The following is a 126856-nucleotide window of genomic DNA, read 5'->3' on the forward strand; positions in this document are numbered from 1 at the left end:
CCAAAGAGGGCATGGATCTCACTGAACCATGATGCATGCAGTATTGTGACATACAAGACTTGGTATGATGAAGTAGCAACATAGAATCACATTTCCATTTGGTTTTGCAGTTGAACTTTGACTCTGGAATCTTCACATGAGTTTCTTTTGAAACTCTTTGGTCCTTCCCTACTAGAAATGGGGCTTACAAAAAATCTTTAAAAGTTTGAATTTGACTTTAACCAGTATCTCTTGTGCAAGCTACCTCATCAATGGTGTTAAAAATTTGACCAGCATGCGGTTCCTTGTAAGACCTTTGCTTCATAAAGCCTAATATGTTTTCTGAGTGCAGCTAAGAAAACTGCTCTGTAAAACAAGTGCTGACAACTAAAATATCTTAGTAACTTTGAAGACTCATTAAGCTACTGAGAAGGAGAAACAAACAAACAAAAATCCCTTCAAAGTTGTCAGCCTGACACATACAATTAAAAAGGCTGTTTCCAACATTTGGAAAATACAAGATCCCCTGGAACAAATCTTAGAGAGTCTTCTAAGTTAAGCATGCTCACATTTACCACCATCCATAGGGCATTCTGAATGTGAACTACTCATTTAATTTTTTATAGTTTTAAGTAAATAACTTAAGGAACTTAAAATTGGTCTAACATTGATGGGATATTTCAAACATTTGAACATGTAAGTTGCATCCCAGAGTATAAAAAAACTTTTTTTTACTTTTCATTTAGACTAAGACAAACACTTGTGAAAATTGGCGCAAAATGAGTTTTACACTAACAAAAATTTCCCAACTTTCTGTTAATCTTAATTATCTATTCCATACAAAAAGCATCAGCCAATTATTTGTGGGACTTGCTGGTTTTGAAGGAAACCTGTAAAATTTTGTCCCCCAGGCGGTAACCATTGAGGCTTGCAATGGCCATTGCCGCTTCTTCATAGTTTGTCATGGTCACAAAACCAAAACCTTTGCACTTGTTGGTGTTGAAATCCCGAATAACTTTCACGTTGGTAACGGCACCAAAGGGACCAAACATCTGCCAGAGGATCCCTTCATCGGCGTCCTGGCCCAGGTTGTAGATGAAGATGCACCAGCCGGATGATGCACTTCCAGGGACATTCACACCTGAAATCCCGCTCATGTGATCCACGCCCATTGGGGAGAACCTACCACAAAACCACAAGGTATTCACATTATAACTCCATTCAAGTAGAAATTTCACATACTCAGAGTAACTGACATCTAGCTTGTGTAGAAAGCAAGATTCACATTTCTGTTTAATGCAGAAAAGACTTACTGCACATTCCAGCTTGTGGAAAATAGGCATGCTCACCTGATTCTTCACAACATATGAACCTCCAGATTTTTGACTTGTTACTTTAGCTTCCTTTTTATTGGAAATGTAGCTATTTCCTTTCATTTTATACTTTTATTTATTAGAGAAGAATTGGTATACTCATTTTACTATGGTGAAGCCTCATTTTTAATTTCTACTTCCAAGAGATTCACCTTTAGGTCTCAATTATACTCAAGCAAAGTAAAATACTTGTTTGACAAGAATCATAGCAGTGGTACCTTGATTCATGACCATGGAAGCGGGAATGATGAACATGTACTTTTAAAAACTTTAAACAGCTCCACATTCTCCTGTACTAAATATAACGTTAAATAAGAGCAGACCGTTGATGTGAATGAATTTAAAGCGCTTTTCAACTGTGACCCTAAAATGACCTTAATCTTAGTGGATCAGTCATTTTTGACAGGGTAGGTCTCAGAAACATAGCCTATTTCCCTTATCTCCCACCTCAAAATTCCACCCATTTAGGAATGTTATCATGCCTCTTCATGGATTTAGCAAACCCATTTGGATTTTCCAGGCTTGAGAATTTTGACAAGCATTTTCATTGTTTATCTAAATGATTCTTGCTAGTATGAGCATTTACACTGACAGCAGTGACAGTAGCAAGGTTTCCAATTACCTGACCTTCAGGTTATCCGGCATTCCGGATTAACTGATGGTCAGATAATCCAGGCTCTGTCTCCATCCTCCCAAACAGGATTAGTTACTCCTCACTCACTGCATCCATCCATCCATCCCTCCCTTCCCCTTGAGCAGCAGCAGCAGAGTAACCATTCTTAGGGCCTATTCTACAAACCTTGGTAGTCTAGTAGTACAGTCTGGGAAGGAGTGATCCCTTTCTCTCCTGCTGGCTCTGCTTTCAAAATGACTGCTGTGAAACTGTTGCTAGAGGTTGCGATGGTCATTTTTAAAATTAAGCTGGCATGGGCAAGAGCTACCAGGATTGCTCCTGCCCCGACTACACCACTAGGGATCAGGCTTCCATATATGGCTTGCACATCCTCGAGAATGAAATCCCCCAGAGGCTCAAAAGGGGGAGAGGTGAAGACTGACAAAACCAGATTCAGGTCCTGGGGGTGTAATGGAAGATTTTAAAGAATGTTTTTCACCTCTGCCTTGACTGACAGTGCACTCGAGGCCTGTATTTTTTATTAGAAGTAATTCTGTTTGTGTGAAATGATTTGGAATGTGTAAGACACAGCTCTAATTAATTTGGTATGTGAAGGGAGAGGTGGAGCCTGTTGAGTTCAGACTGGCCACCTGGACTGAGAAAAATGTGACCACATTCCCACAGTATGGCTTGTTTACCTAAACAGAGAAATTCTCAAGCACTCTGTAATTTTCCTTAGCTCTGAACATAAGTTCTAAGCCTAATAAAAAGGGGAATTTTTGCCAGTGAAATTGGGAGCTCGTCTGTGAGTAAAGTACGTACTGTGCAGAGAACTTTATTTCCTGGTCAAGACTCCTGGCTTTTGCTGTGAACAGGGCCCCCACCAGCTGATAAGAGCCTGGATGTAGAGATTAAGGACCAGTGACGTATGTACATTATGATATATTATTGTTTCTTTTCCTGGCCAAGAGACTCCTAGCTTTGCTTGGATGTAGAGACCAGTGATGCAATGATGTTTCTTTTTAACTATAGATAGGTATTGTTTCTTTTTAGGTATATAGCTTAATCATTGTGTATCTTAGACAATAATGAACCTCTAATAAAAGTCTCATTTACCTAATACAAATCCAAAAGAATCTACAGTAATTGAGTAGTCTGTGTCAGTGAGGAAGGGTGTAAAATCAGGTCAAAACAGGGGGAAGAAAGGGAAAGGAGATGGGACTTGATATACCGCCTTTCGGTGGTTACAATCAAAGTGGTTTACATATCATATACAGATACTTATTTTGCACCTGGAGCAATGGAGGTTTAAGTGACTTGCCCAGAGTCACAAGGATGCAATGGGCACCAAAACTCAGTTCCCCAGGTTCTCAAGCCACTGTACTAACCATTAGGTTATTCCTATGCTCAAACACACTGGCAAGCGAAGACAAGCTACCCGCAGAAACAGGGAGATATCCAGATGCTTGCCCTGTATCAAGCCCTGAAAACAGGCCAGAGCCAGCAACCAAACTCGTAAGGACCCCAGGGCCAGACCCTTGCCCATGCTATCCTGCAAAAATTCCAAGATCTGTGGAAGGACACTCTAGGCAGAGAAATGAACAAACAAATGTTCAACACATTCAAAAAGAATACACTCTAGTTATTCTTACTAAGCACACTTACTAAAATCAAACAGAAACAAACAATCCAAATAAAAACAAACTGCAGGGAAGTTCCAGTTTAAATTAAACTCGGAACCAAAAACTAGAAACAACCATGCTTTTAAACTTTTGCAAAAAGCCAATAAGGATGGAAGTGAACTTAGTTCTTGAGGAAATGAGTTTCATAAACTCAGCCCTGCACACAAAACATTTTAAGTTATGACTCTTCAAAGCAGACTTGACAAAATATTGGAGTATCTAAAAAACCTTTATTAACTGATCTTAACTGATGAGGTGATGATACATTCACAGAGATTTATAAATGAACAACAAAATCTTAAATTGGGTATACCAAATGATGGGTAGCCAATGTAGGTTTATTTAGGATTGGTGCTATATGATCAAAATGGGAGGTTCCATGCTACCTGTAATGCATGCAAAGCATATTCCAGTAACTCCAAATAAAGTGTACTGCAGTGACCAAGTATGGCATAACCCAATTTCAAAATTTTGTTCAATTGACCCCTTAACCTACCTACTAACTTTAGTTGGTACAAAAACATTTTAATTACTTTTCTTAACTGAAGATATTAATCCAATATGATGCCAAGATCTGTCAACTCCTGAAGTATGTAATGGAGATCCTATCAAACAGTACTTCTTGTGGGCAGAAGACCATTTTTGCCTGAGACAACAAGAACTGCATCTTCAAAACGTTTACAAATAAATGATTTGCAGTCATCCAAGAACAGTTCTCATACAAAAGTTAATAAATGTATAGGTTTCACCAATAAAGATCCTCACTAGAACTAAACATTGTATATCATTAGTGTAACCAAAACTCTACCGCTAGAGTGGATAATACTCAAATTGGATGCAAATAAAGATCAAACAAAAGAGTGCTGATCCTTGTGGTAATCCCAAATTCAAAGGCACTCAATTTGATGTTTTTCCATTATAATACACTTGAAATTGACAATTGGATAAATATGATTCAAACCAAGCTAGAACTTTACCTGAAATTCAACAGGATTTTAAAACGATCTATTAAAATATTGTGGTTAACTGAATCAAATTCTGTATTTATGTTTCAACTTTTTTATTGATGGCATGTTATGCAACATATGGGTATCAATAAACATACATACAATGCAAGTCAAATCAACCAAGAGAACAGAAGCATATGATGAAATGTCAAACTTTTACATTTACCCCCACTGCTCCATATATAAACTATTCAATCTATACCCATCGCTATCCTCTATAAAGCCCCAACTCCCCCCCCACCCCCTTTTGCGAATGATTATCCTAATAACTGATGTTACAAAAGGTTAAGAACAGCGTAATTGATTTACAACTTATCAGTATTCTCATAATCAGTTTCTTAACATAACCTCCCCCTTCTACCCTCCCCCACCCTAAACTTCCCCCTTCAGAATTGCCTCTCATAGCCCAAGAGCTATAACTTTCTGCTTAGCTCCCAACACATATTCCCTTCTTCCATACTCCACTCATTCTCACTAACTTATCCCAGTGCATTTATGACCTGACTCCGTGCCCGTGATGTTCTATTCAAATAGGCCCCCCACACCCTAATGAATCTTTGCCTTCGTTTTGGTGTGTGCTGGGCATCATGCAATTCCCATAACATGAGCTCATGGAGCCTATTCCTCCAATACCAGTATGATGGTGCCCTATCTGAAACCCCAATGATTTAAGATGCACTTTTTCCCCAGGATGCAGGCCTTACTAAGAAAATGTTTTTCCTCCTGAGATCCCCTATCCCATATTGCAACCGAACTAAACATCACCCGTTCAAAAGAGAAATCCACCTGATTTCGCAAGACCCAGGTCATAAACCAGGAGAGAGCTGACCAGAACACCCGGATGTCTCTGCACTGCCACATATCATGGAAGAAAGATGCATTTCCCATTGCAAATTTTAGGCACTCATCCACCTCCACTACTCCCGCATACCATGCCTGCTTAGCAGAAAAGTAAGCTCTATGTATGGTTCTAAAATGGCATTCCTGCAACTCATTATGGACTACCAGCGCGCTTCCCTTAAGCGCTGCCAATGTTCTCCCCTCTGTTATTCTCCCTCCCACTTCCTGACTCCATCACTGATACCTCCTTAACATCTCTTTTGGGTCTATACTCCTCCAGTGCTTTATGGAACCATGACACTGAAACTTGCCCTACTGCATCCCGAGCTAGAAACTCTTTTATTTGTTTCCCGAATTCCAGTGATAGACTCGTTTTGGAAAGCCCATGAATATAATGAGAGCTGATAATAAGAGAGTATCGTCAACGGTCCCCCCAGCGCATCGCCTCTCAAACTCTAAATACGGAAGTACTTTTCCATCCACCTGTATAAAATTCTCCAAGAGAGTCACTCCCTGCTGTTCTAAATCTCTAAATATTTTATTTTCTCTTCCTGGTGGGAAATTATGGGTAACAATACACTGCTTTCAGGACTCTGCCCCAAAATTTGCAGTATATCACGCCACAGAAAACACAGAGGCTTTAAGAAAACACTGTCTTTTATCTGTATTGGGATGGTACTTGATTTAGCATGCAACGAATAGTTAATATGCCAGGGGTCAAAATATGCTCTTGCCACGGTTATATCTGTGTATGTCCTTTATCCTCACCTCTTTATTCCCTTACCCTTAATTGTTCTGTCTGTTTTCCTGTCTTATCTAGATTGTAAGTTCTTTGAGCAGGGACTGTCTCTTTTAGTGTATGGTGTACAGCGCTGCGTATGCCTTGTAGTGCTATAGAAATGATAAATAGTAGCAGTAGTAGTAGTATGTTGCCGTACCTAAAACCCAATCTCTTAGTGCCTTAACATGCTTATATTCCCGCCTGTCAGGCATACCCAACCCTCCATTTACCTGGGCCCCACTGACATGTCTCCATTTCATTTTTGGTTTTTTACTCGCCCAACAAAAACGGGCTACCAGCCCCTGGAGCACCTTCAGGTCTTTTTTGAACAACCGAATTGGTAGAGATTGTAACACGCATAGCCATTTCGGAAACACTATCATACTATATAAATGCACCCGGCACACGAAAGACAAGGGCAAGGAAATCCACGTGGACAATTACACCTTAGTGTTTCTTAACAACTGGGGGACATTATATGCGTATAATTGCGCTGGATTCATCGGCAGCTGAATGCCCCAAGTACTTAAAGCCCCCAGTCGCCCAACGCAGGAGAAACTGATCCCATCCTTCTCCCTTAACCCCCGGGCTCGCCATGGCTTCTGACTTTGCTAGGTTCAATTTAAATCCAGCGAAGTCGCCATACTCCAGTATACTTTCCATAAGATACTCCAAAGAACTCTTCTGATCCTGTATTAACACCAGCAGATCATCTGCAAATGCTGCAGTTTTGAACACCTTATCTTGAATTTGCACTCCCTTTATATCTACATTATTACTTATCTCCCTTAGCAACGGGTCAAGTGTCAAAACAAATAAGAGCGGGGAGAGAGGGCAGCCCTGCCAGGTTCGTCTACCAATGGAGAACCACTCCGAGAACATACCATTGATACTTACTTGCGCCCTAGGATCAGTAAATAAGGTTTTAATCCCCTGTACGAAAAACCCTGTCATGCAATAGACCCTAAGCGCTGCGAATAAAAATCCCCAGTCCACTCTATAGAAAGCCTTTTCGGCATCGAAGCTGATTAACATTGCTGACATGCCATCCATCTGTACCTTTTCTAGTAGCGCTCTAGAAATGTTAAGTAGTAGTAGTAGTAGTAATGCTACCAGTATCCTCCTCATGTTCTTTGCCACCCTCCTCCCCCTAACAAATCCCACTTGAGATTCCTCTATCAAGGAGGGAAGATATCTGGCTAATTGGTTTGCCAATATCTTAGCTAAAAATTTTGTTTTTGAATTCAATAATGATATGGGGCGATACGATTCTGGGTGCTGTGCCGATTTACCCAGTATCAATAGAACCAATATATGGGCTTGGTTTAGGTGGGTCGGCATATATCCACGCTGGATAATGAGGTTAAATACCTCAGCCAACACCGGACTGACTTCGGCCTATAACAACTTATAAAACTCATTACTCATGCCATCAGGCCCCGGTGTCTTTCCCAGGGGGCTCTGTTTACGCACCCAAGTCACCTCATCTACAGTGATATTTGCATTCAACACCCGTAGTTCATCAGCTGACAACTTGGGCAAATTTACACTTGAAAGATATGCCTCACTAGGTGTAGTGATCCCCACTTGTGGTGTATATAAGTTTTCAAAAAAGTTTTTAAAAATTCAGGAGATTTCACGATTATGTACTAATGTCCCTTGTTTATCTGCTAAGGTAAGTACTTTGCGGGAACCTATCCTCCCTATTTATTAACCTTGCCAAAAACCTCCCTCCCTTATTGGCAAACTTATATAATTGATACTTGTGGAGGGGCATAATCGAACGCGAACGCCCATCTCCATGGGCGTCTATGTCCGAGAACGGGTACATGAAGGGGCGGGACAGACCGTATTTTCGAAAAAAAAAAAAAATGGCCGGCCATCTTTTTTTTCTCGATAATACGGTTTGTGCCCGGCAAATGCATCGGATTTGTATGGATTTGAGTTGGGCAGTTTCGTTTTTCAGCGATAATGGAAACCGAAGGCGCCCTGCTCAAAAACGAACAAATCCAAGGCATTTGGTTGTGGGAGGGGCCAGGATTCGTAGTGCGCTGGTCCCCCTCACACGCCAGGACACCAACCGGGCACCTTAGGGGGCACTTGTAACAATTAAAAAAGTCAAATACCTCCCAAGTCCAAAGCTCCCTTCCTTTGGGTGTTGAGCCCCTCAAATCCCTCCCAAAACCCACAACTCTACACCATTACCATAGCCCTTACGGCTGAAAGGGGGCACCTACATGTGGGTACAGTGGGTTTTGGGGGCAGTTTGGAGGGCTCCCATTTACCACAACAAGTGTAATAGGTGGGGGGGGGGGGGGGGGGGGGGGGGATGGGCCTGGGTCCACCTGCCTGAAGTCCACTGCACCCACTAACAACTGCTCCAGGGACCTGCATACTGCTGTGATGGAGCTGGGTATGGCATTTGATGGTGGCAAACAGGCTGGAAAAAAAAGTTGTTAAAGTTGTTTTTTGTTTTGTGGGAGGGGGTTAGTGACCACTGGGGGAGTCAGGGGTGGTCATCCCTGATTCCCTCTGGTGGTCATCTGGTCATTTAGGGCACTTTTTTGGGATTTGTTTGTGAAAAAAAAAAGGGTCCATGAAAAAAAAAAAAGGTCCAAAAAAAGTGACCTAAATTCGCGCTAAAAACACCCTTGTTTTTTCGATTATTGACCGAAGGTGCCCATCTCTCCTCGGCCGATAAACACAACCCAGTCCCGCCTTCACCACGCCTCCGACATGCCCCCGTCAACTTTGTTCGTTCCGGTGACGGAGTGCAGTTGAAGACGCCCAAAATCGGCTTTCGATTATACCGATTTGGACACCTTTGCGAGATGGGCACCTATCTCCTGAGTTGGGTCGAAATCTGGGCGCCCATCACGTTCGAAAATAAGGCTGATAGTATGCTAAGGATGTCTGAACTTTATGATGTAACAACTCATTAAAAGCCTGTTGCGACTCTAGTAGCTGGGCCCGAATGCTCTGCAAATGCTCACGGCTGTATTGCCGCCTCAGAAGAGTCACTCGCTTCTCCAGCCGAAGTATTTCCTTTTGCCTCGCCCTTTTTTTTTAAAACTGGCATACGCTATGATTTCTCCTCTGAGTACAGCCTTTGCAGTCTCCCAAAAAAGCACCGGATCCGCCCTATGAGTCTCATTATTGCCTTTATATTCCTTCCAGCTATTTATCAGATAAGGCAAGAACTGGCCATCACGGTAGAGCCAGACTGGGAAGCGCCACGAGTAGTCTCCCCTAGGCCACCCCCTCCAGCCTCAACCTCACCGCTACCCAGGCATGGTCTGATCCAACTATAGGACCTATTCTAGTATGTTCCACCTGAGTGAGCAGCTCTCTAGTTAGTAATATGTAATCAACGCGAGACAATGTAAAGTGGGTCCTCGAAATATGCGTGTAATCCCTCTCCAATGGATTAAGAGTTCTCCACACATCCTCAACATCCAGGGCCTCCTCCAGTGCTACAATTCCACTCCTAGTCCTGGACAGCTCCCTCCCCGCTGGTTTAGATCTATCCAGAACCGGGTCTGCCACCTCATTCAGGTCATCCCCCAGTACGCTAGGTATCTCTACTAGGCCCTGTATTCTGCGAAGAACCCGGGTAAAAAAAAAAAACTGCCTCTTGTATGTATTTGGGGCATATATGTTACATAACATCATAGGCTGTCTGTCCAACACCACTGACGCCAAGACATACCTCCCCCTTAAGGTCCCCTACTATTATTATTATTATTAGCATTTGTATAGTGCTAACAGACGCATGCAGCACTGAACACCTGACACAGAGAGACAATTCCTGCTCAATAGAGCTTACAATCTAAAAATATACTTCCACGTGTATTCCTTTCCGGATCAAAATTATCACTCCTCCTTTCCCGGGGATTAAAAAATCTCTCCCACCCACCAACGTTTCAATTTTGCGTGTTCTGTTTGTGTTAAATGAGTCTCCTGCAAGAATGCAATTGATGCTTTCTGATCATTAAGGACTTTTAATATTTTCTGTCTCTTAATTGGTGAATGTATGCCCCCCACATTCCAGGTTACAATTTGCAATGTTGTCATACCCCCCTTATTCGGCCATCACTGTTCTCCTGCAGCATACCGTCATTCCCACCCAGGAGATGTCCCAGCCCCCCCCCCCCCCCCCCGGGTACATCCGTCAATACATCCAACTCTTGTTCTCCATTTCATTTAGCACTCAGAGCCCCACAACACGCGCACAGTCCCCGCCCACGAACTCTCAACCCCACCCTCCCTCCCCCTCCTGCCCAAACCTCCCTCCCCCTTCCCCTCCTTCCCCACCCATATACATTACCTCTCTCATGCCACTTGGCATTGAACCTCAATATTACACCTGGGTGTTCCAATCCCTGAATGTGGGTTCAGGGATTGGAACACCCAGGTGTAATATTGAGGGATCAAACCCTCCCACTGTCCCTCCGGTGTGAATTCTTGATCCTTGCTCTTGGGCCCCATTCTTGGCTTTCCAGTTTCCTTTTCTGACAACGAAACAAACTCCTCCAAGGCTAACATAGGATTCCATGTTATTTTCCTCAGTCCAACTGCCTTAAATCCCCCTATATCAGGCTCCCCTTTCGGATCTTTGCAAGTTCTTCTCAAATTTCCAGTGGATTAGTACTTTTCACCAAAAGTCCGCTGTCTTTTCTTCATTCACTACTGGGCGCCCTCATTAATTTATCCACATAAGCCTTGGCCTCCTGAACTTTTTCAAAAAAGAGTGTTTGCCCGTTATTGATCACCTTCAGCCGCGCAGGATACAGAAGACTAAATTTTTACTTCATTCCAAACAGTTTAGAGCACAGCGGTGCAAAGTCTTTTCTTGCTGCTGAAACTTTTGATGAGTAGTCTTGAAAACATAGGATTTTAGTGCCCTGGTACTCCAAGGATTTCCCTGCTCTCAAAGACTGTAGAATTTCCATTTTATGAGCGTAATTTAAGACCTTTAAGATTACCACTCTAGGTCGCTCTGCGTTCTCTCTTCTAGGACCCATCCAATGCGCCCTCTCTATTTTCAGCCCTTCCGCTAGGCCTATACTCAACAGCGCCCCTGTCAGCCATTGTTCCAAGAATTTACAGAAAGTTCTCAGGAAGACCCACAAGTCTAAGATTGTTTCTCCTAGAGCAGTTCTCTAGGTCTTCCACCTTCATTTCTAATTCCATCAATTGGGCAGCCATTTTTGGTTGTTCTTCCGCCACCTTCCGAATATCCTCCTCTGCCTTCCCCAGCCGCTGCTGTGTCTCATGAAGATCTGTCACCAGAGCCGCTTGCCTCTCCTCTATGCTGTCTAGTTTATCCAATATCAGTTGTAGTTTGTTCCCCACCACTGCTTTGACTTCTCCCGTTATTTCAGCAGCCCACAGTAAACTGGGCGTGGGAGAATATATTGCTCATCAAAACCCAAGTGAACTCTATTAAACAATGAACATTTCCATCTCATGATCAAGATTTCAGTTTTGAAGTAATAGGAATATATTCTGATTCTCCAGATGATTCTCAATAGAAATCAAACATGGAAAAGAAAATAAGATGATACCTTTTTTATTGGACATAACTTAATACATTTCTTGATTAGCTTTCGAAGGTTGCCCTTCTTCCTCAGATGATTCTGAAAGACTTGCACAGGAATGGGGTTTACGGATTTCACGTAGGGTCGAAAGTAGTTCCTGTGAGGTTCCCGCAGGGAAGGAAAATTCCTGCGGGGTTCCCATGGAAGTGTACGCTGCACTTCTGCCAGCCTCTCACATACTGAGTACCAAGTTCTTTGAGTGCTGTCTCCTCGCTTTAACAGGACAGATGCGGAAAATCTCCATTAAGGAGGTGGTAGAGACACAAATGGAGATAGAATTCAAAAAGGCATGGGATGAACACAGAGAATCTCCAATTAAAAAAATGGAAGTTTTAAAAAACGTAAACTTAAATGGCTGCATGTGTGCGGATGTGTTGAGTGACGCTTAGATGGCTACTTCGGCTGTGATGAACTAGGGCCGATACCGGACAGACTTGTAATGTCTCTTCTGTTCCTTCTTTGCCTGCAAGTGCTCCGGCTTGAACCCAGAGACAGACAAGAGAGCCAACCAGAATTATTTTGTATGTACCATTAAATTCTTGCAGGACTGAATGGGGACAGATTAAAGTCTTGCAGAGACGGGTGGGGACTGGTTACATTTTTGTCCCCATGCAACTCTCTATTCTGAAAGCAGTTTTGTCATTCTTCAATCTAGAAGGATCTGTAAAGTAGCAAGATAGTTGCACACAGAGAAGCATCTGCCTGTCCATCCCTGAGAGAAGTGAAGACAAACAACCTCCTTGTTACCGTGGAGATCCAAGTTCTTTGATTGCCTGATCTACTACCATTCTGAAAGTACTTGACTACAAATAGGAAAGTGAAGATACTTACCTGTAGCAGATATTCTCAGAGGACAGCAGGCTGATTGTTCTCACTGATGGGTCGGCGTCCACAACGGCCCAGAATCGGCAATTTTTCTCAGCAAAAATTGGCAAAACTTTGCCAAAGCCTTCTAGAACGCGAGGCCCGCGCGAGTCCCCGCACAGTTATGTCAAAAGCAATGACAAAGAGAAGAAGACAACTCCAAAGGGGAGGTGGGTGGGTTTGTGAGAACAATCAGCCTGCTGTCCTCAGAGAATACCTGCTACAGGTAAGTATCTTCACTTTCTCCGAAGACAAGCAGGCTGCTTGTTCTCACTGATGGGGTATCCCTAGCAGCCCAGGCTCATTCAAAACAACAAGGAAGGTCAATTGGGCCTCACAACGGCGAGGACATAATAAGGATTGACCTGCGAAGTAAAAATATAACAGAGTGCAGCCTGGAAAAGAAGAAAATTGGGTCTAGGGGGGTGGAGTTGGATTCTAAACCCCGAACAGAATCTGCAGCACCGACTGCCGCGTTGGGAATCCTGCTGAAGGCAGTAATGGGATGTGAATGTGTGGACTGATGACCACATCGCAGCCTTGCAAATCTCTTCTATAGTGGCTGACTTCAAGTGGGCCACCGACGCTGCCACGGCTCTAACACTATGAGCCGTGACATGACCCTCAAGAGTCAGCCCAGCTTAGGCATAAGTGAAGGAAATTTAATCTGCTAGCTAATTGGAAATGGTGCGTTTCCCAACAGCGACTCCCCTTCTGTTGGGATCAAAAGAAACAAACATTTGGGCAAACTGTCTGAAGGGGCTTGTCCGCTCCACATAAAAGGCCAATGCTCTCTTGCAGTCCAAGGTGTGCAACTGACGTTCAGCAGGGCGGGTATGAGGACAGGGAAAAAATGTTGGCAAGACAATTGACTGGTTCAGATGGAACTCTGACACCACCTTCGGCAAGAACTTAGGGTGCGTGCGGAGGACTACTCTGTTGTGATGAAACTTGAGATAAGGAGCATGCACTACCAAGGCTTGAAGCTCACTGACTCTACGAGCTGAAGTAACAGCCACCAAGAAAATGACCTTCCAGGTCAAGTACTTCAGATGGCAGGAATCCAGTGGCTCAAAAGGAGGTTTCATCAGCTGGGTGAGAACGACATTGAGATCCCATGACACTGGTGGAGGTTTCACAGGGGGCTTTGACAAAAGCAAACCTCTCATGAAGCGAACTAAAGGCTGTCCAGAGATAGGCTTACCCTCTACACGATAATGAAAAGAACTAATCGCACTAAGATGAACCCTTAAGGAGTTGGTCTTCAGACCAGACTCTGACAAGTGTAGAAGGTATTCAAGCAGGGTCTGTGTAGGACAAGAAAGAAGATCTAGGGCCTTGCTGTCACACCAGATGGTAACCTCCTCCATTTGAAAGAGTAACACCTCTTAGTGGAATCTTTCCAGGAAGCAAGCAAGACTTGGGAGACACCCTCTGAGAAACCCATGGAGGCGAATTCTAAGCTCTCACCATCCAGGCCGTGAAAAGCCAGAGAGTGGAGGTTGGGATGCAGAAATGCCCCTTTGTTCTGAGTAATGAGGGTTGGAAAACACTCTAATCTCCACGGTTCTTTGGAGGACAACTCCAGAAGAAGAGGGAACAAATCTGATGCCGCCAGAAGGGAGCTATCAGAATCATGGTTCCACAGTCTTGAGTTTCAGCAAAGTCTTCCCCATCAGAGGTATGGGAGGATATGCATACAGAAGGCCTTTCCCCCAATGAAGGAGAAAGGCATCCGACGCTAGCCTGTCGTGGGCCTGAAGTCTGGAACAGAACTGAGGAACCTTGTGATTGATCTGAGTAACAAAAATATCCACCAAGGGGGTGCCCCACGCTTGTAAGATCTTGTGAACCACGCCCAAGTTGAGCGACCACTTGTGAGGTTGCATTATCCTGCTCAACCTGTCTGCCAGACTGTTGTTTACGCCTGCCAGATACGTGGCTTGGAGAAGCATGCCGTGACAGCGAGCCCAAAGCCACATCAGGATGGCCTCCCGACACAGGGGGCGAGATCCAGTACCCACCTGCTTGTTGATATAGTACATGGCAACCTGATTGTCCATCTGAATTTGAATAATTTGATTGGACAGCTGATCTCTGAAAGCCTTTAGAGCGTTCCAGACCGCTCACAACTCCAGGAGATTGATCTGAAGACCTGATTCCTAGAGGGACCAAACTCCTTGAGTGTGAAACCATCTATATGAGCTCCCCTCCACAGAAGGGATGCATCCGTTGTCAGCACTTTTTGAGGCTTAGGAATTTGAAAGGGATGTCCCAAGGTCAAATTGGATCGAATCATCCACCACAGAAGGGAATTGTGAAATTCGGTGGACAGCTGGATCGCATCCTCTAGATTCCCTGCAGCTTGATACCACTGGGAAGCTAGGGTCCATTGAGCAGATCTCATGTGAAGACGGGCCATGGGTGTCACGTGAACTGTGGAGGCCATATGGCCCCAAAGTCTCAACATCTGCCGAGCTGTGATCTGTTGAGACGCTCTGGCCACGGAAACTAGAGACAGAACATTATCTGCTCTCGCCTCGGGAAGATAGGCACGAGCTGTCTGTGAGTCCAGCAGAGCTCCAATAAATTCCAGTATTTGAACAGGGAAAAGATGGGACTTGGGGTAATTTATAACAAACCCGAGTAGCTCCAGCAGTTGAATAGTCATCTGCATGGACTGCAGAGCTCCTGCCTCTGAGGTGTTCTTCACCAGCCAATCGTCGAGATAAGGGAACACATGCACTCCCAGTCTGTGTACCGACACTGCAACTACTGCCAGGCATTTTGTAAATACTCTGGGCACAGACGCGAAACCAAAGGGCAGCACACAATACTGGAAGTGCTGCGCTCCCAGACGGAATCGAAGATACCTCCTGTGAGCTGTAAGTATCGGGATGTGTGTACAAGCATCCTTTAAGTCCAGAGAGCATAGCCAACCGTTTTCCTGAATCATGGGAAGAAGAGTGCCCAGGGAAACCATCTTGAACTTTTCTCGGACCAGGAATTTGTTCAGGGCCCTTAGGTCTAGGATGGGACGCATCCCCCCCCCCCCCCCCCCCGTTTTCTTTTGCACAAGGAAGTACCCTTCTTGCCCCGGTGGAACGGGCTCGAACGCATTGAAGCTGAGAAGGGCGGAGAGTTCCTCTGCAAGTACCTGCCCTGTGTTGGAAGCTGAAGGACTGAGCTCCCGGTGGGCAATTTGGAGGTCTGGAGATCAAACTGAGGGAGTATCCGAGCCGGACTATTTGTAAAACCCACCGATTGGAGGTTATGAGAGGCCACCTTTGGTGAAAACATTATAACCTCCCCCCGACCAGTAGATCGTCCGGCACAGACACTTTTATAGCGGCTATGCTCACCTGGAGCCAGTCAAAAGCCTGTCCGTTGCTTTTGCTGGGGTGCTGCAGGGGCCTGACTGGGCGCACGCTGTTGACAAGAACGAGCGCGCTGGGGCTCAAGCCTGAGAAGGCTGTCGGGAAGGAGGACTGTACCTGCGCTTATTGTAGGCATAGGGAGCATTCCTCCTTCCCCGGAAAAAAACATCTACCTGATGAGGTAGAAGCTGAAGGCGCCCAGTGGGAGAGATTGTCCATAGCGGTTTCCCGCTGGTGGATCTGATCGACCACCTGCTCTACTTTCTCACCAAAAATATTATCCCCCCGGCAAGGGACATCCGCAATCCGCTGCTGGACTCGATTGTCCAGGTCAGAAGCACGCAGCCATGAGAGCCTGCACATCACTATACCTTGAGCAGCGGTTCTGGATGCAACATCAAATGAGTCGTAAGCACCCCTGGACAGGAATTTACAACACGCCTTCAGCTGCCTGACCACCTCCTGAAAAGGCCTGGCGTGCTCCAGAGGGAGCTTGTCCACCAAGTCCACCAGTTGCTTCACATTGTTCCGCATGTGGATGCTCGTGTAGAGCTGGTATGACTGAATCTTGGACACGAGCATAGAGGACTGATAGGCCTTTCTCCCAAAAGAGTCCAGAGTTCTAGATTCCCTCCCTGGGGGCGCCGAGGAAATATCTCTAGAACTCTTGGCTCTCTTGAGAGTGGAATCCACAACCATAGAGTCGTGAGGTAACTGCGACTTCATCAACTCAGGTTATCCCTTTTTTTTTTTTTTTTAAAGACACGAAGGGGAAAAAGAAAAGGAATACTAAGAGGAGAAAAACCGCTAAACAAACGGAAGGCTTTCTTTGGGCCGAACGGAGAGAGACCAACAAGCAGCCACACTCCAACCGCAGAAAAGAAAAAAACTGAGCGGGGACTCGCGCACGCTGCGTGGGAAGACGGCCGTGCATGAGCGGTGCGCGCGCCCAGCGTTCTAGAAGGCTCTGGCAAAGCTTTGCCTATTTTTGCTGAGAAAAATTGCCGATTTCGGGCCATTGTGGATGCCGACCCATCAGTGAGAACAAGCAGCCTGCTTGTCCGCGGAGAAATGGTGGTAATAGCTATAAAAGACCAATAGACCAACCAGTACCTTCACTCTTCATGCAACCTGTTTTAACTTTATGAGAAATGTGCCAAAGGCTTGGTCTTGTCTCAGGAACAATAAGATCTAGAATCCAAGATAGTCATTGGATAGACCATTCAGGTCTTTATCTGCCGTCACTTACTATGTTACTAAGGTTCCCAGATCTTCCACGAAGAGCATTTTACTTTCAATGGAAGTTTGCTAAGACAAATGTTGGGAGAAGAAACTGCAGTCCCCATTTCCAAGTCATAAAAAGGGGAATAGCCAAAGGTATTAGAGGCCCACCTCATGCAGAAACTGCAAGAAATGAAGGCGGCCTTACAGCACAGTCTAACACTAAGAATCCACTGATTCCTCAAATTATCCAAGAGTGCTGTGCCCCAGCCCTGATGGATCCAGCACACGCAAGCATTAGAACGTAAGTGCTGCACTCTTGTCATTTAAGAGTTAAGGGTGAGATAGTCTGCTTCCACAAGGATTCCTCTTTACAAGTTTCACCAAGAGTAATACGAATACTGAAGACAGTGTATATCTCCAAATATATCACACAATGTGTGTGTGTGTTTTCAAGGAGAGCTAAATACCTTATGAGCCATATCGTGGAGATAAAAAAAAAAACCAAACCATAATACTCAAATTCACTTAGCTTAGACTCTTCTATATTCTTGGTCTGTAAAGCTCCACACCATCATAGGGCTCCTAATTTGATAAATACAATGTACTATATCCAATGTATAAAACAATTTAGAAGCACTGTCCAAAATTTAAAAACTCCAATCTTTATTTGATATGCTTATGCATCTCCAATTCTAATCTGATTGATTGTCAGCAAGTTCTTTGCTACTCGAAGCACTGCACAGGTAAGTGAATTTGAGCATTGTGTTCTTTCTTTTTTTTTTTTTAATTATTATTTCCATGATATAATACATTTGGAGATATACATTGTCTTCAGTACTCATATTACCCTTGGGGAAACTTGTACAGAGGTTGATTATTGAGGTATATCCCCTTATTTAGGTTCTGTCTATATCCAGAAGAATTCCAGCTAGGAATACTACTATCCACTGGGACAAAACGGCGTCCGGTCCCGTGCTCTTCTGCATCAAACTATGCACCAACCCTGCTGGAGAGTCTGAAGACTCCAGCATATTCGGATGCTGAGCTGAATCCAAAGATCTGCTGCAGTCAACCATTTTCTCCGTGTCCTGTGGAATTCCCAGTGTCCACACATTGCAACGGCCTGACAACAGACGGCAGGTCCCACAGCAGAAATACTGCTTAACTGCCTCCGCAGGAGTTGCCTTTCACCTCAACTGTCACCAGGGCAGCACGTGTTCCAAGTGGTGAGTCAGGATCCCTCCCCTGCACCAAACAGAACTTGCAGCCCTCCAAGCGGTTCCGAGTCAAACTTTAGTTGGACTTACCACTGACAGCTGCTCCCCCCCCCCCCCCCCCCCAAGCTCACAGTCTCCACAAGTCTTACCACAGATGAGAAAGGCTCAGATACTCTGCCCCATGCTTGCCAGCAACCCTCTTTCCTTCTCATTTCTTTCTTTTATTTAAGGTTGCTGTGCTGGAAAACGAGGGCTCCACAGGAAACAGAAGAGGTGAACGGAAGTCTTGTGAGGCCACTGCTTGAAGTATGAGCACCCATTTTAAAAAAGTGGTAGCAGCGATATGAGGATCAGTGACAGAAGCAGGAAAGAGTGGGAATCTTTCCTGCCCCAAAGAAGTCACTAGATCACCAGAGTTCCTTGAGGTATGTGCGGGGAGGGCACCTAGGACTGGAGAGGAGGTGGATGGATATCAGTCAGTCGTGGGGAGAAAAAGATTGGTAAAGGGCAAGAAGATGAGACAGTACGAGGCTATCTAGCCCATTATAAGGGTGGAGACTGCTGCCACACTGGTTCACCCAAAATAACAGCAAATGCTACTTAACAATAGCAACAGACTTTATGCATGGTCCATCTGTAAAAAGTCAAAAGCTGTTCCAGTTAGATAGGCAGCATCTTAAAAGGTGGAGAACAAAAGATTTTATTTTACTTATCTGACAACATTTTAATTTATTTGAAAGCTTCTCATATGTAAATATAGATATCATGAAATCAAAACTGAATATTGCTAAAACGGCTTCAAAATTTATTGTACCTGGTGGAAACAGCACTAATAAAGGCTGTATTTTGTGCTTATTTTTCTACACTGTTCTATACAATATAGCAATACATGGCCAAATTTCAGTGAGGATATCCTGTTTACTGATGGGTTCATCTTAACTGCTCTTATAATCTGCCTTGGGAAGCCTGGTGTTATAAAGATTGTAAGTAAAATTAAATTCTCATTGGGGTACATGGAATCACATCTTCACCTCATCTCTTTTGTGCAAATGGATTATTCTGTTTTGAACACATTTCAGGGACAAATGGTTTCCATAACTCAAAATAATAAAAATAAATATTTTCTTTCATGCAGATCTCTTTCTTGGGGGGTGGGGGAGGGGGAACGGCAAGGTGACTGCGGTGGTGTGGTGCAGCAGGGGCTGGGCGGGCCAGGATGGAGATTACTTGTGGCAGGAACTGGTGGGGATAGGTTAGATTTCTGTCCCTGAGCAACTCTCTAGTCCATATGGCTGCTCTGCAAATTTCCTCTATGGAGGCTGATTTCAAGTGGGCTACCATGGCTCTTTCATTATGAGCTGTGGCATGACCCTTGAGTCATGCCCAGTCTAGGTACAAGTAAAGAAAATGCAGTCCTCAAGCCAATTTGAAAGAGTGTGTTTGCCGATGGCAGTCCATCCTGTTTAGGTCAAAACAAATAAAAAAACCTGAATTTTTGTCAGCTCCAGGTAGAAAGACAAGGCTCTCTTGCAGTCCAAAGTGTGCAGTGTACTTTTGGGCACGCAGTGTGGGGGAAAATGTTGGCAGAACAATTGACTAAGATGGAATTTCGACACTACTTTAGGAAGGAACTTAAGATGTCTGCACAAGATCACTCTGTTGTAAAATTCTGTATAAGGTGGACCAGCTACTAGAGCCTGGTGCTCATTGAATAAGCGTGCTGAAGTGATCACCATCAAAAATAAGACTTCCAGGTCAGGTACTATCAAGTGGCTTAAAAGGAGTTTATCAGTTGGATTAAATCTACACTGAGATCTCTTAAGGAGGATTGAAAGAAGGCTTCAATAGAAGCAAGCCTCACATGATGTAAACACAAAGACTGAACAGAGATGGGTTTATCTTCTACATGGTAATGATAGGTGCCAACTGCACCGAGGTGAACCCTGAGTTGGTCTTAAGACCTGGCTGGCAAGTGTAGAAGGTATTCAAGCAGATTTTGTGTATAACAGGAAAAAAAGAATCTAGCTCCTTACCATCACAGATGTAAAACCATAGGACCTCCTGGAAGCGAGACACTCTCAGGAAGGCAAAAAGAATCCACTATTAAACTCTCAACATCCAAATAGTGAGGAATAGGGTCTGAAGTTTGGGATGCAGAAGGGATTCCTAGTACTGTGTCCTGAGAGTTGGAGCATTTCTGTTTCCCTGGATCTTCAGAGGCTAGCTCCAGAAGAAGAGGAAACCATATCTGCCTCAGCAAATAAGGAATGATCACTATTATGGTTCCCCTGTCCTGCCTGAATTTCAGGATTTTTGCTATGAAAGGTGTAGGAAGATATGCATACAGAAAACCCCTCTCTCTCAATGGAGGAGAAAGGTATTTAAGGCTAGTTTATTGCAGGATCCTAGTCTGCAATAGAAGGGAAAGGGAAATGGGACTTGATATACCACCTTTCTGTGGTATTTTGAAACTACATTCAAAGTGGTTTACATATATACAGGTACTTATTTTGTACCTGGGGCAATGGAGGGTTAAGTGACTTGCCCACAGTCACAAGGAGCTGCAGTGAGAACCGAACCCAGCTCCCCAGGATCAAAGTCCGCTGCACTAACCACTAGGCTACTCCTCCACACTAAGAGACATTCTTGATTAACTGAGTGGCAAAGAGATCAAGGGGGTATCCCACTCTCAAAAGACCTTTTGGGCTATGCCCATGTCCAAGGACCACATAACTCAAGTCTGTCTGCCAGAATGTTGTCCTTCCCCACTAGATGTGACTCTGAGCACCATCCAACGCGAAATGGCCCATTTCCTGACTGCATTCTGACACAGGAGGTACAACCTGCTTGTTGACATAGTACATCACAATCTTATTTTTCTGTTTGAATGGGATAATGTAGTTCTTCAATCGCTCATGGAAAGCCTTTAGAGCATTCCAGTTGGATAAATCTCCTGGAGTTGAGCAATGTAACTTCTCCTGAACGGGGAAACCATCTACATAAGCCTCCCACTCCAGGTTGGATAAACCCATCAGAATTTTCTGAATTTGAGAAATTTAGAAGGGCACTCTCCCCGGTCAGTATGATGGCCTCCCTGAGGGAAGCCGTGACAGACATGACATCCTGTAGGTTCCCCCTGGTCTGCGACGGGGCCCATCAAGCTTGCCTCAAATCGGAGGCTTGCCTTGGGAATTACATGGACGTTACGGGCCATATGGCTCAACATTCTTAAATCTGCTGACTGCCACATCCCTGCAACTAGATAATTCAGAGACTATCCATTGCCGAGGAAGGAATGTTTCTAACAAGGCTCCTATTAACTCTAATTTTTGACATGGACTGAGCTAGGACTTGAGGTAATTTATGACCAACCCTAGTAGCTCTAGCACCCATGGTCATGAGCATGGCTTTGTTTGCACCCTTCTTTTAATGTACTCTTGACCAGCCAATCAGGGAAACCTGAGCAAAGCCAGTCAGTACAGTGATGCAGTGGCAACTGCAAGGCATTTTGTGAATGCTCTGGGTGCTGAAGCAAGGCCAAACGGCAGTACTCAGTACCAATAGTGGTGCTTTCCTACTCGAAATTTCAGATACTTCCTGTGACTTGGGGTGTATGTGGGTATAGGTAGCCTTTAAATCCAGACAGCAAAGCCAATCTCCTTTACAAATCACAAGTAATAGGATGCTTGGAAAGAATCCTTTGCCTATTTGTTCAGGACCATCAAGTCTAGGATAGGATGAAATCCCAGTCTATTTGTAACCAGGAAGTACTTGGAGTAAATTCCCTTCCCTTTTCCCCCTGGTGGTACACGCTCGTCTGCATTGGCCTGTAAGAGAGCAGAGTTCCTTTAAAAGCAATTCCCGATGCTGAAAAATGAATTTTGATACTACTGGTGGGCAATATGGAGGAATCCTTTCTAACTGAAGGCTGTAACCTGTCCCACATTTTGACTCTGTAGGGTACATCACTCACATGTGAAGACTTTCTCTCTCTCTCATCCTCAGAGTATATGATTATTTTTTCTCTTGCTTGATTGACATTCTGTGACCACTACCTGGTCAATTCAATCTATGTAGGAGACACTTCTCCATTTTCCTGGTGAAAGTCCATGAAAAGAAATCAATTCACTTCATTTCATTTCAGGAAAAGCCAGAAACTTGCAATGTATTATTTTTCAAAAGCAATGCAATTAGGCCTGAACAGCACCAACATTAGGTCTATTGGTGAACCTGCATTTGGGAATGTCATGTCATAGCAGGAAAACACAAAGCAAAACAAAACAGGAATGCTTGATGGAAATCAGAGAAGACAATACAACTAATATCACAATCTTTTCTATAGACCCACCTGAATCTTTGTGCCTGATGATGGACTGGCCCTCCAAACCGCCTGGCAGGAGAATGGTAGAGCTGTGAAAGAAGGGCCATATTCTTATTTTGATTGGGGTTGGCTGCAAACTTCACTGTGATGGGCTCTGAAGAACCAGGTGGCTTATGCCCATTGTAACTTGAAATTGCTTCTTCTGCTTCAGACCTTTTGTCAAATCGGATGAATGCAACTCCCCTGGATAAACCTTTTAATTGAAGTACAAATCAAACATTCAGAAAGCAAAAAAAGATAAACCCCATATTTATATAACACTTCATTACATTAAACACATGGTTTAAGATGCAAACTTTCAGTATGTCTTAGGTCTCCTAGTCCATCAAATTTCTTTCTTTTGAAATGATACATAACTTAAGATGACTGCTTTCTAGAAGGCATATATAACATAGTAAATGACGGAGATAAAGACCTGTTAAGGTCCATCCAGTCTGCCCAACAAGATAAACTCATTTACATGGTACAGTGGGGGAAATAAGTATTTGATCCCTTGCTGATTTTGTAAGTTTGCCCACTGACAAAGACATGAGCAGCCCATAATTGAAGGGTAGGTTATTGGTAACAGTGAGAGATAGCACATCACAAATTAAATCCGGAAAATCACATTGTGGAAAGTATATGAATTTATTTGCATTCTGCAGAGGGAAATAAGTATTTGATCCCCCACCAACCAGTAAGAGATCTGGCCCCTACAGACCAGGTAGATGCTCCAAATCAACTCGTTACCTGCATGACAGACAGCTGTCGGCAATGGTCACCTGTATGAAAGACACCTGTCCACAGACTCAGTGAATCAGTCAGACTCTAACCTCTACAAAATGGCCAAGAGCAAGGAGCTGTCTAAGGATGTCAGGGACAAGATCATACACCTGCACAAGGCTGGAATGGGCTACAAAACCATCAGTAAGACGCTGGGCGAGAAGGAGACAACTGTTGGTGCCATAGTAAGAAATGGAAGAAGTACAAAATGACTGTCAATCGACAAAGATCTGGGGCTCCACGCAAAATCTCACCTCGTGGGGTATCCTTGATCATGAGGAAGGTTAGAAATCAGCCTACAACTACAAGGGGGGAACTTGTCAATGATCTCAAGGCAGCTGGGACCACTGTCACCACGAAAACCATTGGTAACACATTACGACATAACGGATTGCAATCCTGCAGTGCCCGCAAGGTTCCCCTGCTCCGGAAGGCACATGTGACGGCCCGTCTGAAGTTTGCCAGTGAACACCTGGATGATGCCGAGAGTGATTGGGAGAAGGTGCTGTGGTCAGATGAGACAAAAATTGAGCTCTTTGGCATGAACTCAACTCGCCGTGTTTGGAGGAAGAGAAATGCTGCCTATGACCCAAAGAACACCGTCCCCACTGTCAAGCATGGAGGTGGAAATGTTATGTTTTGGGGGTGTTTCTCTGCTAAGGGCACAGGACTACTTCACCGCATCAATGGGAGAATGGATGGGGCCATGTACCGTACAATTCTGAGTGACAACCTCCTTCCCTCCGCCAGGGCCTTAAAAATGGGTCGTGGCTGGGTCTTCCAGCACGACAATGACCCAAAACATACAGCCAAGGCAACAAAGGAGTGGCTCAGGAAGAAGCACATTAGGGTCATGGAGTGGCCTAGCCAGTCACCAGACCTTAATCCCATTGAAAACTTATGGAGGGAGCTGAAGCTGCGAGTTGCCAAGCGACAGCCCAGAACTCTTAATGATTTAGAGATGATCTGCAAAGAGGAGTGGACCAAAATTCCTCCTGACATGTGTGCAAACCTCATCATCAACTACAGAAGACGTCTGACCGCTGTGCTTGCCAACAAGGGTTTTGCCACCAAGTATTAGGTCTTGTTTGCCAGAGGGATTAAATACTTATTTCCCTCTGCAGAATGCAAATAAATTCATATACTTTCCACAATGTGATTTTCCGGATTTAATTTGTGATGTGCTATCTCTCACTGTTACTAATAACCTACCCTTCAATTATGGGCTGCTCATGTCTTTGTCAGTGGGCAAACTTACAAAATCAGCAAGGGATCAAATACTTATTTCCCCCACTGTATGTGATACTTTATTTGTATACCTGAGTTTGATTTGTCCTTGCCTTTCTCAGGGCACAGACCATAGAAGTCTGCCCAGCACTGTTCTTGTACTAAGTTCTGAAGCTAACGTCAAAGCCCCTTAAAATTTACAGTCCAGCCCATCCCTATCTATTTAGTCACGATCAGGGCATAGACTATAGAAGTCTGCCCAGTTCCCATTTTGTTTCCCAATTAATGGCACAGCCACCCAATCCCCGCTAAGATTCCGCGGAACCTCTCCGTGAAAAAATACTTCCTGACATTAGTACTGAGTCTGCCCCCCCTTCAACCTCAATTCATGTCCTAGTTCTACTGCCTTAAACATTTTCAAAAATAGAAGTGCCACTTATATAGGATTTTTTCAGGTTGTGATTATCTTTTATAGGGTCCATGTACGAATTATCTTAAGATGTGGAGACCCTGTAGATTTCTTCAGATATAGAATTGTAAGAAGCCCATATGGCTAACAGTAAACTGCATTGTGCAGGCAGAGTGAAAGCAAGGGCATTTTAATCTGATTAAGATATAATTTAAAACTATTTCTTAAGTAGAAGGTAATTTAACATTTTCCACCTTAATACTGAATACCATAGTCTCCGTATGTCACTTATCCAATACCAAAACAGGTAAGTCTGAATTTAACTCAGTTATATTATAGTAGATATCACAAAAATTAATTCATAACATCTTCTAATACTGATTAAGCAATTGAAGGTAAAACAGAATAGTTTGGGAGATTTAAATATTACTTTCCTTTAGGCTTGCTTTTCTAAGTAGGCTCTGAAAACCGTACGGCTGTTTACAGCTACTCTGCATGCTGTTTTAAATTTCTTATCTTTTCATTACTTTTTAAAATTACATTTTTTAGGGTTCCACTTTCACTAAAATTTGTAATTGCAATTAAAGGTATGTTATGTTATTTATTCTTGTTCCCACTGCAGCTCCTTGAGATTCATCAAGGTAGTGAATATAACCTCATGTGGTGATGGGAGATGAAAATGGTAACGTATTCAGAAATGCATGGGATAAACATAAAGGAATCCTGTTTAGAAGGAATGAACCCTCAGAAGCTTAGCAGAGACTGGGTGGCAGTGTCGGTGGTTGGGAGGCGGGGCTAGTGCTGGGTAGACTTCTATGGTCTGTGCCCTGAAAATGACATATACAAATCAAGGTCTGGTATATATTAAGTAATACATATGAGTTTATCTTGTTGGGCAGACTGGATAGACCGTACAGGTCTTTCTCTGCCGTCATCTACTACGTTACTATATATATTAAAGCACAGGACCATGAAGGCTTCTTACCCATAGCAGCTATCATCTCATTTAATTACACTATGGGCCCTGTTTACAAAGGCACGTTAGCGTTTTTAGTGCATGCTAACCGTGTAGATGCTCATAATTCCTACGGCATCTACACGATTAGCCTGCGCTCATTTTTAGAACGCACTAAAAACACTAGTGTGCCTATAAACAGGGCCTTATGATAACTTCATAAACCTCCTATTATAGAATGACACGGGGATGGGGAACCGCAGTAACCGCGGGGATGGGGACAGGTCCCACGGGGATGGGGCGGGGGACAAACTTTGTCCCCGTGTCATTTTCTACTTTGAAGCCTGTTAATGAACTGGACTGTTATGTGAAAGTGATGCCCACAAAGATATTTTGATTTTTTGGAAAAACAAGCAAACATACTGGCCACAACTAGCAAAATTTACATGGGAGATCCTGTACATCCTGCTACCAGCACATCTTCTAAGAAGACAACTTCTATTCCAGGAAGGACTGTGGAAGACAGGAGAGCTAGATTGAATCCTGAGGTTGTTGATCATTTCTTATTTATCCACAGATTAAAAAAACATAACAGTGCTTTATAGGGCATATTTTTCCCCTCTAGGGCATATAGAATGGGTTGTATTTTATACCCCTGGACATTTTAAGTGTGAATTAGGATTCTTTGGTGTAGTAGAAATCACCTATTGTTGGGGTTGGAAGGGTAGAGGGTGGTGGTGGGAAGGAGGGTTATTATAGCTGCTCATTGGTATTATTGTTCTCTATTTGTAATTTATACATAACAGTTGCAGAGCATACTGTTCCTTTTTATATATAAAATCATATGTGTTTGAGGCTTCTGCAGATAAGGACAGAGCCCGCGGGGACGGGGCGGGGATGGAGACAGAGCCCGTGGGGACGGGGATGGAGACAGGACCTGCGGGGGACGGAGGCAGAGCCCACGGGGGCGGGGACAAACTTTGTCCCCGTGTCATTCTCTACCTCCTACATTCAAAACCTTTATAAAAAGTGATCATTCTTTTTCTCTTGTAGAATCTGGTAGTTTTCCTACCAAACAACAAAACTAGGTGATGCGATATTCAGATAAGGTTTCAGGTCAGTGTGATTTTTAGGTTATGGAACTTGGCAACCATACCACCAAACATGTCTAGGCTTCTCAAAATAGAATTATCACAAAATTTATTTAGCAACTTTAATAACAGAAATATTTAATTAAAGAATGTTTTTATAATTAGTGTCTTATATGTATGTATGTTTTCACTGTCTGGCTGTATTATAGGTGTTTCCTAAGTCCGGTTCTGGAACACTCAATTGCCAGTCAGGTTTCGAATATACGTGAACTTGATTTGCATATAATGGAGGCAGTGTATGCAAATCAAGTTCATGCATATTCATTGTGGATATCCTGAATACATGACTGGCATAGGGTACTCTAGGACTGGACTTGGGAAAACACTGATAAAAGACAATCAGATTATGGACGTTTGAAGATTGGCAGTCTGTAAATAAAATTGCATTTCCACTGAGTGGGCGTTGACTTCATGAGGAGCACATTAAGTAGCTCATATGGTACCCCCTTCATACTATGCCCTTTACAAATAAAAAGGCAGAAGAAAATCATGATTAACCTTTTGCCTCCTCCCCATCACAGAATAAATCCCTGGTAGGATGCACAACAGCAACAGTCCCATATATTAGCAGCAAAGTGTGTGGAACTATACCACAAGAGCCCAATTTATAAAGATCTTTTCATGCAGACAAATTAAATGGGAGAGAAGTCTTAATGAATTTCTAAGGGTCATTTTCTGCCACTAACAAAGTTGTTGGATGCGACTATCATATCAGAAAACATCAAACAAAAAATGTTCTCCATGTATCACTATGGATCCATCTTAGCTGATCCCACCAGGATCCCTGGTCTTCCTAGACAAAATAAGATTGCAGAAGTGAACGAGTCTGCTACTATAGGGTACAAACATAAGAATAGCCAAATAGTAGCAACATTGCATGCTACCAATCCCAGAGCAAGCAGTGGCTTCCCCATGTCTATCAATAGCAGACTATGGACTTTTCCTCCAAGAACTTGTGCAAACCTTTTTTAAACCCAGATATGTTAATTGCTGTTACCACATACCCTGGCAACAAGTTCCAAAACTTAACTATTTGTTGAGTGAAAACATATTTCCTCCTATTTGTTTTAAAAGTATTTCCATGTAATTTCATTGAGTGTCCTAGTTTTTGTACTTTTGAAAGAGGGAAAAAAAAATAACGTTCTGCGAGGATGTCCTCAGGAAATCTTGGGCGCCCCCCCGTTCGATTATACCCGTCCACATCTTTTTTGAGATATGACAACCAGAACTGAATGCAACACTCAAGGTGAGGTTGCACTATATAGTGATACAGAGGCATTATAATATTCTTTACTATCCCTTTCCTAATAATTCCTAGCATCCTATTTGCTTTTTTGGCCACCGCCGCACACTAGGCAGAAGATTTAATCATATTGTCTATGACACCTAGATCTTTTTGGTGCTGTCTCCCAAGGTGGACCCTGGCATCAGGTAACCATGATTTGGATTATTCTTCCCCAAGTGCATCACTTTGCATTTGTCCACCTTAAATTTCATCTGCCATTTGAATGCCCAGTCCTCAGTATGCACGTGTTTTACTACCTTACTCATGTTTTCAAATTTCCAGATCATTTATAAATATGTTAAAAAGCACCGGTCCCAGTACTGATCCCTGCAGCACTCCACTATTCACCCTCCTCCACTAAGAAAAATGGCCACTTAACCTTACCCTCTGCTTTTTGTCATGTAGTAGGAATAATCACACGCCTATTTTTTAACGCTTGTATAACCCCACACAATTTTATAAGAGCCATGTTACATAAAGCATGCTTTGCTTATGAAAATTAAATTATTTTTGAAATGTATGAGGTAATATGAAAACACTATATTAAACAAGACTTCTCCCCACAATTACAGAGAAGTTGCTTAAACATTCTTAAACACAGTGCTAAAATTTAACTGGCCAGAAACAGCTCCTAGCCAGTTAAATCATTTGTTCAGGGTTAACTGCTCATTTTCAGTGGCACTTAACCGGTTAGTGTTGCTGAACATGTTTGGTTTAATGCCTAACACAAAACTGGCTACGTTGGGAGCATTCCTGGGGTAGAGTTAGCACTTGGCCAGTTAAGTGTGATATTCAGTATTTAATTGGCCAAGGTAACTACATAAATAGGTACACAAAAACTCGGTCCTATCTTTATGCGATTTGCCATAGCTGGTGGTTTAGCTGGCTCTGCAAACCCAGAAATTCAATACTAGAGCCCAGACATGGCCTGGCATTGAATTTCCAGCCATATCGCTGGCGGCGGTCAGCAAAACACTGAGCACCACTGGCTGAATATTGATCCCTTACTATTTGATATCAAGCTGGCAACCATCACGTCCACATTTGTTAAGAAAAGTTCTAAATGTGCCAGCTTAGAAAGTATATTTGGGTATATAAGTTTAGAAGTGCAAGACTATTTATTGCAGTGATGCACCAACTAGTCTTTGTGCGCCTTTTGCCAGTTGGGTTTTTAGGCTCTCTCTAATTAACATGTATAAGATACTGGTATACACTGGAGGCAATGCCAACAGCTTCTGCATATTCAATATCAATTACTTCCACAGGGTTATTATACACTAACAATGATTAACAATTACATTAATGACCATTGATTATCTTTGTTCATATCAATTTGATAAGACCAAAGATGACGTTCAATGATCACTAAAAGTACACTGCATATGCAATAAGGATATCCTGAAAACTCAACTGATTAGGGAAGGAGAAGAGGATGTTAAGAGCAGCAGTCTGACCACCATCTATCTGTAACATTACAATAACAGTGACATGACAACACTTGAAAACCTTTGGTTTTCCCTTTACAAAAGTAGCCTCTTGTTCTTTAAGATCAGTTATGTTCAAATCCAGCCTTCAAGGGCCATCAACAGGTCTAGTTTTCAGGATACCCTTCCTGAACATGTATGAGCTATTTAAACAGCAAAAAACAAAAACAAAACAAAAACAAAAAAACCAAAACAAAACTCCCAGAAAATAAAGTTTCAAAAAAATGTCCAATTTATTCACTACTAAAACCATAGGTAAATCGTTAAAAGCCCAACACGGACATGTTTCGCCCTCACAAAAGGTTACATCAGGGACTTGAGATCGAACCCAGTGGTTTAGTTAGAAAATGTAACCTTCTGGTTTAAACATCCTCTTTCCTTAAAAGCTGTAGCAACAGCAGGTAAGTGGTGAATCAAATCCAAGTTCTCATTTTACAAAGCTGGGATACAAATGTCTAAAGCTGAAGAACATGCATATAGCATGGGGCTATGATCTGGCTCTGTTTACAGTGATACTAGGATAGGCATAAAAAAAATGAACATTCATCCCCATTTCAGAAGGGGAAGAAACATTTATGTCAACACACTGGGAACTTGGACCAGCAGTCTTTTGCTATGAGGAAGGTGAAGTAGTTGCTCTATCTACATACGTACCGAGTCCACAAATCATAGCCGCCTGGGCCAATCTGAAGCCATTAGTATCACTCAGCTGGCCTGAGAAGTGATCTTCTAAATCACTCTGCCTAGCAACGGCCACACAGGAAATATATAGAGAAGATTTTTTTTTTTTTTGAGGATAAGGCTGGAGTAACATGCCAATTCTTGCTGACCCCTGTTCCTTTCAATGATTGATGTGAGGAACTGTAGCATTCATCCTAGTTGCCATCAGATCATGATGTGGGAAACCACAGCAATTGCTGATGAGAATGAAGGCTGACCTCCAGAATTCCCATTCCCCTGGAAAGTTTTGTGTGCCTGCAAAGTGCACTGCCAAAGATGCCAACAAGTGAGACTCCGCCCATCACAAGTGGTGCACTTCCTTGACTAGCCCCACACTCTTGGGGCCTTCCTGTCTGTTGATACATGCTACAGTCAACGCATTATCAAAGATGACTAGTACCACCTGCCACTGAATCAGACTGGTAAAAGAAAGCAAAAGCTTTCTGAACCGCTCTGTTCTAGTCATTTGATTGACCAGGTTGCTTCTGAAGGGGAACTGTTTCCCCCGAGCCATCTAATTCTGACAGTGTGCTCCACAGCCAAAAAGACTGCCATCCATTGCAACTATGATCCAGTTGGAACCCTTATCCATTCCTTTGAGAAGGATGCTCAATTTAAGAACATAAAAATAGCCGTGCTGGGTCAGATCAGTGGTCCATCTGGCCCAGTATCCTGTTTCCTACAGTGGCCAAGTCAGGCCATAAGTTGCTGTCAGAAACCCAACTAGTATCAAGCAAGGAAAGGGAAAAAACACAACACTTCCACAACAATGTGGATGTTTCACTTATATATTTATTTTTGTTACATTTGTACCCCGCGCTTTCCCACTCATGGCAGGCTCAATGCGGCTTACATGGGGCAATGGAGGGTTAAGTGACTTGCCCAGAGTCACAAGGAGCTGCCTGCCTGTGCCTGAAGTGGGAATCAAACTCAGTTCCTCAGTTCCCCAGGACCAAAGTCCACCACCCTAACCACTAGGCTACTCCTCCACTTATATATTCTGTCATCTACCAACATTTGCTTATTTCCGATATGACAAAGAAGGGCAACCTTTGAAAGCTAATCAAGAAACGTATTAAGTTATGTCCAATAAAAAAGGTATAATCTTATTTTCTTTTCCATGTTTTATTTCTATTGATTACCTTTAAAAGTGGACTAACACGGCTACCACACCTCTCTACAATTAATGTAATAGAAAAAAAGAAGTGTGTTAGATGAGCATCAATGGTAGAAAACATATATTGTCTGAATTACACATGCAGCGTTGAGGCATCATCAATGTAATGTATCGGCTAAGAGATCTCTTATAGCCTCAAGCTATTTCAGATCTGCAGCACAAATTCTGAAATAATCATCTGCCTCTTGAACCGGAATGCATTTTTTTAATTATTTTTTTAAAAACTTTTGTAATTAAAATTAGGGAATATACTGATTTCAATTTTCTTTAAATTTTAATTAAAAGGAAAATTGTATGGAAAAATAGAAAACAAGACAAGAAACAGCAGCCCTTTTACTTAGCAGAAAGGCAATTTCACATCGCACCAGCGCAATGCTGGAAACACATCAATCTAGTTCCCGACGCCCACTGAATAGGGAACAAGGCATTTCGGCTCCAGGAAGCCTGCATCCAGGGCAATAGCAAATTGGGCGCTGAATAATAAATTTGCCGCAAAGTTCAAACCGTCACAAAGACGCCAACATGGTACAATGTGAGGAAGGAGGACAAGAGAGAGGGATATGGGGTGGGGTAGGGACCTGGGGTGACCAGATGTACCCCTCAAAGCTGATGCCACACAACCAGTCGTCCCCAGCTACACTGAACCAGCAAAGCCAGGAGACTAAGGACTCTTCCATCCACCTGCACTTCACCTTTGCACTTGAAGCAACATGTGGGTGCTGTGGATCTCTGCTGTTCTGTTGTTTCAAGTGCAAAGGTGAAGTGCCTATCGGTTCTGAAAGATGGTATATTGTTTCTTCCCATACCAAGGCTGTTAGGTAGGCATGCTGAAAGATCATATTTGCTTTCTTTTGTGCTAGACCTTGAAAACAACATTTGCCTTCTCTTTGTATTAAACCTTGAAAACATAAGTTAATTTCATCACAAGACTTCCGAGGCAGGTGCTCTGGCACCGAAACATGGCAGCTGTGTCGAGTCGCTTGGTGTTTCTTAATAAAGACTTATAATTGTACAAATGTCTCCCTTGCTGTTTGGAAAGAGCCAGCCTACCCTACTCCTTTTTTCGTTCCACTGACTCTCAAAGGGATTGAGTGTTCCTTCAGTTTTGTGGTTGCGCCTTGCTTCCAGATGAACACAACCCATAGGTTTCTGGATTCATCTGCTGCTGACTAAGGAAAGAGCATTGGTTATAGAAACTAATCCCGCTTTCAGACAGGCAGGATCCTGCAAACCATCTTGGCCCTTCTTCCAGATTATTTGGTTCTTTTGGACCCAACAAAAACAGGCCCTGGAAACACAGAACTAGAAATAGCCACTCGGAGACCCAGCGCTGAAACGTCAGATACTTGTTTTGGCAAGGATTCCCATTTACAGCCCTGGATGTCTTTGAGAGCAGTGCCTCCCTCTATTGCAAAGCTTTTCAATCTGGTCCTCAGGGCACACCCTGCCAGTCAGATTTTCAGGATATACAAAATGAATATGCATGAAATAGAGCTGCATACCATGGAGACAGTGCATGCAAATCTCTCTCATGCATATGCATTGTGAATATCCTAAAAACCTGATTGGCTGGGTGTGCCCCGAAGACTGGATTGAGCAGCACTGCTCTTCCGGAATGGCTGTTTTCTTATTAACAGCCATTACCGAAAAATTCACTTTGGGTTGTCTGAATTTCCTCTTTTTCTCTGGAACTAACAAAGAGTCCAGTTGAGACAATAAAAAGGCCTGAACAGCTTGAATAGGAAAAGTCTTAGAAGACATTCTAATTCTTTCTAAAATAAGAACTCCTACAACTGTAGCATTTTTATACACTTCCCGATTGCAGAAGGTGCAATTCTTAAGGCTCTTAAAGATCTTGTGATTACCAGAGAAAGCTCATCTCTACAAAATAATCTTACCACAGAGAGATCATCTCCTTTGCTTAATGGAAACACATCTTCCTCTAATGGCTCCCTCTGAAGAAAGTTCTCATCTCCACTGAATGACCCCCAGTCTGAATATACAGCAGACACCACAAATTCTGAGTTCCAACCCTCTTAGGAGCTTTTGGAACTTTTTGTGCTTTTCAGCATATAAATCTTGTGAGGTAATAAAACAAAGTCAGCAGAAAAATCAGATTATTCTACAGGGGATCTCCTGAAGATATGTTTACATTAGAAGTTTCCCTATTTACTTCTAAAGCCACAAACTCCTAAAGCTGCAGGAGAAGCCTGAGAGGTATGGGATTACCAGCCCTCCGCCAGCAGGGCGATAAAATGTCCACCATACTGTTTTATGTCTTTATGAGTTTTTTTGAATTTGGTAAAATTAGGCAAGGGTGCATTCCTTTATTCTTATGCAGGTGATACTTTTAATTTTAACAGGAACTACTTCCCGATGTTGCAGTGTCATTACAGAAAATACTAAACTGCACAGAAAAATAATTGGGGTCAGTCATAATTTACTTAAATTCTGCTAAAACAAAACTTTTATGGTTAAGTAACCAACATCTAATTTTTCCTTTAACAATCTGCATAAACAAGAACACCTCATTCACTATTGACACATCCTCAAAGGTGTTAGGAGTCATACTAGATTCTCCTTTAACTTTCGAATTGCAAATAGTCAAGAAAAGCTTTTTTTTTTTTTTAAGATTAAACAATTAAGATCTGTTCAACCATTTTTCCATGAAATTCATTTTGTTTTGTTGGTGCAGTCCACCATCTTGGCACAACTTGGCTATTACAATTTGTTGTATGGTGGGAATTAGTGATCTTTTATTTTTTTAAAATTACAACTTGTACAAAACACAGCTGTACGGTTATATTTTAAAAGTAAAAAGCTCAAACATGTATCTCTTTTGACTGTGCTTCATTGGCTCTCTCTCTGGGCTTGAACAAACTTTTTGGCCTGCATCATTTAAAACATTCTAAACAGTATGATTCCTGAAGATTTTCTTACTAGTGTCATTTTCTTGTGGTGCTAGAACTGATAGGTTAAAAGGTCATTACTCTTAAAGAAGTTGGGGTTTTTCAGCAACCCCTGGGTGATAGGGTGGGAGATGGCTAATGTAACTGAGGGGTTTGATGTTAAGCCTTTTGTTACCTATTATAATGGTTCATTTATTCTGCCTCCTTCCCTTTTAATGACTATGGACTAATCATGGCCGCCACCACCGTGCTTCCCACCCCAAGCCACTGCTTGCCCTGGAATTGATAGAATGGAATGTTACTACAATTTGGGTTTCTGCCAGGTACTTGTGACCAGGATTAGCCACATCTGGAAACAGGATACTGGGCATGATGGACCACTGGTATGATCAGTATGGCTAATGTTCTTAGAAATGCAGGTTGGTTCAGGCAAGTCTCCCTGTTGGACCAGATTATGCTACTTTGCCTACGTCCCACAGGGTTCCCTTTGCTTTCTGTAAGAGAAGATAAACCCGAACAACTGTGGCACCTGCTGAACTGGAAGCAGCGCTTCGTTTCACTTTGCTGGGTCTGCTTCTGCTATCACCACCTAACAAATAACAGTGCCACCTCCATGATGTTAAGTTGCAACCCACCCCCCTTTCCCATGAGCTCCCTTGAATGCTGGCACCTAATACAGAGTCCTTCCTCCCTCCCCAAAAACAATTAGCAGCTCACTTCCACAGTAATGTTAAGAATTTTGTCTTACTCTGTTCCTCCAAAAATGACTAAAACCCAACAGTGGGTGCTTTTCAATAACAAAAAAAAAAACCCAAAAAGAAAAAAACACATAGAAGCAACAAAAAGAAGTGGAACAGTGGAGATTTTTGTTTGTTGGGGGGGGGGGGGGGGGGGGGGGGGGGGGGGGGGGGGGGGGGGAAGGGGGGCTCAGATTTCTCTGGGTGAACCGCCCCTCCACAGCAATGGTATTAAAACCCAAAAGGGCTAGCCTCTGCTTTACTGGAGACTCAGCTCTTTAACTGGCTCAGGAACCCAACAGACTAGATCAGCTCAGAAGTTGCATTGTTCACGCTTCACCATCTGAAACAGACAGAGAATACCTGAAGCTGCATGGTGCCATTATAGGGCAGGTGACAACTCTGTGTTCTCAGACTCCATATGCAGTTGGACAGGCACAACCAAAAGGTATGGGCTGGTGAGGACACTAAGGAAATCCCAATTTGAACATCCTTTCTGAAATGGTGGAGTGGAGGAGTGGACTTTGGTCCTGGGGAACTGAGGAACTAAGTTCGATTCCCGGCACAGGCAGCTCCTTGTGACTCTGGGCAAGTCACTTAATCCTCCATTGCCTGCCGCATTGAGCCTGTCATGAGTGGGAAAGCGCGGGGTACAAATGTAACAAAAAAAAAAAAATGCTGCTCCGTATGCACAGAACTTGATAAAATCTAACCACTAAGCGGAGGCAAAGCTGCAGCTATTCCTGGGTGTTTATAATATAAACTTATGTGCAAAAGTCTGATTGTGATAAAAGGCTGCCGTAATTGGATAAACTTAAGTGAATAACTTTATATGCATATATACAGTGGTTGACTTTTACATCCAAGTCCTGCTCAACATATAGATAACTTCAGCATTTAACTGTATCCAGATATGCTGTTTGCCACCTTCTTGAATACTGGTCCCCGATACTTTGGCAAAGTTGCAGGTATTCCTGGGTGTTTATAATATAGCTTTATGCCGTTACTGCTGATATTCAGTGCTTGCCATATAAAGTTAAGTGCAAAAGTCTGCCTTAAGTGGATAAATTTATGCGCATAACTTTATATGCATATATACAGTGGTCGACTTTTACATCCGAGTCCTACTCAACATACAAATAGCTTACGCATATAACTGTATCCAGATATGTTACCTGTTTGCCAGCTTTTTGAATACTGGCCCCCAATACTTCCTCTGAGAGAACAGAGTTTAGCCAAGTACAGGTAATACATGGCACGCCATTGTCCGATAATCATACAGTTGCTTAGCTTATGAATTTATTGAAAAAAAGTGGTAACATACACACACAGATTTTATATATCAATTTCAGCTTATTTAATTTTCATTATTCCAAAAGGCACATCATACCTCAGCCAGCAGTGGTTGTGAATAAGAAGCTACCTATCCCCCGTCATCCTGCTATAATACCACAGTGCACATGTATCTTTTCAGTCAACCTTATTGGATCCCAGGTAGATTCTGGCTCCTACAGATGTGTTGTGATCAAAGAGTTACATGAATTAAAAAAAAAAATTCCCACAATTCATGTGAGGTAATTTGTAATACTGAGGCCAGTGGCGTAGCCACAGGTGGGCCTGGGCCCACCCATTTATGGCTCAGGCCCACCCAACAGTAGCACACATTTAGTGGTAGCTGGTGTGGATCCCAAGCTCGGCCAGCTGAAGACTTCCTCCAGATGGTAACGAAAACGCTAGTCTCCATGATACTGGCACCTGCGTATGCTCATTTTTCAGCGCATACCTGCTGCAGACTGCCAAGATGGAAAGAAGCGGTTTCCCGCCAGCTGAGATATATATATTTTTTTTTTGGCGGGGGGGGGACGGGGACTTGGTGCCCACCCACTTTTTGCCTAGGCCCACCCAAAATCTGTTGTCTGGCTACGTCCCTGACAGAGGCATATAGAACTGCACCCAGGAAACTTGGATGTCACTATTTACTAGATGGATTTTGAAACACTGTTCAATGAACGAGCAAGTACTTTTGTTTTAATTACTTGGCTCCTTGATAGCATGGCGCTTTGACTGACATGTCACCACAAATAACTATTATGGCTCACCGTTATATATCTTTCATATCTGAATAGAGAATGTCATCTCTCCCTAGTGTTAAAACAACTTGTAAGATTATGTTAATAAAAGGCTTAATAAAATGATTTTACATTTCTCTGTTTTACTATCTGGCACTCCCACTGCCTGAAAGCATGAACTTTAGGATGGAGTGAGGAAGAGATGTAGAGTGGAAGGTTGCACAAGGATGAAGTAGGGTGGGAAGGTGTTAGAACATATTAGGCAAGAAATGCACTCACCCTGTACTCCCACCATCCTCCTAAAAACAAATTATCAGTGGGGAAAGATGAAAAGGTGGGAGTACAGGTCAAGTGCACGTCATACCTGGCAAAAATGATTGCTTGCATTGAACACTCATACTATGAATTTGCATAGAAATTGCCCCAGGCTTGTAGGCTTGGGAACTTTTATAAGGATAACGTGCTTAAGGTGCTCTTTTTCAGAGGTACTGGATTAATGCTGCAACGTAAATGTGTGTATACTAACAGCACTCAGGAGACATTTCTTAACTGTGTGTGTACATGGGCACATTTGTACTCTTCCACAATATTTTCTTAACTTTATAAATGCTTTATCTAAGGCTCTCAGAGGAATATGAACTATATTCTGAACACTGGGGAAACTAATTCTAAGAAATATATAATGAATATACCTGTAGCTTGGTCGACAAGCACACGTGAGTTAATGATTCGCCCAAACCGTGAGAACATATCTTCCACATCTTTCTGCGTCATTGTCCTCGGGAGGCCACTTATATACAAGTTTGCATCCTTGATATTTTCTGAGCTTGGACGAGCAAATGACACCTTTAATACAAAGTTCCAAAAGTAAAACGTATGAATACAAAGTTAAAAAGAATTGTCATTTATAACTGTCAAAGTCATGTTGATGGATCACGTGATCTTTTGCACATAGCTCAAAGAAGATTATCAAACAAGAAATTTCCAGAATTTAGATTTAGTAATTTCTACCACAGGAGACAGAGCAAAAACCAGCTACGCTCACTCTTGTATAAACTTCTAACATCTGCTGCAACAAGAATTGCAATGTTCTATAGACACCAGAAGTTGGGTGTTAGTTACAAGGCAGAATTCTAAGTTCTTGCTTGCTTTGAATGCTGAAAGGTATGGGGCACCTAAAGTGGTAGGCAGGCTGAGACAGTAGGTAGTAGCTAAGTGGGTGTGCCATTAAAGTTAGGGGTGTTTTAAATATCTCCACTACTCAAAAGCTACAAATGGGCTCATAAAAGATCTAGGAGATCTAGTACCTTTTTTCTAGATTCAGATGCAACAAACCCATGGTAAACATGGATTTTGTTTTAAATGTGATCATTGGACAATTTACTCCAGAATACAGCATGCTAATGATATGTAAATCTGTGCTGCATTAATAATCCATACTAATCTCAAAAACTATACCGATAGCAGAGTTTTTATATGGGTCCTATAGTGGCCTCATATGCCTGCCTCCATTAGCTGGTAGTAAAGAAGCCAGCCAGATAAGGGGAATACATGCAAGAAAAGACATGAAGTAGAGTCTCAGGCCTCGATTACCACATGTATGAATCAAATGCCAAAAACAGTCACATTTCTGTATCTCCCTCCCCCACCTTATCACCTCTGCCTGCATTTTGCTACACAGTAAAATCTGTGTCCATGCTGCCCTTTCTGTGCTAGGGCCTGGCTTAGGTCCATGCTGTTGTGAACATGAGAAGGATTCAAGGGAGTAAGAGCAGGGGTCGAAGGGGGAAAGAAGGTGGCACCAAAATAAATAGCTAGAAGAGCACAGCAGCATACCTTTCAAATTTTTGTTTCACTTCAGGGTGGCATAAAAATATTGGACTGGGAGGGGGCAGGTTAAAAAAAAAATTAGTGTCTTTTATTTATTTTTAAAATGATTTATTGTTCCCTGTACTGTGAATCTGCATACTGAACATGCTATCCTTTAGCATGGTGGTTTTGGTGTGAATACTTTCAGATTAAAACCTTTAGTATTGGAGATACAGTGTGGGAAAATCCTCAAAAAAAAAAAAAAATACCAAATACACTGCTACACTAAAAGACAGTGTTGCTTATTACATCAGTCAGACAAAAACTAAATATACTTCCATAAAAGGGTGAAAGCTTTCCTGTTTCCAAAATAATTGTGTCTTCACATATGGTTGAAAGTTCCAGTAATGGGCCGAGAACAGGTGTAAACTGTATGACAATCTGAGCATTAAGCTTGATTTTAGGTTGATATATGTTGTGGCAAGTACTATTGGCTTTGCCAGGGTTTATTTTTAGGCTTCAGGCATTCTGATGGGGCAGCAGCTATAAATTGTATTAACTATGGGGAGATTATGGATGCCCAAGTCCAGAGCTCTGTCAAGGCTTGCATTTAGAAGTCTTAAAAACCTCCCGATTCACCCTCAGAAGCAAGCAGCAATGCAGATTGGAGTTGGGAAGGCCTCAAGTCTATCTACAAGTGGCAACAGTTGAAAAATTTCCAGTTCGGAGCCGAGGCCAGTGCTGGTGCTCCGAAATTGGGGGAATGGAGCACGTGATAAGTGTGAGAGCCCTGATATGGTGGCAATAAGTGCAGACCAGGAGGGCAGTATGGTGATGCAACAACAGTATAATGGGGCAGTGCCGGAGGAGATGAGAACACTGCAAGAAGGGCTACAGTTCTCGACTGAGGTGATGAGAGAACATTCAGAAAATAGATCAGAGACCGGAAACTGAGGAAAATGTGGAGAGACATTCAGAAGAACTGGCCAGTGTTAAACTTGAGGATGAGAAGTTGGAGCAAGAGCACACACATTTGGAGGACTGGCCTGAAGATTTAAAGAATAGATCCAGACGAGTGAATTTATGGTTCCAAGAAATACCCAAAACTGATGAATTTAAGAACCACAGAAGTGGTGGAGATATGTAAGACAATGTGGAGGTCAGATTTGGAGGAGAGAGGACCACAGACCCAATTTAAGTTGGAAAGGGAGCACTGTAGCCTGTGACAACTAAAGATCGAGGATCCAGAAATATAGTGGTATGTTTTCACAGGTACCAATTGAAGAAGTGCTGCATAATGAAGATTTGATGGCAGGGATACAAGGTGGAAATGTTTCAAGATTTGGTCTGGACGGCAAAAAAGGCGAGACATGCAACCAGAGACCAGCTACTTGAAGAAAGTGCCCCTCCTAAGTTGCACACTCAACTCTGCAACTAGCATACGATGTTGCATGTGCAATTTATAGAATAGGGTCAGTTACACGTGTAACTTAAGATAACTATCTGCTAATTACCATTAGCCAATTATTGTCAATAACAGGTATTAATTGGCACTAACTGGCAGTAATTAGCAGTTACATGCACAACTGGCCCTAGTTTGTATTCTATAACTCATGCAAATTCCAGAACGTGCAACAAGGGGGTGTGGACCTGGGAGGGGCAAGCACAGGTCAGAGGTGGGTCTAGCTGTTATGCATGCAGGTCACAGAATACTTGCACCTAACTGTAGGCAGTTAAGTGTATAACTCCAAGCGTATCCACCAACCATTTATCTGATTTTAAGTGCTGATGCCATAAATATGGACTTATGCTAGTATCCTATAATAGCAACTGCGCATGCAACTGCTGTTACAGAATCTGTGCTTAGCGCATATCCCCCCAGTGCCCAACATTATGCGACTTTTTGAGAATTACTGCCCTAAAAGGTTATTTCCTTTTGATTTGCTGATCACGGTCCTGGGAATATCCAAAAAACGTGATAACATTATCAGAGGCATGGAAGGTTTTGGGTGTCAATCTTCCCTAGAGGCAGACAGCTGTCACTGCAGACAGAGCTCTGACTAGGATTCCTTATGGCAAAGAGTCCAGAATGGCAGGTTATGCCTGAGCAGAATTCCAGAGGATACTAAAGGTGAATATTAGAGAGGGGACCAGTGAACTTTGAGAGAAGACGCTGTCATCTGTGTGGAGGTGCGCTGGACTGCTGTAGTAGACAATGCAGCTGCCTTACAAGACACTGAATGCAAGGGGAGTACGAAATGTGAAATAGGATTTAAAGATTTCAGGCAGGGGGAGAAAATATAGCATGACTGGATGGTAAAGTTGAGGGAGAGGGTTGAAGGGGGAGGTATAAAGATGAGGGGTCATCCGGCCCCATGGTTGGTAGCTGGAGGGGGACAAGGCCAGGAGTGGCAATATGGGGGAGGGGGAGGAAAGCAAACAGATACTAATGGAATCTTGGAATATAAATGGCCAAAACAACCCGGGGAAGAGTGGGAGATTAGTCAATGAATTGTTCCTTAAGAGATGGGATGTGTTACTAATACAAGGATCCAGTAACTGTTGAAATGTAGTTTTCACAAGGCATAAGATATATGATCAAGTTTCCTGTTGTTCTAGAAGAGGGTGGAAGGAGTATTACTCCTGCCAGAATTCTGCACATAAAATTTGCAAATTCTGTAAAATTCTATACACAAAATTTGCTGCAAGTTTGTCATAATTTAACCAATATTACAGCCCTCAACACAGATACCATCCAAATTTTTCCAAGCCCCTTCCCAGCACCCATCCATCTTTTTTATAGCCCCCTCCCTGCACCCACATAGCAGCCACTTTTTTTTTTACAGCCTCCTCCCTCCACAGCATCCTTTTTTTTTTACAGCCCGCTCCCTCCAGAGCATCCACCTTTTCTTTACAGCCCCTTCTCTCCACAGAATCCACTTTTTTTTACAGCTTTTACAGCCTCTCCCACCACCCACATCCACTTTTTTTTTTTACAGCCCTCTCCACATTTTTTTTAAAAATAGTTCCCTGCCTCCCTCACTGCACCCACACACCATTTGTATTTCTTTTCCAGCTGCCTCACACTTACCCGTGAGGCAAAGGAGCTGCATCAGGAGTACCTCTTCAGGGAAGGAAAGAACCGCCGCTTTTACTAAAGACTTCCTGTGGTAGTCTCACAAGATTACCGCTTGAAGTCTCGGTAGCCATTGTGAAGAAGCGGCAACAGCAGGCAGGAAAGAGTGGGGTTCTTTCCTGACCTCACTAAACCACCAGAACGTGCTCAGGTAGGCCTGAGGAGGGGCCATTGAGGCTTGGGGGCAGTGAAGGAACCAGCCAGCACCATAGGCTTGGATGACTGGCAGGGAGAACCAGCCAAGCTCCCTTCAGAAGCGGAGCACAAATTCTGCGCAAAAAATGTTAAATTCTGCACAACTGGGGAATTCTGTGCAAATTCTGTGCTCCACAGTTGCGCAGAATTCTGTCAGAAGTCATTTTGCTACATATTGAGGTGGTAATGGAATCAATGGGGCATACAAAGGCAAAGGATGACAGATGTTTAACTATTAAAAAGGCTCTATAAGAGAAAAACTGATTATTAATATACATGCACCCAAACAAGGAAAAGTGGAATTTTTTTTCAAAAACTTGGAAGTCAATTTCAGGGATTTTGTGGAAGAGGCTATAATGCTTGGAGAAGATTTTAATTTCACATTGGATACCAATCTGGACCTTTCCGGGGGTGGGTGGGGGGAAGAGAGAACAGACACTGTCCAATTGTAACGACTTATAAAGATGCTGGGGCTGGTGGATGCATGGAGGCTGGCAACATATGGCCCACATTATATGCATTATTTTTTGCACAAAAAAACATGTCAGGACTGATACAGCTGGTGTAGTAGGGGCCTTTATGGAAAATGTAAAGGAAGAAGAGGTGAGATAAATTTAGGTGGGTTTTTCAGGACTGGGGGGAAATAAAGGTAAGTGTTTAGAGGTTGAATGATAGTTTGCTATGTGTAGGATAAAAACATATTTAATTCTTGATATACCACCTTTCTACGGTACAACCAAAGAAGTCTACATATTATATATAGGTACTTTCTTTGTCCCTGGTGGGCTCACAATCTAAGTATTTGTATTTCAGGCAATGGACAGACAAGGGGCTTGCCCAGTGTCACAAAGAGCCACAGTGGGAATGAAACCCAGTTCTCAGCCTACTGCACTAACCAGTAACCTACTCCTCCACCCTAACTGTAGTCCAACACCAATGCTGAAACGCAATGCTTCTATCAAGGAGCTGATGTATTAATGGTACTGAGGTGTGGTAGCCGTGTTAGTCCACTCTTAAAGGTTATCAATAGAAATCAAACAAAATAAAACATGGAAAAGAAAATAAGATGATACCTTTTTTACTGGACATAACTTAATACATTTCTTGATTAGCTTTCGAAGGTTGCCCTTCTTCGTCAGATTGGAAATAAGCAAATGTGGTAGCAGATAGTATATATAAGAGAAACATCAAAGCATTACTTTGACAGTCTGACAGAGTGGGAGGGTGGGGGTATGCTTGGGGACATCAAAGCATTTCATTGATATCATCTTATTTTCTTTTCCAAGTTTTATTTTGTTTGATTCTATTGATAACCTTTAATGGTGTTTCGGCAATTCTGCCTGCTTCGAGAGCACTGATGTCAAATAACTTCAAGATAAAATGCCTATTTCCCTTCCCATATGGTAAAATTATGTCTTACCTGATAATTTTCTTTCCTTTAACGCAGCAGATGAATCCAGGAACTAGTGGGTTAAGTCCGCCTATCAACAGGTGGAGATAGAGATAAACAAACTAAAGGCAGTGATGCCAGATGGCTGGCTCTTCCTCAGTTAGTATGCCATTCGTAAGCATTTGCCAAGGCCAAAAACATTAAACCAATAACAACCAGAAACCATCCTCACTATGAAAAACACAGAACCAAATAAGAACTTTGAAATAATTGCAACTTTATCCAGAAATCGGAATCCTTTCCGTGTTCCCATATCTGTCTAACTCTGCAAAAGAGAACCCAGAAGGAAAAAATAGCCACACTGCGCGGAAAAAAAAAAAACCTGCCGGCTTAACTAGGGAGGGATCCTGGATTCATCTGCTGCGTTAAATGAAGAAAATTATCAGGTAAGACATAATTTTACCTTCCTTGTCACTTGCAGCAGAAGAATCCAGGAACTAGTGGGATGTACCATAGCATTCCTTAAGTAGGGTGGGAAGCCTACGCTCCCCACGCCAACACTCCTGCCCCAAAACTCGCATCCTCCCAAGCAGACACGTCTAGCCTGTAATGCTTCGCAAAAGTATGACGGGACGCCCAAGTAGCCACCTGACAAATCTCTTCCAGAGATAAGGCAGACACCTCTGCCCAAGAAGCCGCCTATGCCTGAGTAGAATGCGCCTTCAGGTCACTGGAGATGCCCGCCCTTGTAGCAGAGATGGACTATCTGAAGAACCCACTGGTCAGACGTTATGAGAAGCCACCTTTGGAGAAAAGTTTTTAGCCCCAGGGACAGACACTTGTTCGGCAGCTATGCTCTGTTGGAGTCAGTCAAAACCTCATCCCTTGCTTTGACTGGGGAGCAGCAGGGGCCTTAGGCACATGCTGTTGACGAGAACGAGCACACTGGGGCTGAGCATGAACATGCTGGCGAGCCAAATGAGTTTACCTACGCCTAGAGTAGTAGTAGGGACCGCTCCTTGACTTATCAAAGAACCTCCTACATGAGGAGGTAGTTGCAGAAGGCTCCTGGTGGGAGAGAGAAGAGAAGTATCAGTGTGTTTCTTGATCTGGCCAGTGACCTCCTCAATCTTCTCTCCTAAAAGATTATTTCCCCCCCCCCCCCCCCCCCCCCCGGCAAGGGGCATCCGCCAACCTCTGCTGAACAGAATGTTCCAAGTCAGGAACATGCAGCCATGAGACTCTGCGCATTGCTATACTTTGAGCAGAGATCCTGGATGCCACATCATAAGTGTCCCTGGCCAAGAATTTTTGAAACGCCTTCTGCTGCTTGACCAACTGGCGAAAAGACTTGGCCTGCTCCGGAGGAAGCATATTGACCAAGTTAGACAGCTGTCGCACCGAGTTCTGCAAGTAAACGCTTGTGACGAGCTAGTATGATTGAATGCAGGAAATGAAAAATGAGGCCTGGTGCATCTTTCTCCCAAAAGAATCTGGGGTTCTAGCTTCTCTGCCTGGGGGAGCTGAGGCATGGTCCCTAGTACTCCTGGCTCTCTTGAGAGCGGATTCCACCACCATGGAGTTGTGAGGAAACTGAGGCCACACAAACCCAGGCTCACCGTGGATCCGGTATTGGGTGTCAATCTTCTTGGGGACAACAGGGCCCGACAGAGGGGACGCCCAATTCACAATGAGGACTGCCTTCAGTACCTCATAGAGAGGAGCCATCACAGCCTCCTTAGGAGCGGAGGTATAGTTCATGACCTCAAGCATCTTGGCCCTGGACTCATCCTTCACTTCTACAGGGAATGGAATAGCATCAACCATTTCCCTCACAAAAGATGGGAAAGACAGGCTCTTGGGTGGACACTGTCTCCTCTCAGGTGGTAGAGAGGGCTCAGAAGGGGTCCTGTAAGACTCGTTGGAGGAAAAATATCTGGGATCCTCCTCTGATTCCTATGAGTGCTCCTCCTCTGTGTCGGATAAAATCTCTCAACAAGATGACCGAATCTGCCTTGATGCTGAGGAACCATGTCCCTGAGAGCAGCGTCGAGAGACTGGCTCCCGCCTAGACTCCAGCGAAGCTTCCTCCACCAACGTCGGAGGGGTGCCAACCTGGGTAGTAGTGGACACCAGTGACGCAAGCAGCGTCGGAAGCCACACCACAGGCTAAGGGTCAGGTGGGGCCGCAGTGGGAGGTATGGCAGGCGCAAGCACCCTCGATACCGTAGAACATCACTGCATGAGGCCATCTAGCAGCTCAGAAAGCAAGACCCGAATGAGCTCACTGAGGTCAGACCTCGGGAAAAACTGGGGCGTTGGATGAGGCACAGGTTGCAGAACCGCTGGGGCCGATACAGGAGCAGGATCTCGGCTGCCTGGAGACAATCGCATCAGCACCTCCTGGATGGAAAGCGGTCCTCCTGGCGCTGATGTTTCATCGGCGCCCCGGAGCTCCCAGCACCCTATGGAGGGCGACCGGTGACGGTGTTTCTTGGCCTTCACCCGAAGCACATCACCCATGTTCCTCGGTGCAGATGTCGAATCCTCACATCGCCTCGGGGTCGGGTCCGACGGGCCTGCACCGCAGGAGGCCTCGAGACAGGTGGAGACCCACTCAATGCCTCACTGCTCCCAGTGTCTTGAGGTCTTGAAGCAGCCATGCCTACCAATACTCCCAATGCTGACGCCTCCGACCTCAATGCCGAGGAACCCGACCCGGTTCCAAAAATCTTTTCACGTTGAGCCTCTCGGGAAACCAGAGTTCTCTTCTTCATACAGAGGCAGAGAACACAGTTAACAGGGCTATGGTCAGGCCGAAGACACTACAGACACTGAGAATGGGTGCCTTTTCCCGAGATGGTCCGGTTGCACTGGGTATAACGCCTGAAGCCACTTGGGAGTCTTTGTGGACATGGATGGGAAGACCTCGCCGGCCAAATCAAACAGCTCGACGGAGCCTGAAAAAGGGGCAAAGGCACGAAAAAGGGGGTTCCTGGCCGGAGTCAGGGCCTAAAGGCAGCCCACGTTGAAAAATACAGGAAACAAGCACAGGCAAGAGAACTATGAAAAAATGAAGGGACCTTTAAAAAAAAAAGAAAAGGCTAAAGAGGGTATGAAAAAAAGGCTGAAAGCACTCAAATGCTCAAAAATAAAAAAAAACCCAGACAAATGTAGATACTCTGAGGAACACAGCTTCTCTTCATGCGGAGAAAAAGAAACTAAGAGGATCGCCTACTTGTCCTCGGAGAAACGTTACTACTATGAATTTTTGCCACTGAGGCAAATTTCTCTTTGTATTCTCTTTTGGCCTTCTTTATCAATGTTTTGCATCTAGCTTGCCAGTGCTTATGTTGCTTTTTGTTTTCTTAATTTGCATTTATTTTCCATATTCTGAAAGGTGTTTTTTTGGCTCTAACAACCTCTTTTACTTCTCCCTTTGCTAGATATCGTTTGCTCTTCTTTCCACTTCTACATAGAATACATATGGTATGGACTTCCAAAATGGTATTTTTAAACAATGTCCATGCCCAATTTTAAGTCCTAACTTTTGCAGCTGAGACTTCCAACATTTTTTTAACCATTTTCCTCATTTTATCATAGTTACCCCTTTTCAAAAATTAAATGCTGCTACAGTAGATTTCCTTAGTGACTGCACTCCAGCAATGTGGAGGATGGACGGTATCTAGACTTACATGGTACTATTTTGCCACAAATCTCAAGCATATTTTAGAATGGGAAATAGGGGGAACTAATTTAACTACTAAATTGGAGCAATTAAGTAATATCACTTTTAGCTGCTAAATGATGGTCACTTCATTGTCTTTGAGCAGTTTAAAGAAGACTACGAGCTTTTGGAGGTTTCCCCCCCCCCCCCCCCCCCCCCAATCTTACATGTCATGCAATTTATGAGGTTTGAAGGAGGAAGAGAGAGATATTTATGAAAAACAGTCAGACACACACTCGGGGATAGTCACCAATCTGGTCTTCCTTCCAACTACCAACCGATGACACAGTAAACATTACCTCCTAAAATATTCAAACTCACAATGCATACTAGATCCTTGTCCTAGTTACTTTATGAAGGAAGCTCCTAATATATTCATCAATCTGCTTCAGCAGCATATCTCCTTCCTACTATTATTCCACAACACTTTCCCTGATAATAAAGGTTCTATTATCCTAACACCAATACCAAAAAGCAATTCAAACATAACTGATGTAACAAACTGCAGACCAGTAGCCTCCATTCCTTTGATGATAAAGGTGATGGAAAGAATAGTAGCAGCACAAACTATGGACTACCTTTCACATTTCTCCGTACTACACAAATTAAAATCAGGTTTCAGACCATGCTATAGCACCGAGACAGTCCTTACTACCCTAGTATCAAATCTCAGAAAAATTAGCATAGGGTCTAAGATCTTAATAATGCAGTTCAATATGTCTAGCACATTCGATGTAGTAGATCATAATATCCTACTAAACATACTAGACAACTTTAGTATATGTGGCACAGTCCACAAATGGTTTCAAGGCTTCCTGAAATCAAGATCTTACAAAGTGAAAATAAAAGGAACCTTATCCTCTCCTTGGTCACCGGACTGTGGCGTTCTCCATTATCACCCATTCTGTAAAATTTAATGTCACCACTAGGCAACAGTCTAGAAACAGAAGGATTCAAAACATTCATAAATGCTGACGATACCATATACATAACTTTCAAAAACAACATTAAAGACATCTTACAAAAGGTAAAATGTGGCTTAAATATGATGGAAACCTGGGCCTCAGAATCCAAACTAAAGCTAAATAAAGAAAAAACTAAATTCATGGTCATTACCAACCCTATTTGACCAAAAACTCCAAACAGCTCAAAACACTGCAGCCAGGTTCATATATAAAATCTCTCATTTTGAAAGTACCTCCCTCCCCTTTATTAATCAAATTACACTGGTTTCCCATCAAAGCAAGAATCACCTTCAAATTATGTACTTTTACCTTTCAAATACTAAATGGCATAGAGCTCCAGACTATATGGCACCATAAATAAACTTATCTCAAAGAAACACTAAATATGAGGCAAGAAACTATCTCAGACTACACCTCCCAAATTGCAAAAACATGATTTACAAGTCCACTCTGCAGACTTCACTTACCTAGGAACCAAATGGTGAAACTCCTTACCACCCAAAATAAGAAATATACAGGAATATACTAGATTCAGCAAAATCCTCAAATCATTCCTATTCAAACAAATCCTCACAAAGAACAACCATATCTCAAATAATTATTACCTAAGTTATTACTCTATTTACCATTAACTTTCTCTTTGCTTCATGCACAATTTCTCATTCATAATAGATTTTCTAAATGTTAAACATCCATAGCTGTATGTTTATGATATTGAATTCTAAAATTGGATTCTTACAACAAATTACTTTATGTATTATTCTTCGTTATGTATCCTATACTGTTTATTGTAAGCCACACTGAACTCAAACTTGTTTGGGATAATGTGGGATATAAATGTCACAAATAAATAAATAGATGAAAGAATGATTGGAAGGATTGTGGGGCTCCACAAGAAAACTGAAAGGGGCTATTACAGGGGTTCTACAATTTTCTCAGGGGTTAAACATTTAATAACTATATACACACTTAAGTGGGAGCAGGATTTAGGTGAAGAACATTAATGGGAAGCAGTGGGTGGGTGTGCATCTGTAAAGATGGCATTAAAGTCTCTCCCTCTGTATTAATCAGGACAATCTCTGTAAGATGATCTCCCATCATTATTAACTCATTGGTATCTATTAAGAAGCCTCAGAAAGATGTTGAACAAAATGTGGGGAGATACCTGCATTCACAACTGGTTGTCATGTTCAAGGGTCCTGTCACACAGGTGAAAGACTATAAGGTTTTTTTTTTTGTGGGGGGGGGGGGGGGGGGGGGGGGGGTGAAAGCAGCAACACTGCCAAAAATGTGTGTACTACGATGGACACCAGGGAGAAGAGCTAAATGGGAAAAGCACATTTTGAGGACGGGGGATGTCAGCAGACAGGTGTGAAATCACTGCTCTTTGGAAAAGAGTGAGCCCTATAGTTCAAGGCTGGCCTCACAGATTGGGGGTGATGCCAGAGATGTCAAACTGACAAGAAAAGAGTTTGTTATGACAAAAATAGGGAAGAATGGGAGTCTTCAATGACTGTTCGAGCCAGAAGGCTGAAGGATCCACCACCATCTGGCAAGTGTATGGTTAGAAGAAGTGAAGTTAGGGAGAAGTGGGAACAATATTCAAGGGTGAAAAGGGGCAGAAGTGAGGGGAGGTGGGAAGAGGGAAAAGGGGACAGAAGGGACAAGAATAAGGGAACTGTTCATTATTTCATGTCAGACTGGATATTGAGACAACTTGTAATTTGATTTGAATTGTTTTTACTTCTCATTTTGGAAAAATGCAATACAATTTGTATTAACTAAAACATTTTAGGATACAGGACACACGCAGAAAAAAAAAAGCTAATTTACACAGTCAACCCTGAAGTGTGTCCAATTACAGTATAGAATAAAATTAATCAAAACTGATAGCACCCAAAAGCTTGCAATCAACCTAAGTGAACAAATACTAAAAGGAAAAGAACTGACTGCCAATTTGCCTGCTAGTAGGACTGAAGAACTATTAAAAAAAAACATAGCATATTTCCAGAGGTAAAAAGGAGAGTAGTTTATATTGTACTTCACTCATATACATTGGAAGAAGTGGGGCCACAGAAAAGAAACATATTGGAAAGGAAATGGTGAGCTTTTTGAATATACTGTAAATCACAAGGTGACAAAAAGCACTTGCATGCTTGAATCAGATATGTATGGAAGCACACATGAAACAGAATTTCTAAGGCATCAGGGCACAATGCAGCTCCACTCAAAAAACTAGAATGGCTGTGATGTCCTCTCCACAAGGCACAGCGGTACACCTGAGGGTATTAAAACACAGAGCTGACATTTTACATTAAAACTAGTAAAAGAGGCCCGTTTCTTAGCAAATGAAATGGGCGCTAGCAAGGTTTTCGTTGCCAACACCCCCCCTCCCTGCCCAACCCCCCTTCATTGTTCTGCCATTGCTCCGCCCTCAACGTCATGACGTTTGACGTGAGGGCGGAGCCCGGAGCGATTTTGCAACCCCCCCCCCCGCCTCCCTCCCTGTGAACCCCTTCGTTGTTCTGCCATCAAGGTTTTCGTCGGTAACACCCCCCCCCCCCCCTGCCTCCCTCCCTCCCAACCCCTTCGTTGTTCTGGCATTGCTCTGCCCTCAACATCATGACGTTTGACGCAAGGGCGGGGCCCGGAGCGATTTCCCACCCCGCCTCCCTCCCTGCCAACCCCTTCGTTGTTCTGCCATTGCTCCGCCCTCGAGGGCGGGGCCCGGAGCGATTTTGGTGGCTTCACCACTACGAACCTTCGAACCTTTTTGAAGGAAGTTAGGGCTTGGCTTCACTGATGTCACTGTCTTCAGAACGTTGAGGGTGAGTTTTATATATATAGATGAGAAGCATGATATACCAATGAACTCTTCAGATATTGAGATATTTAAGATTTTAAGGCAGGTTCTGAAGCAACTTGAAAGCATGGAAATGACGTATAGATGAACTGACCATATCTTAGATGTTGATAAGATGTCAAGTGCCACCGTGACAAAGCATTTTTGAAGTAATGCTGCACAGAGGTACTGTCATATAAATGCAGAATAAGAAATATCAAGATGTTTCAAAACACTGAGCTAATAAAGACATGTCAGTCCTCTTCAAAGCATTAAAAACTTGAGGAACACATATACAGAAGCACCTGAAATATCAGGTGCATTCACAATACCAATAAGCTTCGAACAAGGCAATGAAAGAAAGTTGCTCTGTCAATTCTTTTTCTACATCTAACACCTGTCTGAACCTCAGGAACTTACTCTTCATATAACTCATTTCACAGCAACCTTTAAATTTACGACTAGAGAATAATGTTCTTGTTTGGTCCCTATAATTGTGTAATTTAAAGTGGCTACTTACATGTACAATCAATTTGTAAAACATTGTTCAAAAAGGCATACCACAATGATCCATCCTAAATACCAGACGAAACTCTCTCAGAATTAGACAAAACCAAACTCTCTACACCTGACTGCTTCAATAACTCTGTCACTGATGACTGCTAATACACCACAACCTTATTTCTCACGCCGAAATGAACTGATTATCTAATTTATGATTTACTCTACCATCTATGTTCTTAATGCAATACCACTTTGTATTCCTCATACCGGAAATGGCGATCGCCACTACGGCATACTGTAAGCCACATTGAGCCTGCAAAAAGTGGGAAAATGTGGGATACAAATGCAATAAATAAATAAATATTTTATATTAGGGAAGGATGGTCCAAAGTGGTGTGACAATAGTCAAGGTATTGAATTAATAGCAAAAAATCCTTTTTCATAGCATTCTTCACTAGCTTATGCTATATGGACTAGAGAATGACACGGACAAAGTCTGTCCCTGTGGGTTCTGTCTCCGTCCCTACCCAATCTTCCCCGCAGGTTCCGTCTCCATCCCACCCCATCCCTGCAAGTTCTGTCTCCGTCCCCACGGGCTCTATCCTTTTCTAGAGAAGCCATGAACACTTATAACTTTATATAAAGTAAAAAAAGGAACAATATACTGTGCAACTGTTATTGTTTTCTATATGTGATTTATAAACGAGTAACTATAACAACTCTCCTCACCACCACTCTCTAGTCTTCCAATCCTAACTACTACTACCTACTATTTAGCATTTCTATAGCGCTACAAGGCGTACGCAGCGCTGCACAAACATAGAAGAAAGACAGTCCCTGCTGAAAGAGCTTACAATCTAATAGACAAAAAATAAATAAAGTAAGCAAATCAAATCAATTAATGTGAACGGGAAGGAAGAGAAGAGGGTAGGTGGAGGCGAGTGGTTACAAGTGGTTACGAGTCAAAAGCAATGTTAAAGAGGTGGGCTTTCAGTCTAGATTTAAAGGTGGCCAAGGATGGGGCAAGACGTAGGGGCTCAGGAAGTTTATTCCAGGCGTAGGGTGCAGCGAGACAGAAGGCGCGAAGTCTGGAGTTGGCAGTAGTGGAGAAGGGAACAGATAAGAAGGATTTATCCATGGAGCGGAGTGCACGGGAAGGGGTGTAGGGAAGGACGAGTGTGGAGAGATACTGGGGAGCAGCAGAGTGAGTACATTTATAGGTTAGTAGAAGTTTGAACAGGATGCGAAAATGGATAGGGAGCCAGTGAAGGGTCTTGAGGAGAGGGGTAGTATGAGTAAAGCGACCCTGGCGGAAGACGAGACGGGCAGCAGAGTTTTGAACCGACTGGAGAGGGGACTAAGTGGGAGGCCAGCAAGAAGCAGATTGCAGTAGTCTAAACGAGAGGTGACAAGGGTGTGGATGAGGGTTTTGGTAGAGTGCTCGGAAAGAAAGGGGCGGATTTTACGGATGTTGTAAAGAAAGAAACGACAGGTCTTGGCAATCTGCTGGATATGAGCAGAGAAGGAGAGAGAAGAGTCAAAGATGACCCCAAGGTTTTGAGCTGAGGAGACAGGGAGAATGAGAGAGCCATCAACAGAAATAGAAAACGGGGGGGGGGGGGGGGGGGGGGGGGAAATGAGAAGCTCAGTTTTGGTCATATTTAATTTCAGGTGGCGTTGAGACATCCAGACAGCAATGTCAGACAAGCACGCTGAAACTTTGGTTTGGATGCAAGGTGAGGTATCAGGGGTAGAAAGGTAGATTTGGGAGTCATCAGCATAGAGATGGTAGGAAAAGCCATGGGATGAGATTAATGAATCAAGGGAAGAAGTGTAGATAGAAAAGAGGAGGGGACCAAGAACAGAACCCTGAGGTACGCCGACAGGCAGAGGGATAGAAGTAGAAGAGGATCCACCAGAGTGAACACTAAGAGTGAATCCAAGTGAGGACAGGGTATCGAGAAGTAGGCTGTGATCGACAGTGTCAAAAGCAGCGGAAAGATCAAGAAGCTGACTTCTACTACCTCAAAGAATCCTTATCCACTCTGTTAAAATGTCCAGGGCTACAAAATACAACCCATTCTATATGCCTTAACGAGAGATAAATATGCCATATGAAGCACTGTTATGATTTTTTTTTTAATCTGTAGATGAGTAAGTCATCAACAATCTCAGGATTCAGCTCTCCTGTCTTCCAGTCCTTCCTGCAATAGAAGATGTCTTCTTAGAAGATGTGCTAGTAGCAGGAATGTACAGGATCCCCCATGCTTTTGCTCGTTGTGGCCAGAATGTTTCCTTGTTTTTCCAAAAAATCTAAATATCGCCATCCGCATCACTCAAACATAATCAACAGGCCAGTTCATTAACAGACTTCAAAGTAGAAAATGACACGGGGAGAAACTTTGTCCCCACAGGCTCTGTCCCCATCCCCACTTTGTCCCCACAGGCTCTGTCCCCATCCCCGCGGTTAACTTACCACCATTGCCTTCAGTCGAGAACGGCAGGGAGACTTTAGGAAGGCATCTGGAAGAGGACGCACAAACTAAGGCGTATCCTTCTCAATAACCTCTAGAACCCACTGATCGGAGGTAATCTGGGCCCACCTCTAATAAAAACATGCTAAACAAGCTCCCACTGGAATCAGAGGCTGGGCCTGAAAACCTTCATTGGGTAGGACGAGAGGAACATGGAAAGGAGGAACCTGAGTCTCTACCTCCTCTCCGGTTTCCACGAAAGGACTGACTCCTCTGAAAAAACCCGGGACCGCTAAACTGGAGCCCAGTCTACCAGGCAGGCCTAAAGCAAAGAAAATCACGGCCCCACCCACAGCCCAAAAAATGTACCACGTCCAGATGCTTGGGATCGATCCTCAGGCGGTACTTTAGTAGCTCCTAAACTGTGAACCAACTTGTCCAGCTCATCACCAAACAACAGTGAACCCTTGAAAGGAAAATTCACTGAGCTTAGACTTAGAAGCCGCATCTGCCGACCAACCACGAAGCCAACGAGACCTACACGCAGCCACGCTCAAAGCCATAGCCTTAGCCAAGGCTCTCAGTAAATCAAAGTATCCGCCAAAAAAGCCAAACCCATCTCAATCTTAGTCCCTTTGGAATCAATGGCAGACAGGTCATCCGAAGTCCTGTCCAGGACCTTCTTGGACCAACAAAAGCAAGCTCTAGCCACCAAGAAACCACAGCCAGAAAGTTGCACTGCAAAAGCACAGACATTAAAACTACTCTTTAACAAACACTCCATACGGTGATTCTGAACATCCTTAAATGCCGTGCTGCCATCTTCGGGAACCAAATTCCTTTTAGTAACTGCCGAGACCACGGCATCCACAACTGCTGGTCTCAAAAGAGATTTGTCCGAGCCCGGAACTGGATAGAGTCGAACCACAGATTTAGTGGATCGAAAAGAAGAATCTGGCACATCCCATTACGCCTGAATAATGTCCCTAATGTCTTGATGTATAGGAAAGGTCTTACCTGGCCTTCAAATGCCCTTCAAGAGGTGGTCAACATTCTGGCCTTCTACCGAAGGAGACTCCTGTTCCTAAAAAACAGAGAAAGTAGCTCCTGCTAATCCTCCTTCTGAAAAATTCTCACCAATGAGGGGTCCTCTCCCGGGAGGGGTACCTCAGCATCTGAATCTATCTGATCAAAATCATCAGCCACTTGTGCTTCACTAAAAAATTCATGCTCCTCAAGGGAGGGCATCTCCTGGTCTGGATCAGAGCCAGTCCTCCTCCAGATCCCAAGACTGCCTAGGCTGGTTAGTAGACACCACCTTACCTTCCACAAGCCTTCTGCAAGGGGCTTCATGAGGGTTAGATTTTTGAGGGAGAATGTCCTGCAAATGTATAAGGCCTAATTCAGAGGGAAAACCTCCTTCGGACCCCGCAGTCAACCGAGACAGACTCCCTTGTAGGCTGGAAAGCAGGAACAGCCAGCACAGAAGCGGACTGAAATCACAGACACAGTCAGAGGGGACAAAATGGTGGCGCTTCTCACCAAAACCGAAGCCAACTGCTTCTCCTTACTAATGCCTGAATCTGAAGCCCAGCGCCGAAGAAACAGAAGAAACCGTAACTCCTCCAGCAAATTTTCTACAGCGGTGCAATATTTCCAACAACTGCTCAATCCGAGACCCCGCCACTGTCACACTGCACAGTGGCAAAGCTTCACTGCCATGATGCCACCCTCCTTTTTATTAAAATCGCTGAAGCACCAAAACTGGCAAATAAAAGAAGAGGCCAGTCACTAATAAGCAACTGACTGGAGCTGAATTGCTTGTTTGCACCGCCAAACTGTTGATCGACCCCTTGTTGGTTTTTATTAAGCGTCTTCCTCTCCCTGCCTATATTGATCGTCCCTTGAAGAGACTGAGGAAAACACTTAGGAGTACAGCATCATTGGGATGCTATGGAGGAGATGGGGGGAGGGACCCAGCCACCCAAATATAACACACCCGGAGCTGATAAAGTCCCCCACGGACCTCAGCCTCCAACCACAGGTAAATAACCCGGATGCACAGAAGAATAAACTACCATACTTAAAAGAGACAAAACTCTGTTAAATCAAAAGCCAAGCTATACTGTACAGAAAATGAGAAATAGAACAAAGAGAGAGGAATGAGACTGAAGGGCTCACCACCTTCTATCTACTGGAGACTGATAATACTGGATCTGTCTCTAGCTGGCAGGGGCTCTTATTGGCTCTCCCTAAAGTCAGATTTCTCAATCTCCACCTGCTGGAAGACGTGCACAACCAATCAGTCACATTCTGGGCTGATATTGTTGTTTTCTATTTGTGATTTATAAACAACGAGCAACTATAATAACCTCCTCACCACCACACCTGTCTCTTCCAACACCAACAATAGATGTCTACTACCCCAAAGAATCCTAATCCACTCTCTTAAAATGCCCAGGGTTACAAAATACAATCCATTCTGTATGTCCTAGCGAGGGAGAAATATGCCCTATGAAGCACTGTTATGATTTTTTAGTCTGTGAATGAATAAGTCATCAACAATCTCAGGATTCAGTCTAGCTCTCCTGTCTTCCACAGTCCTTCCTAAAAGATGTGACGGAAGCAGGAATGTACAGTATCCCCCATGCAAATTTTGCTGGCTCTGGTCAGCAGGTTTCTTTGTTTTTTTCCAAAAAATCTAAATGTCGTCATCTGCATCACTCAAACATAAACAGTCCAGTTCATTAACAGGCTTCAAAGTAGAAAATGATATGGGGACCGCCCCCATGGGTGTTGTCCCCATCCCCACTGTTACCGCAGGTTCCTGTCCCCATGTCATTCTCTAATATGGACTTACGAAAACCAAACTGAAAAATCTTTCTACTAAAATTTGCCTCTGCCAACACTTTTGCCAATTTTGCAATGTTTAACAAAAGGTATGAAAATATTGTAGATACTTGCATATAGGCCACCCTCATGTACGCTGCAAACTTTACTTTCCCCTTTAAGTACTGAGAAAATGGTTCACATATAGGTCACATTCAGGACGCATGTGGTCCCATGGCCATCGTTTCCCCTCCCTATCCCCCCCACTGTCCAGCATCTCATCTTCCTCCTCTACTTCACCACCCAGTCTCACAGTCATTTCACCCCCCTCCCAGGGTCAAGCATCTCATGACCAGCATTTACCCCTGCCTCCGGGCCTAGTATCTCATCTACTGGTTCTGTAATCAACATCTCCCCTTTTGCTCTCTATCTGTCAAGGGGTCCAGCATCTCCTCTTTTTTTCTGGCACTCCAGAGGCGTTGCACACCAGGCACTGGGCCTTTATGCACAGGCCGGTACTGAAGTCCCACCCTCTCCCTTACAGGAAATGCACCACAAGAGTGTGTAGTCTTCCCAAAGAGCTCTTGGGATGCATGTCCTGTTGGGGAGAGGGCAGGATGTAACAGCATAAGTACTTAAGTATTGCCACACTGGGACAGACCAAAGGTCCATCAAGCCCATCATCCTGTTTCCAACTGTGGCCAATCCAGCTCACAAATACCTGGCAAGATCCTGAAAAAGTTCAATACATTTTATGCTACTTATTCCAGAAATAGCAGTGGATATTCACCCAAGTCAATTTAATGGGTCTATGGACTTTTCCTTTAGGAAGCCGGCAAGACCTTTTTTAAACCCTGCTAACTGCCTTTACCACATTCTCTGGCAACAAATTTCACAGTTTAATTACATGTTGAGTGAAGAAAAATTTTCTCCGATTCACATTAAACTTACTACTTTGGAGCTTCATTGCATGCCGTAGTCCCAGTATTTTTGGAAAGCGTAAACAAACGATTCATGTCTACCCGTTCCACTTCACTCATCATTTTATAGATCTCTATCGTATTCCACTGCACTCATCATTTTATAGATCTCTATCGTATCTCCCCCTCAGCCGTCTTTTCTGCAAACTGAAGAGCCCTAGATGCTTCAGCCTTTCCTCATAGGGAAATCGTCCCATCCTCGTTATCATTTTCATCACCTCTCTCTGTACCTTTTCTAATTCCACTATATCTTTTCTGAGATGCGGTGACCAAAATTGAACACAATATTCGAGGTGTGGTCGCACCATGGACCGATACAAAGGCATTATAATGTCCTCACTTTTGCTCTCCATTCCTTTACTAATAATACGTAACATTCTATTTGCTTTCTTTGCCACAACACACTGAGCAGAAGGTTTCAACGTATCATCAACAACGCCGTCGAGATCCCTTTCTTGCTCGGTGACTCCTAACGTGGAACCTTGCATTACGTAGCTATAGTAACATAGTAGATGACGGCAGAAAAAGACCTGCATGGTCCATCCAACAAGATAAACTCATATGTGCTACTTTTTGTGTATACCTTACCTTGATTTGTACCTGTCCTTTTCAGGGCACAGACCGTGTAAGTCTGCCCAGCACTATCCCCGCCTCCCAACCACCAGCCCCGCCTCCCACCACCGGCTCTGACCGTATAAGTCTGCCCAGCACTGTCCCCGCCTCCCGCCACCGGCTGTGCCTCCCAATCTCGGCTAAGCTCCTTAGGATCTATTCCTTCTGAACAGGATTCCTTTATGTTTATCCCACGCATGCTTGAATTCTGTTACCGTTTTCATTTCCACCACCTCCCGCGGGAGGGCATTCCAAGCATCCACTACTCTCTCCGTGAAAAAATACTTCCTGACATTTTTCTTGAGTCTGCCCCCCTTCAATCTCATTTCATGTCCTCTCGTTCTACCTCCTTCGCATCTCCGGAAAAGGTTCGTTTGCGGATTAATACTTTTCAAATATTTGAACGTCTGTATCATATCACCCCTGTTTCTCCTTTCTTCCAGAGTATACATGTTCAGGTCATCAAGTCTCTCCTCATACGTCTTGTAACGCAAATCCCTTACCATTCTCGTAGCTTTTCTTTGCACCGCTTCATAGTAACACTGATATGAGGCAGATAATGATCTTCATGGATCCAAGATGGACACCAGTGCTTAGCTAGTAGGAGACGCTCACATTCTTTCTTGAAAATGCCAAAAAGACGAGGAACAGCGTCAGCCCGAGCTTCGCAGCCACCTTCCAGATTACCTTCAGGCACAATGAACCATTTTGTCGGCACTCCAGGACAGAATCATAAAATCGGGAGCGGACCCCTAGAAGGCATCGGTGATATGCAGGAAACTTCAACGTCCTCTGGGCATAATATCACTCTGAGCCCCGATCAACGAATCCCACCCCCCCACAGTTGTTTAGCTCACCCCTCGAAGGATCACTGGGACTCTTGCCGAAGTGCGATAGGGTAAAACCCACGATGGAAGCTCAATTACAACTCGAGGGAGGATCCAGAGGCCATTTGCAGTCTTCTGAGGTGAGCAACGCTTCTAAAATGACTGTGAGGCAACAAGCTATGGATTTAGAGAAGTGTCCAGACCTCGTAGATAATATACCTCTTAAAATAAAGGAGAAACTGGCAGAAGTAACACTTGATTCCTTATGGGATTTAATATCCCAGTTTATGCTAACCTCAACTCAGAAAGTAAATCTTATATAAGAGAAAGTTTCTCAAATTGATCAAAAGTTATTAAAATCAGAATTGGATGTTAAATCCTTAAATGAAAAAAGAGAAAACACCGAGAAAAAAGTTACAGAAATGGACAATTTGCAATTAGTAATGTTAAAAGACATTTCTAATTTAAGAAGGAAAATGGAGGTATATGATAACTACCTGAGGAATAATATTGTGATACTTATAAATTTTCCTAAGATTAAATTGGTGAAACCGATGGATATGTTAAAAAGATATCTCCATGAAATATTAGAGATTCCTGAAATTAATTTACCACCTTTTATCAGGTGTACTATATTCCACAAAAGGATTTACCTCAAGAGAATAAAGATTCCTTAGACCTGACAGCGTTTTTGGAAACTTCTGAAATAGAACAAGTACAACCTGCAACATTGATAGCAACTGTAGCTTTAACTCCAGACACAGTGGCTCTTTCGCCTATTTTTTAAGAACAGGGATAAATTATTCCTGGGCTTAAGAATAAATACGTTTCCTAATATTGTAAAAGAAACTCAGAAACGGTGTAAACAATTTTGGTTACTAAAACCTGCTGTTCTCCAATTAGGTGTTTTCTATTTAAGGTTTCTCTGCAAATGTATCATACGTTTTGATGATTCAAGCAAATATGTTTTTTTGGACCCTTCACAATTAACATCTTTCATATCTTCTAAAAGAACTGGAGGGGTTCAAGTTAATTAATAATTTCTGTTTTTCTAGGTGCTGAATAACCTTTTTCAATTTTCCTTTTGATTTTCCTGTCTTTGAAATCTTGGATCCATATTATGGTGGACTTGAGTGTTTAATCAGTACTTATTTATATTACTTTATATTTTCCTAGTAAATTCTAAAATGTATTAACACTTTCTGAATCAAGTGTATAACCTTGAAAAGATGTAAAAAAAAATTTTGCAAAAAAAAAAAAAAAAAAAGACTACTACTACTACTTATTTCTATAGCGCTACTAGACGTATGCAGCGCTGTACACTTGAACATGAAGAGACAGTCCCTGCTCGACAGAGCTTACAATCTAATTAGGACAGACAAACAGGACAAACAAGAGATAAGGGAATATTAAAGTGAGGATGATAAAATAAGGGTTCTGAACAAGTGAATAAGAGTTAGAAGTTAAAAGCAGCATCAAAAAGGTGGGTTTTTAGCTTAGATTTGAAGATGGCCAGAGATGGAGCTTGACGTACCAGCTCAGAAAGTCTATTCCAGGCATAAGGTGCAGCAAGATAAAAGGAACAGAGTCTGGAGTTAGCAGTGGAGGAGAAGGGTGCAGATAAGAGAGATTTACCCAGTGAATGGAATTCCTGGGGAGGAATGTAGGGAGAGATGAGAGTGGAGAGGTACTGAGGAGCTGCAGAGTGAATGCACTTATAGGTCAATAAGAGGAGTTTGAACTGTATGTGGAAACGGATAGGAAGCCAGTGAAGTGACTTGAGGAGAGGGCTAATATGAGCGTAACGACACTGGCGGAATGTTAGTCATGCAGCAGAACTTTGAACAGATTGAAGAGGAGAGAGATGGCTAAGTGGGAGACCTGTGAGAAGCAAGTTGCAATAGTCTAAGCGAGAGGTGATAAGAGTGTGGATAAGGGTTCTGGTAGTGTGCTCAGAAAGGAAAGGGCGAATTTTTCTGATATTACAGAGAAAGAAATGACAAGTTTTAGCAGCCTGTTGTATATGTGCAGAGAAGGAGAGGGAGGAGTCGAAGATGACCCCAAGGTTACGAGCTGATGAGACAGGAAGGATGAGAGTGTTATCTACAGACATAGAGAATGGGGGAGGAGGAGAGGTTGGTTTAGGGGGAAAGATAAGAAGCTCAGTCTTGGTCATGTTTAGTTTCAGATGGCGCTGAGACATCCAGGCAGCAATGTCAGACAGGCAGGCTGATACTTTGGCCTGGATTTCGGCTGAGATTTCTGGTGTGGAGAGGCAGATCTGGGAGTCATCAGCGTAAAGATGATACTGAAAACCATGGGATGAGATCAGAGTACCAAGGGAAGAAGAAAAGAAGAGGTCCCAGGACAGATCCCTGAGGTACACCAACTGACAGTGTGGGATAGAAGTAAAGTTCGGTTTCCTCTTTCCCACATGCATTACTTTGCACTTGCTCACATTAAATGTCATCTGCCATTTAGACGCTCGATCTCCAAGTCTCGTAAGGTCCTCTTGTAATTTTTCACAATCCTCTCGCGATTTAATAACTTTGAATAACTTTGTGTCATCAGCAAATTTAATTACCTCACTAGTTACTCCCATCTCTAAATCACTTATAAATATGTTAAAAAGCAGCAGTCCCAGCACAGAATCCTGGGGAACCCCATCATCTACCCTTCTCCATTGAGAATACTGACCGTTTAACCATACTCTCTGTTTTCTATCCTTTAACTAGTTTTTAATCCACAATAGGACACTACCTCCTATCCCATGACTCTTCAATTTCTTCTAGAGCCTTTTATGAGGTACTTTGTCAAACGCATTTTGAAAATCTAGATACAAAGTATCAACCGGCTCGCCTTTATCCATATTTTGTTCACCCCTTCAAAGAAATGTAATAGATTGGTGAGGCAAGATTTCCCTTCATTAAATCCATGTTGGCTTTGTCTCATTAATCCATGCTTTTGAATATGCTCTGTAATTTTGTTCTTTATAATAGTCTCTACCATTTTGCCTGGCAACGACATCAGGCTTACCTGTCTATAATTTCCTGGATCCCGCTGGAACATTTTTTAAATATCGGCGTTACATGGACTACCCTCCAATCTTCCGGTACCACACTCGATTTTAAAGATAAATTATTATATTCTCCAGGTTTATAGCAATTTCATTCAGTTTCTCTGACTCGTCAGCTTTAAATACCATTTCTGGCACTGGTATCTCTCCCAAATCTTCCTTGGTGAAGACCAAAGCAAAGAATTCATTTAATCTCTCCGCTACTTGTGTCTTCCCTGATTGCCCCTTTTACCCCTTGGTCATCTAGCGGTCCAACCGATTCTTTTGCCAGCTTCTTGCTTTTAATATACTTAAAAAAAATTTTTACTGTGTGTTTTTGTCACCAACGCAATCTTTTTTTTTCAAAGTCCCGCTTTGCCTTCCTTATCAGCGCTTTGCATTTGATTTGACATTGCTTATGCTGTTTCTTATTATTTTCAGTCAGTTCCTGCTTCCATTTTCTGAAGGATTTTCTTTTAGCTCTAATAGCTTCCTTCAACTCACTTTTTAACCATGTTGGCTGTCATTTGGTCTTCCTCCCTCCTTTTTGAATACATGGACTATATTTGGACTGGGCTTCCAAGATGGTATTTTTGAACAGCATCCATGCCTGTAAATTTTTGACCCTTACAGCTGCTCCTCTAAGTTTTTATTTCACCGTTCTTCTCATTGTATTATAGTCTCCTTTTTGAAAGTTAAACACCAACATATTGGAGTTCCTGTTTATACTTACTCCAAAGCAAATATCAAATCGGCCCCATCATCATTACCTCTAACACCAGATCATGCGCTCCACAAAGGACTAGGTCTAGAATTTTTCCTTCTCTTGTCGGCTCCTGTACCAGCTGCTCCATAAAGCAGTCCTTGATTTTGTCAAGGAATTTTACAAATTTCATTGAATTCTTTGACTGTGTGACTGGAGAATTGAATCAAGGACGTGCTATGGATGTAATCTACTTAGATTTCAGCAAAGCTTTTGACACGGTTCCCCACAGGAGATTCTTGAATAAACTGGACAGGCTGAAGATAGGACCTGAAGTGGTTAACTGGATTAGGAAATGGTTTACGGACAGAAACTACTACTAAACATTTCTAGAGCGCTACTAGGGTTACGCAGCGCTGTACAAATTAACAAAGAAGGACGGTCCCTGCTCAAAGGAGCTTACAATCTAAAGAACGAAATGTCAAGTTGGGGCAGTCTAGATTTCCTGAGTAGAGGTGTAGTGGTTATGTGCCGAAGGCGACATTGAAGAGGTGGGCTTTGAGCAATGATTTGAAGATGGGCAGGGAGGGGGCCTGGCGTATGGGTTCAGGGAGTCCTTTCCATGCATGGGGTGAGGCGAGGCAGAAAGGGCGGAGCCTGGGGTTGACGGTGGTGGAGAAGGGTACTGAAAGGAGGGATTTGTCCTGAGAGCAGAGGTTACGGGTAGGAACGTAAGGGGAGATGAGGGATGAGAGGTAAGGAGGGGAAACCAGAGGGTGGTGGTGAATGGAATTCGCTCGGAGGAGGGGAAGGTGAGTAGTGGAGTGCCTCAGGGATCGGTGCTGGGGCCGATTCTGTTCAATATATTTGTGAGTGACATTGCCAAAGGGTTAGAAGGTAAAGTTTGCCTTTTTGCGGACGATACTAAGATTTGCAACAGAGTGGACACCAGGGAGGGAATGGAAAAAATGAAAAAGGATCTGAAGAAGCTAGAAGAATGGTCTAAGGTTTGGCAATTAAAATTCAATGCGAAGAAATGCAAAGTGATGCACTTAGGGAATAGAAATCCACGGGAGACGTATGTGTTAGGCGGGGAGAGTCTGATAGGTACGGCCGGGGAGAGGGATCTTGGGGTGATAGCATCTGAGGATCTGAAGGCGACGAAACAGTGTGACAAGGCGGTGGCCGTAGCCAGAAGGTTGCTAGGCTGTATAGACAGAGGTGTGACCAGCAGAAGAAAGGGGGTGTTGATGCCCCTGTATAAGTCGTTGGTGAGGCCCCACCTGGAGTATTGTGTTCAGTTTTGGAGGCTATACCTTGCTAAGGATGTAAAAAGAATTGAAGCGGTGCAAAGAAAAGCTACGAGAATGGTATGGGATTTGCATTACAAGATGTACGAGAAGAGACTTGCTGACCTGAACAAATATTTGAAAGGTATTAATCCGCAAACTAACCTTTTCCTGAGATGGGAAGGCGGTAGAACGAGAGGACATGATATCAGATTGAAGGGGGGCAGACTCAAGAAAAATGTCTGGAAGTATTTTTTCACGGAGAGATTGGTAGATACTTGGAATGTCCTCCCGCGGAAGGTGGTGGAGATGAAAACGGTAGCGGAATTCAAGCATGCATGGGATAAACATAAAGGAACCCGGTGCAGAAGGAATGGATCCTCAGAAGCTTAGCTGAGATTGGGAGGCAGGGCTGGTGTTTGGGAGGTGGGGCTAGTGCTGGGCAAGACAGATGACCACGTTGCAGCCTTGCAAATCTCCTGAATGGAGGCTGACTAAGTGAGCCACTGACACAGCCATGGCTCTAATATTGTGAGCCTTGACATGGCCCTCTAAAGTCAGCCCAGCTTGGGCATAAGTGAAGGAAATGCAATCTGCTAGCCAACTAGAAATGGTGCGTTTTCTGATGGCAACTCCCATCCTGTTGGGATCAAAAGAAACAAACAGCTGGGCGGACTGTCGATAGGGCTTTGTCCGCTCCACGTAAAAGGCCAATGCTCTCTTACAGTCCAAGGTGTGCAACTTGTCCTCACCAGGGCGGGTGTGTGGACGGGGAAAACATGTTAGCAAGACAATTGACTGGTTTAGATGGAACTCTGACACCACATTTGGCAAGAACTTAGGATGAGTGCGGAGAACTCTATTATGATGAAATTTAATATAAGGAGCATGGACTACCAGGGCTTGGAGCTCACTGACTCTACAAGCTGAAGTAACAGCCACCAAGAAAATGACCTTCCAGGTCAAGTACTTCAGATGGCAGGAATTCAGTGGCTGAAAAGGAGGCTTCTTCACCTGGGTGAGAACGACGTTGAGATCCTATAACACTGGTGGAGGTTTGACAGGGGGTTTTGACAAAAGCAAACCTCTCATGAAGCGAGCACCTAAAGGCTGTCCAGAGATAGGCTGACCTTCTACACGCTGATGGTAAGCACTAATTGCACTAAGATGAACTCTTACTGAGTTAGTTTTAAGACCAGACTCTGATAAGTGTAGAAGGTATTCAAGCAGGGTCTGTGTAGGACAAGAAAAAGGATCTAGGGCATTGCTGTCACACCAGATGGCAAACCTCCTCCATTTAAAATAATAACTCTTTTTCGTGGAATCTTTCCTGGAAGTAAGACTCGGGAGACACCCTCTGAAAGGCCTAAAGAGGCAACTTCTAAGTTCTCAACATCCAGGCCGTGAGAGCCAAAGACTGGAGGTTGGGATGCAGAAGCGGCCCCTTGTTCTGAGTGATGAGGGTCGGAAAACACTCCAATCTCCACGGTTCTTCGGAGGACAAGTCCAGAAGAAGAGGAAACCAGATCTGACGGGGCCAGAAAGGTACTATCAGAATCATGGTTCTTTGATCTTGCCTGAGTCTCCTTGAGTCTTCCCTACTAAAGGTATGGGAGCATACCCATACAGAAGGCCTGTCCCTCAATGTAGGAGAAAAGCATCTGATGCTAGCCTGTCGTGGGCCTGAAGCCTGGAACAGAATTGAAGTACCTTTTGATTGATCTGAGTGGGAAAAAGATCCACCGAGGGGGTGCTCCACGCTCGGAAGATCTTGCGGACAGTGTCCATGTTCCAAGACCACTTGTGAGTTTGCAGTATCCTGCTCAACCTGTTGGCCAGATTGTTGTTTACACTTGACAGATACGTAGCTTAGAGAAGCATGCTGTGCTGGTGCGCCCAAAGCCACATCCTGATGGCTTCCTGACACAGAGGGGGAGATCCGGTGCCCCCCTGCTTGTTAGTGTAATACATTGCAACCTGGTTGTGTGTCTGAATTAGGATAATTTGATTGGACAGCCGATCTCTGAAAGCCTTTAGAGCATTCCAGATCGCTCGTAATTCCCGGAGGTTGATCGGAAGACCCGTTTCCTGAAAAGACCAGCTCCTTGAGTGTGAAGCCCATCTACATGAGCTCCCCACCCCAGGAGGGATGCATCAGTCGTCAGCACTTTTTGTGGCTGAGGAATTTCGAATGGACGTCCCAAGGTCAGATTGGAGTGAATGGTCCACCACTGTAGGGAATTGCAAAAATCGATGGAAAGATGGAGGACATCCTCTAGATCCCCTGTAGCCTACTGGGAAGCTAGGGTCCACTGAGCTGATCTCATATGTAGACGTGCCATGGGAGTCACATGAACTGTGGAGGCCATTTGGCCCAGAAGCCTCAACATCTGCCGAGCTGTGATCTGTTGAGATGTTCAAGCTGAGGACACTAAGGCCAGAAGATTGTCTGCCCTCGCCTGGGGGAGATAAGCTCGAGACGTCCGTGTGTTCAACAGAGCTCCTACTTCTGTACTGGAATCAGGTGGGACTTGGAATAATTTATGACAAACCCCAGCAGCTCGAGCAGTTGAATAGTAATCTGCATGGATCGTAGTACTCCTGCCTCCAAGGTGTTCTTCACCAGTCAATCGTCGAGATAAGGGAACACATGCACTCCCAGTCTGCGTAGCGATGCTGCGACAACCGCCAAGCACTTTATAAAGATCCTGGGAACAGATGCTAGACCAAAGGGTAGTACACAGTACTGAAAGTGCTGAGTTCCCAGTCGAAATTAGAGGTACTTTCTGTGAGTTGGGAGCACCGAGATGTGAGTGTAGGCGTCCTGAATCATGGGAAGAAGGGTGCCCAGGGAAAGCATCCTGAACTTTTCTCGGACCAGGAATTCGTTCAGGGCCCTTAGGTCTAGAATGGGACGCATCCCCCCTGTTGTCTTTTGCACAAGGAAGTACCTGGAATAGAATCCCAGCCCTTCTTGCCCGGGTGGAACGGGCTCGACCGCATCGGCGCTGAGAAGGGCGGAGAGTTCCTCTGCAAGTACCTGCCTGTGCTGGGAGCTGAACGACTGAGCTCCCGGTGGGCAATTTGGAGGTGTAGAAGTCAAATTGAGGGTGTATCCTAACCGGACTATTTGAAGAACCCACTGGTCGGAGGTTATGAGAGGCCACCTTTGGTGCAAAAATGTTAACCTCCCCCCTGACTGGTAAGTCGTCTGGTACAGACACGTTTACTGCGGCTATGCTCATCTGGAGCCAGTCAAAAGCCCATCCCTTGCTTTTGCTGGGGAGCTGCAGGGGCCCGTTAAGGCACAAGCTGTTGACGAGAACGAGCGCACTGGGGCTGAGCCTGAGAAGGCTGTCGGGCAGGTGGAGTGTACCTAAGCTTATTATAAGAATAGGGAGCACTCCTCCTGCCCCTGAAAAAACGTCTACCACTTGAGGTAGATGCTGAAGGCACCCGGTGGGAGAGGTTGTCGAGGGCGGTGACCCGCTGGTTGAGCTGTTCTACAACCTGCTAGACCTTCTCGTCAAAAATGTTATCCCCCCAGCAAGCAACATCCGCAAGCCGCTGCTGGGTCCTACTTTCCAGGTCAGAGGCACGCAGCCATGAGAGTCTGCGCATCACTATACCTTGAGCAGTGGACCTGGATGCAACATCAAAAGTGTCATAAGCACCCCTGGACAGGAATTTACGAAATGCCTTCAGCTGCCTGACCACCTCCTGAAAAGGCCTGGCGTGGTTCACAGGGAGCTTATCTACCAGGTCTGCCAGTTGCTTCACACTGTTCCACATATGGATGCTCGTGTAGAGCTGGTACGACTGAATCTTGGACACGAGCATGGAGGACTGGTAGGACTTCCTCCCAAAGGAGTCGAGAGTTCTAGATTCCCGCCCCGGGGGCGCAGAGGCAAAATGTCTAGAACTCCAAGCCACAACAAAAAGGAGGTGAAAACCCTCACGGTACCATGAGTTATGAAACAAAGCAGTGAGGAAAGCGAACGAGGATACAAAAAAAAGTCCTTTATTATATGAAAATGCTTATATTGTATAAAAAAACGACCCAACACAGCCGTGTTTTGGTCCAAAAGGCCTGCCTCAGGGGTCTTGAACAGCCTCTGATAATGTTGTGTAAAACGTACACTGTTGAAAATACGCTACAACAAAAGCTTCTTTGGTCTCCTCTCTTCCAAAAAAATAGATAAAACGTCAATACCAGGAACAAGCCTGTTCTGCGTCTCTCCTAAGGAAACGTGTGTACAATTGCCAACTGCAGTTTCATATAATAAAGGACTTTTTTTGGTATCCTCATTCGCTTTCCTCACTTCTTTGTTTCATAATTCAAAATCTCTAGAACTGCCAGCTCTCTTCAGGGCTGAGTCCACAACCACAGTGTCATGAGATAACTGGGTCCTCATCAACTCAGGTTCTCCATGGACCCTATACTGGGACTCAATCTTCTTAGGGATGGTGGGATTAGTTAAGGGTTTCGTCAAGTTCCTAAACAAAGTCTCCTTGAGAACCTTATGCAAAGGAGCCAAGGATGACTCCTTAGGTGGTGAAGGATAGTCGAGGACCTCGAGCATCTCTGTCCTGGGCTCATCCTCAGTAACCACCGGGAAGGAAATGCCCACAGACATTTCCCGGACAAAAGAGGAGAAAGAAAGACTCTGGTGGAGAAAGCTTTCTTTCAAGAGAGGGAGTGGGGTCAGAAGGAAGACCACAAGACTCCTCGGATGAGAAATACCTGGGATCCTCTTCCTCCCCCCACGAGGTCTCCTCCTCGGTGTCGGACAAAAGCTCCCGAACAGCAGTCCAAAACCGGGCCCATCTCGACTCCTTCCAACGATGGGGAGTCGACCTGGGTGGCAACCGAAGCGTGTCAGGGACCTCACCACAGGCAAGGAGCCAGCCGGCGTTTCTGCCAACGGTACCGAGGGCGCAAGCACCGTCGGTACCAGTACAGACTGCATCAGCCCTTCCAGGAGATCCGGAAGAACGGCTCAGAGGCGCTCGTCCAGAGTCTACCGGAAAAGGCAGGGAAGCTGGTGTAGGAGTCAGAGGCAGAACCTGCAAAGGACAAGGAGGCGGTACCTGGCTGTCCATCGACCGACACATCGACAGCTCCTGAATAGAGGGGGAGCGGTCCTCCCGGCATCAACGCTTCTCGGGTGCAGATTCCCTCGATGCCCCGAAGCTCCCGGTACCGTGTCGAGAAGGAGACCGGTGCAGATGCTTCTTGGCCTTCGCCTGAGGCACGGCATCGGTACCCTTCGGTACCGACGAGGACGTCGAATCCAAACACCTCCTCGGGGTCGGGTCCGACGATGGTCGGTCATGATGGGTCTGCGAAGCCGGAGCCTTCGAGACAGGTGGACACCCACTTGACGGCTCAATACTCTCAGCGTGCAGTGGTCTGCAGACAGCCATTACCTGCACTCCTGAGGTCGATGCTTGCTCCGGTGCCGACATAGACACTGCCGAATTCGGTACCTCTGTCGACGTCGAAGTACCGGGCAAAGCTCCAAACAGACGGTCCCGTTGAGCTTGTCTCGCCGCTTGTGTCTGCTTCTTGAGACTAAGACAAAATTTACAGGCGGCTGGGCGAGGTTCGGGTCCAAGGCACTGAATACACCACGTGCGTGGATCAGAACCCAAGATTGCCCGGTTGCAGTGACCGCACTTCTTGAAGCCGCTGGGAATCCTCAATGTCATGGACAGAGAAATAGCTGCGGCGAAGTCAAAGTCGTCGATGATGCAAAAAGAAAGGCACAAAAAAGGGGAAAAACCCGAACGGGTGGCCTAAGACAGCTGCAACAGCGGCGAAACGAAACTTAGCCGGCCCAAACTAAGAGTCTAAGGAAAACTACTTTTTTTTTTTTTTTTAAACAGCTCAACGGAGCCAAAGAAGAAGAAATAGAGAAGAAAAAACGCGCCGAAAAAACCGAAGGCTTCTCAGGACGTGCTGAGAGGGACCAAAACACAGTCTCAATCACGGACAAAAAGAAACTGGTGTCCCTGCGCGATAGGCGGGAAGATGGCCGCACATCCAGGCGCGACCGAAGGCTCTAGCAAACTTTTGTTGCTAGGTAGATTTCCGGACCTCAGGGCTGCCGTGGACGTCACCCATCAGTGAGAACAAGCAGCCTGCTTGCCCTCGGAGAAACACCACTCCCTCTCGTAGCGGATTAAAAAAAAAAAAGAACTGAGGGAAGCGCACGGGCGGGAAGTCACTCACACATGCGCGGTGCGTTGTCCCCGCGCACGCCACGTCGCTTCTATAACTTTTAAAAAGTTTTTGTTTTTAACTTCCGCTCACCTGGGCCGTCGAGGACGATGACCCATGCGCGACGATTTCCAGCCTGCTTGTCCTCGGAGAAATAATTATACATGTGACACTTGATGCAAAAGACTGGATAGCACCCCTCACGCTGCTGGACTACTGACTGCATCTTAGTATTATAGAGTTGTTTAATTAAAACTTTTTAAAGTACTAGGAATATCAGATGAAAATAATGATACTTTTGAAAATTGTAATTTGTAATTTATTTAGTTTGCTTCTTAGAAACTAATTAAATGTAATTCAGACTAATGAAAATTGGAAATTCCCCTCTTGTTGTCTTAATTAGAATAATTGACTATAAATGAAGAGTGGGTGGGAATGAGGACTGAACTAGGCCCTTCTGTGCCTTCTAGAGACTATCTGTTAATGCTGAGGCAGAAACTTCAAGTTTTAAGACTATGGGGAAAAGGGTATGGAGATTAGCTAATAAAGTTTGCTTGCTTTTTTTTTTTTTAATTTTAAAATTCTGATCAATATCCTACAATTCTTCTTTTAAACCCGAATCTTTAAGTTACCAAGCTCAGAATAAAATAATGTCACTTACCTAGAGATGTCCTCTTCTCTCAGAAAGGAAAAAACAGTGGGACCTTTCCTCTCTATATAGTTTGGATTCTAAGCAGACTATTTCAAACAAACTCTTTGAAGCTAGCCCAGTAATCAAATTGCCCTTAGTAACCTTAGCAACTGTTCTACTTCCTCACACCTAATTCAGGTAAACCACAGTGCAACCTCTCTAGCAGGCAAGAACAGAGAATAACTTTCTTTTAGCATAGTTCAAGCCTAGTTACTATCCTTTTTATATACTTGGCTGTTAAGTTTCTACCTCTAGAGAAATTTTCTGTTTAAAACTATAGGGAAAGGGATTGTACACTATGGAAACTAGTTAATAATACTTGCTTCCCTCTCTTATATTTTTATTTTCTTTCTAAGACTGAACTGGGCCCTTCTGTGCCTTCTAGAGACTGTTAATGCTGTGCCAGAAACTTCAAGTTTTAAAACTATGGGGAAAAGGGTATGCTTGAGGACAGGCCTGTACGGGAAGGCCTCATGCTAGCACTATTAGCACACTGGAGGAGATATGGGGCACAGTAACTATATGAGGGAGGGGGGAGAAATTGCTAGTGGAACCACATGGGGTCATGGGAGATAAGACGCTGGACTTCAGAAGAGAGGAGGATCCTGGATCCAGTGCAGGTGGATAGAGAAGGACCCACAGACAGACTTGCAAAATTTATGACCAACTTAAAAAGTCCTATATGCAACCTATATGCAAGTATCTACAGCAATTCTACACAGATGTTCTGAATATTTACTATACTTAATGTACATATCTTCTCCACCACAGATGTAGATACATATCAAATTGTCAAAACTGCAACTTCACATTTGTAATTTTGTTCTTAATTCTCTTTGGTAATGATGTGACCATCTTTCTCCCTTTTGATAAAACACTCATCAATTTCTGGACTAACTTAAGGAGGATTTGAAATTCTCTCTTCGTGGGCAGTAGTTTTTTAAAGTTAAAACTAAAGAATGATGAAACCAAATTTTTTATGTAAGGAAATTCACAAGCCATTTCTAGAAAAAAAATCTTTACTGATAAAGGGAAGCTAATTTTAATTTGGAAAACTCCTCAACATTCTTGGGGTTATCATTGATGAGAATCTAACATTTGAACTCCAGATTATATTCCCAACAACCAGGGTTTTTTAAAAATACCCTAAGGAAGTTAAGAAGAATCAGACCTTGTTTTAGTTTCAAGGGCTACAAACTGCTAGTTCAGTCTCTTGTTTTATCGCATTTTGATTATTGTAACTTAATTTATGTGCATTTAAATGATCTTTTGCAAAAATTACAGACACTTCAAACTGGCTGCACATCCGATATTTAGCTCTTCAAGATAGGAATCTGCTTCACCTTACTGATGAAGCTTCACTTGCTTCGAAAGTGCAATTTTTAAGCTTTGTTCTCCAATTCTTAATCCTCTATGGCTTTTCACCAACGTATTTCACTAATTTAATTCATTTATCTTATAGGAATCTGACTTCAGGCAGTAGGTTGCATTTGTTACTGCAATTTCCAAGCCTAAAAGGGGTAATTTACAAGACTATATTTAATGGAATGTTCTCCTATTACTCCCCACATTGGTGGAATTCTTTGCTTTTATTTATATGGCAGATCTATGGTAAAATTATGTCTTACCTGATAATTTTCTTTCCTTTAACGCAGCAGATGAATCCAGGAACTAGTGGGTTAAGTCCACCTACCAGCAGGTGAAGATAGAGATAAACAAACTAAAGGCAGTGATGCCATACGGCCAGCTCCTTCCTCAGTTAGTATGTCATTCGTAAGCATTTGCCAAGGCCAAAAATATGAAACTAATAACAACCAGAAACCATCCTCACTATGAAAAACACAGAACCAAATAAGAACTTCGAAATAACTGCAACTTGATCCAGAAATCGGGATCCTTTCCGTGTTCCCATATCTGTCTGAACTCTGCAAAAGAGAACCCGGAAGGAAAAAATAACCACACTGCGCGGAAAATGAAAAAACCGTCGGCTGAACTAGGGAGGGATCCTGGATTCATCTGCTGCATTAAAGGAAAGAAAATTATCAGGCAAGACATAATTTTACCTTCCTTGTCACTTGCAGCAGAAGAATCCAGGAACTAGTGGGATGTACCAAAGCATTCTTTAAGTAGGGTGGGAAGCCGACGCTCCCCGCGCCAACACTCCCGCCCCAAAACTTGCATCCTCCCGAGCAGACACGTCTAGCCTATAATGCTTCGCAAAAGTATGACAGGACGCCCAAGTAGCCACCCGACAAATCTCTTCCAGAGATAAGGCCGACGCCTCCGCCCAAGAAGCCGCCTGTGCCTGAGTAGAATGTGCCTTCAGGGTCACTGGAGATGCCCGCCCTTGTAGCAGATACGCCGCTGCAATGACTTCCCTAATCCAGCGAGCAATGGAAGCCTTAGAAGCCGCCTCACCTCTTTTCAATCCCGACAACAGCACAAACAGATGATCCAAGCGTCGAAACTCGTTAGAGATCTGCAACTACCGAAACAAGGCTCTCCGCCCGTCCAGGAAACATAGCGAGGCAAACTCCCCCCGGATAATCCTCTCTTCGAAAAGAAGGAAGATAAACCGCCTGATTGACATGGGAAGCCGAAACCACTTTAGGTAGAAACGATGGCACCGTCCGGATCGACACCCCTGCTTCAGAAAACTGCAAAAAAGGATCTCTGGAAGACAAAGCCTGAATTTCAGAAATCCTCCTAGTCGAAGCAATGGCCACCAAAAACACTATCTTAAGTGTTAGATCCTTCTCAGAAACCTTATTTAACGGCTCAAACGGTAGGGCCTGGAGGGCTCACAGTACCACATTCAAATGCCACGCTGGGCACGGCTGCCGCAGAGGAGGCCGAAGCCGAAGAGCCCTGTGTAGGAAACAGACCACATCAGAGTGAGCTGCTAAAGAGGAATCGTCCAGTTTGCCCCTAAATCAAGCTAGCACGGACACCTGCACTCGAAGGGAATTATATGCCAATCCCTTTTGACGACCATCCTGAAGGAACTCCAGAATAGAGAGTTGCACGGGGACAGAAATCTTACCCATCCCCGCCCGTCCCTGCTGGAATCTTACCTGTCCCCACCCATCCCCGCAAAAATTTAAAACCATCCCAACCCGTCCCCACCCATCCCCGCAAGAATTTAACCCATCCCCACCCATCCCCGTAAGAATTTAATAGTACATGAAAGAAAGTTCCAGTCAGCTCCCTCAGTCTCTTTCTGGATTTGAGCCACAGCACTGTAGGCAAGGAAGGAACGGAAGTTGGAACTTGGAACTCTGGTGCGCACACGTAAGATTTGTCTCTGATTCACTGGCAGTGTGTGCTGAGAGGCCGCCACATGCACGCGCCAGTAGGTCAGGTGACATCTGATTCTCGTGCCTGTGTCAGAGCTGAGGTCTGTGCACCAGCCTGGGAGCAAAGAGGATTAATAGTAACATAGTAAGTTACTTGAACGGTCCCATCCACTCTGCCCAATAGTCACACTCATGATCAATTCATCATTAAATCAACGAGTGTGATATTATATACTTGATTATGGTTTTTCTTTCGTGTTTCTGGAACAAAGACCACAGAAGTCTATCTGGCCCCATCCTTATGTTCCAACTGCTGGAGTTGCCATCAAAGCCCACTCCAGCCTATTCATGTTCTCATTTGTGGGACACAGACCGTAAAAGTCTGTCCAGCACTGTCCTCATGTTCCAGCCACTGAAGTTGCTGTCTAAGCCCTTTCCAGCCCATCCTACACCAGATTGTCATGTATGAGACACAGACCATACAAGTCTGCCAGGTATCAGCTCTAGTTCATCACAGCCAGAGTCACCATCTAAGTGCCACTTGACATATCCACACACATGCAGCCATTTAAGGTTAGGTTTTATATAACTTCCATTTTCTAATTAGAGATCCTCTGTGTTCATCCCACGTCTTTTTGAATTCCTTCATCATTTGTGACTCTACCACCTCCTTAATGGAAGACTTTCCACATTTATGCTGTTAAAGCAAGGAAGAAGAGGAGGAGGAGGAGGAGGAGGAGGAGACAGCACTCAAATAAATTGGTATTCGGTAGATGAGAGGCTGGTGCAGGTGCAGCTTACACTTTCACGGGAAGCCCACAGAACTGGTTCCATCCCCGCGGGAACCCCGCAGGAACTGCCTCCGTCCCCGCAGGAACCCTGCAGAACTGGTTCCATCCCCGCAGGAACCCCGCAGGAACTGCCTCCGTCCCCGCGGGATTCCCGCGGGGACAGAAACCGTGCAGCTCTCTACTCCAGAATAACCAGAATGTCCGCCCGATTCAGCACGCAAAGAACACCACGCCAAGAACACCACGCCGAGAAAGCTTTCCACACTCGCGCGTATGCTGCTGACGTAGACTGCTTCCGTCCGTGGCAATGACTGGTCCTGAAAATCCCTTCTTCCTCAGCTGCCGCCTCTCAATAGCCAAGCTGTAAGACCAAAGCGGGAGGGATTTTCCATCTGAACTGGCCCTTGATGCAGCAGATCAGCAGTCACCGGAAGTCGCAATAGTGGCTCTGAGAGTGCTCATTCGAGCGCAACGAGATCTGCATACCACGGCCGTCGGGGCCAGCCTGGGGCCACTAGAACAACCGGCCCCCGATGAAGCCCTTTGCAGCAAAGAACTCTCCCTATCAGAGGCCACGGAGGAAAAACATATAGTAGCTGTTGTTCCGGCCATGGCTGGAGAAGAGCGTCCAATCCTGCGGATCCTGGCTGCCGTTTGCAGCTGAAGAACTGGGGAACTTTGGCATTGCAAGCCATGGCCATGAGATCCATTACTGGTCTTCCCCAACATTGACAGATCAGCCGAAAAGCCGAGTCCGACAGCGTCCATTCCGCTGCATCCAAAAGAGTCCAGCTGAAAAAAATCCGCTTGAACATTGTCCTTACCCGCAATGTGCGCTGCCGCCAGACTCAGAACATGCGCTTCCACCCATACTAGAAGACGAGACGCTTCCACTGCCAAGGGAAGACTGCGAGTGCCCCCCTGCCCATTGATGTAGGCCACCATCGTGGTGTTGTCCGAGAATACACAAACCGCCTGCCCCTGCAGAAGGTCCTGAAAACTCAGGACCGCATTCACAACTGCTCGCAACTCCAGACGATTTATCGGCCAAGTCGCTTAGGGATCCACGATCCCTGGGCTGTTTGATGAAGACAATGGGCTCCCCAGCCCGCAAGGCTGGCATCCGTCACAACTACCACCCAATTGGGAGACGCCAGAGAAACAAACACCCTTCTGCAAATTGGCTGACCGGAGCCACCACGCGAGTGTCCCTGGCCTGGCTCGACCAAGGAAGGTGTCGTTGATAATCCAGCGACGTTGGCGACCATCTGCTGGAAAGGAAATTCTAAAGAGGCCGCATGTGAGCCCTTGCCCATGGAATGACGTGCAAGATCGCCGTCATGGAACCGAGGAGCTGAACATAGTCCCACACTCAAGGAGTGCGACGACTCAATAAGATCCGTACCCGAGAAAGCAATTTGATCCTTCGCCCCTCAGGGAGAAACACTTCCCCCACTTCGTATCGAATTGCACTCCAAGATACTCCAGACTCAGTAGGAACCAGATGACTCTTGTCCATATTGACCACCCAACCTAAGGATTGCAACACCGCAATCACTCGGTCGGTGACCACTCAACTCTCCTCTGCTGTCGTTGCCTGAATCAGCCAGTCGTCGAGGTATGGATGCACTCGAATCCCCTCCTTACGCAGGAATGTCGCCACTACCACCATCATGACCTTGGAAAAAGTGTGTGGGGCAGTGGCCATTCCGAAAGGAAGGGCTCGAAACTGGAAGTGCTGACCCAGCACCACAAATCTGAGAAATCTCTGATGGGGCTGCCAAATTGGAATGTGCAGGTAAGCTTCCCTCAAATCGAGAGCCGCCAAAAACTCGCCTGGTTGAACAGCAACAATAACTGCCCTTAATGTCTCCATGTGGAAGTGACGAACACGCAAAAACTGGTTTACTTTTCCGAGATCGAGAATAGGCCGAAAAGTCCCTCCCTTCTTTGGAACCACAAAGAAGATGGAGTACCGGCCTGTGCGCCTTTCAAGAGGAGGAATAGGCACGATAGCCCCTATCCTTAGCAGGTCTCGCAAACACTGCAGAACCACTGTCCTCTTGGCCTGCGATACACAGTGGGACTCCAGAAAAGAGAGAAGAATTCTAGCTTGTAACCTTCTCTCACCACATCGAGGACCCACTGCTCGGAAGTAATTCTGGCCCACTCTGGAAGAAACAGAGAAAGCCGACCACTAATCTGCTCTCCTCCCGAGTGGACCTGCGTCCCATCATTGGGAGGCCCGAGGAGCCCCTGACGAGAGGGGGGGGTCCAGCCAGACGCTTCTCATTGTGAAAGGAAGAACACTGCCCAAAACAAGGAAGCTGAAAGGCTGTGTTGGACCGCCCCGGGCGATACCGTCGTGGTCTCTCTGAAACGTGACCTCGAGACTCCCTGCCTGAAGTAGACTTGGGTCTATCCTCCGGAAGACGCTGAGATTTGGAATCCCCCAAATCTTTAACAACCTTTTCTAGGTCTTCCCCAAAATGAAATTTCCCTCGGAAAGGCAATTTAATGAGCCGTTGCTTAGAGGTCATATCTGCGGCCCAATGACGGAGCCACAGAAGACTCCGAGAGGAAACGGTCAAGGCCATGAGTTTGGCCGAAGCACGGACCAAATCATACAAGGCATCCGCCAAGTACGCCAGTCCAATATCCATCAGTGACATCTGAGGAGTTCCCAGCATATCAGACTCCGAAATCGAACTCATGACAGAATGTAGCCAACTGAGCAAGCTCTAGCTGCATAAGAACTACAAACAGAAGCTTTGAAGTGTCAAAGCGGCCACCTCAAAGGCACGTTTTAAAGAGGCCTCTAGCCGTCTGTCTTGCATATCCTTAAGTGCCACACCACCTTCCACTGGAAGAGTAGTCTTCTTAGTGACTGCCGTCACCAGGGCATCCACCCTAGGTAGAGCAAACTGCTCTAAACGGTCCGCTGAAACCGGATACAGCCCAGCCATAGCCCTGGCTACTTTCAGCCCCCCCATCCGGATCCGCCCACTGGGCCGAAATCAACTCCAATAGCTTCATGTACCGGGAAAGGCCTTAGAAGGTCGTCTGGTACTAGCCATCTTGGGGTTGACCGCCTGAGAAGCCGCAACCTCAGGGTCCTCTATATTCAGGGCTTCCAATGCCTGAGAGATAAAGGAGGACAACTCCTCCTTATGGAAATCCTCACGGCGGAAGAGTCCTCCGGTTGGTCAGTGAGGGCACCGTCCCCCCACATCCTCTACCCCCGTCTGCTCAGTGTCGTAGAGCACAATTTTCTCTTTCAGATGATACTGTTCACAGGCTGGTTCAGGCAGACTCTTTTTTTAATAATTGGCTTTGAACTTTGGTACATTTTACCATTTGTGCTGACAGTGCCAACTTTGAAGAGATCCTGCAGGGCGGTTATAGATGCTGGTTAGTTGCAAATCTGGCAGTATTATGTATGTCCAGCACAAGCATAATGCTTGTTCAAAATTTCAAGTCCATATCTTTGTTTGCATGAAAGTTGTTGCGGTCTGAATATTGGTCCAAATATGTTCCGATGAGTCGCGACCAATTTTGATGCACACTTTGAGTCAACTTGTTTGACTGGATTTTGCATCCATAATGTTAAAATGTATTTCATCGGAATTAGCATCAAAAATTGTACAGGATTTGAATTTTTTAGCCATTCTTATAAATGTGTTTGGATTTTATTAGACCCCCAAAATGGCATTTTGGTAAATGTTGTGCGCGCATGGGCTGACCACCTTTCAGAAAAGGGGGTCTAGATCTGCAACTATTGCAGTTAGAGACCTCAAATTTTGGGAAACTTAGTTTAACACCTGACTTGCACAACAGATAAAACTTGAACAAAATTGGAGAACATGATGGTGGGAACATTTTTTTAATTTTAGACCACTTGGCATGGAATGACCCGGAGGAGAAATCCTCTGGGGAAAAACCCAAAAGCTCTTGGTTACCCCCAGACCCCCTGAGAGAATCAAAGGCCGAAGTTGTTGCAGCTGTTTGGGGGGGGGGGGGGGGGGGAGGCCCTTTTCAACAAAAATGTGTGGAGTAGCAAAATAAACTCTGGCGAATCCCCCTCCCCCGCAAAACGGAGGTCGCAGCCATGGCACCTGCACCACCGTCCACAGTGCCGACGCCCCCCCGACTCCCCTATCAGCGGGAGAAGAAGCTTTGCCCAAAACCGCTACCGGCGCTGGCTCCGTGACCGATCACAAAATGGCGCAAGAATCACAAGGCTCTGGGCGGGAAAGCACGCTCTCGGGGGGGGGGGGGGGGGGGGGCACTGTTCCGTCGAGTCCCACCAAATCAGCGCACCCCGCACTGCAAAGGCCCGCTGCCGAACGCCATTTCCTGCATCGGGAACAGCATTTAACCACCTCCGCCCGTCCCCAAACAGGAACCCAGCAGGACTTACCCCGGACCAGGAAAGTGCGGGAACTGACAGCTGAGCCGAAGGGAAAAAAACTCTCTGACTCCACTTCGAGGCAGGCTCAGACAAGCAGGCGACAGAAAACAGGACTCGGACAGCAGTAACACAAAACTGCTCTCAACAAAAACACACTTCCCTGTTTCTCTTTTAAATAAATTCTATGTTTTTTTTTAGTGAGGAGGCAGAAACAAACAGGGAAGGAAAGGAACAGCAAAAGCCTGTTCAGAGGGAATTTGAGGTGCAGCAGGGACCCAGCAACTGCGTATGCTGCCAAAGGGGACACCACCAGACCGTGACCCCTGGCTCAAACTGGCCACCGGCCCAGGAGCAGCCTCAGAGGCCTTGGGCCCAGGAGCTGGAGAAAAAAGTCGTCCACCACCTGCTGAGATAGAGACATACTAACTGAGGAAGGAGCTGGCCGTCTGGCATCACTGCCTTTAGTTTGTTTATCTAAAGTTAAGCATTCCTTCCCGAAAGACTTATCATCCAATGATGTCTACAGTTTTCTGTTCTTTCCCAAGTGATACATTTGACTGCGTTTTGACATTTTTAGCTTTTTTGAGACCTGCCTGAGTCCAAGGATTGGTGGGGCAGATAGGGGAAGACGTGACTTAGCACAGGGTGAACTCTGCATTTGAGGTCCAAACATCAAGAGGTTTACTGATCTGTGAAGAGTGTCTGGCAAATCTTTACCTGAAGAACCTGATGAAATCAGTAGCCCTGGGATCTCCTCAGAAGAACCAAGGATTGAACAATGGTACTAAAATCCTGTTAGAAGGGAACGTGCTTTTGGACACTTGGTCAAAAGGAATTATCATCCCCTTAGACATCCAAAATTACTGGAAGCTCTAGAGGACCTGAAGAAGGCAGTTTCTCCAACTGTTCGGGTGATCAGATGCACAGATGGTGGAAGAATCCAAATGTCTTGGAATGGATCCTCCTCAGTTGGAGGGGAAAGACACCATGGACAGTTTGGCTGTTCAGGGTCTAGGCAACAGGTCCTGAGGGAGTACATGGTATCTAATGGGGGGGGGGGGGGAGGCAGCAGGGAAGAAACCTGTGGGCAAAAGGGTTGAGGAGAGGAACCCTGCAGAAGGAAAGACGTGCTTTCTAAGAAAGACTTATGAAGCATTTTCAGTACAGCAGATTGTGTGTGTGTGGGGTTTTTTTTTTTTTTTTGGGGGGGGGGGGGGCAGGAACACCAAGAAGTACAAGGGATAGAGTCGTTTTAGGTTGCAGGACTCCATGAGGGGAAGGGATACCTGAAAATCTCAGGTCCTCCTTGCACCTTTTGGTTTTCACTTGTGCAAAAACAGTATTCTGGTGCTGGTCTCAAAGAGTTTTCAAGAGCGTCTATCTTTATGGGAGTGCTTGTATTGTTAAGGAGGTGCTGTGTCTTTAAAAGGAAGCTGGATTTGTGACTCTGAAGTTCTCACTGCTGCGTGGTGAATTGGAGTCTGCCTGTGGCATGACCCAGGACGGCTTGTCCGACTTGATGGCAGTGTAGACTCAGACATTTTGCTCTCAGACTGGATGAACCATTCAGGTCTTTATCTGCCGTCAATTACTATGTTATATTCTCTCTCTACAGGTGTCGTAGAGCAGCTGCAGTGGTTGCTGACTCTGGCTTAGAGGCAACTGTGGCTGAACAAGACAATGTTAGAGTAAATGTGCAGCACACCACCCCTACCCCTCATATCCTGTGTGCCGGGAGACGATATGGCATCAGAACGCGTCTGCCAGTGCATGTGGAGCTGGTAGCCAAGACCCTGGATCATGCTGGTTTGGAGCCCACTTGGATGTAGAGTGAGCAAAGGCCCTGCTGCAAGGAACTTGCAGGTACCAAACTGGGTCGATAGGGGGGTGGGGTGGAAGCCAGCAGTTTTGTCTGAATTCTCTCTCTGTAGTGTGCAATATTTATTTGCTATAGCTTCCATTTCTAGTTTGCAAGCTGTTCTTACTTTCATTTTGTTTCTTTTTCTTAATGTACAGAGGAGCGAGAGACCTAGCTGCCAACTGTTGGAGTGGGAAGAGACAACTGAATTCAAAGGGGGGGGGGGGGGGAAGGGGGACCTGCTTTTCAGGCCAGGAACCCCCAAACATGCTCATAGGAACTGGTTTCAAAAGTGTACATGAACCATGGGAAAGTAATACCACTGGGAGCAGTCTGGATGCCTTCACCCACTCGTGTGACTGCATTCCCTAGTCTCTTAACAGAAAACATTCTGCTAGTGAGAGTCAGCTCTTTGGAGCACAATATTTCATAGTTTGCTAAGGCTCTGGCAGTGGCAAGTTACCCCTTCTTGAGCTGCAGTGTTTATACCCTCCAAAGCACACTGCTCCATCTTTCCTGCCTCTTCTCAGCGCTAAGGTTCTTCCCGGTGGCAGAACCTTATTTCTCTGCCACTGTGTTGCCACTTCTGCTGGCTCCTGATCTGCTTTAGGCATAGGGTTTTTTCACATGCACAAACCAACCTAGGCATATGGATGGATAAACTGAAGGACTGACCCTCCCCAATAGGTGCTACTGCTAAAACAAAATATGCCTGCAAATCTAGAACATCCTTATGTGCCTTTTAATTCATGTTACCACTGTCACTGATGGCAGTTTCCCCAGCAGATGAAGACCCTGGCCTGTAAATACCAGTTGTTTCCTATGTGAAACACAAAAGTCGGTTCTGTGCATGCCATCATTTCTTGAGAGCAGAAAAGCCTTGTTCTAGTACATGTCTCTGTACAAGCTGAAAGCTCACAGAAGCTTTGCTCTCAGCATCATGGTAATTTTATAAAGTTCTAACTGGACAAAATGTTCTCCCAACCATGTTTTGAGCAATTTTTGGAAAAGCAGATAAAAATGCAGACACACACAAAAATCAGGGCCAATAAAGATCACGTGAACCACCAGTTAGACTAAAAACATATTTATTTTACAAGAACATAAATGGGCCCATCTACTAAAAATGCAGTAATGATTTGCAATTTCTACTTGGTACTTGTGGAGGCTCTATGTTAACTTTTGAGGAAAGTCACAGCATTTTCCCCCACAGTTAACTCCGAGACAGTTTCCTTACTGTGCATTAACTGCACTGCAGAAAAAACGATTCAGTTAGCTATACCAATTTAGGTGACATCTATGCTGCGTCACTTTAATGCTCAACTACCTTCACTTTAATCGTAAGGTACAGTCTCTGTTTATTTTTTGCCCTGTTAAATGTTAGCTAAGGCAGAAATGAACAAACGTTCATTAATGTGGTGTTTGAGTAGTTAATATGTGCTAACTGCCTCATTAACAGCTAACACGTTTTAGTAACAGGCTCTAAAACTCTATAAATTTTAATATGCCAATAGTAAAATATGATTTTAAGAAAGAACCATTTCTTCACCATTTAAAGCTTACAATTTTACCATCTTGTCTTTTACAAATTGTCCAATACAAAACACATCATCTACTTAATCCATATGTTGGCCATCCATGTATTTACCATCAATCACTCATCTTGTCCATTCCTCTAGAATACTGGAAATATACATTTGACATCATAACATTTTAGATCTTTTTCTATAAAGTAGGAGATGCCATAAGATACTGCACTACAAGATGTTCCTGAACAAAACTGATATGTTCAAGTGTGACAATGCATTTGTTCTTATTCACAACAGTGTAATTAATTACTTTCTGTGGGCCCAGGAATCAAGTCACTAGATTGGGAATTTAGATAATTTTTAATGTGTGGTTCTGCTACTGACAGCAATGCTCAGGACTTAATTCTTCAACTGTTTTTACTATGAAACAGACCTTATAGTAAGTTTTCCCTCACACACAATAAAGACTAATGCCATTAGGTAGATGTGTAAGAGGCAACTGACACAGGTAGCCTAATTGTTTTAAAATGATTTGCACATGCTACAGTTATCCAGAGTCAGGAGTGACCGTAATCTTTTAGAATATAAAACTGTGCCTTTTGAAATAAATGTGAAAACAGAGAAAATGACCACAGATAAGAAGGGCAGGCTAGATGTGCTTACGGTAATTTCATTCCTGGTGCATGGCCATAGACTTCAGAATGTGTCCTAGAAGAAATCTGGCAAGTTAGCAGTGTTCTCGTGGTTGCCCCAGTGTACATTTGGGGGTGCAGCAAAGAATAGGGAACTAGAAGCAAACAAACCTCAAAAGAACCGATAACCTGGACTACACAAGCTCCAACTTACAGTTCAGCTTTAAAATTCAACATAGTTACCTTGATAGTTTTTGATTGAAGTCTGAGACCATTCAGTGTGTTTATTGCTCTTTCAGCGTCTTTTGCGTTAAGATAGTTCACAAAGCCATATCCTAAGCTGTGCCCTTAATTAAAAAAACAAAACAAAAACAAAACAAAAAAAACTCTACGCAAGTCAAAATAATATATAATATTGTAGTAAGCCTTGCACTAACCTTGGACAGGTTTTACCAGATTGAATACAACAAAAAAAAATATTTATCTGAACTTGCCCAGTATATTGAAAGCTCTGGATATATTATGAAATCAATCAAGAAAATTCCTCCTCCATTGTCCTATGAAACAGGGCAGAGTCAAGGAGAGATATGGGCAACCAGACTAAAGTAGGTGGGAGCTTTACTGGTAGCTCAGTTGGGGGGGGGATACTGCTCCTTTAGCATTTCCCAGCATGAAGGTAAGGTCCACAGTTGGAAAATATTGTGAAAATATTTCACTAAGCATTGAAATGTTCACACCAAGCTAAAGAAGCTCTCACCCCCTCAAGGGGAGGGTTCAGATTCACAAAGAGATTTGAAACTCCAGAGTTTGCTAAGGGAAAGGTAGGATACATGAAGACTAGAAGTCTTAAATGAAGAAAATCCTCAGATGTCTGTTTATAACATGCTTAAGATCACCAAGTTACACTTTATAAACAGCTCTCTCACATCAGCATTAAGGACATCTGCAAAATAAAAAACTTTTTCAATGTCCAACTTTAATGCAACACTATTCTGATTTTGAGGAGTCACTTCTGATATGTGTTCTGAATATTTTAGAAACTCTCAAGTGTGAGAGTTCTGCATTGCAGTGTGGAAGAACTAGTGGAAAACAGATGGTTTGCTCTACAGTGGAAGGTATGAGAGAGCTGAAAATCAAAGTGTTTTATATGACCACCCACTGGGGAGAAGAGGCGGGCAGTTTTATAGTAAAGATAACTGCAAAATGGGGTCAAAGAGAGGCCGATAGTCCCAGTGTTGTGCACAAGGTGAGGAGTGGTTGGCTGTATTTTTGTTAGGATGGAGAAGGAAAAGGTTGAAATTCCATTAACTGCATTAAAGTACCTCTGCTTATAGCCTCTCCTTCTGTAACCCCCCCTTTGTCCCTAAGTCCACCAATCATCTTTATCTTCCCAATCTTGGCAATTTGAGAACTGATTTTCTTTTGGAAAAGGGAAACATTTCCTTTCTTGTCTGCCTTCATAAGTTATTTTATTGTTTAAGACTACCACCTTGTACCAACTAATTAGAAGGAGTATGTTGAAAGCAAAAGCACCAAGGAATAAATGTGGGATGGTACATCATTCAGAAGTGGCAGCAATAGGAAGGCTCCCAAATTTCCAAAGTGGTATAAAGTTGGTACACCAGGATAAACAAGATGATAAACCACTGAGCAACACAGTATTTATCTCACAGTCCAATAAAGAGCCATCTTTTTAAGCAAATTCTTTGAGAGTCATAAAAACACTTTGATAAATTTACCTGCAACCTTATCCCGAATTAGTTTAGCAGACTCCACCTCACCAATACTGCTAAATAAGCTTCGCAGTTCATCCTGTGTCATGTTCTGAGGAAGGTAGTTCACAATCAGGTTTGTTCTGCCATCGTCCCTACAGTCATCAGCCATGTGATCCTCATAACCGTTAGACATTTCACAATCTGCCTACAAGGAACAAGATCATTAGTTATACTTTAACTGACAAGAAACCATAACTTTGCAAGCCAACAGAGGGTTCAAAACTTAAAATATCAACCATGTACTGGAAATAAGTCTATGCTCTATTCCCTCCCTCCCAATATAGTCTTCTATTTTCATTTAACCCTCTAAAATATTAAACCAATCAACTTGTTTTAGGTGTTTGGAAAATGGTGTCATGTGAACCCTTGCAAAAAAAACAAATCAAAATGGTTTCTCTACTTTTACATTGCTGCTTGATTCACCATTTACCAATTTTCCCACTGTAAGACCTATCTATGACTGTGTTATACTGAAGAACAATGAGGAAGGAGAAAAAGAAAATGGTTGGAGAGTTAGAATAAAAAAACAAGAGGACAAAGAGAAATGTCTTATCCGATAATTTTCTTTTCAGTCTCACTATTCTAAACCAGCGGGTCTTACCCCTAGGAATTATTAGGAAAGGGATGGTGAACAAGACCGAAAATACCATAATGCCTCTATCGCTGGTGCGACTGTACCCGAGTATTCTGTTCAGTTCTGGCCACCATATCTCAAAAAAAAGATACAGCAGAATTAGGAAATGTTCAAAAAGAGAGACCAAAATGATAAACGGGATGGAACTCCTCTCATATGAGGAAAGGCTAACGAGGTTAGAGCTCTTCAGCTTGGAAAAGAGACTGATGAGGGCAGATATGATTGATGTTTACTAAATCCTGAGTGGTGTCGAACAAGTAGAAGAAATTGATTTTTTTTTACTTGTTCCAAAAGTATAAAGACTAGGGGACACTCAAGGAAGTTACATGGAAATACTATTAAAACAAAGAGAAGGAAATAATTTTTCTCTCAACGAACAGAACAGTTAAGTTCTGAAACTCTTTGCCAAAGGATGTGGTAACAGCGGTTAGAGTTATCTGGGTTTAAAAAAATGTTTGGACAACTTCCTGGAGGAAAAGTCCATCATAGTCTGCTATTGAGTAGACATGGGGAAGCAAATGCTTGCTCTGGGATTTGTAGCCTGGAATGTTTCCACAATTTGGGTTTCTGCCAGGTACTTGCGACCTGCAATGTTGGAAACAGGCTACTGGGCTAGATGGACCATTGGTCGGACCCAGTATGGCTACTCTTATGTTCTAGCCACCAGCAGTTGGAGGTAGAGAAAACTAAATTCAACCAGTGACATCACCAGCTATAATGTGTGGTGCTCTCTGGAACAATCGAGTATGCATCTGCCCAAGCAGCAGAAGGTCCCACTTCATAACACACCCAACCCCAACAAACACTGCAGCTGCAATGATAAGCGAGTAAAACACTTCAGAGTGACACTTACTACTCTGCATATACCAGGGAATAGCCATCTCATGGGAACCCTATATGGCTGGCAATTGTAATCCAATCTTTTTCTTTTTCATTTACTTCTAATAAAACAAGATAGAGCATACCCAGAACCCTGGGCTGAGGTCTTCCAAGACTGAAAATTCAGAACAGTGATGCTGATTAAAGAAAATAATTAGGTAAGACACAAATTTCTCCTTTCTTAGCATCAGCTTACACTGGTTTGAACCAGCAGGATGTATCAAAGCAGACCTAAGGGGCAGGGGAAGACAAGGCTCCCTGAATGACCGCTCTGCCAAAGTTCAAACAGACCCTGGCCAGAACATGCAACCTGTGGTGTAGGAAGGCCCATGTCGCTGCCCCGCAAATCTCCTCAGATGAAAAAGCCCAGGCCTCCACCCAGGATGCATGGGCCTTCAGTCCTTGAGACAACAGACGATCCACACCAATGTAGGCAGATTCAATAGCCACCTTGCAACAGAATCCTTAGAGGCTGCCTGGCCCTTCCAAGGGCCATGAAAGAGCACAAACAGGTGATCAGAGAGAAAAATCTCATTCGTCTCAAGAACCAAAGAACTGCTCTCCAGACATCCAGTTTGTGGAGCCTCCTGTCCGCACCTGATGAACTCCCCTTCCCCACCCAACCACCACAAAAGCGGCCAAACACACCTCCTGATTCACATGGAACGGAGACACCACCTTCAGCAGAAAGGATGAGACTGTCTGCAAGGACGTCAAATCCTCCGCAGATATGGGTCCTGTCATGATAGGGCCTGAAGCTCTGAGACCCTCAGAGCAGAGGTGATTGCCATCAGAAACACCATCTTGAGTGTGAGGTCCTTGATGAAAGCTGAGCACAAGGGCTCCAACGAAGCCCCTGACAACGCCTGGAGAACCAAATTCAGGTCCCACAAAAGGAAAGGAAGGATGAAGCACCCCCTTCAAGAATTGAGCCACTTCCCTTTGCTGAGTCAGAGAAGTGCCCCTCACCTTTCCCCAAAAGCTGAAAGTACAGCCACTTGGACCCTCAGGGAGCTAAATGCAAGCCCCTGCTCCAGGAATCTCAAGATATTGGGAATCTGATCCCTCCAGGGGGATAGGGATCGCTCCCCGTACCAGGATTCAAAAACCTGCCAGACCCTGTCTTCCTGGATCACTGCACAGTAGAATTCGCTGCGGAGGGAAACCCCATGCCTCTCAATGGCCACATCATGAACCAGAATGGATCCAGTTCCTCCATGTCTACCGGCCCTTGCCGAAGAAACCCCTGATCCCTACCAGCAGGCACCAGAGATCCACATACCAAAGTCTGTGGGGCCAATCTGGTGCCACCAGCAAGGTGACACGAAATCCTGTGCAACACTCGGCCCACCGATTGCCATGGAGGGAACACAGAGCAGCTCCGCCACCGGCCAAGGCTGAACCACAGAATCTATGTCCCTAAGAAGATGGGACGCTCCATCAACTGAAGTGTTCTGCCTTCGCATTGGCTCTCAAACTAATCAGGTCGAACTGAGACACCCCCAGCGGTCTACTATTAGCTGAAAGGCCTGCTGCCCCAGCTCCCTTTCTCCCGGATCCAGTACACAGCAACTGTGAAAGTCTGCTTACACGTTCTACTTGTCTGCAATATAGACCACTGAAAGAGCCTGCAGATGCGCTTCCGTCAAGCAGCAAAGGTTTGACGCTTCGAAGGCCACCGCCTGACTCTGTATCCCGGCCTGCCTGCTGATGTACGCCACCACCACACATTGTCAGACATCACTCTAACCGCTTTCCCTTTCAGAAGCGGTTGAAATTCATAAGAACATAAGTGTTGCCATAATAGGACAAACCAAAGGTCCATCAAGCCCAGGATCCAACAATGACCAATCCAGGTGACAAATATCTGGCAAGATCCCAAAACAATACACTTTATGCCTCTTATTCTAGAAATGAGTGGATTTCTTTGGCCAGGAATTTGTTCAGGGCCCTTAGGTTTAGGATGGGATGCATCCCCTTTGTTTTCTTTGGGACAAAGAAATACCTGGAACAGAATCCCTGTCCCTCCTCCCCTGGTGAACAGGCTCGACCACGTGGACCTTCAGAATGGTGGACAGCTCCTCTGCAAGTACTTCCTTGTGCTGAGAGCTCTCCAAGGGCAATTTGGTGATCTTTGAAACCAATGCACAGTGGGTGTGCATCGGGTGGATATCCGAGATGGACAATTTGAAGAAAGCCCTGTTAAGGGGTTACAAGGGGCCAGCTTTCTTGGAAAAAATTGAGTCTCCCCTCCCCCCATCAGCAAGGCATCCAGAACAGTCACCGGGTATGGCAGCAGGGACTTAGGTGTATGTTGTAGACGAGAACACGCTGCGACGGTGCCTGCTGAAGCTGAAGAGAAGGAGCACACCCATGCCTTTCAAGGTAGCTTGATCTACCTTGAAAACCTCCTGGATGAAGAGGGGGCAGAAGGTGTCCGTCGGGAGAGTATTAATGGTATCGGTATGCTTCTTTATGAGATCAGCAACCCCCTCTATCTTCTCCCCAAAAAGGTTAATCCCCCGGCACGTGGCATCCGCCAATCTCTGCTGGACTGTGGGGTCCAAGTCAGAGACACGCAGCTTTAAGATTATGCGCATCGCTGTACTCTGGGCAGAGATCCTAGATGGCACATCAAAAGCACCCCGATCAAAAACTTATGACACACCTTCTGCTGCTTGGTCAGCTAGCGAAGATATTCGGCCTGTTTCAGTGAGAGAGAATCAGCCAAATCGGACATACTGCGCACCAAATTCCATAAGTAAAGGCTCCTGTAGACCTGGTAAAATTGTATGCAGGAAATGAGCATAGAGGCCTGAAATATCTTCCGCCCAAAAGAGTCCAGGGTTCAATCTTCTCTAAATGGGGGCACAGAAGCAAAGACCTTGGAACTCCTGGCTCTCTTGAGCTTGGATTCCGCCAACAGGGAATGAAAAGGCAACTGAGGCCTGTCAAAGCCTGAGGAGCTCTGGATCTGATAGATGGTATCAGTATTTTTGGGTAGGACAGGGACCAACAGAGGGGACTCCCAGTACTTCACCTGAACATCTCTCAAGATCTGTCTTGGCCTCCCAAGCAGGAGAGTCGAAGTCCAGGACCTCGAACATCTCAACCCTGAGCTCAGTCTTCAAACGAACTGGAATAGCAGCTGCCATTTCCCTGACAAAACCTGGGAAGGGAAGGCACAGGTGGAAATTTCCTCCTTTCCTCTGGAGGGAAGTGGTCAGAAGGCATACCATAGGACGACTCCTCCAATGAGAAATACCTAGGGTCTTCATCAAATGTCTATGAGCGCTCCTCAGTGTCAGCGAAGGGTTCCTCATGGAAGGGTCGAGACCGAGCCTGCCTCAAGAAAGAGACCATGTGCTTGTCTGGAAGGGAGTTGAGGTGTAGGCTCCTTTCGTAAAGCTTCCTCCACCGATGTCAAGGGGGTGTCAGCACAGGGATCAGATGCCTCACCAGAGGCTGAGAGCCATGAGGAGCAGCAGAAAAAGGCAAGGCTGGTGCAAGCGCCCCAGATACCAATGTTTGAAGTCTCGGCAGCCGTTTTGAAAAAGCAGCAGCATAAGCCAGTAGAGGTCTTTACTGCCCCCGAAGAGGCCACTAGACCACCACGGTGTACTCGGGTAGGCTTAGGAGGGCAGCAGGGGAGCCAGACAGACTTTGCCGTTGGCTGGGGAGGGCCCAGCAGCCAGCATCAGAGTGCAGATTCAAAAATGCAGACTTCTACGCTCTGCAGTCACACAGAATTCCATCAGGAGTAAAATACATGGCAACAAGCAACCAGGTTTACCTGATCATGCTTAGCTTTGTGCACTTCCTCCCAGTTAATAATGCACCCTATTTCCTATCTCTCACACACACACACATATATATATATATATATATATATATATATATATATAATCCACATATATATAACTAAAATACAAGTTACATCATTGGCAGCCTTTCATATTATTAGCATCCATGTGACTAAACAAAAGTTTTTAAATTCCTTTTTAAAAGCTTCAATGTCTGTTACATTAAGGAAGGTAACAGGAATTTGTTCCACACTATCCCCTTAATTGGATAAACCTGTGAGCATAATTTTACAATTACCCACTAATACTATGTACACAGCGCTCAAAATTGCGTGGGCAATTTTGGGCGCATGCCGAAATTGTGCGCACAACTTGTTTAATGAGCCAAATTAAGTGCACATCTTTATAGTCACTAAGATGTGCTTGTAAATTTTTCCATGTGAATTTGAAAAGGGGGCAACGCTGTGGGAGGAGCATGGGCGTTTCTAGGATTTGCATGCAGCGTTATAGAATTCAAGGGATCTGCGCCTAATTTTGACACAGGGATTTACACCATAGTTTAGTTGGGTAACGGGCAATCTCTGGGTAATGCGAAAGGATCGCTCTCCAAGAGGCGCACAAGGTCTGTGTACCATGGTCAACGAGGTCAATCTGGAACCACTAGCAAGACCAAACGAGGACGACGCACAATCCTGCACAATAGATGGGCTATCGGAGACCAGGGACGGAAGACAGAGGTTACTCCACTGAATTAGGGCATCTAACCCTTGAAAGGCTGGTTTCCTCCAACAACTTAAGAAATGCTCCGCCATCAGATCAAACCACAAAGGTCCCAGTGGACCAGGATGAGCTGACAGGCCTGTTGCTCCAGCTCCCCTGGATCCAGAAAGAGTGCCTGAGAAAGTCCACTTGCACACTGACCTTGCCTGCAATATGGACCACTGAGAGGGCCTACAGGTATATCTCTGTCCACCAACAGAGGCACGCTGCTTCCAAAGCTACCACCTGACTCCTGGTAACTCCCTGTTTGTTGATGTAAGCCACTGTTGTGACATTGTCTGACATAACCCTGACCACCTTCCTCTGAAGGAGCAGCAGGAATTCCAACACAGAGCCAAGCGAACTGCCCGCTTTTAGATGACTGATGGACCAAGCTGCCTCCTGTGGGGACCAGGTTCCATAAGCCACACGACCCAGGCAATGAGCTCACCAGCCGAGGAGATTCACATCTGTGGTTACAAGCACCCAGTTTTGGAAGGGGGGGGGGGGGGGGGGGGGATCAGCAGCACCCCCTCAGGAAGTGAATTATGCTGTCCTACCCAGACAGATTCTCATCTGGCATGAAAGAGGCAAAGGGCGATAAAGTCCTGAGAGATTGGAGCCCACCGAAACAACAGGGTCCACTGCACGGGTCACATGTAAGCCCTGGCTCAAGCCACTACCTCCAGTGTTGCTGCCATGGAGCCCAGGAGCTGCAAGTAGTCCCATACCATGGGAATCAGTAGCATGAACAATCTGTGCTTCTGTGCTCAAAGCTTCTCTGCCCAGTTCTCCAGGAGCAACACCATCCCCTGGGCAGTGGCAACGCGATCTTCTAGGTACTCTAGGGACTGAAAGAGAATCAGAGTTTCAAACAGAGATGACCTGAGATGTGGCCAAGCTGGCTTCCGCTGTTGAGTCTGCTCGAATCAGCCAGTCTTCCAGATAAGGATGCACCTTGATCCTCTGGAAGTGCAGATATAACTACACTGGAAAAGGTTCAGGGAGGGGGGGGGGGGGGGCTGTAAGCAGATCGGTCTGGTCCAACAGATTAACTTTCCTACCCATACTGCCAGTCATACCCCTGATTTGGTACTGCTACAACAATCCTCTAGATTATCATTCTGCTTTCTTTTCACCAGTCCCCTGGTCTGATCAATTCTTTATCTCTTTCTGCCTACTCCCCTCCTCCAAGTCACCCTTTACTTTCCACAGACCCACACCTACCCAGCATCCATGTTTTCCTTAATATGACCCTAACTCCTTCCCTTCCTTGCTCACCTATTTCCCCACTATGTTCCTTAAGCTTCCTTTGGAGGAGGCTGCCTCCTGTTGGGATACTACGTTGAGTTCCAAATTTGTGTGGCCATCTCTTCCAAATACAAACTTAACTCTTGAAAGATCAGCGAGGGCCCTCTGTTATCACGGAGAGCTCCCCTTTTTGAAGCGACAGGTATGTAAAATGAACGTTTTCGCAATGTTTCTTCTCTCCACTGTTTCAAGACAGTAGCTGCCCACTACAACAAAAAAACAAATCCAATTGGCCAAGCACTCCCAAATCCTTAATTCCCTCAAGAATTCCAAATGTCTTGCTAGGTCAATTTTTTGGAAACTCCCAGCTTACAGAAAGCCCACTCCTTTCTCTTCCCTCATTATTCTCTTACTGACAGCTGATACTTGGCAATTTCTTCATAGACAAGGTCTCCACACTCCGTCATGCCCTTCCCAATCCTCCTAACCTGCCTATAGATCTTCTCCCCCAGATCCTTCCCTTTTGCAGCCACTTGGGACACTTTCAGTGTACCTCCTACTATTTCCTTCTCTGTCCTGCTAAAAGCACATGCATCTCACTACCAGTCATCCTGATCCACTTCCTTCTAGTTGGCTGACTATAGCCTGCCACGATCTGGAACCCCTAACTCTACCCCAGTCTTGAAGAGCCCCTCTGCCAATGCTTCCATCCCGAATTCCTGGACTGATTTCCAATTTGCGCATTGCTTCCAAACTCACAGAAAAATAAGTCTTTCACCGATTACTCTCTTTTATCAATGGCCTTTCAGTCTTACACCCTAGACAAATGGTTTCAGGCGCACACTGTAGAAAAACTACCATCATTTCCCTAATCAGTGAACTCCATGCTACCCTAGATAAAGGTCTTATTACTCTCTTAGTCTCTATGGACTTACCTGCGACATTCAACCTAGTGGATCATTCTTTCAGGCTCGTACACTTACAAGCCATTGGGATTAAAGGTACTGTCTTAGCCTGGTTCACTTCCTAATTTTCCAACCGTTCACCGTTACTACATCTTGTTCTCAGTTCCAAAGTTTCCCTCTCCAATGTGACGTACCCCAGGGTTCTGTCCTTTCACCCCTACTTTTCAATATTTTCCTTAGCCCCCTAGCAACTCTCTTTCAGGATTTCAACATCCACTTTTACGCTGATGACATTCTGCTTATCTTTCTCACCTCTATTTCAGTTCCTAATTTGGCCCCCAGAATGCTGCTCTCCAGGTCATTCAGTTCCTCTAACAATCTTCACTCTCACTGTGACTCCAGTCCCTTCTTTCCGTTACCCTAGGGTCATATTTGACTCACAGCTCTCATTCGAGAAACAGACGTCCCAATTTTCCATCTCTGCACACGCTTGTTCACGCCTTTATTATCTCATGCTTTGACTACTGTAATTCCGATTATGACGGCATCGCTCATAGACAGCTTTGTCGGCTCCAAACTCTACCGCAAGATTTCTCTTGAAAGTCTAAAAATTCAACTATATTACTCCTCTGTATCTTCAACTTCATTGGTTAGCTTTTCCTTACAGGTAATGGTTTAAAATTTTGGTCTTCAACCATCCATCAACCATAAAACTCTACACTTGGGTTCCCCTTCCTACCTAGCATCTGTCATGATTCCTTACACACCCATCCGCTTCCAATGTTCATTAGACGCCAACGTTTGGTTCTTCCATCCCCAAAATGAGTCCACTACAAAACCACCAGATACTCCGCATTTTTCTTTCTGGCCCCCAAACTGTGGAATGATTTGCCCTCCCCCCCCCCCCCCCCCCCAGCTCTACCAAGCTGTGTGGCTTGGCCAGCAGAGTGGGAAGCTAGGCCAGGGACGAGCACCAGACAGCACAACCGACCATATGCTGAGGTAAAGAAAATATTGGATCCTTCCAGGGAGCACCACCAGCTAGTACTGGTGAAGTCACTGGTAAAAACAGTATTTTTCTCTACTTCCACCTACTGGTAAGAGGGGATAACACCCACATGAGCTGAACAGTGGAACAGACGCTAAGGAAAATGCAAATAAAGAAACAAGAGGTTAGGCATTGTTGTAATAAACCTGACCTACAGATTCATGTGGAAGTGGTTCAAAATAGAGAGAGCAGCTGAAGTCAGTAAAGTTATGTAATTTACAATCTAGAAGCATCTTATTTCATACTTATCTACATCCTCCTTCTTAAAAATGAGACCCAAAAATTTACAAGATAAAATACAACTCAGTAACCTACATCAACATAATCAATCTAAAGCCAGCAATACCAATAATTATATTCCCTCCCTAAAAATATACAGAAACACCAAATAAAATCCTAAACTAATACTAATCAGGTCTGCGCTCTCCGTTGCTCCTGAAAGAGCTGTGAAGGGAGTGGCCCCTTCATTTCATGTCTGTTGATTTACAGTGTCATACCTTACTAACACATTTATAAAAATTTACTTTGTATTTATATGTCATTTCAACCTGATCTGAGAAAATATATAGGCTACAATGCTAATATAAATGTCTACAGTATGACATAAGGCAATACAATAAACCCTTCCAAAGAGAAGGGTTAAGTAAGACTACCTAAACTACAGCTATTTTTTTTTTTAGTCCACCTTCCAAATGGTACTCAGAGACCTACAAGTACTTTCAAATTCAGATGAAATAAAACCTGGTTCCAAAGAGCTTAAGATCTTAATTGGGAACCGGAACCAACTACTTTCATAAGCCTGAAACTAGTCTTGTGTAGGGAATACCACAGGGGCCATTAATTACTGTTGATTAGTGCACGCTCATGATATTATTGCATGTTATCTGCAGCAAGACCCATTTTATGTATTGTGCTCCGTGCCAGTTATGAAATAATAACCTTAGCACACCTGTTAATAAATGGTTTTCTAAACATTTTGAAGCCAGAAAATGTACTGGTTGTATTTTTTCTGAAGTACATTACAGTTACTGCTAACATCATGAAAGCATGCTACAAAATTAAGAAACACACACAAACTAATCTGCCTTAAAAGGTAAACCTGATTCACTAAATAGAAAACAAAGTAAAATCATTTTTATTTTTGGGAAGATTTTAGCATTTAGCTCTTGCCTTTTACCAGTGGTAGCCCAAACCAAGTTACTGTAGGTAACTTTCTTTCCCCAGAGAGCTCACAATCTGAGTCTGTATCTGAGGCAAGGTAAAATTAGTCCTTATCTGATAATTTTCTTTCCATTAGGCATAACAGATCTAACCCCCAGAGACTTGTGGGTTATGTTCCTCTACCAGAAAGTGGAGATAGAAAGAACTTCAGAGGTTTAGTATATGTGATCAATAGCAGCCACCTTAACCTCAGTATTGTCGATACCAAAGCAGTGGAAGAAGGAAGAGGAAATCCAACGGTAAGTCCTCTCCTGCCTGCATAAAGCCCTTATATGCGCCTCAACTGCTCCTGCAGAAGGAGAACAGAAGATTTCCTTGTTTTGATTTTTTTTCTTAACCAAAATCAAACAAAAGAATCTGAAGAAACTAGAAGAAAACACTCAACCCAGAACAAAGGGCGGGCTTCTGGATTGATCTGTTGGCACTAATGGAAAGAAAATTTGTGGGTAAGGACTAATTTTACCTTCCGTATCGTTCCACACATCAATCCATAGAATTGTGAGATGTACCAAAGCAGTCCTCAAGTGGGACAGAGTACTACAACCTCAGTAGACTGGAGCGATGATCCACGGGTCGTGGCCACACACGCTGTCACGTCAAGCCTGCAATGCCTAGCAAGGGAAGGACAGCAGACCAAGTGGGCGATCTACGAAAGCCATCCACAGCAGGACAGAGGATCAAGTGGCCAAACTGCAAAAGGCAGCCAAGGAAACTAGACAGGACTCAGAAAAGGAAGTAAACTGGGAGAAAGCACTGCCGCCTACAACAGGAGAGACTGTCCCATACAGAGGCTAGCTGAAGAAATTGTCTCTCTTGGTCAATGGGAGGCATTTCTGCTCAGTGGGTCAGGAATCTTGATGATCCCACCACAGTGTGGGTGTCTAATAAGGAGCAGTCACCTTCCTGTATACCTAAGGCATGAATATGTCTGCTTCTGATCCTGCCACTGCCATATCTGCTAGTCTTAAAATGGCGAGCACTAGAACGCTATACAGGGAAGTCACTTCTGTTTAGTGGGTCAACCCAGACATTGTCCTGCTATGCCTGCTTCTGCCAATCTAAAAATGGCAAGCCAGCATTGCTTTGGAAGCTGCATTACCTTCCTAAGGTCCCGAGCAAAGCATGAATCAAAGATTTGACCAATGGACCTCATTGGTCACTTCCAAATAGTTTTGGAGTGAATGTCCAAGAAGTGGAAAGAGACAAAGATTGAATGGGATAGAAGGCAGAAATCATCTTATGAAGAAAAGACAGGACTGTGCACCCCATCACCCTTTCAGGAAAAATCTGGAGGATCTTGAACAGACGAAGTCAGGAGTTTTGAAACCCTGCTTGGACTAAACCTGGATCGCTGAAGAAAACTAGGCTGCCCTAGATGATAGTCTTGGTGTCTTTAAAGACAAGAGCGAGCCTGATCCGACTGAAAAGAATGTGTAGACAGACATGTCCTCAGGAAGACGCTCAGCCTGTGAGTCACCCAAATCTTCCGCCAACTTCACCTAGTCCTCAAACAATAGCTGAACCAGCCACCATTTGAAGCTACTTCTGCCACCCAATGGCACAACCACATCAAACGACAGGCTGTGACCGCCAAAGATGCCTGCTTATTCAACGCCTGAAACAAATCATAGAAGAAAAAAATGTCACAGAGCAATTAGAAGTACCGGGGATACTGTGATGGCTGGGGCTAGTATGCAAAAGTGTGGCCAGAATCAGTGTGCAAAAAAGAGAGAGAAAAGCAATCTTTAGCAAAGGAGAGTAGTGATAACTGTTCCAGCCAAGCAAGCAGTAAGAGGGAATGCGATAAAATATGTCCTATTGGAAAGCGAATGCTACATACCTGTAGAAGGTATTCTCCGAGGACAGCAGGCTGATTGTTCTCACTGATGGGTGACGTCCACGGCAGCCCCTCCAATCGGAAACTTCACTAGCAAAGGCCTTTGCTAGCTCTCGCGCGGCCGTCTTCCCGCCCGAACCGGCTCGTGTTCATCAGTCCCATATGTAGCAAGACAAGGGAAGACACAACTCCAAAGGGGAGGCGGGCGGGTTTGTGAGAACAATCAGCCTGCTGTCCTCGGAGAATACCTTCTACAGATATGTAGCATTCGCTTTCTCCGAGGACAAGCAGGCTGCTTGTTCTCACTGATGGGGTATCCCTAGCCCCCAGGCTCACTCAAAACAACAAACATGGTCAATTGGGCCTCGCAACGGCGAGGACATAACTGAGATTGACCTAAAAACTTATCCAACTAACAGAGAGTGTAGCCTAGAACAGAATAAAACACGGGCCTAGGGGGGTGGAGTTGGATTCTAAACCCCGAACAGATTCTGAAGCACTGACTGCCCGAACCGACTGTCGCGTCAGGTATCCTGCTGCAGGCAGTAATGAGATGTGAATGTGTGGACAGATGACCACATCGCAGCTTTGCATATCTTTTCAATAGTGGCTGACTTCAAGTGGGCCACTGACACAGCCATGGCTCTGACATTGTGAGCCGTGACATGACCCTCAAGAGCCAGCCCAGCCTGGGTGTAAGTGAAGGAAATGCAATCTGCTAGCCAATTGGATATGGTGCGTTTCCCCACAGCCACTCCCCTCCTGTTGGAATCAAAAGAAACAAACAATTGGGCGGACTATCTGTTGGGCTGTGTCCGCTCCAGATAGAAGGCCAATGCTCTTTTGCAGTCCAATGTGTGCAGCTGACGTTCAAGAATGAGGACGGGGAAAAAATGTTGGCAAGACAATTGACTGGTTCAGATGGAACTCCGACACTACCTTCGGCAAAAACTTAGGGTGAGTGCGGAGGACTACTCTATTATGATGAAATCTGGTGTAAGGGGCCTGGGCTACCAGGGCCTGAAGCTCACTGACTCTACGAGCTGAAGTAACTGCCACCAAGAAAATGACCTTCCAGGTCAAGTACTTCAGATGGCAGGAGTTCAGTGGCTCAAAAAGAGGTTTCATCAGCTGGGTGAGAATGACATTGAGATCCCATGACACTGTAGGAGGTTTGACGGGGGGCTTTGACAAAAGCAAACCTCTCATGAAGTGAACAACTAAAGGCTGTCCTGAGATCGGCTTACCTTCCACACGGTAATGGTATGCACTGATTGACCTAAGGTGAACCCTTGCAGAGTTGGTCTTGAGACCAGACTCAGACAAGTGCAGAAGGTAGTCAAGCAGGGTCTGTGTAGGACGAGATCGAGGATCTAAGGCCTTGCTGTCACACCAGACAGCAAACCTCCTCCATAAAAAGAAGTAACTCCTCTTAGTGGAATCTTTTCTGGAAGCAAGACACGGGAGACACCCTCTGACAGACCCAAAGAGGCAAAGTCTACGCTCTCAACATCCAGGCCGTGAGAGCCAGAGACTGGAGGTTGGGATGCAGAAGCGCCCCTTCGTCCTGTGTGATGAGGGTCGGAAAACACTCCAATCTCCACGGTTCTTTGGAGGACAACTCCAGAAGAAGAGGGAACCAGATCTGACGCGGCCAAAAAGGAGCAATCAGAATCATGGTGTCCCGGTCTTGTTTGAGTTTCAACAAAGTCTTCCCCACCAGAGGTATGGGAGGATAAGCATACAGCAGACCTTCCCCCCAGTTCAGGAGGAAGGCATCCGATGCTAGTCGACCGTGGGCCTGAAGTCTGGAACAGAACTGAGGGACCTTGTGGTTGGCTCGAGATGCGAAGAGATCTACCAAGGGGGTGCCCCACACTTGGAAGATCTGGCGCACTACTCTGGAGTTGAGCGACCACTCGTGAGGTTGCATAATCCTGCTCAACCTGTCGGCCAGACTGTTGTTTACGCCTGCCAGATATGTGGCTTGGAGTCACATGCCGTAACGGCGAGCCCAGAGCCACATGCTGACGGCTTCCTGACACAGGGGGCGAGATCCGGTGCCCCCCTGCTTGTTGATGTAATACATGGCAACCTGGTTGTCTGTCTGAATTTGGATAATTTGATGGGACAGCCGATCTCTGAAAGCCTTCAGAGCATTCCAGACTGCTCGTAACTCCAGGAGATTGATCTGCAGATCGCGTTCCTGGGGGGACCAGCTTCCTTGGGTGTGAAGTCCATCGACATGAGCTCCCCACCCCAGGAGAGACGCATCCGTAGTCAGCACCTTTTCTGGCTGAGGAATTTGGAAGGGGCGTCCCAGAGTCAAATTGGCCCAAATCGTCCACCAGTACAGGGATTCAGGTGGATCACGTCCTCTAGATCCCCAGCAGCCTGAAACTACTGGGAAGCTAGGGTCCATTGAGCAGATCGCATGTGAAGACGAGCCATGGGAGTCACATGGACTGTGGAGGCCATGTGGCCAAGCAATCTCAACATCTGCCGAGCTGTGATCTGCTGGGACGCTCGTACCCGGGAGACGAGGGACAGCAGATTGTTGGCCTTCGTCTCCAGGAGATAGGCCCGAGCCATCCGAGAATCCAGCAGAGCTCCTATGAATTCGAGTCTCTGTACTGGGAAAAGGTGGGACTTTGGGTAATTTATCACAAACCCTAGTAGCTCCAGGAGTCAAATAGTCATCTGCATGGACTGTAGAGCTCCTGCCTCGGAAGTGTTCTTCACCAGCCAATCGTTGAGATAAGGGAACACGTGCACTCCGAGCCTGCGAAGCGCTGCTGCTACCACAGCTAGGCACTTCATGAATACTCTGGGCGCAGAGGCGAGCCCAAAGGGTAGCACACAGTACTGGAAGTGACGTGATCCCAGACGAAATCGAAGATACTGTCTGTGAGCTGGCAGTATCAGGATGTGTGTATAAGCATCCTTTAAGTCCAGAGAGCATAGCCAATCGTTTTGCTGAATTATGGGAAGAAGGGTGCCCAGGGAAAGCATCCTGAACTTTTCCTTGACCAGATATTTGTTCAGGGCCCTTAGGTCTAGGATGGGACACATCCCCCCTGTTTTCTTTTCCACAAGGAAGTACCTGGAATAGAATCCCAGCCCTTCTTGCCTGGATGGCATGGGCTCGACCGCATTGGCGCTGAGAAGGGCGGAGAGTTCCTCTGCAAGTGCCTGCTTGTGCTGGAAGCTGAAGGACTGAGCTCCCGGTGGGCAATTTGGAGGCTTCGAGGCCAAATTGAGGGTGTATCCTTGCCGGACTATTTGGAGAACCCACTGGTCGGAGGTTATGAGAGGCCACCTTTGGTGAAAAACTTTCAACCTCCCCCCGACTGGCAGATCGCCCGGCACGGACACCTTGACATCGGCTATGCTCTTCTGGAGCCAGTCAAAAGCTCGCCCCCTCCTTTTGCTGGGGAGCTGTGGGGCCTTGCTGAGGCGCATGCTGCTGACGAAAGCGAGCGCGCTGGGGCTTAGCCTGGGCCACAGGCTGTCAAGAGGGAGGATTGTACCTACGCTTACCAGAAGAGTAGGGAACAGCCCTCCTTCCCCCATAAAAACGTCTACCTGTAGATGCTGAAGGCTGCCGGCGGGAGAATTTGTCGAAAGCGTTATCCCGCTGGTGGAGCTGTTCTACCACCTGTTTGACTTTTTCTCAAAAAATGTTGTCTGCTCGGCAAGGGGAGTCCGCAATCCGCTGCTGGATTCTATTCTCCAGGTCAGAGGCACGCAGCCATGAGAGTCTGCACATCACCACACCTTGAGCAGCGGCCCTGGACGCAACATTCCTGGCCAGGAATTTTCTGCACGCCTTCAGCTGCCTGACCACCTCCTGAAACGGCTTGGCTTGCTCAGAAGGGAGCTTGTCCATCAAGCCCGCCAACTGCCGCACATTGTTCCGCATGTGGATGCTAGTGTAGAGCTGGTAGGACTGAATCTTGGCCACGAGCATAGAAGAATGGTAGGCCTTCCTCCCAAAGGAGTCTAAGGTTCTAGAGTCCTTGCCTGGGGGCGCCGAAGCATGCTCCCTAGAACTCTTAGCCTTCTTTAGGGCCAGATCCACCACACCAGAGTCGTGAGGCAACTGAGTGCGCATCAGCTCTGGGTCCCCATGGATCGGTACTGGGATTCGATCTTTTTGGGATTAGTTAAGAGGCTTGGTCCAGTTCGCCAGCAATGTCTTTTTTAGGACATGATGCATGGGTACTGTGGACGCTTCCTTAGGTGGAGAAGGATAGTCCAAGAGCTCAAACATCTCAGCCCTGGGCTCATCCTCCACGACCACCAGGAAGGGGATGGCCGTAGACATCTCCCGGACAAAGGCCGCGAAAGACAGACTCTTGGGAGGAGAAAGCTGCCTTTCAGGGGAGGGAGTGGGATCAGAAGGAAGGCCATCAGACTCCTCGTCAGAGAAATATCTGATGTCCTCCTCCTCCTCCCACGAGGCCTCACCATCGGTATCAGACACAAGTTCATGAACCTGTGTCTGAAGCCGTACCCGACTCGACTCCGTGGAAACACGGCCACGGTGGGAGCGCCGAGAGGTAGACTCCCTCGCCAGCACCGACGAAGCTCCCTCAACCGACATCGTCGGGGAGTCTTCCTGGGAGGCGGCTGCAAGCGGTACCGATGCCGGAGACCTCACCCCGGGCAAAGGGCCAGCCGTCGCCTCGCTCGATGGTACCGGAGGCGCAAGCACCCCCGGTACCAGAGAAGGGCGCAACAGCTCTCCCAGAATCTCTGGAAGAACGGCCCGGAGACTCTCGTGCAGAGCGGCTGTGGAGAAAGACAGGGAAGCCGATGCAGGCGTTGAGGTCAGAGTCTGTTCCGGGCGTGGAGGCGGTTTCGGGCTGTCCAAGGTGGAGCGCATCGACACCCCCTGAACAGAAGGTGAGCGATCCTCCCGTGCCGATGCCTACTGGGTGCCAACTCCCTCGGCGACCCAGAGCTCTCGGTACCGAGGCGGGAAGGAGACCGGTGTAGATGCTTCTTTGATTTCTTCAAACGAAGCATGTCACCGGAGCTGCCCGGTACCGATGAGGAGGACGTAGAATCCAACCGTCTCTTCCTCGGGGCCGAGGCCGAAGAAGGTCGGTCTCGGGGGGGCTGTACCGCAGGAGCCCTCAGGGCAGGAGGAGGCTCACCGCCACCAGCAGGGGAATGGACAGCCCTCACCTGCACTCCAGTCGAAGCACCACCGTCCGACATCAGCAACAGCGGAGGTCCCGGTACCACCGACGTCGACGCAGCCTTCCGACGTCTCGGTACCGACGATGCAGAGGGTCAACGCCTCGATGCAGTCGATGCCGAGGTCGAAGACTTCGATTCTGTCAACGTCGATGCACTCGATGCGTCCTGTGCTGTTGTCGACAGAGCCCGAGAACAACACGTTCCACTGGGCCAATCTCGCTACCCGAGTCCTCTTTTGTAAAAGAGCACAGAGACTGCAGGCCTGCGGGCGGTGCCCAGCCCCCAGACACTGAAGACACGAAGCGTGCCTATCAGTGAGCGAGATTACCCGGGCGCACTTTAGCGAGATTACCCGGGCGCACTTTTTGAAGCCGCTGGGAGACTTCGATGACATGGGCGGAAAAATCACGCCGGCAAAATCAAAATTTGCGATGACGACGAAAAGCACCAAAAATAAGGGAGAGAAAACCCGTACCGAGGCCAAAAAGGCCTATCCCGAAAGCGAAAGGAAACTTACGCTGGGGGAAAAACTGGACACACGGGAAGGGACAAAGACAGAAGGTCTCTCTCTTTTTTTTTTTTTTGCGAAATCGCGAAGACGTGCGAGGGTCAACTTGAGGGGCACGAAACGGCGGCAAAACACGACCGTCCCGAGCGCGGACAAAAGAAGACCGACAAACACGAGCCGGTTCGGGCGGGAAGACGGCCGCGCATGCGCGGTGCGCATGGGCGCGCGAGAGCTAGCAAAGGCCTTTGCTAGTGAAGTTTCCGATTGGAGGGGCTGCCGGGGACGTCACCCATCAGTGAGAACAAGCAGCCTGCTTGTCCTCGGAGAAACACAGCTAAGTCCACAGCTTCTAATATGGCGAATCAACCAACCTTGAACTTGTAACCTTCCAGCTACCCTCCTGAATAAAACTAGTTTGCTGTAAACAGTGCACCCAGAGCAAATGCCACCACAGCAGCATAGAGGGAGCAGGATTACCATGGAGACAGAGAGAAACCTGGGAGGAGTGTACTAGACTCGGAATCAACTCAAAATGTAACATTTCTCACAGAAAGATGGTGTCAACAGCCCTAAGCCCGACTAGCTACACGCTGTCTGTACTGCCATGCTCTGAGAAAGGGGAAAAAGTAGGATCTGTCCTAACCCTGATCCCTTTCTGCCCACCATTAATGATGCACACAGACAATGAACCTCCTTGAGGAGGGTACAGGAATATTCTTAGTGCAACTGTAAGAGGGTGCACCCAAACCATAAATCACCTCGTGAGGCACAAGCACGTCCACCAGAAGACTTTCAGATAGTCAGTACTTGTCAAGCTGCAGCTTAAAGTTCTCGCTGTCACAGAACAGCTGCACGATTCTACTGGACCTCCGAACTCGCCCTTGGGAAGCTGCGAGAGACACGAGGACTCCCACTGGAGTCTGCAAACCACCCCACGCCTTCTCCTCAGAAGCACTTGTTCCTTACAAAATACCAAATTTGAAGAAACTGGGAGCAATCCACCCCGGTTCCCCAGACACATCTTCTGAAAGGACTGCAGTTAAAACTGCCAGAATCATAGGCAAATCGAGCCCCAAGGGATTATTGGTGATTCAGCATCACCATGTGGTGCGGCGGGAAAGATGGCACCCTCAAGAAAACAGCTGCTCTGAGCCCGCCAAAACAAGTCGGAAAGCAGCACAACACTCTGTGGTGTCGGGCTGTATAGCAGCCTGCAAAGGCGCAACAGGAGGAGCTCCGGTACGGGAAACAGCAGCAGCCCAGTGGCTTCCACACCAGGAGCTGTGCTTGCTCTCCCCCACTGGCGCAGGTAGGGTAAAGACAACTCACCCCTTGGGAATCGCTGTCGTATGCCAAGTCGGTCATCGCACACCTCAGCTGGTACTGCAAACCGGCATAAGTTCACAGGGCTGGACAAAACAGAGGATTTTTTTTTTTTTAATAAGGGCAGGAGAGGACGCTGCAGCAAAAGAAACCACAGACTCTATTTTTAAGTCAGGAGAGAGAGAACCACAAACTCCAGTCAGGCAGAGGAGCCCCGATGGGGCAGGGAGGGTGGGATCTGGCACAACTAGGTGTGCCCTCAAGTCCCAGGACACCTCAGACCCCAGAAGCACGAATAGAACGGATGACCTGGCCAAAAGCCAACCAATCCAGAGCTGCACGGTTATGACCATCCACCTGCTAGATAGAGAGAATACTGAAGTTAAGGTGACTGCACATGACCACACATAGTAAACCTCGAGTTCTATCTATTTCCACCTGCTGGTAGAGGGGCATAACCCACAAGTCTCTGGATTGATCTGTGGGACGCTATGGAATGGAGGGTTGATTGACTTGCCTCCTCCACTGCCTTTCTCCCCAAAGAGAGGATCCAAAATGGTTTACAATTTAAGCAAACACTATAAAAATATCTACTGTACCTGAATGCAAGTTGTTGAACTACTGAGAAAGACAAAATCACCCAAGAAAAAGATCTAGGTGTTGCTGTAGACAATACACTGAAATCTTTTGGCCAGTGTGCGATGACGGTGGCCAAAAAGCAAACAGGATACTAGGAATTATTAGGAAAGGGATGATAAATAAGACCAAGAATACCATAATGCCTCCACGTTCAGTTCTGGTCACCATATTTCAAAAAAGATATAGCCAAATTAGAAAAGGTTCAAAGAATGATGACCAAAATGATAAAGCGGATGGAACTCCTCTCACATGAGGAAAGGTAAAAGAGGTTATGTAGGGCTCTTCAGCTTGAAAAAGAGACGGCTGAGGGGAGATACAATTGACGTCTACAAAATCCTGAGTGGTGTAGAACGAGTAGAAGTGAACCGATATTTTTTTTCTTTCAAAAAGTAAAACGACTAGGGAAAGTTACACGTAAATACTTTTAAAACAAATAGGAGGAAATATTTTTTCACTCAACAAATAGTTAAGCTCTGAAACTCGATGCTGGAGGAGGTGGTAACAGTGGTTAGTGAAGTGTAACATGGTTTAAAGGAGGTTTGGACAAGCTCATGGAGGAAAAGTCTACTCTACTTCTGCCAGGATTCTGCGTGACTATGAAGCGCAGAATTCCCCAGTCATGCAGAATTAAACATTTCCCCGCAGAATCTGCAAAGGTGCGGTTAAGGACAGACCACGCCCCCCCACCTCTCTGCCCACTGCCACCTGGCCTACCTGTGCATTCCCTGGTAATCTAGTGGCCTCTTGGGGGCAGGAAAGAACCCCACTCTTTCCTGCCCCGCAGCCACAGCTCTCTTGCTGTGCTTTTTCAAAATGGTAGCTGAGACTTCAAGTGGTAATCTTGTGAGACTACTGCTTGAAGTCTCAGTGGTCATTTTGAAAAAGCATGGCACCAGCAAGAGAGTGGAGGCAGCAGGCAGGAAAGAGTGGGGTTCTTTCCTGTCCCTGAAAAGGTACTCTCGCTGCAGCTCCTACTCCTCCTTCTTCAGGTAAGTGTGGGGGTGTCTGGAGAGAGGGAGCAGATGCAAAAAAATTAAAAAGGGGGGATACTGTGGGTGGCAATGAATTCCATAGTTTAATTACATGTTCAGTGCTCTGATTTTAAATTTACTAGTTTGTAGATTCATTGTGTGCCCCCTAGTCCTAGTATTTTTGGAAAGAGTAAACAAGTGATTCACGTCTACCCATTCCACTCCACTCATTATCATATCTCCCCCTCAGCCGCCTTTTCTCTAAGCTGAAGAGCCCTAGTTGCTTTAGTCTTTCCTCATAGGGAAGTCGTCCCATCCCCTTTATCATATTTTGTCGCCCTTACAGTCAGTTTAATTAATGCAGTTTGAAATTTTCGGTTGAATTAAATTTGGTATTGTGGAATCTCGACAGATCCTCCTGATGAAGGCTGTACTGCCAAAACACAGATTGTGTTTAGTTTCTCTATCTGGAACTTGTAGCTACATGTTGTTTACTAAATAAAGGACATTTTTTTTTTTTTTTGCAATATTTGCTCATCTTGACATTTGTCATCTTCTACTCTTGGTTTGGAGTGGTGTTTTGGACAGCTCCACTACAGGAAAACCTTTCCCTACTGCAACAAATTTTATGATGAAAATTATAAGGCAGAAACATAAAATTTAGTAATTGTCTTTAAATATTTCATAAACACCAATGGACCAACTTATAAAGACAAAGGATTACATTTTCTTCCCCCACCAAAAACCTAATTCTCTTTTTCTTCAGCAAACAGGATATTAATAAGCAGAATTAGCCTGAAGCTCAAACAGGCCAACCTCCTTACAAACAGAAAAATTAAATTCTACTACACTGGTTAATCAGAAAATTCAGTAAATATGTATCCTCATTTTATCTAAAAAATAGTTTCCTGTTATTCCAAGGTAAAACATATCACACAGTCATACTGAATTATTCAAAGGTATAAACCACACACACACAAAAAAAAACCAAAGCGATCTCCATGGAAGCAGACACACCAACTTTTGAATAATATTTTGGAGAACGTAACGTCAAAGTCCCTAATGAACCAAATAAGACTAGCTCATTTTTCTTTTCAGGAGAATATAAAAATAACTCGTTTTCAAAAATATCTTAAAGTGAGACAGACCTTGCGATCTCAAACGCTCAAATGCAACAGCGTGCTCGGATAATATTCTCGATACAATAAAAGAACATTATACCCACAAATAAGGCAACTTTTGATCAGAATGAAAAAAAAAGTTCATGGACGTCAAGTAATCTGTTACCCAAAGTAAAAAGTCCCAGTGAATGTGTGCCAGCAGCACAAGACAATGAACGCGAACATACGTTCAGAAAGACAAACACAGGGCCACACATACAGACAAATCTTGTCCTACATGGTGCCAATCCTCCCAGCAAAAGCCTCTCTTCACCCTCACATGCAAATTTCCTTCAACCCTCCCCCTACCCCAAACGACAACGTGCAACGAGCACACACAGCGATCACATCCACAGGGCGCGAGGCCGCCCAGGCCCAAGCCTACCGACTGCGCTCCCTCACCGAGCAAAAGTTCAGAGGACAACGACTAAACCCTGAGCGTATTCCCCACGCGGTAGCCGCGCCTCCGGCCTACAGAATATGGCGGCAGTGGAAAGTAGGAGAGGCTAGGGTCCCGAGAGCCCGCGCGACTAGGCCGCAGGAAGTCGAGTTCTGGCCTGCCGGCAGATACACATACACACAAAAAACAAGCAGTAGGGCACGGTTCTTACCAGACACCGTGGGCGAATTCCGGAGCGTCGTCGGGAGAGGGGGGCTGGGAAATCTCCGGGTTCTCTTCGCTCCGTGTCTCAAAAAAGGGGAATACTCCCCACACACAGCAACGGTCTCCGGCGTCCGAAAAAAAATCTATAGCCACCTACTGCGCAAGAGCGGGCCAGCCGCGTACGGCCCACCCATGCCCCAACGCCATTGGACTGAGCGCGCTAGTGGGCGGGAATAGGGTGCAACTCCCATTGGAGAGCTGTGCCTCTCAATCTCCAAGATTGAAAGACAGACTCGACAGCTAATTCTACTATGCAGGGAGATGACGGATGCTGAGGAGGAGCGACAACCGGACAGATGTGCACATAGGTTGACAAGAATCCTTTCTGCAGCGTTCAAGACGAGGAAGGGTAGATAATGCTACTCCACTATTACTACTACTATAAATCATTAGTAGTTTATCATTTCTTGCAAGCAGCGCTGTACAGAAACATATAAGAGACAGTTCCTTCTCGCTAATGCTTATCCGCGACAAACAGGATCTATAAAAACACAAAAAAAAACAAAGGCGAGAGGTCGAAGGGTTATTTGTTATAGGAATGAGTAAAACAAAATGGGTAGTAAAAAGGTAGATAAGGGGTTAATAGCTCAAGCAGCAGCAAAGTTTCTGAAATTCTGCCAGCATGCTTACATGTATTTGTATAACTTTTCTTTTGAATAACAGAAATATAGCTTGCATGATGGAAAAGTAGTTTACAAATGTTGCATGTGGTCACTTTATATATATATATATACAGTGCTTTTTTTGTAGAAAAAAAGGTGCCGGTACTCATTATGGGCGGGGTCACCACATATGGCTCCACCCCTATGATAGCCACACCCACATTAACCACACCCCCTATACCAGCCATGGCGCATATAAACAGACATCATTGAAAATATTATAGTACTATAGGAGAAAAAAATAACGTGATTTTTTTCATTATAAATAATCTCTGTAAGCTCTTACAGCTCCAGTATACCCAGTGCAAAATAAGACAGCCAATGTAAATTCTCAAATTGGACATAATTACAAACACTAAAATGAAAATAAAATGATTTTTTTTCTACCTTTGTTGTCTGGTGACTGTTTTTCTTTCCATATTGGTCCCAGTCTGTGATTCTGCTTTCTTTTCTTTTCGCTTAACTCTTCTGTGCCATTTGTCATTTTTGTCTCCTTTTTCTTTGCTTTCTTCAATATTTTTCAGGCTCTCTCTCTGTCCAGATTTAATTCATTCTTACTATCCATTCTTTAATGTCCTTCATCTACCTGTGGCTTTTCATCTTTTCCTCACCCTTGTTCTCCCCATTCCCCTTCCTCTTATTCTCCAGTCTTTCTCTATTCCCCTTTTCCATCCAGCAGCTCTGCTTTCTCTCCCCATCCTTCCAGTGTCTCCCCTATTTCTTTCTGCATTCTTCCATCCAGCATCTTCCCTCTCTCTCTCCCCATCCTTCCATCTGTTTTCCCCCTCTCTCTCCCCATCCTTCCATCTGTTTTCCCTCTCTCTTTCCCCAATCCTTCCATCTGTTTTTCCCTCTCTCCCCAATCCTTCCATCTGTTTTTCCCTCTCTCCCCAATCCTTCCCTCTGTTGTTTTCCCTTTCTCTCTCTCCCCAATCCTTCCCTGTTTTCCCTCTCTCTCTATCCCCATCCTTCCATCTGTTTTCCCCTCTCTCCCCAATCCTTCCATCTGTTTTTCCCTCTCTCCCCATCCTTCCATCTGTTTTTCCCTCTCTCTCCCCAATCCTTCCCTGTTGTTTTCCCTCTTTCTCTCTCTCCCCAATCCTTCCCTCTGTTGTTTTCCCTCTTTCTCCAATCCTTCCCTCTGTTGGTTTCCCTCTCTCCCCAATCCTTCCCTCTGTTGGTTTCCCTCTTTCTCTCTCTCCCCCAATCCTTCCCTCTGTTGGTTTCCCTCTTTCTCTCTCTCCCCCAATCCTTCCCTCTGTTGTTTTCCCTCTCTCTCCCAAATCCTTCCCTCTGTTGGTTTCCCTCTTTCTCTCTCTCCCCAATCCTTCCCTCTGTTGTTTTCCCTCTTTCTCTCTCTCCCCAATCCTTCCCTCTATTGTTTTCCCTCTCTCTCCCCAATCCTTTCCTCTATTGTTTTCCCTCTCTCTCCCCAATCCTTCCCTCTGTTGTTTTCCCTCTTTCTCTCTCTCCCCAATCCTTCCCTCTGTTGTTTTCCCTCTTTCTCTCTCTCCCCAATCCTTCCCTCTGTTGGTTTCCCTCTTTCTCTCTCTCCCCCCAATCCTTCCCTCTGTTGGTTTCCCTCTTTCTCTCTTTCACCAATCCTTCCCTTTGTTGTTTTCCCTCTTTCTCTCTCTCCCCAATCCTTCCCTCTGTTGTTTTCCCTCTCTCTCCCAAATCCTTCCCTCTGTTGTTTTCCCTCTCTCTCCCAAATCCTTCCCTCTGTTGTTTTCCCTCTTTCTCTCTCTCCCCAATCCTTCCCTCTGTTGTTTTCCCTCTCTCTCCCAAATCCTTCCCTCTGTTGTTTTCCCTCTTTCTCTCTCTCCCCAATCCTTCCCTCTGTTGTTTTCCCTCTCTCTCCCCAATCCTTCCCTCTGTTGTTTTCCCTCTTTCTCCAATCCTTCCCTCTGTTGGTTTCCTTCTCTCCCCAATCCTTCCCTCTGTTGGTTTCCCTCTTTCTCTCTCTCCCCCAATCCTTCCCTCTGTTGGTTTCCCTCTCTCTCCCCAATCCTTCCCTCTGTTGTTTTCCCTCTCTCTCCCCAATCCTTCCCTCTGTTGTTTTCCCTCTTTCTCTCTCTCCCCAATCCTTCCCTCTGTTGGTTTCCCTCTTTCTCTCTCTCCCCCCAATCCTTCCCTCTGTTGTTTTCCCTCTTTCTCTCTCTCCCCAATCCTTCCCTCTGTTGTTTTCCCTCTCTCTCCCAAATCCTTCCCTCTGTTGGTTTCCCTCTTTCTCTCTCTCCCCAATCCTTCCCTCTGTTGGATTCCCTCTCCCTGCCAAGTTTGGCGCGAACGGCGCAAAGACGCGACGCACGCGGCACCAGCCCCTATTTCCGGCCGCTGCTGCTTCTCCTGTTGTTGAGCAGCAGCAGCGGCCGCTACACAAAGAAAAAGAAGATTGAAAAAATTTGAAACCTGGCTGAAACGCGGCACCCCGGCACTGTAGACAGCCATTAGGCATTGGCTGTTGCCCCGCAACCGCTCCTCCTCTTGCCTCTACGTCACTGCCCCTGAAGGAAGATCCCGGAGGAGCGCAGTGACGTAGAGGCAAGAGGAGGAGTGGCTGCGGGGCAACAGCCAATGGCTAATGGCTGTCTACAGTGCCGGGGTGCCGCGTTTCAGCCAGGTTTCAATTTTTAAAAAAATCTTTTTCTTTGTGTAGCGGCCGCTGCTGCTCAACAGGAGAAGCAGCAGCGGCCGGAAATGGGGGCTGGCACTGCGTGCGGGACATGGACTCACGGGGCGGGGGGAGCAAAAAAAAAAGGTGCCGGTACGCCGTACCGTTGCGTACCGGCACAAAAAAAGCACTGTATATATATATATATATATATATATATATATATATATATATATATATATATATATATAGTATATAGAGATAGAGAGAGAGAGAGAATCATCACATATTGGTATAGGAAGTTTCAAGGCTAAATAAAAGGGTGGAAAAGAGAAGAGATGGGGACAGATTGGTGATAGGGAAACTCTGGACTCTACAGTATGTCATTTTCAAGGACTCTAGCACACAGGCTCCTCTGGGCTGATCTACGCTAAATTAATAGGAGTGGCATAGCTGGAACTGATATTTTGAGTGGACCCAGAGCTAATATAGGTGGCCACTATGGGCCTGATATTCAAAATTATTTAACCTGCCAAGATCAGCTCCTGGGTACCTGTAGCTACACCTCTTATCTAGCAAGCAGAAGCAGGAATTCATTGAACTGCAAGAATAGCATCTTTCAAGAGAGACACATTTTTTTTTTTAAGACACAAGGAAACAGTACCTATCACAAAGGTCCAGGGACTCAATAATGCCATTTGAGAACAAATCAAGCAGTAGCTTACTTCAAGCTTCTGCTTTTTTTCCCCCCTTCTTTAGCAAAGGAACATTAAGGTTCACAGGGCTTACAATGCAGTACCTGCACCTTTACCTTTTTGGTCATCCTTCCTTTTCTGAAAAACATCTCTAAACTGGTTGTATTGTTTTGGGGAGTCAAGCTCCTGTCTTAGGCAATATACCAGACTAGTAAAAAAAAAAGGCCCGTTTCTGGAACGAATGAAACGGGCGCTAGCAAGGTTTTCCTGGGAGTGTGTATGTTTGAGAGAGAGAGCCAGAGCGAATGTGCAGGTGTGTGACAGAGTGAGACTGTCTGTGTGACAGTGTGTGTGTGTGTGAGAATGAGAGTGTGTGACAGGGCCCCCTCCCCTGTTCCTAATGCCCCTCACCCCGTTCCCTCCCCTCCTTTTCCTCCTCCTTCCCACACTTTGGGTTTCCTCCTCACCCCTCCCCCAAGATGTAATACTTTCACGTACTTCATTTTTTAAAAAAAGTGTCCTATCTACCCTGTGTACAAATGCCCGGCATTCAGATTGTGTTCCTCTCGTAAATTTTCATTTCTTTCATTCATTCAGAACTCCCCCCCCCCCCCCCCCCCCCCGAACACTTTTGGTTCCTTCAGTCTTTTAAAACTCTCCTATGTACCCTGTGTGCTAATGGCCAGCATTCAGATTGTTCCCAAATGTTCATGTCTTTCAGTGGTTCAGAACTCCCCCCCTCCCCCCATTTAACACTTTCGGTTCCTTCAGTCTTTTAAAACTCTCCTATCAACCCTGTGTCCTAATGGCCAGCACTCAGATTGTTTTGCTTTGCCAAATTGTCTGTCACTGAGGTCAGAGCATGCCTGCCTAGCAGACCACTTCCGGCAGGCACGGTCCCAAGCACATCCTGTTGGAGGTGAGAATTATTATATAGGATGGAAGCCTTAACAATAGACTCCAGTGAAGTGTAAGGCCACACCCTTACCCAACAGAAATTCTTAATTTAAAACCAGGGATAAAAACACATCATGCTGAGTAAGACTAAGGTTCATCCATTGAACCCAGCATCCTCTACCAGCAGCCCATTTGGGTCATAAATATCAAAGTTACTAACCAGTAGCAGGTGTTCTCTAAGGTCAGCAGGCCACGTATTCTTACATGTGGGTGACATTACCCAACAAAGCCCAATGCAGACGCTGACTAGCAAGATGATTGTAGAAATTTCTAGTTGTGTCCCACCCCATATGCACTGGTTCTTGCCCACCCAACGCACATTCCTCAGTCATGTAAAATAGCTGAAGAACACAACTCCAAGGGGAGGTGGGAATACTTGACCTGCTGTCCTTGGCCTTCGCTTTCACAGAGAACAAGCAGCTGAGAAACCCTAGTTACCAGACTCACCAACAATTATTGTAGGACAAAAGGGACTCAAACCACAAAGGCCTCAAAGTCAATTAACCTATTTACAAACTAGTTGTGAAGGTGCAGCTTGGGGGGGGGGGGAGGTTGTGGAGTGGGATTCTAGACACCAAACAAATTCTTCAGGACTACCTGACCAAACTGTCAGGTATTCTGCTCAAGGCAGCATCAAGATGTGAATGTGTGGACTGAAGAATACAATCCCAGCCTTGCAAAGAGGCCAGCCTCAAGTGGATACCAACATCTCCATGGTTATGAGCCTTCACAGGACCCTCTACAGCAGCCCAGCTAGGCATAAGTAAAGGAAATGCAGTCTGCAAGCGAATTAGAAATCATGAGTTTGTCAATAGCTGCCCCCAGCCAGTTTGAGTCAAAAGAAACTAAACATCCAAGGCTTTAGTCTGCTCCAGCTAGAAGACTAAGGCTTGCTTGCAGTCTAAAGCATGCAGTACACTTTCACAAGAATGGGCATGTGGTTTGGGAAAAAAATGTTGGCAGAACAATTGAATTAAGATGCAGCTCCAACACTAACTTAGGAAGGAACTTAAGATGTATGCGGAGAACTACTCTACTGTGGTGAAACTCATTCTAAGGTGGATCAGCTGATTTGACTGCGAGCTGAAGTGACCGCCACCAAAAACATAATGTTCCAGGTCAAATACTTCACATAACAGGAATCAAATGGCTCAAAAGGAGCTTTCATCAGCTGGGTGAGGACGTTGACAAGGCCTCCAACTATGACATGGAATCTCACCATCAAACCTCTCCTGAAGCAAACAACTTGAGGGGCTACAGAGATAGGTTTACCTCTTACACCGAGATGAACCCTTACAGAGTTAGTGCAGGAGGTATTCAAGCAGTTTTTGTGTAGGGCAACTGAGGGGATCTAAGATCTTATCCTCACACCAGTGGGCAAACCTCCTACACTTAAACGAGTTAACATCTCATAGTGGAGTCTTGCATGGAAGCTAGCAAGAGACACCTTCCCGCAAATCTAAGAATTCAAATTGTATGCTTTCAACAGCCAAGCCATAATGGCCAGGCACTGGAGGATTCAGAAGGGATCCCTCATTCTGCATGCTGAGGGTCATAAAATCTCCATGGCTTGGAGGACAAGTCCAGAAGAAGAGGAAACCAGATCTATCTCAGCTAATAAGGAGAAATTAGATCTTACCTGCTAATTTGCTTTCCTTTAGTCCCTCCGGACCGGACCAGGATTGGACTGATGGGTTGTGCTCGCCTACCAGCAGGTGGAGACTGAGAAAAAACTCTGACTCTAGAGAGCCAATAGGAGCCCTGGCCATGTGACCTTAGCCTCAGTATTTGAATAACAAAGCAGGAAAGAAAGACCTTCTGTGCCGTATGGAATCCTAGCAGCCACAAAGCACTCAGCAATGCCAAGTATCAGAGCTCACCAGCAACTCTCACCAGAGAAGTGGTATGGCCCGATATGTATTTCAACTCACCAGCAACTCTCACCAGAGAAGCGATATGGTTCTCATGTAATATAGCTCACCAGCAACTCTCACCAGAGAAGCGATATGGTTCTCATGTAATATAGCTCACCAGCAACTCTCCCCAGAGAAGTGGTATGGCTCACGTATAATATAGCTCACCAGCAACTCTCCCCAGAGAAGTGGTATGGCTCACGTATAATATAGCTCACCAGCAACTCTCACCAGAGAAGTGGTATGGCTCACTTGTCTTATAGCTCACCAGCAACTCTCACCAGAGAAGTGGTATGGCCCACTTAAGATTTGATATATATTCCATCAACTGAGCTTACCAGCAACTCTCACCAGAAAAGTGGTAAATCATATTTAAGGTTTTATAGATATTCCAGCAACTGAGCTCAGCCACAACTCTCACCAGAGAAGTGGTATGGCGTATTTAAGGTTTTATAGATAGATTCCAGCAATTGAGCTCACCAGCAACCACCAGAGAAGTGGTATAGACCACGTAAAGTTCTGTATATATATAGCATTGTTCCACAAATCGTAAAGGAATGAATACACTTCCTACTTAATAAAAGAAGCTAAAGAGTAGAGAGAACATGGGAGGTGCCTGGTCCGGTCCGGAGGGACTAAAGGAAAGCAAATTAGCAGGTAAGATCTAATTTCTCCTTCCTTAGCGTCCCTCCGGACCGGACCAGGATTGGACTGATGGGAAGTACCAAAGCAGTAATCTGAAGGGAGGGACCCTATGAAAACTGCAGAGAAATGTTCATGCTGCATAGGCCACCTGGCGACAACTAACATGTAGTGTGTCCCAATGAGCAAAATAAAATGAAACTAGGACTAAGTTGCCAACTTACCAATGTGCACCGAGAGCACCAAAAATCGCTGTAGTAAGAATAGAGCCCGCTTCTGAAGTTGTGGAATATGATGTAATACGCTGTGGAACTGCCCTCTCAGCGAGAAGAGAAATAGACATTCTCATTTCCTTGATCCTTCGAGATATAGCGGGTTAGAAACAATGAAAAACTTTTACGCCTACTGGCTAGAAGGACAAAACCAATAAGAAAAAAACGATTGGGAAAGGTGAAAACTTTAAATTACAGCAGACCGAAAAGAAGTTACCAACCGTAGAAGTATTCCACACATAGATCTACTTGCTGCAATGGCTACTAGGAAACACTGCTTGAAGAGGAAAACTTTATAGAAAAAGTTATGGCTACTAGAAAACAGAACTTTAAGAGTCTGTTCACGTAGTTCACCTAGCTGGTGGACGAAGCGGGGGGTACAGGTGCAGGACTCCTTTAAGAAAACCGCTTTGACAGTGGATGCTGCATAAGCGTGCGGTTGTCAACAGTATCATGCATCACTGATAGAGCTGCGAAATGAACTCTTAATGGATGAGTAAGACAGACCAGATTTCGCAAGATGCAGAAGATATTCCAAAACATGCGAAATGGATACTGTTTGCGGAATGAAGTGGCGAGAGGAGCACCACAGAGTGAACCGTCACCCTTTTGATTCATAGGACTTTAATGTAGATTTCTGTCTGGAAGCAATTAAAACTTGAAGCACTTCCTGCGAAAATATCAAAGACGTTGCAGACCCAGTAACCACGCCATAAGTTTGAGTGACTGGGGGTCCGGATGTAGAAAGGTGCCTTGGTTCTGCGTGAACACCTAGTGAGATGACGGAAGAAACGCATATAGAAGGTTGAAAAACCCCTGCTGGACGTTGGCATCTGTCCCTGTCTCCGTCAAGACTGTTGCTGAACGGAAGAAGCAAGAAATGTTCGTGAGCCTGACAGCAAAAAGAGATAGCCCTGAAGTGTCGCAGTGAGGAAGTAAGGCTGAAAAAAATGAGAGTCCATTCACCTAAATGCAGGGTGAGACAACTAAGAAAAAATGACTACAAACTCAAGAGTATACTCTTAACTCCTCCTTGGCGGATGACATAACACATTGCCATGGCAAGGACCAACATAGCTCTCTCCGCCTTGTTTGTCAGTAGGGAAAACAAAATTCACCCGAAGGTAAAACGAATTGCTGAGGTCCCCCAGAAAAAAATATATACAAACAAGCTTCTGCCAAAAAGTGTACTGCACGAAGCATCTCAATGACAGAACTAAGGTTCTTGAGATAACTAGATGACACTTAAATAGCGCGATTGATGACCCTGAGATTCGCAATAGGATGAAGGAAAATTCCTTCTTAGGCATTAGAAAGTAAAATTGCATTCTGCAGAATAGAGCGAGGAAATGGCCGAAGGCCCAAGGTCACCAAGAAAAATATAAACTGGGATGTTTGCAGAGGAGACAAAAGACTGTGCACCCACCTGACTAAACAAAGAGAAAATCAGAGATATCTGATGAGAGATCAAATGAGAGGCCTGGCTACAATCACCACCCAACCTAGAGACTGTAAGAAATGCAACACCCGGTGCGTGACCTGAGAACTCTGCTGATAAGACTTTCTCCAATTAGGCAGTCGTCTAGGTAAGAATGAAATGACCCTAAGAGCGCAATGAACATCCTCTTAGATCTATAAAAGAACGGAAGAGAGAGTACTGCTGAAAATGACCGGTTAATGCATAAGCAAAAAACTAGCCATTCTCTGGATCCTGAGGAGAAGAGGAAGGGTGACCAAGGACACCAGTTAAATAGGGCTACAAACTCCAACCCTATCTCTATGGCGTTCCATAGTTGTGTAAGTTCTGAATATAGAAAGTTCTGAATATAGGAGTCCACCATCTATGGTAGTACGCTCCGGACAGAAAAAAATTGTCCCAGTATGAACGTCTGATTCACCGGCCTGTAATCCACATACCACATACCACTAATCCACGTACCACGGTCATGCGTCCTCCCTCACTTAGATGTAGATTGTAAGCTCCTTTGAGCAGGGAACGTCCTTCTTTGTTAATTTGTACAGCGCTGCGTAACCCTAGTAGCGCTCTAGAAATGTTAAGTAGTAGTAGTAGTAGTAGTACCAGACTCACACCCAATAGATATGAACGTTGAGCTTGTTTCAGGTTAAAACACCGAACCTAGGCCCAGGGTCCCCGGTGTTCCTAGTGGTGAACAGCCATGGCAAATATTGTATGCGTTAGTTTGCAGAATTACTGCTAAGCCTTGCTTTTGGAGCAGAGATTTCTGTTCGATACTCTCGTGAGAGGTTTTTTTTTTTTTAATGCTGTTCTGGTTGTAGAAAGGTGGACATTTGAGCTTTCCCAGAATGGCAAAACTTATGTACCTATGCCCATTAGATATGAATGCTGGACTTGATGGACTTTAGGCCTTACCCAGCATAACCATACTTATGTACCTATGGCATAAATACACAGGAAGTGAGTGAATCCCCTTCCAATTGAAAGAACACTCTGGAGTGAAGGCGCATAGAATGAAAATGAAAAAGGACAAACTTGGAAAATACCTGTAATGAAAAAAGTGAAGTTGTGCCACAGCCACTTGGTGAAGGCAGTGTAGACAAGACTGTATCTGAATTCAAGAAAGCTTGATATAACATCAGGTCTCTAAGGAAGAGGAAGAGATAGCAGATGGTATGTATAGGCATACTGGACCAAACCAGGATGTTTATAATCTGCCAATGCTGAACTGATAGAGTAGAGACAAACACGAGTAGATGGTTTGAGGACCTTCCACTATCTTTAAGTGGGAAATATGCAAAATGAAAGGATGACTTTATTCTCTAAGTGACCATCAGGCTCATTTTCAAAGCACTTAGCCTCCCAAAGTTCCATAGAAACCTATGGAACTTAGCCTCCCAAAGTGCTTTGAAAATATGCCTCCATATGTCCTGTAAAACCCAGAAGAAAGCTAAAATGAACTATGAGAGGCTTCAAGGCAGTTGGAAAAGAAGGGAAGACATGAATAAAGCATGCCTGCTAAGGCAGCTGAGTGATTGGGAGCTTGATAGACAGGACTGTCCCTCAGAGAATATGAAAGAGCTGATATAACCCCATGGCATCTGAACAATCTACTGTATGCCTCTAGAGAAGGCTTCTTAAAGTCTGAAAAAGAAAACACTGTATAACACTACAGCCATTGAGAGTGATTGTTAAGTTCTTAAAACACTATATAACATCATAGGCATGGAGTAAAATGCTTGAAAGGAACTAAGATATTATGGTCAGAATTGCAAAGTACCAATCAATTGACTCTTAGACAATGTAGTCCTATTCACCAGGGAATGAGAAAGACAGAAATTTACTCTATGCCTATAGAGAAAGTTTCTAAAGTTCTTAAAACACTGTATAATACTACAGCTATTGAGGAAAATGCTTGAAATGAATTATGATATTATGATAAGATGTAGATTTTCCACCAGGCAATGAAAAAATGACTGAGCACCAGAAAAAACCAGTGTTAACAACCCCGTGATACATAGAAATTTAAAACAAGAAAAGCTTGTTATATACAGTGGTGGAAATAAGTATTTGATCCCTTGCTGATTTTGTAAGTTTGCCCACTGACAAAGACATGAGCAGCCCATAATTGAAGGGTAGGTTATTGGTAACAGTGAGAGATAGCACATCACAAATTAAATCCGGAAAATCACATTGTGGAAAGTATATGAATTTATTTGCATTCTGCAGAGGGAAATAAGTATTTGATCCCCCACCAACCAGTAAGAGATCTGGCCCCTACAGACCAGGTAGATGCTCCAAATCAACTCGTTACCTGCATGACAGACAGCTGTCGGCAATGGTCACCTGTATGAAAGACACCTGTCCACAGACTCAGTGAATCAGTCAGACTCTAACCTCTACAAAATGGCCAAGAGCAAGGAGCTGTCTAAGGATGTCAGGGACAAGATCATACACCTGCACAAGGCTGGAATGGGCTACAAAACCATCAGTAAGACGCTGGGCGAGAAGGAGACAACTGTTGGTGCCATAGTAAGAAAATGGAAGAAGTACAAAATGACTGTCAATCGACAAAGATCTGGGGCTCCACGCAAAATCTCACCTCGTGGGGTATCCTTGATCATGAGGAAGGTTAGAAATCAGCCTACAACTACAAGGGGGGAACTTGTCAATGATCTCAAGGCAGCTGGGACCACTGTCACCACGAAAACCATTGGTAACACATTACGACATAACGGATTGCAATCCTGCAGTGCCCGCAAGGTCCCCCTGCTCCGGAAGGCACATGTGACGGCCCGTCTGAAGTTTGCCAGTGAACACCTGGATGATGCCGAGAGTGATTGGGAGAAGGTGCTGTGGTCAGATGAGACAAAAATTGAGCTCTTTGGCATGAACTCAACTCGCCGTGTTTGGAGGAAGAGAAATGCTGCCTATGACCCAAAGAACACCGTCCCCACTGTCAAGCATGGAGGTGGAAATGTTATGTTTTGGGGGTGTTTCTCTGCTAAGGGCACAGGACTACTTCACCGCATCAATGGGAGAATGGATGGGGCCATGTACCGTACAATTCTGAGTGACAACCTCCTTCCCTCCGCCAGGGCCTTAAAAATGGGTCGTGGCTGGGTCTTCCAGCACGACAATGACCCAAAACATACAGCCAAGGCAACAAAGGAGTGGCTCAGGAAGAAGCACATTAGGGTCATGGAGTGGCCTAGCCAGTCACCAGACCTTAATCCCATTGAAAACTTATGGAGGGAGCTGAAGCTGCGAGTTGCCAAGCGACAGCCCAGAACTCTTAATGATTTAGAGATGATCTGCAAAGAGGAGTGGACCAAAATTCCTCCTGACATGTGTGCAAACCTCATCATCAACTACAGAAGACGTCTGACCGCTGTGCTTGCCAACAAGGGTTTTGCCACCAAGTATTAGGTCTTGTTTGCCAGAGGGATTAAATACTTATTTCCCTCTGCAGAATGCAAATAAATTCATATACTTTCCACAATGTGATTTTCCGGATTTAATTTGTGATGTGCTATCTCTCACTGTTACCAATAACCTACCCTTCAATTATGGGCTGCTCATGTCTTTGTCAGTGGGCAAACTTACAAAATCAGCAAGGGATCAAATACTTATTTCCACCACTGTATCCATATATGAAAGGAGCCCCCTTTCAACCAAATATTGCCTGCTGATGTGAAGAGCATTTTAGAATACGCCGTTCAGCACATACAAAAGTGTACACATCTTGGAGCCGAACTGCTCTATGAACTGCAGCCTTACCTTCAGCAGAGAGATCCCCGACTGATAAGACGGAGGGAGAAACAAAATGGCCGCCATTCGCGCCACTGGCCCCGTGGCGATCGTCGACAGCGCGCCCGACACCTCCGAACAAGCGGAGCCCAGTGGAACAGTGAAGAAACAACAGCCGGCGAAAAAGGCCCTGAAAAAACCGGAGGCAGCACCGGACCCGAAGAAACCTTGAAGGGAGAGCAAAATTTACACGTTTCGGCTGCGTGAACTGCGCGACGCTGACCGACAGCAGCTGTTTGAACTTTTAAGCCATATCGGAAAAAAAAAAAAAACAGGTGGCCGCGCTTACGCGGTTCGCACCTTTCTTTTTTTTTTTCCATTTGTTTAAACTGCCGCCGCCAAAACACAAAAAAAAGGGAGGAAATTAAATCTGACGAGAAAAATCGCTGTTTAAAGTCACAGACACTGAATTATTTTCTTCTGTTTTTTTTTTTTTTTTTTATAACTCCTCAATCATAATAAAACACTGGAGCTGCCTGCTCGTTAGAAGTCTGGGGAAAGAAAGGCTGCTTCTTTGAATTTCCTTTTATTTGATTTAATTCTTTTAAAGCAGCTGCCTGTTAAAAGTGGCTGCCTCTCCCAAAGATGGTACACCTTTCCAGAGAAAGGGACGGCCCTTCCCTGCTAAGCCAGGGAGATGGGGAGGAAGGGGGGTGGACTCGAGCCACCCGAGTTTAACACCCCCGAGGCTGTCAAAGAAAGAAGAGAAAGGAAACCCTGTCAAGCCTCTAAGTAAGATTCCAGGCACAGAAGAATTATCACAAATATCTGTAATATCTAAAGAGAAAAGGAGAGAGACTAATGGGCTCACTTCCTACCTGCTGGGAGACTGAGAAAATACTGGGGCTAAGGTCACATGGCCAGGGCTCCTATTGGCTCTCTAGAGTCAGAGTTTTTTCTCAGTCTCCACCTGCTGGTAGGCGAGCACAACCCATCAGTCCAATCCTGGTCCGGTCCGGTCCGGAGGGACGCTAAGGAATGGGTGATTAGGTTCATAGTTCCCTGGTCTTGCTTGAGTTTCAGCAAAGTCTTCTCTATGAAACGGATTGGAGAATACATATACAGAAGACCTTTCTTCCACTGGAGGAGAAAGGGAATGGGACTTGATATACCACCTTTCTGTGGTTTTTGTAATTACATTCAAAGCAGTTTATAGTATATATTTGCCCAGAGTCACAAGGAGCTGCAGTGGAAATCAAACCCTGTTCCCCAGGATCAAAGTACGCTGCACTAACCACTTAGTCTGCTGTGTGAGCTGAGCTTGGAACAGAAGTGAGGGACCCTGTTGTTGACTACACCCATGTTGAGAGACTACAAGTACAGTTACAAAGCCCTGGTCAGGTTGCCCACCAGGCAGTTGTCCTTTCCTGCTAGGTACATGGCTCAGAGGGCCATTGCCTCCTGACCCAAGGGATAGGATCCAATAGTCTCTGCTTGTTCACATAGAACATTGGCACCTGGTTGTCCATTTGAATGCAAAAGTGCAAAGAATTTGGTTCTGTAGCCAATCTCTGAAAGCCTTTAGAGCGTTCCAAATGGCCCTGAGCTCATGGAAGTTAATATGGTAAGCTGTTTCCTGAAGAAAGACAGAAAGAAACTTAGATGGTGAATCCTCTGGGGACAAAGTAAGTACCTGCATCTAATGTGTATAGTGCTGCAAATATCTAGTAGCACTATAGAAATGATTAGTAGGAGGAGGAGTACTTGAACTCCCCACTCCAAGGTGGATGCATCTATTAACACCTTCTGAGGAAATTGAATTTGGAATGGTAGTCCCACAGTCAAATCCAACCTATTTGTCCACCAAAAAAGGGCATGATTCAACTCTGGAGGAATCTGGATGACATCTAATAGATTCCCAGCTGCCTGTGACCACTGGGAAGCTAGAGTCCAGTAGGTCTCTCTCAACTGGAGACATGCCATGGAAGTGACATATATTGTTGAGGCCATGTGTCTCAATCTCAACACTTGCCAAGCTGTGACCTACTTGGTGCTTTGGACCAAGAGAGGTCTCTGCTCTCACTTGGGAAGGAAAGTCTGAGCCTGCACCGTATCAAGCAGGACTCCTATTTACACCAAGCTCTGAACTGGGAGAAGGTGGGACTTTGAGTTACTAGTGTCTGTGATCCAACTACCCCAACACCCAAATAGTCAAGTACATTCACTTTGTTACTCTGTACTGCGATATGCTCATGAGCGGGCAATTGTTCACGTAAGGAAACACATATACCCCTAAATCTATGCAAAAACACCACAACTACTGCTAGACTGAAGGTTTTCAACCCAGTCCTCAGTGCACACCCAGCCAAATCGTGGTTTTCAGAATATTGCCATTGGGGGTGTGGCCCGAGGACTGGGTTGAAAACTTCTACGCTAGACACTTGGAGACACTGGGGGCTGATGCAAGGCAAGCAGCAGAACACGACACTGGTAGTGATGTTTCCTTAGTATCAGAGATACTGCCTGTGACTGGGATGGTATATGCATCTTTTAGGTCCACAAAACATAGCCAGTCTTTTCCTGAATCATGGGATGTAGGGTGACCACAGAAATCATCCCAAACATTTCTTTGACAAGTTATTTGTTCAGGGCCCTTAGTTCTCAGATGGGATGCTTCTGTCCTAGCTCCCCTGCCTTTGTCAATGCCTTCCTTGCCCGGTGCGGACGCTGTGTCGAACTAGAAGCAGGAACCAGACAACTTAGAGACTTGCACACCAGCACATTTACCAAAGAGGGGGAGTGCTTCTCCCAGTGCCAACACTTCTTGGGTACTGGTAATGCTGATGCCCTGGCACTCCCAGCACTTTGCTCAGTGGAAAAATTAAAACTGCAGCACTAGTTCTAGGTTAGAAAGATACAGCCATGAGAGTATGGACACAATAGCAAAATAATCCTAAGTGCACCTGACCAGATACTTCCTGCAGTCCAGCTGCTTACTGGCCAACTAGCGAAGCTTTCTGCAGCCAGCACCTAGGGGAGAGACTCTGCAAGACTAAGTATACTACATAGGAAAGATTTCAAGTAAATGCTTGTATAGAACTAGTAGGACTGCCTGATAAACCTATCTCTCAAAGGAGTCTCATGTCCAAGCCTCTCTACGTGAGGGAGCCAAGGCATGAGTCCTGGTGCTCCTAGCTCGTTTAGGGCAGATTTGACAACCAGAGAGTGGTGAAGCAGTTGTGCCCTCTCAAATAAGTGAGCCTTCTGATTATAATACTGTGTATCCACCTTCTTAGGTATGGCATACATTGAGAGGGGAGATTCCCAGTTGTTCATCAGTGCCTCTTTAAGAATAGGGTGCAATGGTACTGTGACCCCTTCCTGAGGAGGCAATTCAGTCCAGCAAAGATGGAGGAGCCCAGGGCAGAGATGCCATCTCCAACTTAAATGGAATAGCCAAAGCCATCTCCTTGAGAAATCCAGTGAAAGAGACCCTCGGGAGGAGATTTACATCTCTTGAGGTGGGAAGAGATCAGAAGGTACCCCATAAGACTCCTCCTCTGAGAAGTAATGAGGGTCTTCTGAGTCCTTTGAGTGGTGCCAGTCAGATTTCTCACTGTACTCAGACTGGACAGAGTGAGTCTGTGCCTGCCCAGCTCAGTGGGATCACTTCCACTCACCTATGGGCGACAAGGTACAGTCCTACCTTCAGATTCCAGGGAAGCTTCCTCTCCTGACATTAAAGCACTATTGCATGGATCGATGTCAACACGCTTTGAGGCGCCAAAGATCTCTTCACAGGCATGGTAGGAGCCTCAGGAATCTGGGGTTGATGCACAATTGGAGCAAGCACCCTTGATGCCCGAGTGGAGTGCAACTGCAAAATCTGCCAGCTCCTCCCTGAGCATGGCTCATTACCAGTTGTCAAAGGAAGGCATTGACAAAGGCAGGGGAGCTGGGACAGAGGCAGCCTGAGAAGGAGTCTGTGTGGAATTAGAAGCAGGAACCTGACTGCTCAGAGACTTGCGCACCAGCACCTCTACCAAAAGAGGTGGAGCGCTCCTCCCAGTGCCGACACTTCTTGGGTACCAGCAATACTGATGCCCCGGCACTCCCAGCACTGTATTCTACGGAAAAATGAAAACCAAGGAACCCATGCTAATGTGTCAGGCAGGAAGGCATCTGCACATGTACAATGTAACACTGCTAGAAATTTCTTCAATCATCTCGTTAGTATCCACACCGGGCTCCATCAGATGGTGTCACCTAGATATGAGGATACAGATGGCCTGCTTCTTTTCAGAGAAATATACTAAATCCCAAACAGATCAAATTTCTCATAGCTCTTTTTGCAGGGATTATAGTTATTAAGCATCACTTACAACTATTAAGGGGCTGATTGATTAGGCTATTCCCCCATTTTATGGCCATGGGAAAAAAAGCTCTAAGCATCCATGAGCAGTTCAAAATAAATCAAATTCTCTAGTGTACCAGAAAAAGGACAGAAGGTATTTATCAACATCATCAAGAAAGGGATACAGTTTGTGATGTTATTCCAAAAATGGTACAAATAGGACAGAACTCAAATATTAAAGCCACTTATAAAGGGACTACAATATTTGACACTAGTATAAAAGGCCCGTTTCGGTAGGCAATGAAACGGGCGCTAGCAACGTACTCCCCCCCCTCCCCTGCAGC

General features: G+C 45.0%; 1 protein-coding gene across 2 annotated transcripts; it reads right to left on the reverse strand.

The window, feature by feature from the left end:
• Positions 1-693: 693 nt before the first annotated feature.
• ELAVL1 (ELAV like RNA binding protein 1) lies at positions 694-109259 on the reverse strand. Of its 2 annotated transcripts, none has more exons than XM_030218538.1 (6): positions 109124-109259; positions 86331-86507; positions 84835-84938; positions 38516-38669; positions 22906-23131; positions 694-1161 (listed from the first exon to the last, which is right to left on the reverse strand). In XM_030218538.1, exons 2-6 carry the CDS (start codon positions 86497-86499, stop codon positions 837-839), a joined length of 978 nt encoding a protein of 325 aa, XP_030074398.1. In that variant the 5' UTR covers positions 86500-86507; positions 109124-109259; the 3' UTR covers positions 694-836. The 2 variants fall into 2 exon arrangements, with proteins under 2 accessions (XP_030074398.1, XP_030074397.1); XM_030218537.1 differs by having other exon boundaries at positions 86331-86511.
• Positions 109260-126856: the final 17597 nt, after the last annotated feature.

Source organism: Microcaecilia unicolor, chromosome 11 (genome assembly GCF_901765095.1).
Source record: "Microcaecilia unicolor chromosome 11, aMicUni1.1, whole genome shotgun sequence".
Classification (NCBI taxonomy): domain Eukaryota; kingdom Metazoa; phylum Chordata; class Amphibia; order Gymnophiona; family Siphonopidae; genus Microcaecilia; species Microcaecilia unicolor.

What these genes read in the sequence shown, in the direction of transcription:
- ELAVL1 (XM_030218538.1), bottom strand. Translation starts at nt 86,499, where the DNA reads ATGTCTAACGGTTATGAGGATCACATGGCTGATGACTGTAGGGACGAT. An exon ending in GCTTGTCGACCAAGCTACAG is followed by an intron (nt 23,132 to 38,515) that starts GTATATTCATTA and finishes TTCAATTAAAAG; the next exon opens with GTTTATCCAGGGGAGTTGCA. An exon ending in CATCAGGCACAAAGATTCAG is followed by an intron (nt 1,162 to 22,905) that starts GTGGGTCTATAG and finishes GTTTTGTGGTAG; the next exon opens with GTTCTCCCCAATGGGCGTGG.